The sequence below is a fragment of the Corvus kubaryi genome, unplaced genomic scaffold (genome assembly GCF_017639235.1).
Source record: "Corvus kubaryi isolate FWS band 111438036 unplaced genomic scaffold, C.kubaryi_AGA036_p1.0 split3-73, whole genome shotgun sequence".
In the NCBI taxonomy this organism is placed as follows: domain Eukaryota; kingdom Metazoa; phylum Chordata; class Aves; order Passeriformes; family Corvidae; genus Corvus; species Corvus kubaryi.
Genome location: NW_024582091.1, coordinates 47,160,494 through 47,304,301, shown reverse-complemented (window position 1 = coordinate 47,304,301; position 143,808 = coordinate 47,160,494). Strand labels below are relative to the sequence as shown.

Below are 143,808 nucleotides of genomic sequence, written 5' to 3'. Positions count from 1 at the left end.
GTTGAGAGTGGTAAAGGTTCCCCCTGAGCCTCCTTTTCATCAGGCTAAACACTACGAGCTACCTCAGCTGCTTGTCGTAAGACTTGTGCTCCACACCCTTCACAGCTCCATCACCTCTCTCTGGGCCCATTCCAGTGCCTCAATGTCTTTCTTGTAGATAGGGAGGCTGGTTTGCCAGTTCTTACAGCTGCAGTATGTCTTATGTTTGAAATGCCATTTTTTAGATTATAGACACTGTCTAAATACACTTTGTTGTGGCATTTCAGATTGCGTTATCTCAACACAATGTAAAGCGCTTTTTTGATTATAAGCTTTGCAGCATAATACCTGTTGCTTGCAGGTTGTCATTTTAACCATGTGTACTGCAATATTAAAATCCCACAGGTTCCTGGATTACGTAAATCCAGTAATACAAGGTCACATATGGTAACAAAGCTCAAGACATTGATACCAGCTAAAGTAAGTGGACTAAGCAGGAAACTGTCACCTCTGCAGAAGAGAAAGGACTGTGATACTGAAAATAAGCTGGGACTGCAATCCACTATTGGTGAACTCTGGAAAAGCTTCCAATTTAAAAGGTGAGTTGCTTTAACCCTTTACTTAGTACCCTGCACACTTTTTTCCCAAAGAAGCAATTTTCTAAGCAGACCTACATGTGTTCTCCATACAACTCAATAAGGGTAATAGTGCAAGACTAGATATTTTCTACATACAATTTATAACTTCCTAAGCTTGATGTAAACATGAAGCATGGGTTTTGGTAAATAAACTCTTAGAATTACTTTTTTCTTTCTAACCAGGAAAAACTCTCAGGTAAAATTAATTTACTGAATTTTATTGATAAGTACATTTAGTTTACCATAATTGATATGAAAATCATTGCCATTGTTTGCCATCAAACACCAAAAATCATTTATTGATCTAAATGCAAAAGCTGCATAAAAGTTGCTAAATTTAGTTGAATACAAGGTTGCTTCTACTAGACTCTGTGTCCCTCACATTTAGAGATGGCTGATTGTCAGAAGTGTTCTGCTTTCAAGATGATGGTGAATTGATGGAATATTTCTGTTAGCTGGAGTATCTGGCTGCAAGAGATATTCTTGCACATTATAAAATGCTATTGTTTTTCCTTGTGGAGATGACTTGTCTAACTTGAAGTTTCTGCAGATAGGTTCAAGGTTTGAACTTGAAGGGCAATGATTATTTTAAAAATGTAAAACAGAACCTGAAGTGTAGGTATTCTAACTCACACTATCTCCATGGGCTCAGGTAAAAACTCCTGGTGGCGAAGTTTTCCCAGCTTTAAGTGGCAATCTCAGCTTTGAATAAATAAGTCTTATTTAAACAAAATTATTTTTACTAACTTGAAACCAAACGTTCCAAATGTGAGTGGAACAAAAGTATTCTTTGCACTGAGTAGTAAATGTTGATACTGATAAGCATGTGTTAACTCAGATGAATGTATTTTAGTAAGTTTGGGCCTTAGGTTATTGTAAACATACAACTGCTTTCTGTTTAAAAAATATTACTTGTGGTATTTACATTTTTAGAAATCTTACTTTTTATTATCCTCCTTATGGGTGTAAGAATGACTGACAGTTTCAAGGAAGAAGTGAAAGTGTTTGTGCATTTATTGCTTGACCTCTGTTTGGGAATGTCTGATCAGAGTCGCTCACACAGAGAAAATTCATATATTTGGATTTATCCAAATACAGGCCGATAGAACAGTGTGAGCCTAGGTGGCACTCTCTGCTGATGGTTGGAAGACTAGGTTCCCACCATGCACATTTTAGTCATGCAGTTTTGGTTGGTTTGTAACCTCTGGGTGTTTATACTGGGGATATATATTTTTGCATTACTTACTTCTATATAAGCAATAGTTTATTAGCTTTTAGGGGATTTTTTTTCTCAACACATTTCACAAAATTGGGGGTTTTTACTGCTAGGACTTGCTTAGCTCTGAGTATTCTTTATTTTGTCAGATTTTAAGATGTTTCTTAATTAGCCTAATGTTTTAACAGTTACATTACCTTATGGCAAATAAATCATGTGGGACACTAATCTGTTCTCCCTTAATGTCAAGACTCACAGGATAGAGATATAGAGATATAGAGATATCTATAAGACTACACTTATTCAGAAGACTTAAATGTCAAGGAGGCATGTACAAACCAGAGTAGGATGGTGTGCATACAGTCTTTCATAGATAAAGCTAACAGCTATTATTCTTTCACTTTCAGTGAAGTTGTTCAGTTGTACTAAAATTGAAATCAAAACTGCATCACAAATTTTTATTTTGTACTTATTCATAGGTGGAGTGGGTAGTTAGGTGAGGGGTCTTGCTTTGTCTTAACCTGTGTATTCTTACTCGCCTGTGGTTAGAAAAACAAAATATCATATAATTCTTTCGTTTTGTTTTGTCTTTGGTTTTTTTGTGCAGAGAGTATGAAAAACTTCCTTCTTGTAGAAAGTCAGATCCTCTGTCTCCAATCAAAGATAATATACAGCTCACTCCAGAAACAGAAGAAGAAATCTTTAATCATCTGGAACGTAGTCATGTTCAGAGAGCTATATTCCAGTGAACTGCACACTGTTCACAATGGGAAGGATTTTTAATCATTGTCAAAATTTACCTTTTGGGTATTCCATCATTATAGAAAAGATTCTTTAAAAACCAGCTATATACTTTAGTCTGACTAGTGATTTATAATCTCTTTTATAAAAGCATGAATTCAAAGGTACAGTTCTATACTGTTTGGAATAAAATAATTCAGATTCCTCTGTTCTCTTATTCAAAGTCCCCATGCTGAATTTTTCTCCAAACACTTTTTGTTGCCCCTGGGCATTTTATGTAGGTCTCACATACAATCCAAGTTTCTACAACAGCAGCAGAACAAGTTTGTGCCTTAATTTTTAATAGTTAATAATTTTTTGCCTCTTTCTTTTTTCCTCTTGAGGCTAATCTGGCTTCAAGACAGGTTTAAAACTGCTGTTAAGTGTGCATAACAGTCTGCAGTATACTTCCAGCACTGATAACTATTTCTTTTCCCTATAAGGTAAGACTTGTTCTCTCAACAGCTAGCTTTCTGTTTGATATAGTTGTGTTGGTGGTGGGAATAACTTGGAGTCTGCAGAAAGGAATATCACAGATAACTGATCCCCAAATTCTCACATTAATAGAATGATATCCAAAAAATATGTGTTTCTCTGTTTAACCTGCCTGTTTCACATTTGTATTCTTCTCCAACAACAGACACCCAAAATACCAGTCCTCAGAGGTAGGGTTACAAAATAGCATTGTCATCACAACAGGCCAAGCTTCAGTGTTCAGCTAAAGGGAAAGAATGCAGGAGACTGGAGTCCTTGCTGTGTTTGACTGAATTACCATTAAATAGTATGATGAGATTTCAGATTTCTACATTAAAAATCAGGATTTGAGTCAGTGTAAAGGTACGTCTGAAAGTTTTCCATTTTTAGGAATGGATAGTATTTCTTTCTGCAGCAGATAAAGGTACAGAAAGATATCTTAACCTGTGAAATATCTTTTCCTTCCTGAGATTAATACTTTCCCTCAGCCTTTGAGATTTTGCAAGAGTTTCAAGTTTGAAATTACTATGAGAGGCAGAGGTTTCTTAGGTTGCAATGTACTTTTTTCTCTCTCTAAGAGAATTTCCATCTATGAAACTAAGGTGACCAGCTGAATTAAATTACAAAGTAGCTGCTTAAAAGAGTATGTTTTGCACACATTTGTGGGATCAGCCCTCTTATTTCTGCATTTGTGTTGAAGGTACAGGATAGAAGGAATTGAAGTAATGATTTTCTAGGACAGGCTTTAATACATGCACCACTAGAAAATGCCTACTCCTTTAATGTTGCTCTTCAGTGAGAATTCTCTCAGGTATGACATTACTAATATAGGCCAGCAATAAACGTTTGTGTTTCCAGTCACAGAGCTATTGTCTAGGATGAATCTTTGTGTTCCTACAAATACAGTAAAAATGACAGAATGAATCTTTGAAGGGAAAACATAAAAATAGTTAATTTTCATCCATTGCTTATTTATCAGTGTGCAAGTTTATTTTGTACAGTGCATCCTTGCCTTTTTCCTGGCCCTTCAATCAAAGGGCCACTTGTTCCTGCTTTAGTGGCTCATCATAAGAGACAAACTACTTCTTCTTGTACTATCAAGGACAGGTAATTTTAAGGGATTATCTTACATGCAAGCTACATTGTATGTTCTTAAAGCAGATTTCTTAAAAATACTTCTGTATAGTTTCTGATTTGTGTTTTGGAGGTCTTGGATACTGACTTCATGTTACAGGGGATTCTTCTCAGGAATAGAGGCATCTGTTACATTATGTGTAAATATGTAACATGTGTAAGCATATAATAGCATTCAAGTTTTATACTTTTAATGTGGAGTTATTGTGTTGGTGTCTGCTCTGTGGAAGGTACAATAACATAAATGCAAATGAATTTGTGCAAGACTTTATTCCTGAGTTTAATAGGGTAAGGTAATACTCTCTAGTAAAAATAATTAAGTAGCAAAATAGGAGAAATTATTACAGGTTTTGATGGCCTGGGGAGGATAAAATATAACACCATGAAAAAGAAGAAAAAAAAACATGGAGGAAGGATAGTTTGGTGATTTTAAAAAAGTAGGCATTTAAAAGTTGGGTAGTTGGAAAACAAGAAGTGAATAGGAGGAATTGAAAGCAAATGGCAAGCAGAGGCATGACTTTGTGTGTTGCTTGCTTTATAATCTCATAAAATACTAAGTATACCTTTTTAATATCTGTAACCAATATTTCTAATTTTATCAGCAGGACTTTAGAGTATTCTTACAAAATGGATGACATTGCTATACCATATTAAAAGGGTAAATCGGTCCCAGCAAAACTAAATTTACTGATGGTGGTCATATCAAGCTTCACTTTTGAAAGTGCTGGCTGGCCATTCCTTCATCAGAATGCCCATGTGACCTATAATATTCAGTATCACAGAGAATTACTGTGAGATTGTGTGATCATCCAGATCCTGTAATGGTTTTGAACATGTAGGTAAATGACTTGCCCAAATTCAACTGAGTATTTCTGCTTAAATCTCTTTATTCCTTCTCATATCAATACAGTACTTACAGTCATTTTTATGAATGCATGTGAACAGGGATGTTTTGAGGTCAATTAGCAGCTGTTAGCATATTTTTTTTAACAATTAGCTAGTTCTGTTAACTAAATACAATTTTAGATATTTCACCTCACCATTTTTTTTCTTCAATGAAGACAATTTTAAATTAGCTAGTGCTAACTTTACTATATTAAAACCATTTTCATTAGCAAACACAATGACCTTCAATGTTCACCTGAATTACAGTGGACTTTTTTTTTTAAAGTTTTAGCTAGAACTAAATAACCTAAGTATTGATTTATTAATAATTTCTAGAGTAAATATAGAGAACACTGACTTCTTAGATTATGGTTGCTAAATACGAGAAACCATTGACCATTTTTGATAGGTTTTTGTTTGGGGATTTTTGTTGTTGTATGGTTGTTTTTTTAATAAGGTAAATTGCTAAGCAAAGTACCATTCAGTTAATGGTCTAAAATCGGATATAAACTAAGCTGGATTGTCCTGTGTCCAATATTATATGAATGTTCAGAGACTTTAATAAGCTAATATTTGTATTGGCTTAAAAGTCTCCTTCTTGGAGGTCAGTCACAGTGAGAACATCCATCTTCTCACTAAACTATAAAAATGATACAGTTTTGGAGGCTTCTGTGGTTTGTCTTGTTTCTCTTGGTTTCCTGTGTCTGGCATGCACATTTTGCCAATGCCAGAATCCTGAAGTGATCTGTTGGACAAATTTGTCTGACAATAAAGACCAAGAGACTTGGTCAGTTTTCTTCATGCTAATGTAGATTTTACCCACTTTGATTTCATGACATTACTAGCTTTAGCTATGCAAGAATATTATGTTCCTGTGTTCTGGTCAGTATTTTTAAGTCAAATTTCATCTAGCTTTAGAGAAGAGGAAAAAAAAAAGCACACCTACTGGCAGTGCTTAGCTGAATAAATACAAACCACACATAAATATCACTGTATTTGTACTAGTGCATCTTTTGCATACCCTCAGGTTTCTTTTTTAAACAATTCTTTAAAACACATAAAAGTTTTGCATAACAGAGAAGTTATGGTAGTCAAAGTGTAGTTTGGGGGTTTTTTTGGCTGCCATTATGCTTTCTCCTCAGCAAAAATAATACGAAAGACTTCTCTTCTTTGCCCTAGCCCCCATTTTGATTTATTTATGTATTAAACCATCAAAATGTCTTCTGCTTATCTGCTTTTTAAGCCAGCAGTGACAAGTGGAGAGAAGGAATTTTGTGAATTTTCTGGTAAAGTTCCAGTAGTCTGCAGTAGCAATTTCCTCAAAGTTAGTGATTGATTGGTCTGTCTTCAAAGCAGTCCACTGAAGATTTCTATAATTTCCCAGGTTATAGATTTATTATTCTAATCTTATTTTCTCAACCTTGAAGGTAGTTCACTGACGTCATTATTTGTCTTCCGGGCAATAACACTGATTACTGAACTTTACAGCTATGAATTTCTGTTTTCATTCTCTCTTTTAATTTTTAGACTTGCTTCGTGGTACTGGCATGAAAGTGGAACAGTAATTTAAGATATATTTATTCTACCTTTCCTCCTCTATACCAAAGGATAATGTTTGATCTGCAGCCCCACTTTCTTTTTCCCATGCAAAGTTATACAGCTACAATAGGCACTAAGAGACTGTGAAACTAGATGGCTGAGAAAGTTCAATTTTACCTGAGACTCACTGACTTCTGTGGTTCAACAGAGGTATTTAAAAACACCAGCCCAACATGCTGAATTTGCTTCGTGTTTGCCCAGTACCAAGTGTAATAGACCACTGACCTCTGGCAAGTATTTGAAAGACAAAATCCTTCAAATTCTGGTAGAAAATCTCATTAAGGTCTGTTCCAAATCTTCTTCATAAACTACAGTACAATTTAAGGCAACACAGCAAAGTAAGAGTAAGGGAGGTGTTACCAATGATTAGAGTGAATATTTAGACTACACTAGTCTTAGGGCATTAACTAAGACTATTTTTGTAACCAAATATAAATAGTAAACAGCACATTGCTACCTGTAAAGTCTTAGAGCTAATAGTGAATACAAATTAACAAACATGTTAATTTGACTTTCATGAGACAGTGTTTCAGCCTAAATGTACAGAGAAGTATCAAGACTTTGTACTATGTAACGGTGCGCAGCTCAGAAGGTTTGGGGGCTCAGGGTGTTCCTTGGAGGCAGGGCTCTTGCTGAATCCAACCCACTCACTACCTGTGTCTAGAAAGCTGGGTAATATTTATTGCTATGTTAATTAAACACAAAATAGGATAATTGCCATCCATATCTGAAAACCATGTGTGCCTTGCTTGAGGATCTGAAAATAGGGACTATTTTGCACAGTAAATCAGAGCTTACTCCTGATTTGCTGGCACGCCTCATAATAAAGTAAAAGACATTTACAAATTTCTGGCCTTAGGACCCTGATCACAAATCTATACCTGAACCCAGCTTTCACAAGGAAAGACTCTCCAAACATATATTTTCAGCTGAACAGTTCAAAAAGCTCCCACCACTTACCAAGTATCACCAAATTTAAGCCAAATAAAGCAGTTCTGGTGTACAAACATTTTAGGCAAGGTGTGTAAAGTACTTCTTCCACTCTCCTTGACACTCTCCAGTAGCAAGGAGTACTGTTTTGGGCACCATGCTTGAAGAAAAATGTAGACACCCTGGAGACAATCCAGGAGAAGTAAAAAGAATGAGCAACAGTCTAGAAGGCAGTATGAGGGAGGGTGGAAGGAATTGGCATTGTTTAGTCTAGAGACGGGAGGACTAAGGAAAGATGGGATGTCAGCCCATAACCATGAACACTGTTTCTGCAAAACAGAAAATATCAACTATAGATTGGGAGAAAAGTAATGAAAAGAATGCAGCCGGGGAGCTTCAGTCTTGTGGCTAAAGTAACTTTCCTTAGAGTGGTTAAAGGCTTAATAAAGTTTTCTAGCTACATTTCATTTTCAGTTTAGAAATTCAATAGTGAATCTGCAAAGATGTGAACCACAAGTAAACTCTGTATATAAGCTGTAACTTCTAGGCTGATTCAGAAGCCTTAACAATAAACTCTCTAGGATGTCTGGAAGATTTTCTGTTTAACAAGTGCCTGCAGTAAGTCATGCCCATGTAGGATGACGGGATACTTACTAGCTGCTGAATGCAACTGAGTTGAATGTAATTGGTGCTAAGTTTATAAGTAGCAGGACTCTATTTTTATTTGGGTTTTTATTCCATTTTTCAGACCAGCAAGAAAATCTCCTGGGGTTGTAGTGGTTCAATCCCAATTTTTCTTTGAATTTTTTTCTTTTTGTGGGCCACTGAACAGAGGCATTAATTTTGCTCACAGTCATAGTAGTTAATTTTGTGTAGGATTTGGTCCTCTTTCTATTCTGAATCTGTAATGTTTCCAGAATTGAAAAGTGGCTTTAGAAACTTTCAAACCAGTTGCTCTGAATCTTTTTATGCTTAATGAGGAAACTGATTTTTCTTTTTTGTATCAATCTTCTTCAATTCTGAATGTTTTGGAACAGAGTTTTCAGCCCTGTCTTATTGCTCCATTCCTACTCCTTTCTAGGGATCTAAACAATAAATTCACTAAAGACTAACCATTTTAGCTATAAACAAGCTAAATCTAGGACATTGCATCATTTTCTATGATTGAAAATTCATAGAAATTAAAGGACATTTTAGGCTCATATCCTTCTGAACTCAAACTTGAAATTTTATACTTCCTTTGTGGAGAGAAGTGTTTATATTACTCACATTTACTTTATTTGTATTTCTAGAGACCTAATAACTCAGCAGAGACCATTTACCAGTGATTTGCAAACACATCTAGTCAGAAAAGAGGATCAAGCTGGGCTCCCATCCTAGAGGGCTACTAGAAATCATCAGATATGGCAGGTAGAGGAAGTTACTCCATCACAATTCTATTTTACTTGATATGTTATATTGTGCCATACCTTCTTAACTCCTTAAGGATCCAAGTTTTCTAGAGTACTTACCTGCTTGATAGAATAAATAAGTATACAGCTGTCAAATGCAACTATAGAGAGTAAATTCTGAGTTGCAGTCATTCTAGCTTTTATAGTTCTCAGTAACAGATCTCAAAGCTACAAAGGTCAACAGTACTGTCTTCATTTTTTAAAAAATAGAAACTCTAAGATTTGGGCTGGCTTGTAGGATTAGCCACTGTTCTCCTCTAAAGCAGTGAGAGACTGAAATATAGCACTTAGGTACTTTGAATCACAGTTCTGCACTGTAACAAGGAGACAGCATTCCTGAAGTCACCTGAAAGCACCTTGAAAATTATATCAGCAATGAGACCTGATTTGCTGCCAACTCAGAGACTGTCCTGGAGTTGATGTAGGAATGTCCTTCCATTGTAGCTAAAGGTGCATTAACTCTGCTAAGGGAAGCATCCCAGATTGCCTGGGACAGACCTGGGTGTGAGATGGAGCATGATGCCCATGTCAGCCAATTTTGATGTTTCTTTGGGAAGAGAGACTGGAGTTCTGCTCTAGCATAAAGTTTACAAGTTAATGCAACCTTCTGCAATGGGTCACAGATCATCAGAAAGGAATGGTATAAGCATAGAAGCCCAAAAACTTCAATTCTTAAGGTTGACTGTAAACTTAAAAGCAGCTTTTAGGAGCACCATTGTCCCTTGATTTATTTTAGGTTCTGCACCAGAAAAGCTAAAGAAAGGGAATAGAATAACAGAGATGTGTAAAAGGAAGCAGGAGTAATGTCCAGCAGATAAGAACTCACCCCTAATTCCAAGAAAAAAACATTCATCTCATTACCCTTCCCAGCTGGCCCTGTTTGCATATAAGTGGGTAATAAAACAAGATTCTTCAAAAACAGTTGCATTTCAGCTGCAGACCAAAGATGCACGTTTGTTCTGTACAATACTAAATGAATAGATGATACAAGAATGCATCAGTCCAGTAAGTTATATGTCTAAGCTTCCATTGCCTGGAGTATAACTTATAAAGCTGCTTCTGCACTTGAGGCATGTACCTAATATAGCTGTGGATGGGAACATCTGAACATTCCTCAGCTGTGCTTGCAGGAGAAGGAGTGCAAAAATGTTGAATCTCACACATTTATAGCTGTTGTGAAATGCTGGCACACTCTGGCAATCAGCATTAATACTGGGGTTGGTTTTGTGGATTTCTTGTTTAAATGGCACTAATTTAAATTTGAATAACTTCAGTCTCCTAAATGTGCTTATGTCTGTATGTGTTTTGGAGATGAAGAGGTTGAACTAGGAGTCTTCTATAGTTCTTGAATACCTGTGGGTCAACCTTTAAATATTGCACATATATAATTACCTTCTCCAGTGCTGCCTTCCTGGACGGCTACAGGCATATGTAGGTACAAAAAGAGTTGATATACAATGGTTTCCATAATGCCACTGAATTCACACATCCTGAAGTTTAATCATCAAGATAAATACTATAACTTAATTAAAAAAAAAACAAAGATAACTTCTGAAGTGAGGCAATGCAATGTATTTTCATGTACGTGGTAAGCTATTTCAAAGAAATCACTAGCCAGTGAAGTCACTCAATTGGCTCCATTTGTCCTTTTACAAAAATAGATTTGGTGTCATGCACTGAGAGGTCTATTCCAGTTGTGCTGCAGGAGAATCCATTATTTATCATGGATTTTTAGGGGGAGGTTTTTTCCAGGACAGATTAAATATTTGGACTTCAGGACTGTGGGAAACCACACATCAGTTAGGATGAACGTCTGTTGTTTAATTCGGGTATTGGCCTGTATCCTGGGGAGCTGCTGCACTTCAGGACTTTGAATGTCATTCAGACCCATCAGTCTTGCTTAGAACCTGACTTGACTGGACCAGAGATTCTGGCTCACAAAGTGTCTGTGCATCTTGTGGGGGGCAAAATAATCCCTGAAAAGCATGGTAGAAAAGATAATTGGTGGGGTCTTATTTGTATCTATGCACGTGGCCCACTGAAGGTGAGCTCAGTTGGCTGGAAAATAGTAACATCTGGCAGAGTTCTTTTCAGTCAGAAATTTATCTTATTGTTCTTTCTTTTCTCTGTGACTACATTTTTTTCAAACAAAACCCTACTGTTTTCAATTGTTAAGTGTTTGAAATTCACAAGAAATTTTACTTTGAACAAGTAACATTAAAGCTGGACGTTTCAAAAATATGTAGGAAAGGTGATATATATTGGGTAACAAGGGAGGTAAAATGCCCAAAAAAATGTATTTTATGAGTGTTATTTAGCACTCATGACATATGAAGGAGAACTCTACAAAGGACTTTTGCCTCAGCTTGACCAGACTGTAAATGTCTGGCCTCATTAATCTAGAATGCTAGGTTAGTCTTTGTTCTAAACTCCCTGCGCTGCATAAGAACGTATCCTAGGCCATTGTTGTGTGGTTACTTTATTCTTGTAGATGTCTGCACTGCTGCCAGAAAAGATTGGCTTTGTTTTTTCTCCTCTCCAGTAACCCATCATCTCTTGCCTGCTGGTTTCTGTGTTCTACCTCTATTAGGCACATAACAGCCTTTTGAATCAGGCCCAAGAACATTATCTGTTTGAAAACTAGTATCAAGGAAACAAAAAAAAAATCAGTGTTCTTGCAAGAAAGTTGTCCGTGGGTGCAAAGGTGGTAGTACTGCACTTTTATGGAGCACTGTAGATTTCAGTGAACTGAAGTGACCACATAACCTTGCTCTTAGGCATTCAGAGAAAATAGCACCTAGAGCTGAAGAGAGACCAAGTAATCAGGAAATGGAGCTATCATAAACCCCAAGTTCTGCATGAAGATCACTTATGATCTCCCCTTCAGCATTTCGCAGTTTAAAGTGGAGATGGATACCTGTCAGATAAGGTACATCAGTAATCACAGCCCACAAAAGATGATCAGGATACACGTCTGCCTCTTTTGCTGAAAGGGCTTTTGCTGCCAACCCAGAGACTGTCTGGGAGTTGGTGTAGGAATGTCCTTCCATTGTAGCTAAAGGTGCATTAACTCTGCTAAGGAAAGCATCCCAGATTGCCTGGGACAGACCTGGGTGTGAGATGGAGCATAATGCCCATGTCAGCCAATTTTGATGTTTCTTTGGGAAGAGAGACTGGAGTTCTGCTCTAGCATAAAGTTTACATGTTTCATAGTAAATAGGATGTGGTGAAAGCAAAAATAAACAGTAGACGTGAAAAAAATAGAATTTTAAGTTTATACTGCCAAAGGCCAAGTGGGCATAAAAGTTTCTGTGCTGCAAACTGCTCCTGAGACATTCAAAAATCCTTTGTAGATAAGATTTAAACTCAGTAAGATATCTTAAGGAAAACCAGATAGCCATCTCGAGTGAGGGATTGAGATAAAGTTTTTATTTACTGTTCCATTCTCCACCATCTACACCAAATGGGCATTGGAGCAGGAAGAGAAAAAACAATAGGTCAAAATCTTGTGGACATCAGCAGTTAAATCTAGAGCTGTGTTAGACACTGTCTCTGTAATAAATATGCACAAACCCAGCCTAATTGTATTATAGTTTAAAGATACATCTTCCCTGCCTCTTAGCAAATCTAGGCTGGCAAAGCTCATTCCACATCAGTTAGGATGTATTTCAATTTGAGTCACTTTTTCTGCCACAGCAATGCACAACTGACATGTATGACTTTATTTATGCTATGTAACCAAGTTAATGCTCTTGTAATTCTGCTGCATATCCCACAACACCTTTGCAGGAGGGATGATTCATCTCAACAGGCTTAGCTAGTGAAACTCTTCAAGTAACTGTACATGAAACATATGGTTCAGGACAGAAAACATTTTGAGACTGGAATAAGGCCAGGAATAGCAGCTGTCACTAATATAATATAGTGAGATTTGATTTCTCATACAGTGAGAAATACATACAAATACATACAAAGCAAATTTCATTTCCAAGAACCTTTGAGTTTACAGACTAGCTAAAAAATACAGAACTATGAAGTATATACTAATTTTAGATTTAAACTGATTTGTCTTTTCTACCATGGTTCAATGAAAACATTTTGCTTTGTAAGTAGGGCAAAGTTTCCATGTGTAGGCAGGCAGAGACAGCTGCTGGGAGTTATCTGGAAGATTCAGAAAGGAGGAAAGCTGACAGGGAGGAACTGAGGTTTGTGTCAGCACATCAGGACTCAGAGGTGCAGCGGGTTACTCTGCTCTGAAAGTCAGAGCAGCTGAGACATGTGTTTGCTTCACTCTGGCTACTCCCAATTTTTGTGTCCTTAACTCCACTTTGAGGAATCCAGTGACATCAGGGAGAGAGATGTGTTTGAATGTAGTATGAATATTATAAGGAGAAATATCTAGGTAGGAATAAATCAGATGATAATGTGAACATATGAGGAATTACAGTTCTGGTTGAAGAGAATTTATGTCTGAGTGTCATGGACTATAAGGAAGAAGCTGTTTCAGAGGCAAGTATTTTCTGGTTCCACTTGTTCTGGGTGAAAATTCTCCCTACATTATTCTGTTTTGTCTATCTTCTAAGTGTCTGTGTGATAACCAGACTAGTTGAGTGGTCTTTTGCATCATGATCATCAACGCACAGTACCTGTCTTTTGGTCCCTTCCTTAGTTTTCCTTCTGTGAAAGGATGAGGCTAATGCTTCATTCCAGCTAATGGGGATGTGGTTTGTGAGGAGCTCACACAAATGCACTGTAATGCTTGGCCATGCTGAAGCTGTCAGAGAAGAAGGAACAGAGCATGTGGCTGTGTTTGCTCTTGTATGTTTAAAAGGTGATAATGAGCATGGCTGTTATAAGACCATGGAGGCAGGATTGTCATATAAGCAATTATATTTTCCCTTGGGCAGTTTACATTTGCTGGTTTTCTCTGCAAGAGAAATCATCTTACACAAAAGTAGCATGTTTTGCTTTTTGTATAAAATCAACACTTACACCATATTTCATATTTTAAGAGACACAAGCTGTTAAACAGGAAAAACATAGAACATGTCCCCGCAGATTATCTCTCCAACCCAGGCATTTTTCCATGCCATGTCAGTCCTGATCTATAGATCTGGCATGGGAAAATAGAAACGTTAAATGACATGTTCATTCCTGGATGACCCCAGGGTTATCCTAACATATGAGGGCAAACTATTCTTCATCTCTTAGCTTTCAGATGTGGGTACATCTGGGCAGTAGGAGAGTGATAATCTCCCTCTGGAGCCGTGACTGGAAGAGAAGGCCAAGTCATACCTCAGATTATACCAACAGGACATGGTGAGCCCATCTGATGCAGCTAGCTATGTGCTTGAACCCTTTCTGCTCTTTGACATTATATAATAATGCTGCATGTTGAAAAGGGAATGAAAGATATCATTAAAACAGTAGTGCATCACAACAAGCAATTCAAGACTAAATATGTGCAATAAAACTCTGTATTTTCATTCTTCCATTTTTTTTCTCCCTCGTCCATCTATTTTCTTCTTGCTAGTTTTCACATAGATGCAAACATAATACAAAGTCTTCAGTACTGAAGTCATCTTACCATAGAACAGTGGTAAGACTTCATTAAGACTCACTGAGGTTTTGAACTACGGTTCGCCCCTTCAAACAACATCCAATCTTGATTTTAAAATTCCTAAAGAGAGAAAATACACTATTACTTTTAACAGCTTTTCCCTGTGTTCCTAACCTTTAGCAAACCAAAAACAAAATCTCTGCGTATAGTCCTGCTTCATTTAGTTCCAGTGCCTACCAACTGGACCTTGTTCATCTGCTGGACTGAAAAACCCATTATCAATTCTTCCTGCCAAAACTATTAAGGATTTAAAAAGAAAGAAAAAAAAAACTTAAAAAGTTTAGCCATCTCTTTTCCATAGGTAAAGTAGGTGGTTTTTTTTGCCAACACCTCAATCATTCTCTTGACAATTTTTTGAACTTTCTCCAAGCTGTGACATCAATCCTGAATTGTACTCACTAGGCTGAGTGTAGCAGCAGTCATTTCATCGCCAGATGCAGACATAAAGTTAAAATTCTTCTCCCTGTACACATATCCAAGGATTGTATTAGCCTTTTTTATGAGTGGCAACACATGGTGGCTACCATATGATTATTCTTATATTCTTCTACATGACATTACAGTAGCACCTCCTGTAATTACAGCTGCAGTTGTATTTTATACATGGCTGTTCTGTTACAACTGTATGTGCTCACATTCACAGCACCCAGTAGCAGTGATCTGACCTTCACTTTTTATCACTGTCTGTTGCCCTGCAAAATATTTACAGTGTGATACTTCTCATTGTTACTCTAACTGCAATTGTGCTATTGTGTTTCTTTCTGAATACTTCTAGAATCCAGATAGAGAAATTCTGGGGAGGTAGGCAGGGTCTAAAAAGCCCCTTTCTATTACCTAAGTAATCTGTGGCACATGGGCATTTACATTCTTCCCCTTCCTTTTCAAAGAGCCTTTCATTTGTGAGGAATATCATGTCCATTTTTGATCATTTTCTTCTTGAGGCTAAACCACCTCAGTTCATGCAACTTTTGTCATACTAAATTTCTCATCAGTATCAATAATATTTGAATTCTCAGGTAGTTCATATTCTTCTTGGTGTGCAGTGCCTAAACTATACACAGTATTTCAGATGAAGCCCTACCATTGTCGAGTACAGCACAGAACAGGCTTATTTCACACATCTTGCAGGCTCTCCTCTTGGTTAGAAACCTCAGTATTGTATTTGCTTTTTTCACAACAGCATCATAGTGTTGACTCCTGCTTAGCTTGTGAATCAGTACATTCCACAGACTCTTTTAAGAAAAAATGCCACGAGCCACTTGTTTTCCACCCTATATTTATGCAGCTGATTATTCTTGTCCTAATGTAGGGTTTTACATTTATCCCTCTTCAATAGTGCCCAGGCAGTGATGACAGCCCTCTTCATTCTTCCTGTAAGATCTTTGCCAATATTTTTGTGTTTCTTATTGCAAAACCCACAAGATACACAGGACTAGCCATTCTATGGATTTTTTGGTTTTTTTGCCTTTGGATTCCTATCTTTATTTGTTTAGAAGGCATAGTGAGTAAGGGTGTTAGATAAGCACCAGCTCTATTAGCAAGTACTTTGTATGTGGACAAGGAGACAAGAGAAGAAACTTCTTAATTTGTGGGGTAAACTCCATGAATTCTGATTTGTTGACCCAGAGATTAAACCCAGATGTGAAGCAAACAGCATTAAGAAGAAAAAGGCAGGGGTTGACATTGGTTAAACCTTTGTAAAATTCCATGACATCAAGCAGATGATTAGAATTTCAGTCAGGAGAAAGACCTCCAGCATGTATAGATTTCCTTTGTGTTCTCTTGCACTGCAATCATGACTTCTGGTGCAAAGTAATAAAAGAATTAGGTATAAAGACAACATCTCTTTCCAGTATTTTGTAGAAATAAGTCTTTATACAGTGTTTAGCTCACACTTAATAAGCAAAATTAAATAAACAACTCATCAGCAATTTATGACGGAGCCAAAACTGGTTCTGAGCACTCCTGGGAATATGGCAGAAATAAGATAATGTGTATAAATAAAAGTAGCATTAAATGTGAGTCTGAACACTGTTTTTGTATCACAAATACTTTTACTGGTAAATGTAAGTATTTGGGTTTAGTAGCTGATTAAATTTAGCATGTTCGCTTCAAAACACACAAAGCACCAGGATCTGTTTTGACCTCACTTCTACAGTTTTGGAATCACCATTCAACTATTATTTATTTAAATTTATTAAAACAGAAACTGGGGCAAAATGGGAAAGACATTTGTGTTTTGAGCACTGAAGTTGGTCTGAGCCTTGGATTTTGACCTGCTCTAGATGTGGAGTTTTTGTAATTCATTGCTTCTAGTGTCCCAGAAGCAGACCAAGAATGACTTTGAAGCACCTATTTTTTGTTGTTTGCATAATACAGCATTGCTCAAAAAAACTCAGTTACTGATTAAGGTTGTGTAGCAGACTTCAGTGTGGCATTACCTTTGATAATCACATAAATATAAGAAACAGTACTCATGGGCCTAGTCACAGGGTCAGAAAATACAAGTGTAGAGAAAAATTCTGTTCTCTCCAAAGGATTATGTTTTCAAATTTCCCAATGATCTCTCTGCAATCTGTACTCCTTATAGCATTAATCTCACAAAAACTGAGGGTTTGTTAACAGATTTCTGGAAGGGTAGGCCCTACATCAATATGAGAAGATACACACACACAGCCCTGAAAGATTCAGTTTGTAGTTTGACTGTCTTTTTGAAATTCAACTTGACTGTAACATCCTCCAAAGAATTTCCCAGCAATAACCCTCTGAGCTTCACAGTCCTTGGATAGACAGGTGATGTTGCTCTCTTGCTCTTCTGTTTGCTAACGTAGTGAAGGCAGCCTTGATTTAGTGCTTTCTTACTTCAGTAAGATCGTAAAACACAGTCCAACCAAAAGTGTGTGGATCTCATTTATATGTAACCAAAACACATCCAAAAATCCCACAAAACACAAAAATTCCTATGCTGAGAATTAGCAGAAAGTTCCACCTCATTTTAAAATGAGATGTTTAAAATGGAATAACCCCTCTTTTGGCTTTTCAGTGTTACCTGAGTGCCTCTTGGCATACGTACGGCAAATTTTTATGGCAGTTACACAGGTGTAACTTAATAGTCAAACAAGACTTTTTTTTTAATTCATCTTTTCCCCCATATAAATAAAAGTTGAGATTTGGATTTTTCCTTCTGACAAACAATCTTAAGTAAAATTAATTTGAAGGGGAAAAAATAGAGCGGTTTGAATCAGGAAGCAAGATACTTGGAAAAACCATATTTTGAAAAAAACTTTCCAGAAACTTAAACATAAAATCTTTTATATCTGCTAGAGTGCTTGACCTTTCCTTCTTCCCTCCACCTCCTGTGGATGAGTGCTTCCTGCCATGAATTGTAACATGGTAGCTTTAGCTCTGAAGCCTTTTCAGCTCCAGATACTAATTTCAGTGCCTGCCCCGGCTTCTACTGGAATTGCTTCATTTATTTTATAGGGTTTCACCTAAATTTTCCACTAGTAAAACTGCAGCCTCTCACAGATCCTGCAATTGCATAGTTTATTTTCAGAAAGAGAAGGTAGGCTGGGGGTTTATTTTGGGAGCTGGGTTCAAGCCCCTTAGCCACACACCTCTGCTGTCACTCTGGGCTTCACCTACAAAGGCTGTAGCTTCTGGCAGCAGATAGTTCATGTTCTGTGCTGGGTCCAGGGAGACAGGAGCTACTGGGAGTGCACAGTGTGGAGTTTGTGGCTTAGCCTCTTCAGGGAGAAGGAATCATAGCAGGGTCTTCCCAGTTCTTTATCCTTTGAGTTATAAGGATAAAGTGTGCTCTTGTGAAGCTCATGACAGTAACCTTGCTCAACACTTGCCTAATGGGCCAGCTGCCTTGGATGTCAGAAACAAAGGAAACCTTCCTTTAAGGAAGGTTATTTATTTAAGAAGTCCTGACCTGGACTAGCCTGCAGACCCATATAATCTTCAAGGTCTACCTACACCCGGAGCAGTTACACCCCTCAGTTTCTTGTGACAACCCTCCTCTACACCAACGCCTTCCTGAAAGTTGTCACCTCTCACCAGCCTGCACTGTGTGAAGCATCCTGCTTCTGTGCTAAAATCATCTGGATGAGCTGGGGCTTGAAATTAAGGTGCTACATTAACCTACCTTGTACCTGTAGCAAAAATGGTTCACACTGGTGAGCAAGCTAACCCACACAGCTGTTCTTCAGATGATTCAAGAAATTTTGTCTCAATGAAATTCACTGGAAGGGGGGAGTTACCCAAATAGCAGTAATGGCTGCAGCCATCTCATTTAAACTGCTGCTCCAGACCTGACAGAGGCTTAGAAGGGTGAGTGACTGAGGCACAGCCAAATTTTGTGGGTTCAACATAGGCTGAATTACAATAGCAGAACAACTATGAATTCTCATACAAGTTTGTTATCTGGCAACTGAGGGCAAATTATCTATAATTTTCAACAATCTTGAAACCTGTGCCCAGGTTCTGCAAACACAGAAGGCCTGGTCCCTTTCCAAAAAAAGAATGGGAACAAAGTCAGTGTGCATGAGGATGGCTGGGAAGAACTGAGAGTTAAACCAAATCCAGCTGCCTTCTAGGAAAATGCAGTTTCTCCTGAGGCCTCTCTTGACAGTTTTGACAGGTTTATAGCAGAGCCAATATAATTTCAAATTGCAAAATTATCTTCATAACCCCTGCAATGCTTGGGTTACCCTGACAGTCTAGACAGCACAGATGTGTCTGCATTAAGCTGGTGATTCTGCCCTCACCTGCAGCACACCAGCTGTTTTTTCTATCGATGGCTCTTTTATTTTGTAGGTGACTAATGCATCAAGCTGCTGGAAAATGAGTTAATCTTCCTCAACCAGTCAGCATTCAAATATGCAGCTCTCTATCTGATTTTTAATTTTTGTGCACAGATGCAGCATTTTTGGGGAGAAGGGTCAGACAGAGACCGTACTCCTATCCATCACTTGACATGAATTTTTTAAGTTCTCAGAGTAAGGGCCAAGTTGCCTTGTGAAGTAGTGCCAGCACCAAGAATAGAATTTCTTTATTTGCCATGTCTGCCTTTCAGCACCATTCTGTGTGTTTTTTTCCATTGACAGGGTTCACGTTTTGCTCAGGAAAAGGCTATATCCACCCTCCATCTGTGAGCATGTGTTTCTTTCTCATAAGTTCTCTTTGTAAGCTAATGGGTGTAATAGTTGCCTTAGTGAGATCACACTGAGGCTCAGGCTTTCCAGGCAGCCACAGGCAGACTCATGAAGAGTACATGGTTGCAGCTGCTTTGGATGGAAGCACTGATATGCATGCTTAGCCCCCTGGCTCACTCCTTCCCCTCTCCTCACCCACTGCTTAGCTCACCTAAAGATTTCCCTGGAAATCCATTTGTCAGGCTGTAAAGTCTTGGCTCTGTTTTTGAGAATGAGAAATAAATTTTAGGTCTACCAGGGGTGTCTTGATCAACAGCATCAAGGGCCATGCAATCAATAGCATTTCTGTCATAAAACAGGCTTGGGCTGAAGGTCTGATTAAGATCCATCCAGACCACGCTGTTATACACAGAAAGAAAGTAAAGCCAGGGTCTTGAAATATTTGCAAAAATAAGCACCATCAGCCAAGCCCGCCCTGCAACAAATCATAAGCAGCCTCATAAAGGCCCTTTACAGTCTCTGGTGGATATGATGTAAGTGCTGAGTGGCCCAAACAGCCCCTCCTCAGTCCCTGCCTGCCTGCTCCAGAAGCTCCATGTGTACCCAGGCAGGCACACTCCCTCCCTCCTGAGGGTCTGCCACTGCAGGGGAAAGGACAGTGCTGCTTTTTGAACTCTGGCATTGACACTTGCTCTGTGTTCTTCAAAACCCACCTGGACTGCACTGCTGCAGTTGTGTGCCATAGGGACATTACAGTCACAAGAGAGGCACCACATGAAATACAGGAGGCAGGGAGTGATACGACTTTCTGGGAAGAAGCTTTAAGGGCATTACTAATTTCATTAAAGTTATATTCATGTCCCTCTAAACTACGGTCAGACCGTTATTTGTTATAGGACCTAACTGCCCTTGCATGTTGTGGACTGTATAGGAACAAGTTGTAGCTAACTGAAACTCCTAAGAAGCAATCTAAAATCATCAGGGGAGAAAAGTGGATAGAGCTAACATTACAAAGCAACAAAGCACCTTAAGAAAGCTTAAGAAACTAAGCACATATTTGTAGGCAGAACCCTTGTTTTGGTTCTTTTTTTTTATTATTCCTCTCTTATGGGTTGATTCAAAACTTTTTTAAAAAAAGGGCTATTTTAGGATTCAGGAGATTTGTCTCAAAATCTTTCTAAAACAGTGGTTCTTGAGGGAAGTATGTATGCCATTACAAGTTTTGTATATAGGTTACACTGTAACATATATGAAATTGCATTTCTCAATCACCCTCAGGGATCCCTTGGAGGTTTTCCACAGAAACCCTCCCGCTCTCCCCCCCTCCACTTCATAGTGCATGTTAGAACACTGGTTTTCAAAAAATGTTTCTGTCCTGCTTAGGTCTTTTTGTTTTCTCCCTATAATTTCTCTACAGGCTTCTGGAAAGCAGAATATAGGAGGGCAATTTGATGCTGAAGGTTATATTCTGTCCTATTATCTCATTTACTGTATCTTACCTAAACAAAGCAACTAATTTGCAGCAGAGGATACTATCTGTTACTTAGTGGGTTTAAAATATTAAAACATTTTTATCCTGAAACTACCACCATCTGGAAATAGTTAGCATGGGAAAACAATAAAAAGCCCATCTTAGTTCACGAGAGTTGTTGCCTTGAACAAGAAGATTAGTATTCCCATTTATTTATTTATTCTACCAAAACATAATATTAAGTCATTTTTAAATCCAAACTGTTTGGAAAGGTCCTGCTGTTGCTTATGTGTGCTAAAGCCCAAGCTGAGGTTATCATGTTTGCCTTGCAGCAACAAATGTCAATTTGCACTCCATAAAGCATTGTGCACAGGTTGTAGCTGTGATTGTAGATGGCTGTAGGACGTACTTCCCTCAAGGATCACTGTTCCAGAAAGGGCCTCATACCACTCTAATATTCAGTATCCTTCAGGTTGATTTGGTTTATATTTGACAATGAGGTGCAGTGCTTGGTCCCACACAGGGGTGAGAGCTATGGGACCCAACCTAACCAAGTTACTTTAGCAGACCATGTACATACATGAGTGCTTTGAAGCCAGAGCGCTTAGCATCTTCTGGGATTTAGCTGGTAGTCCACGGAAGAAACAGAAGCATCCTCAGAATGTTTTCTGTTCTCTGGTGGATATCTTTGATATTAATGAACACCAGTCCATATCATGAAAATACTTTTAAAAACAAATGGCATCTCTGCCTTCTCTTTTTACATTAGTGGCACATTGGAAAGAAGTATAAAGTCTGCTTACCACAGTATTGTGTCCTTCACTGAAAAAAAAAAAGGTACCTGCTTCTAATCAATAAGTATTTGCTCAAGCAAATATTAGCTCTTCAAACAGCAGCTGCATTGGAAGTAGCTGCAGTTATCTCAGTTGCATATGTCACTCAGAGCAAAGTTTTTCTGTTTGCTTCTTTTCTAATCCTTGTTCTTTGCACTTCAAGAGAGAATAGGTTAAATTCAAACCTTCTAATCAAACCAAAGCAATTCCACAAGGAGGACAACAGAATTATTTGAGCATGTAACTGCTAGTTTATTATTTTAAGACTTTGTGAAAACTGTCTTTGATAGTTAATATCATATCTTCTTCAACATCTGGTAGAAGGGCAAGTCTATTACTATTACCCAATGATGCTTTCTCAGTTCACAGGACTTCTTTCTAGGTTCATCAGGCCAGTTTAAACAAGTTTATAATGATGCTCTTTACCTGCAACTGACCTTCTCCTTGTGCAACTTTTTTGGCTGGATCTGTGACTCAGCCTGTAGACACCATAGCCTAATGTTAATAAATGCTGGAGGGATCAACACTTACACCTCAACCACTACATTACAAACCAAAGTAAGTTGGCTGTCAGACAAAATTGTTCCAGCCAAGAAACTGTAGTGCTTCTCTCTTCATGTACTAAGTATCACACAAGACAAGACAACAGAGGAGCCATTGAAGCAAAATATTTGCCCAGTCCTAGACTGGCAAGAGAGCTTGAACACAGAAAGTCTCCTCTTGCTCCTCCCATCCCAAGGTTCCCACAGCTGTTCAACATTTCTGTGTGGTGCTCCTGCCAAGCAGGTGTCTCTGCTTCCCTGAGGGCTGTTAACAAATGACTATTCGAGTTCAATTTGTGCAATGGAAACTGTTTCCATTACAAGCATAAGTGAAATATATCCAAGCAACTGATTCTGGGATCCCAAAGCCCACATGTTTTCATAACCTATACCAACATAGCCTTATCCTTTCCACAGGTCAGTTCAATGATTTCTTTGTTCCTCAGCTCATGAAGCACAGGTTGGCAAACATCACCTTCACTAAGGCAGGTACTCCTCTAAATCCCCTGGTTTAGAGGCTCAAACTCAGGTCTGCTCAGAGCTTCATGTTCAAGAGATTATTAAAGCAAGAGAACCACTGCAAAAGGCTTACACACACATTCCTTCCTTATGCATAACTTAAATACTGTCAACACTTCTTTCTTTGCAGTCTAGTAATTCCTACATTAATCATTCTGCAGTTTAGTACTGAACAGAAGAATTGCATCATATTGTAACGATTTGACCAATCCTAAATTAGGGCTGCCAGAGTTGATTAATAAGCTGGAAACTGTGACAGATTTTTAAATTACCTGGTGTTTTTAGTTGATCACACATGATCAGAGCATTTCCAACTTTCCAATACATTCCTCACATACAGGGAAGACAGCTTGAGCTGTACTTCAGACTACAGCTCATGTCAAGTGTTCCTTTAATACACGTTTATAGGAACCAAGCCTGTATATTAAAGTGAATTAACATTTTATTACCTGGTATTTTTGATATTTTCAACATTTTCCAGAAACACTGGAAAATCTTAATCAGAGGGTACATGACGTGGCTCTATCATTGAGAGAAAGCTCACTGAAGTCCTTCAGGGTACCTGACAGGCAGGTGCCTGTAGGGGATGGATATGATAGTATCTAGGGTAACCATGCAAACAAAATTCAGCAACAAGAAAATAGCTCTTGAAACTTGAGTAGTCTTCAAGTTCTGCTATCTGCATTTCAGTTATCCTGACTAGCAATCAGTTTGCTTATTTAAACAAATAGTTGTCTATACCACAGACAGTGTTTTCTGTAATAGCTGACAGTTTATTCAGGTGTTAAACTTAACACTGCTCTGGCACTACTACTTAATCTCACAGCCCAGATACCTACTTTTCATAGGTATGGTTTTGCTCATGGGTGACACAACTTAAGCTTTGATATTCCATTCAAAAATTCAGAGTAGCTGTGCAAGTTCCAGTGTTTCCCCAGATTAAAACTAACATTCAACTCAATACTTAAAAGGTTCTTTATTTTACTCTTAGACTTCGGCTTTCAGGACACCTTAAAAATCAGTTACACAACAAAGACTGATATTGGAAAAAAGTGGAGGTGCAGTTCAAAAGAAAAAAAAAACAAACCCATAGTGTCTTCAAATATAAAAATATATATCCAAATTATTATCTAGGGAAAGTGTACCACCATTCTGCCTTAAGCTGGTCCTGCCAGCTTTTGGGTCATAGCTCCCCACTACAGAGCTCAAGAGCTCACACTGGAAGGAGCATCTCCGAGGTTCATGTCACAGGCATGATTCAGAGCAAACTGCTTTGCTGCAGCATATGAACCCAATCTTAAGTTTCCTGAAAGCATTCCATATTTTTCCCTTGGGCAGTGGGTAATAAGCATCCAAACATCTCCTGGGAAGCATAGGTCATATACACAAAGCCATCTTCATCTTTGTAGTCCCTGTACACTTCTGCCATTGTCAAGGACATACTGGCTAGGCTTTTGTTGTTCACCAGCAGGTAGAAAGCTTGTGTAGCTGTTAGAGCCATCCTGCTCCTAATTGAAAAAGAGAGAAAAAGAGAATTAAGCATTAGCAAGTTGAATATGGTTTCAGCTTCAGTCTATGACATACGTTAAGTAGAGCAGTCACATGAACTAGGTACAAGGAATTCTGTGTAAAGTCATTATGTGGTTTAACATCTCCATCAGCAGGAAGTTAACTGTATTTCTGGAAGCTCAAAGGCCTGTGCTCTGAGGAAAGGCTTACATGGTTACACCAAAGGTGCTACTGAGAATGGACTTGGAGTTCCCAGTTACCAGGGAAAAGTGTGAATAGAAACCAAAAGCTTCTGCAGTGCAGATTTTGTAAGGGATTCAGCTCCAGACTGTTACACTTACTAAAGTCTACCTTCAAAAAAAAAAAAAAGTCCTTTTCAGAGACATTACATTACAAGGATTAGGATCTAAGTTGTCCAAGAGCCAAAAGCATCTTTTACAGAAGTTATAATCTAGAAAGATCTTTTTCTATGCTTTAGTAAGTGTGCTGAAAAATGTAGTTTTCATATGTTGTCAGAAAATTCCACTGAATATTTTGGGAGACTTTTTTGCTGTAATGTTTCATAAAGGACAGTTTAGAAGCACATTTCGTTTCACTCAGTCAAGAGCTGCTTTGATCTTGAACAAATTCAGCTAGATGCAGCAAGAGAGCAAGGCAATGACAGTCATAAGCCGAACAAGATCACAGAGCCCCAATACCCAGTCCATCAGGCAGGAAGAAAGCAGAACAAGAATCTTGTATAGACTTTTTTCACTACAATTAGGGAGAAGGGAGAGGACTATGAATCAAAAAAAGACCACATTTTTGCCCCAAATGCATCTGTGAAAACACCTGTTGATTTTCTTCAAACACTTGGAAGAGAGGGAAGCCATTACATTACTAACACCTTTACCTCCTCCTCACCAAAGGAAGCATGATGTCCCCAGGAGCACACTAGGAAATACCTTCTTGGGGAACAGCAGCCAAGACCAGCTGCAGCTCCAACCCACCACCTACCTGATGATGGTTATGAACTGTGCCATGGTCAGCTCCTCGGGAACCAGAAACTTGGTTTTGTCCAAGAGAGGAAGGTATTTCTCTTTATGGTATCTCTCAACAATTACCTGTTTTAATTAGAGTCACACTTAGCAAACCTAGAATACCTATGTCCCTTCCCCTCCCCTCACGCTTCTTTTCTTAAATAGTGGCAACAACCTCCGATAACAGAGATTTACCGGAATTTTTGTCGGGAACTTCGCTCGGATCCCTGCTACTTCTTCCCGCCGGGTGGCTGCGGGGCAGAGGAGAGAAGAGAAGCGTTACGTGTGCGCGCAGCCCCTCCGCGCCCCCGGGCAGCCCCTCCGCGGCCCCGGCGCCCCTACCGAGACTCTTCCTGAGCTTGAAGGGCCGGTCCGGCTGCGGCCCGGGCGCCGCCCGCATCCTCCCGTCTCGGCACCGCCGCTGCGCCCGCCGCGCCCGCGCCCGCACGGACCGGGACCGGGACGGGGACGGGGACCGGGACCGGGACGGGGAGCGCCCCGCCCCGCCCGGCAGCCAACGGGAGACGCTCCGCTTCTGAGCCCGCCTCTCCCGGCTGTCCCTCAGCTCCCGTCTGTACGCTGTCGTCCGTGACGTGAATTATCCGCTCTGCGAGGTATTCTGCGTACGAGACAGTGCGATGCTTTGTGAGAGGTCTTTGACTACCCTGCCCAGTGGTTGACGGGTGCAGCTCAAGGCTGGACTGCCCTCAGCTGCCTTCCCTTTCCACATGGCCAGCTTTCTTGCTGACAACAAATAGCTTTCAAACTATTTCTTTGTTTTTAAAAGAAAACCAGACAACCTACCCCACGCACACAAAAAGAAACCCCAAAAAACAAAACCAAAAAACCCACCCCCACACAAAAAACCATCCACCCACCCGTGTAATTTTTCATCTCCTCAGGCTACCAGATTGCTTGTCTTCTGAATGACTTGAGAGCTGAGTTTTCACTCTGGTTTTGTCTCTGAGGCACGGTTGTGATTTTAAGGGGTTTCAGGCAGACTTCAAGTCCATCTATTCGCTAAATATGATGAGACAGATTCCTTACCTTTTGGATTGCTGGTCCACCTGCTTTTACTTCAGCTGTCAAGATGGCTTTGCAGCCAAATATGGCTCAGCAAGGAGTAAAGTTGACTCCAGGCTGGTGGTTGCATTTTTAAGTCATCTCAGTGGGGATCTGGGACTGATCCTCGTTACTTGTTTGCTTTACTTATCCCTTTAAAATATAGGCATTTTCATTTTATTTGAAATCATTCTGATCATTATATAGTTGATGCAGCACTCTTGGTTTAGTGGTGGATTTGACAATGCTAGTTAATGGATGGGCTCAAGGATCTTACAGGTCTTTTCCAATTTAAATTCCATTATTTTACCAGGCCAAGGGCAACTGGAAGTTGCTAATTTTTGTGAGTTATAGTTTATAAGCTATGGGTTTGGCTGCTTTGTCAAGGCAAAGTTGATGACTGTCACCTAAGATCATTTTGAAAAGGAACATCTTTAATAACGTGTGTGTGCTCTATGTGTCAGGCTTTTCAACCAGCCTCTCCACAGCAGAGTTTCCAGTGGCTGCAGTCCTTAATGCTGTTGAGCTGTCCTTCTCTCTTGATCTGGAAGTGATGAGCTTTAGCCACACCACAAGCTCCCCCACGTGGCAGCACGAATTCTGTTTTGCAGAGAAGACACTTGGCTTTGAGGGATTCATAAGCAAGAGCACTCAACTTTGAGAAAGGCCTTGCACCTATGCTGGAATGGTTTGGATACAACTCATCCCTAAGATTTGACCTTTGCATCAGGGTAGGTAAGCCTCGGGGTTTGCTTAAGTAGTTTTGAGTAGAGGTTTGAGAGAGTTTGCTTAAGCTCTTTTGAGTAGAGATGAGGTGACAGACTGGGGAAGTGTGAGTGAAGGAGGACATGTGCCACATAATTAACACAGTGCCATAAGTCAGTATGGTGAGTTATATTTAAGAAGATGAAGGAAAAGAGGAATAATTTGAAGGGTAAAGAAACAGCATGGACAGCACCAGGGGGATGTGGCGAGATCACAGAGTGTTTCTTTGGAACTGTGGTCAAGTGTGGGGCTTTCCAAAGCTGTTCAGGAAGTGTACCGGTTCTTCCACACACCCCTGCTGGTTTCTGCCCAGTGATTCAGTAGAAAGATCTGTGACCCACTTTGTGTAGAGAAGAGGGAACCTGCTACACCAGTGCTCTGCTTCCTGTGTCACCTCTCACTGCAGATGAAGTACAAAAGCATGGCTCCATCCAGGTATCAGCAGCCCTGCTTGCAGGGAGAGGTGGTTTTTTTCATGATCATAAACTCCTACAGCAGCATCTAGAGAGGAAAGTGAATAACTGATAAGAAGGTGAGCCAAAGAAGATGAATTCCCAGCAAGCCTGGTAATCAGTTACAGCTCTGATGTCCGTGAGAGCTAAGAGTGAGCACAAGCCCAGGCTTTAGTTAGCATGTGCTAACTAGTAATGTAAATGTGCCACATTTTCTGGAGGCAGAGAGAATGGGATCTCTGATGAGTGTCTGCATAGCACCTGCACTTGCTCCTGCAGTGAAATACCCAGTTTCAGACCTAAACGTGGAATCTATTCCTTCTTACTACCTTTCCCTTGGAAGTTTTTCTTACATGCACATAATTAATGAACTGATAGAGAAATTTTGTGTAGAGAAGGAGTACTCAGAGGATCCTATTGATACAGAAATGGAAGGACCAAAGAGAATTATTATTCTATTTCTACCTGCTTAAATGTCCGAAGCCAATGCTTCTGGCATCCTGTAAGTCCCTGCACATTAAAGCACAAACCCTGATCTTATCTTTCCACATCTTATCTAGTCCAGTTTCGTTGCCACATTCACAGCCTCTTCCAAAGCTCCAGGTTTGCAGTTGTGTAACTGAATTCTCATGTATCCATTGTCTGCATATTGAAGTGATCTACTCTGCAAGTGCTCTCGAACACTCCAACATGTCCCAGGGACACAATAACATAGCCAAAAGCAGGCATCTACTTTTTGCAAGTGCTGTGAGACTTGCACTGCTTTCAGGTGGATCTGCAAGCTGCTGTGGAGGTGAGGATCAAGAGCTGCCCACATTAACCAGGGAACTGGGGTGGTTTGAGCAGAGTGCTCAAGGAGCATGGATGAGTGCTCTGAGACCTTAGCCAAGATTTTACTTGTTGTAGGAAGCATACAGCTTCCTGGTAACTGCACTGCATTCTGCCTTCAGAAGTCTCCCAGTGTTCTCTGATGCTCCTGTACCATCATGGTTAAAAGCCCTGTGAGGGCTCCCAGCCTGAAGGTGGGCTGAAGCTTTTTAGTCTGTTCTGCCAAGTAGCTGAACAGTGCAATGCCCAATGAAAGAAAACCCAAAGTTCAGACTTAGTCAAGAAAAAAAATCAATGAATGTAAATATATGAATGGCATTAGAAGTGACTCAAGTTCCAGTGAAAGAGATTCGCTCCACTGTTACATAGTGAAAAGCACGCTGGTATGCCATGAACTGAGATTAGCTTTCCTCCGTGAGTCAGTACGCAGGTGCTACTGAGTTAATTCCAGTACAGCAAAACTTGGAGGACAAATGGGGCTTTGCTCTGGCTATAAATTCCATCCAGCACTTAATAATCCTGAACACAAATGGACATGTAAGCAAGAGAGGCTGAGGGATTAAGTGCAGAAGGCAGAAAACAGTTATCTGTAGACTAACAATTTAAATATGGATGGTACAGTACTACAGGGACTGAGATTTATTTATTTAAGCAGCCTAACTGAATAGGAAGAAAAACTGCAGCATTATGTTCTAGGGAAAATATGTGACTTGGCAAAAGGAAGGCTTATTTGTCGCACTGCAAAAGCCTGTGAAGTTCTACAGTATTATGCATAGTTATCTTAAATGCATGCTTTCAGGAGGGTTGTTAGTAAGTGAAAATAGTCAGGAGGGTTTGAAGAGCCCTCAAGCAGTGAGGTTCAGCCAGCCAATTTAATGGGTTTTAAAAGAGCCATCCTAAATATTTGCATGCTCCCTGAACATGGGTAGTTAGATAGGGAATCCTTTGCTTCCTTCTTCCCTTCTGCAACTGTCAATCTGTCTATATCTCCTCCTGTGACACAGAAGCAAACCCACTCTTGTGGATAAGCCTGAAGTAATTGTGTGCCAGTAACTAAATTTCTGAATTCATAAGTCTTTATACCAAAAAGCTAGCTGGAGTATTATTATGTATAAGGGGATGCTTCATACTGTATCTCTGATTTTGGTCCTAATTTACCCACTAATAAGACTCAGATCATGAACTTAACTCAAAATGCTGAAGCAGTGGTATTTCTTGGTTGATTGGCTAGAGTTTATATGTACTTTTGGTTCTTTTTCTTTGTCTCTTGATTTTTTAACCCTTATATTGAACCTGGATCATAACTCTGATGATTTTTTGGTGTAGCCACAAGGATTAGAAATTATTTATGTTACTTTTATATCAGAGATTACATGACTGTTTTGTACCAGAGCTTGAGATTTTGATCTTAAAATGTCTCTTCCGCACAAGAAGCTTCAGTTAGACTCAATCTCTTCTCTCTTTATTATCTTTAACTGTAATGCCTGGTGTTCAGCTCATTGTGATAGTTTCTTTATGCTAGTATTTGGGTTCAAGTGCACCAGCTGTACTTTTCTTGAGTGCTCTATCTTTCATTTCAAGATTTTTTAAATTGCTCTCAATATCAATTTGTTAAATTTTCAGCCATATTTAAAGAGCAGAGCTATAGTGAGGTATCCTCAGTAGTGTTTAAGTTCTTCCACATGGTAAGTGCTTCTGGTTTAGCATCTTAAATTTTGCAAGAATTTGAGACCTAAATTCTCAGTATTTTTCAGCAAGGGTTGATCAAATTGGTGATTCTGACTAGATGTAAAGCCAAAACTAAATCAGTGACTCTTTTTGAGAAGAACTGGTGTAAGCTGGCAACCTGTTGGTCAAGGTCCCTGCAAGTACATCTTTAAGTTTCTGTTTCAGTGGCTTACCGGCTTTTTGTCCTACAGGGGCTGAGCTCGAAGTCTAGGAAATTGTTATAAAAGGAAAAACATTATTGGATCTTCCTTTCCTGTCATCTGCTCTCCTTTCATCATTACTGAGATGCTATGTGTTATGTTTTCTGTCTATAGAAGAAACAGAATTCATGTTGTTGTTACTAGGCAATTTCCTTGATCAACTCTTTGAGAAACCAAAGCAATGCTCTTCTTGTGGACCAGAATCATGGGACACAATTTCTTTCTTATCTTATTGTGTCTGCTGTTTGACTTGGTAGAACATTTGCACTCTGGTTTGCTGGTTTTGGTAGTGCTCCTCCTAGAGTACAAATCTCGGTGCTGGTGCCTTCGTGAGAAGTAACAGCATCACTTGCTCTGCAAAAACGGATGTAAAAGTTACTCTTTGTCCAAATATGATCATAGTATTGTTTGAAGTGTTTTTCCTTCCACAGGGGGATTTAAAGTATTTTGTCGAGTGTAGTTCAATTCTTTTCAGATAGGATGGTTTTGGCTTTATGTCCAGCCTTTTCCTGGCCTCTCTGTTGAGACTCCCAGGAATGTGTCAGGCAATGCCAAAAGTATCTGTTGGGTTTTGGTGTGTAGATACTGGAAACTGGTTTCTATTTTAACCTTCAAAAAGGGTGTTATAACTGACAGAGAGTAGAGGATTTTAAAAATAGCTTCAACATGTCTCTGTGAAGCTGGCAGCTTTGTTGTTTGACCCTTCTGACAGAAGGGTCAAGAGAGTAGAGCTCTCTTTCAGGGTTGAAAGCCTCACCAGGAGAGCAGTGCCAGAGTTTCCAAGAGTGACTGGGACCCCTTGCATACCTCTTTTCTCAGGTGCATGTTTAAGAGGCCTGATCCTTACTGGGAAATTGTTCTGCCCTTAATGAAAATCTGGACTCTTAAGGCATCCACATTTAGGTACTCAGAAACTGTGGCTCTCAGGGCTTGAAGGCCTTTTAAATTATTTCAGCAGAAATGTCTAAGGCTTAGGTCCAAATCCAAACACTATAGAAAAAAGTCTAAGTATAAAGGAGAGATTAGATTCTTCCTCTACAATGTCAAGACTGTTACTTTGTTTCAGGATTCTTTTTTGAGGGAATTTTCTAAGATGTTAGGAAAAATGCCAAGATTAATGTACGTAAAAGAGAGGGATGTTGCTCAGCTATTTTAGAAGAGGGACCCCCTAACTATTCTCGGTGGCTGTGCTGAGTTCTGTGATCTTAAACAAGTCCTGGGATGCTGGCCAAGCCCCTGAGCCATATCACATACTTGGCCACATAGCAAATGCATTGCAGAGCTCAGGTCATACTCATGTGCTACAAACAAAGCTCTGGAGAAATGTTAACAATGTATTGGACATTAAAATGTTGACAGGTGCTATGGACTGATATGGGATTACTGTAAATCATAGCCCAAAGGTGTACATTAGCAGATACTCAAAATTGTCTACTTCAGGAATCTAACTGAGGATGATGAGTTCCAGAGCCCTGTTTTCTTAGATGCTGTGTATGGCCAATGGAGAAAGGAAGAGAGAAACCCTTGCAGAGTTTAGAAAGCAGGTGACTTTCACTCCCTGTATGCTTCCAGGTTCCCTATCCTCTTTCAAACTGTATCTTGAGAAGCAATGCAATGCCAATTTCAGAGTGCAGCCAACAAGAGCTGAAGTCAGGAATAGATCTGCAGTTGTTACTGTTGGTGACTGTGGCCATAACAGTGGCTGCCAGCACAAGAGAATGGCCTTTGCCCTGACACCTCAGTGTTTGTCAGGGTGACTCTCAAAACAGTAAGTGTCCTGCACAAGAAATACTGCTCAAGAGGATTTTTTCCATGTTTTAAATTAAAGACTAGGTAAAGCAGATGTAAGACCTGATGAAAGTCTCATCCTATAAAAAGACATAGATACACAGGGTAGATGGCAATTGTGGAATACTGCCTAGCTCCTGTTGATAAGCTCAGGGAGCCCATATGTAAGGATCAAATGATTCACAGTATTGGTATCTGGGTGGTTCAGTGCTAGGTTTCTGATATGCATCCTTCATATTGTCAATATCTCGTATCAATTTGTCTGTGAAAAAGACCTTTGGAACAAATGCATAGGATAGTGTCGTTTTACTTTCCACTGTGCAGTTCCCCAAGTATATCATTTTTAATAGAGGACAAGCACCAAGTGTAAATTTCTCTCTAGATGTAAAAAGGATCTCTCAAACACAAGGTTGAACCACACTTAGAAAGTAATAGTCCAGAGGGAACTGCTGGAGTTGCCCACAAGTGGTTGTGGACAAGCATTAGGTCCATGGACCCTTCTGGCAAATGTAAATCCTCTCCCCTCACATGCACACCTGGCTGTTTGCAGCAGCATGATGGATGTTTTATGCTGCTACCTAAAAGTCTCTTGGGCTCAGCAGTCAGAGGTGTTCATGTCTGAAACTATCTCTGCTTGCAGGCTGGGGTTTTTCATTCAAACTAAACAACTCCAAGAAGGCTATGGTCAGACTGCAGAAGGACACATTAAACTTCTAGATAGAAAAACAAGAGTTATCCCCCTTATTCTGTTTCAATGCATCTTTAAATATTTCATAAGGTGCTTTTCTGAATTTGTAGTATTCTCCTCTGCAAACAGCTTTTCCTTTTCCATTAGTTCTTCGTAAACTGGCTTTCTTACATCTATCTGTGTGAACAGTGTCTTGCTACACTGAATTATGTTGAATATTATCCTGAAATATAAATACTGAAATGTATTTCCATGTATCACTAAGAGCCTATTGGGAAACTGAGTTAGCTTTGTAACAGCTGAGGCATTCATTTGCATCATCTTTTTACTGCGGAAAATCAAGCCAAATTACTCAGACTCACTCTTGTCCCGATCCCTTATGTAGCATTGACTCCATGCAAATGTTAAGTGCAAAATCTGAAAATAAATATTTTATTAACATAAGAACTCTTCTTGCCCTTGAAATTTCAGTATCCCCTGTGACCTGAGTTAATTCTGTTCTTGTAATTTCTTTATTGTAAAATGAGAAGCTGTAATCACATCAGACATTTCAGGGTTTTTGCGTGCATCCTTGTATATATAAATACGTATTATTATATATAATTCTGAGAATATACTTATGCACACAGAAACCTAGATAGATAGATAGATAGAGATGTAAATATAGATATAGATATATGTTATTTCTTCTTTTCCACTGAAGGTATGTAGTCAGATACACACTGGATTAAATAAGTTGCTATGGAAGTAAATGATACTGAATGATTAAACAGTCTGTGCTCAAATGCAGCATCTCACCAAACACTTCTCCAAAATAAAAATTCTTCCGAGGAATGATTTATAATTTAGACCTGTAAAAAGATTTCCTGGACAGCATTTGTTTCCCATGTGTAATGCAGTTTTAAATCTACTTTCTGATCCAACTTTCTGCAGTTGTCTCTGAAATGGCTTGGTGATGGATGGTGGCAAACTGCCTAAAGATGAGTAGATACCTTGCCTCTCTAACACATCCCTGCAGAGTGGTGAGTTAGTGTCTGGTATGGCAATGTCACAAAGAAGAGGAAGTGGGGTGAGAGAGTTGAGAGAGTTGCTAATCAAAAATTACATAAGCTGGACTCACAGAAGAAGAGCTAGGCAGCCAACTTCCCAGACTGAATCCTCTTCTTCCATGAAGACTTAAATCACTTTTCAGGAAAGATTTTATTCAAGCAGAACTTCTTTTGAGGGCTTTTTTTTACCTGAAGCAGAATCCGTGTCCTGTGTGTAGTTAAGTCCCACTCATGGGGATACGTGAAGCTGTCTCCCCTCTCTCAGGCCAACACAACCTCCGATGCAATGCAGTTTGGTAACTCCTGGTGAAGGTATTCTTACCATTAAACTCCACTGAGGTGGGCATCTTGCCACTTTTGTGTGGCTCTTTTAGTTTCCCGTAACTGCAAGTACAGGAAACTAACCTTGGGCCGGTTCCAGCCCACTGTGAGCTGGCTGTAGCACTCTGGAACCAGGCAGTGATCATTATAAAATGATAGTTTTTCTACCAATGAAGAATTACAAGAAGGGTTTGCCTTATGTAAAGGCTGAACTCTCAGACTCTGGATTAACTTCGTAGCTGTGTCACAGCCATCCTGGGTGCCTTCAGAGCCTCTTTCACTTCTGATGGGATTTTCAACAGTATCTACAAAAGAGAGGTGCCAAATTTCTCATTTGTACTTAGTGCAGTGATTAGCACAGTACTATTTCGTCCTCATTTGGAATACACTTGATATCTTGAAATCCAAAGAGAAAGAAGTGGATATTATTATTTACTATGCTCAGAATTGGGGATATCCTATGAAAATTCTCTCTAGAAAAATGATTTTGAGATGTTAATTTCTCCACTGAAAGCTACAGTTGCATATTGTGACTTGTGCATGTAGTTTTACATTATGGACTAGGTAATTTTTGTCAGATTGCCTTGAATAATGAACAAATTCAAGGAGACTGAAATCTATTCAGACACCTAGTAATGATGCAAGAGCAAAATTCGTTAAGGTAAAGGTTTACCATGTGTTGTGTTTTGTGTTTCAACCCAATGTTTCATTTACCTCCCTGACTATCAGAGTGTCTTCCACTGTGATCTGAGAACTGTGTAAATTGCACACACCAGTGAAGCTCCTGGCTGACCTACCGTCCCTTCAGGGCAGATGCCATATTGGTGCCTCTCTCCCTCCTCTCCCTCAGGTGTCTTGCTGGTGGCAGCAGTGACCTTCACGCAGCACGACCGACATCTCAGTCCAGTTCCCTTCCAGTTTGTGGCTGTGGCCAGTATCCGTGGCCACATGTAGCCAGTATCAATGCACTTCATTTGAACCATGCCTTCACTACCAACCAAAGTTGAGAACACACTACAGGGCTAAATGGACCTTTAGTCTGACCCAAACTTTTTTGTCCTAACATTACTAAAATGTCTAAGGGAGCATATTAGAATGTGAAATTATACTTGTCCACCCTCTGCCATTTGAAGTGCAATAATTTCCCAAGCCAGGGATGGCACTTAATACCCTCAGATGTCTTTCTATGACTCTGTCCAGTAGCCTTTTTAATTCATGCTGATATAAACTTAAGTATTTGCAAAAACCTGTTAGCAGTGATTCCTACAGCTTAGCTACACGTGGTGTGAGGAACCACCTCCATTTGTTTATTCTGAACCTTCTGGTTGTTAGTAGTTTAATCCAATGATCCTTCATTCTGGTACCTAAGGAAAGGACAATCATCCCCATCACTCAGTCTGACACACCACTCATCTTTATAAATGTTCCTGCAGTGTGAAAACAAAACACTGATTTTCTTCTCAGAAATAACAGTTGAAACCAAATATTTTTTACCTTGGATGATCAAATGAAGCAACAAGAAGTGGCCTGCCTTTACACAACTTGCCCTGCTGTTTTGCATTTTCCAGATAAGACTGTTGATTTAGGGGCAAGTTGTTGTCCCTGTTTTCTAAATTTGAGTGTCCAAGTTATAAGGTTTTTGCATACTGTTTGATTGGCCTTTCAGGGTTATTTAAAGAAAAAGAAAATGAGAGTTTGGGGTTTCCACAATCAGCGCTGACTCAGGCACGCAAGAAGCAAGTTTGCAGAGGGAGAAGGTGGAGTTTTTCATATGAGATGTTTTCTCACTTTAACAGTGACACACTCAAAAAAAAACTCAAAAAACTTCAGTCAGCCTCTAGCTCTGTGCAAACCTACGGGGGACATTTGTGTTTGCCTGATAGGCAGAAAACCATCTAGAGGTTGGGAGTTTATTCCCTGTGGTCATTGAACTTCAAAAAGATATGAGCAAAATGTGAGTGCGTTCCAGAATGATTTGGGTTTCAAGCATGCAGTGAGCAATATCTTTTTCTACCAGATGGCAGTAGAAAGTAGGGCTGTAAAAGGTCTGCCTATGTGAAGGTCTTTAAGAAACAAAAAACAATTTTTGCACAGTACAGCACATCAGATGCAAGTTCAAACAACCCAGGATGTATGTGCTGCAGCCCAAGGTTCAGGCATGGTTTATTTCGGATAATTGTCCATCAGGGTAGTTGTCCCTTTCTGGAGTGCACAGGAAAGTCTAAAAGTACTAGAAGTATCATCTTGCAATATTTCTGGGTACCTCTGTCAAGATTACAAATACCTTAAATTTTCCTTGGCTGCCTTCTGCAAGATCTTGTTCTCATACCAATGAATAATATTCTTACCACAGAGCAGCTGGACTGATAATTAAACAAAAAATCCCTTATATCTCCAAAATAATATAGCTGAATAAACACCTGTTACAGAACTATGTATGTTGATAATGGTTTTAACTGGGGGGGGAAGTGGGGGAATATTGTTTCTATTTTCTTCTTGTTAGTGTCAGCTGAGTGCTGAGCATTCCACTTTTGCTGGGTGCAAAACACACCCTGTACAAAAGGAGCATCTTGCCATGGTTTCCACCCTGAGCAGTGGAGAAGTTGCTTGTGTTTGTAAGGGGCAAAAGTAAGATGTCTCTGAGCACTCTCTCATATGCAACAGTGGTTTTGGAGTGCAGCCAGCTGAAGCTCAGCCACTCTCTAAACATCACATTTGAGGAGAGGCCAGAAAAAGATTCCTGGCACTCAAGTATGTTGTGGGAGTTTCCATAAATTGAAACTTCAATTCCCATTGTTCTTAGTGCTATCATGACTGCACAAATGGTTCTGTATCCACTGCCTTTCTCCTTTGTGTTATAAAAACTCATGCCTTACACAGAGCTTCCAGATGAAAAGATTAGGTTTGAAGTTTCCTCATGGAACAAATTTTATTTGATAGATTCCATGTTTTAGAGTCTAAAATTTCTTGCACTTGGTGAACTTTTACTGAATGTCCAGAGTCCTGAAGTAACCCTACAGCCATCCCCTGGGAGACTGGCCAAGGAGTCAGGGAGTCTGGGAAGCCCCAGACTTCTGATACCTGGCTTTGCTGTTGGTATTAGGACAGACACAACTTAGCTGAGACGTTCCAGTGTCTGAGCAGCTTCCTGCTGACTGGAGAACTGGGAAGAATAAAAAGATTTCATCTAATGCAAACTGAAACCAAATTCTGAAAAAATGAAGTTTCCTGTTAGCAGGAAACCCCCTTTCCCGGCTGTCCTCAGTTCTAACTTGGATGACTTCATCCTCTCACCTAAACTCAGGTCGCTTGTGCTTCTTGACTTGTGGAGTCTCAGTACACAAAGGAAATATATAAAGATAGTGGATTATAATGATTGATGCTAATGAGAAGCACAGAAGGGTATTATCTACATTTAAAGTCCTAATGTGTTTCCTAACACTCTTTCTCTCTAAATAACTGGTTAAATCAGACTAGGTTTTAACAGATAGTGTTATATATAATTCCAGAAACAAATAATCTGACTACTGTAGCTGGAAGGGAATTTGTCAAAGTCTAGATAGGTTTTTCAGTCAACAAATCTGTAGTTATAAATCCATAAAATAATGTGGGCCAGAAGCAAAGGTTAGGTCTTTCCCTCTCACATCACATGTAGCACAGGAAACAGAGTTTCACCTGGTTTCTCCCACATTTATACCAGCCATTCTTTAGAGCAGGAGGCTCCTGCAAAGTGGTGAGGGTGGTGGTTCCTGTGGGAGAGGACAGAGGCCTTCCACACAGCAAGGGAGGAGGAACTGGAGAAGGTGGAAGCAGCTTGGCCCCTGGCCAAAAGGGGAACTCAGAAGCTGCAATGGTTGATAAGTTCAGCAACTTTATCATCATGTGATTGAAAATGAAGGATTCGTCCCCCAGGATGCTTGTTAGAGCTCCCAGCAAAGGTACGTGACTGCATTTGCCATCAGCTCCTATGTATTTTGGTAATGGGACTGAGCCGAAGGATTTTGATGAAGCCCACTTACCATCCACTAAAATTAATAAGCATACTGAATACCAAAATCAGCTAAACAATCTAGGCATTGGTTTTGTGTTACATTGTAATTTCCGAATCATCATTTGTATGTGCTGTTCACAATACCTTGCAATTCTTTCTCCCCTATATCCACGTTCCACAATCTTCTAGGGTCTGTCATTCTCTTGCCCTCTGGACATAACCTACTTAACTTTTTTCTCTTGCTCCATCAACCTCTTTGCTCTTTGAATACTGATTATTGTTTATGTATTGAAAAGTAGATGTATTATGTAGTTAATTATATCCTTACCAATTATTCTTCCATTTCATTTGACATTGGAATATGATGCTTTTTTTCCTAGGTATTTCAGTTCCTTTGATAATAGCTATTATTCTTCTTGTAAATCATGTCTTGCATATAAAACAAAACATTTTGTACAGGTGTTCCCTTTAGCCAGGGGCACTTGGATTTGAAAGGTCCTCCATCAAGACTCAACAAATGCGGGTTAATCCCACTGTCATAACCTCTACATGAACTTAATTTTCATTAAAGAAACCAGAGCAAGATAGAAATGAGGAACAACTTAAAGATGCAGTATCTTTTTATTACTTGAATGACTCTACATGCAAAGAACACAGTCTGTATGAAATGACGGAATGTAACAAAATGAATGTAATGTGCAAAGGAAAAGACACGGCAGCAGAAAATATTGAAAAGCAGTCACAATAACAGTTCATGTTAATGAGAACTACTAACACTGGTGTAACTGAAACTTCTTAATAGCAGTCCAGCAAATGGAAGCATTTCTATAAAACAGCCAAACAAGAAATATTTCCCCAGGTATTTGATCCTATTTGATTTCTGGAAGACATGTTTAAAAATTATCATGTGTATAGATGGAGAAACACCATAAAAATTTGATTATCCTAAGAGTCTGCCTTGGCATATTAACTGGGAAGGAAATTTTAGGTGAAATGACAGCCACTAATTTTCTTACTTTCATTTGAGTACTGGCACAAAGGAAAGAAAGAAAAAACCCTAACCCAGGAGTTGTACCTGTGTTTTTTTAATATATTCTTTGGAGAGTTTTGGTCTACCTGACCTCAAAATATTTCACAAGAAGATACAGTATATTTTCATGAATGCCGAGGGTACACCAATGATGTTCCCATTCAGAGACAACAAAAATAAACCATTCTCAAAGATCTGGGAAAGGCTGGGTGACGATGGCTTAAAGTCCAGTTGACAGAAATGGAAGTTTAGTGCTAAATATGAGATAATAAAAAGATCCAGGAGAAATGCTGATTTATTATTGATCACTAATTTATCTGTAGAGTAACAATTTGAACAAATGTTTACTGAACTGATACAGGATTCTGGAAGTCCATGCCCAATCTACCTGCTGCAAAAATCTTAAGAGCTTTGTTGTAGAAAAATACAAAATAGACACAAGAGGTGAATCTGAACTGAGAGTTTGAAAACGTCAGGGATTAGAGAAAGCAAACACTTATTCCCAGAGGCTCTGATGATATCAGGCAAAACTGCCAAATAATACTTCTAAGGAAGGCCATAGGGCAAGACTTTCTCAAAAGCAGGTCAATGACTATAAACATGTGGCTTGTGCTTCTGGCACCTTCACTTGAAATGAATAGCAATGCTCAAACCAGAAAGAGCCCAGCACGGGTATGAAGAGCTTCCTGTCTCTGCCTATGAGACACATGTTGGCACAGACAGACTGCAAACCATTGCTATCAGTAAGAGGTCAGCAGGCACTTTTTCTACTTTCAGTTGCAGTTGTATGAGTGCTAAAGAGAAGGCAGAGTCAGAAAAGACTTCAGCAGTAGCTGGCATTCTATCTGCAGTTTTTGGAGGAAGTGCCAGGGGAGGGGAAAGCACCAGATCCTGACATTTTAGAAGTAGCTGTGGTGAGGTTCTCTACAGAAAATGCTTTATGTTATGGGGCTAAGTGCTCAAAAATTTTGAAGATTATACTAATGCTGTGTAATAAATACTTCAAGGTGAAGTATACTTCATATTTGTATACAGAGAGGTGAGTATGTGTGGCACTTCCCCTCAGTTCTCTGTCCTAATTGTTACCTTTCTTTTTAAGTGCAGAAGATTTGACAGTCAACTTCCGAAGCTCAGAGGGACTAAGCCTGTTGAGAACAACTCTTACACCTTTAACAAGACCAAATTTCTTTCTCATTTCCTTGTCTATATCCTGACGTGCTTCTTCATCATTTCTTTTTTGCAAGCCTTCTTTGGATGGGAATGCAGTCTTGTTGAGGAACTGAAATGGGAAAGAGTAGAATTTGACTATCGGGAAGTGAGTGTTGACTAGTCATTTTCCTCCCACCCCAGTTTATTTTCACAGCTTTTTTTCTACACTCACGTACCTTGACGATGTGGCTTTGCAAGAAGAATTTAATTCAGGAGGGATCTTGCAAGCCATCCCTTCTCTATTCTTCCATTGTTACTTTAAAAAATTATCATGATGGCACTCATCACCTGTTTTCAGAACAACCTTCTCCTTTGGGAAATATCTTGCCATTGTATTAAATTTTGCCCTATTGTTCTCTAAATAGCAATAGAATGAAATGCTTTGGTCCTGTTCAAATACTAGAAAAATTTTGGTATATCTCAGGCCGTATTTTTTTCTCAGAATTATGTAATTATATATCTTTTTTTATAAACAGTAAAGTCTTATAGGCCTGCAAGCCTTAATTTGATTTCCTCTACAGTGATTGTATCCACTGGATTTCTGTTTAGCTTCCCCACAAAAGCATGAACAAAACCAGGTCACTCATCTTTCACAGCCCTTGCCCTCTTATCAATATTCTGAATAGTGCACTTTGCGTTCAGCTCTGTTGAAGAGGAGAGCAATTTACTGTCCATACACAGACACTCACCTGATCATCATAAGTTACCACCTGCTGCCTTTTCCTAGCAAGAGGGGAGCAGTTCTTGGGCTGAGAGATGGTAGTCATCTTGGGTGAAGAGAAATGTGTTTCATTTGATGTTTTCTTTTGGGGTGTGGGGGTAGCACAGGTTGTAAGACATTTTATGTTCTGCTTCACAGCATCCTCTCTCAACAGCAGTGGATGTGAAACTTGGAATGTTAGTTTACGAACAGAAGGACACGTAATGAGCCAAACGATGGTCTTCATAAACAACATATGGTGGCCAGCTATTTTCATTTCTGCTGCCAACTCTTCATGCCTCATTACATATAGAAGGTAGACTTGACCATTAGAGATCATTAGAGCATTTCCCTTAAAGAGAGGAATTTCCGGTTGCTCTCCAACAGGACTAATAGATGAAAGTTTTAACATATTCTTATAATCCTTATTGCTGAGTGACTTTAAAATTTCTGAAACAACACTGTTAGATGACTTTACAATAAGAGGATAGGATCTTGCTGTCTTTCCATCTGGCTCTTTCTGTGCAAGCTCTTTCATTGGGGTTATTTGGGAACATTTCTCATCTTCAGTTACATCAGGACTAGAACAGTGCCTTGTTAAGTCTGGGCTGCTTGGTATTAAAGGCTTTGAAAAATTGTGCCAGAAGGATCCGGAACTCTCTTGCGTCTTTATTACTGGCCATATGTAAATTACAGATTGTGTTTCTGCTGCTTGTCTTACTTCAGAGAACCTTCTTGCTGCAGTTAACAGTAGTTGCTGTAGTTTAGATGGGAAGAAAGATAGTGGTATTAATGCAATTTTGGCTTGATGTGGTACCTCTAGATCAGGTTTTAAAATCTGTGCCTGAGGTTCTTCAGTAAGTTTAAGAGGATCAGAAATTTCAGAAATGGATATTTTGTCTTCTTGGTTAGCATGAGTTAGTGAGAAGCCTCTTTGCAGAGAGTGCTTTGAAGCTGAGGTTTCATTACTCTGAAACTTAAAATCCGTTGAGAACTTTCCTCTGCCAGCAGAGGTCATGCCACTATATTCTAGCATATTGAAATCTTCCTCGCTGCTCATTTGCTGATCCTCTCCTGCCAGAGCAGATGCATCCCTGGTATCCACCTCCTAACAATTGTTGTGGTTTGACTTAATGGATTCTGTTTAGACAGATGAGCTTTTGTGAAGGGGCAGTTGTACACATTAGAAAGACTTCTGGAGGAAAGAGAATGCAAAAGGAGTTTCAGCAGATCTCATCTATTTTCACCTCTTTCCTGAAGGGCTTCACTTGTGCAGCCTCACATGGTTACAATAAAAGTGAACAGAAATTAAAATGTGATTACATGTTTGTAAATGCACACGGAGATTTTTCTTCATTACCTCAAAGAAAATTAATAAACAGAAATATGTCATTTAAGTATTAACTACAGCTCATCTAGCCAATAGAATTTTTCTGCAATAGTAATTTGCTGTGAGATACTTCCAGTCTTGACTTAAATTGGCAGTGGGTTTCTGCTTGCTTCCATAAGAATTTACCTAATACTGCAAGCTGCTGGTGGACAGGATCTACTGTGTTTAGATGTCACACTCCCTTATGTAAGAAGATACAATCTTCTTAGACACAACACTGTTAAAATCAATGCATATTTTTAATAATAATGGTCTTAACCAAAGACCTTTACAATCAATTTTGTACTTTGCTTGCAGTGATGCCATGATGATTTTTTGCCTTTTCTTTTAAACCCCTTTATACCTTTTTATAAATTCTATATTCTTAGTGCTTTTTGCCTACATTCTTGGACTTGTTATTCAAGCTAGGAGACTAAACATTTTAGAAGCCTTGTAGCTAGGGATCAGTGTGCCCCAGACCCCAAGGTCCTCTCCAGAACACATTTTGTAAACTAAGGTAGAACCATCCAGGGGAAGGCTCCTCAGGGAGGGGGGGCTCACTTGAGCCTCTCATTGGGTAATCTTTGATAGGTATGCTAATTAGTAAGACCTATAATGATATACCAGATCTTTTGGGGGGTGCATTGTGGTGTGCATTGAGGTGCATTCGACCTGGATGTAGTGCACCTAAGTATCCTTAAAATAAATACAGAGGTAAAATCCCTTTTCCCCTTCTAACTGTGTTTGACTCTTGATTTTTAAGACCAGGAAAAGGCATCAGCAGAATGATTTCACTTCAGCAATCAACCTCAGCCTACACTACTCTCTGCTGTAGCAGAATCAGACCCGGTAGCTTTGTCATGGCTTTTAATAAAGATGTAAAAAGATAAAAAAACCCAAGTTCAGATGTTTATCTGATACATATTACAATTTACTAAGCACCAGTGTAACTGAAAAAAACTAAACAATCATAAGAATATAGTTGAATTTACAGTAGAAGGAAACATGAAATTTAAATTTGTATCCTGAGAGAAATTAACAAATTAACTTTGAATTAACTGCTAGTTCTCCAGTGGTTATATTCTCCTCGGAATAACCTACTCAGCACTACAGACATGATTTTGTAGAAAGTAAACATACACACTCACATTACTTGTATGTCAGTCACACAACTCTAAGGTGGATTTTAGCTTTCCTAAATATTAAAATACAGGTGAGATTCACCTCCATAACTGAAGAGGTTCTACTACTTAACTTACAAAAAAAAATGCAATAAAGACAAGTTCAGCAAGCTGTGAGCTGTTTAGGATCATAAAAATTAAATTTTCTGAGTCCTTTTATTTATTAAAAATGAATAAACTGAAATATAAAATGACATTTTGTCATCATCTAAGCTGTATCTCCTGCATTTATGATGCATACATCAAGATGTAATCACCCAGCTCCAGGACTCTGATCAAGAACAATTATATCAATTGTCAGCAAGTTATTTGAATAATTAATTGTACATACAGGAGGAGTGAAGTGCTTCTGTAGAAGCAGACTGTAAATCAGTTTTTTTCCTTTGCTTTATCTGATGAGCTGAGTTTTTTTGTTCTGCTTTTTCACTTCTGGTTTTAGGGGGTTTTAGTACATCCAGCATTGTGGTATGATAAAGCTAGGGCCAGTCTTCTGACCTAGAAAGTCTATTAGCATCTTAAAAACCAGAAAGTCTCAGAAACCTGGAGACACAGCAATTGAACTAAAACTAAAAAAAAAAAGGTAAGAAAAAAGGTTTCTATTTTTGAGATAAAGAAATCTTGGTTAACTGTGAAGCCAGCTAAAAAACAGGCAGATGTCACTGCAGAAGAGAAAGTCTCTGATTCTCAGAAGTTGTAGCTCAACTGTGATAGTTCTGAACCAATTGATGTAGTGATGGAGCTCATCTGGTATAGTCTCCAACTTTGATGAATAATGTACTGTACTGTACATTACAGTGCACATATTAATGTACAGTAGTGACCTTGGTTGTGTCATTTTGTCAGTCCTTGAGTTTAAGAGATTACCCCTTGTGTCATGGGTCTCAAGGTTCCCAATAAAACTGAAAAAAAGAATGACTATATTTACATGCCTTAAAATTTCCTTATTTACACCAAAAAAGAAAAAATCTGAAAGAAATCCTTCTTTCTTCTTAAAACTTGAAGACTGCAAAGCAAAATCTCACATTTAGGAACTGAGCAGCACAGATTTCTCTGTTATTTAGATTTCATGGATATAAATCTTTTCCATCTGAACTGGTCTCACAATCTCATTTTTATGACTCTACCTCACCATTGCCCTCTCTTCACCAGAGATGAAGACATCAAAGAGTCTTAAGAAGACTCACAAAAACGACTAAAATTCATATTTCAAGTTTCATTATTTTTGGTAAAAATGTGTCATGCACATGCAAGGGGCCCTTCTAGCCCAGTTCCTGCCTCTGATGGTGGCCAGAAGCGAAGGCCCAACAATACTTTGAGTAGAGGCCATGCACATGGTGGCAATTTCCTGGGTCCCCCCAGCCTTGAGAGTGGAAGGCACAGGGCCCTCCTGAGCCAGTAAGGCTTTCTCCATGGGTTTCCTTCTGGCACCAGGCCCTGCTGTGTAACACCCTCAGCTTCCCCATCAGATTTAACCCCACAGCGGTGCCCATGGGGCCACGTATGGCCAGAACACCTCCTCAGGCTCCTGGTTTGGGGTCAAGCCCCAGCCTCAGCAGTACAGCCAGTGTGGGCTGGGGGAATGGAACAAGGGGCTGAGGTTGAGTTACCATTACAGCCACAGCACAGGCGCCGGGCTGGAAGCGCAGCCTTCAACTGCAGCAGCAACTGCTGTGGCAACGGCCAAAGCAGCAGAGAGCCTTCCAGAACCTTCCAATGGCTGCTGGGCACCGGCGGGTTCAGCAGCTGCTCTGGGGCACACTGGCTGCCCCCCGCTGCACCAGCCACTGCCTGCAGGCCCCGGGCCGTGCCCGCGCGGCCGCACTGCCCTCCAGCCTGCCCGGCTGTGCCGCGGTGCCCACCCCCCATGAAGGGCAGGGCCCTCGGCACCATGCGGCTTTGATCCCTGTGTGGAGCATTCACTGAAAGAGTCAGACTCGATGATGCTTCTGGGTCCCTTCCAACACATGATTCTGTGACCTGTACCATGGAGCCAACCCTTGTGTCCCTCTACCTTTCTGTCCCTTTGGCCTCTGCAGGGCTGCAGTGTCTGGGACCCCAGGCGCCAGGGATTGCAGCTCTCCCTGTGGCTCACCGAACATGCATCCCACCTTTCCTGGGGGAGCCCTGGAGGCCCTGCCTGAGCCCTCCCCATTGCACAGCCTGGCCACAGTTCCTCGCTGCCCCTTCAGATGTCCTTGTCCTCCAGCCAGGGCCTTGGTGGCTCTGGAAGGGAAAGCGTTAGCATGCCCAAGCCTCCCTCCTGGCCTTTCCTGAGTGCTGTTCCCCTTGTTTCTCTTGCATTGCCAGGCAGTGCTCAGGAGTGAGGACAAAAGCAAGCCCTGTGGCCAAAGTGAGTAAAGAAACTTCCACTCCTGGCACATTTGTTCTGGCCCTTCCCATCCCATCCCATCCCATCCCATCCCATCCCATTATTCCCTGCTGTGGCCCAGCTCAGCTCAGCCCAGCCCTTCAGGAACCTGGGTGACAGCCCGTCTGCTGTGCTCTGCCGGCAAGGAGGTAAGGAGACTCCAAACTAGAAGGTTGTGTTCTTTATCTGCTTACAGTTTGGAAAGGAGAGAGAAAGTTTATCCATCAACCCTCTATCTGTCTTTTTCACACCGATTTGGGAATGTGATGCAGCATGTCACAGACAATGAGTAGGTGTTAGATTTCATATTGGCTTTTTTTTTTTTTTTTGCCTGCACAACAGTTTTCTTTAAATGCCTCGGGAAAAAATTCCAATTTCAGTGGATTCTGGAGCAAGTCCTAGCATATCAAGCACTTGCTCATAATACACTATGTTTATTTATCTGTTTCAGATGCTGAGCTGTGATATATAAATATGATATACTGATTTTGAAAAAAGGTGTCCTCCTTCAGCTTGTGACAATACCTGTTTGGAAACAATGCATAGCCTCCAAGGGGCAACTTGAAGAGTAGGAAAAGGCAAGCACCCCTGTACAGCTTGAGAAAGTAAGCTATGACCACGTGCAGCACCAGAACAAAGAACACCACACAGACATGCTTGTGGGCCTGCAAGGCACCAGCTAAAGTCTGTGCATGCCTCAGGAAAATACAGGTTTGTAGTGTTTCCTACAAGCGACTATGCCCTGCCAGCGTGCTGCAGAGCGCAGTGCAGGCACTGGAATGCATCAGCTGTGTCAGATATGAGCTCTGTGGATGTCAGATGCCCTGCACAGCTCATCAGTGTGTCAGCACATCCTCCCGTACCTCTGCTGTCAGGATTCTTCCACCACCCTAGCACCAGAGCACCTGAGGTTCTCATTTCAGCTACAAGCTGACGGTTGTCCCTGTTCTTGTAATTTGTGGCTCTTACCAGCCTGTGGCACAAGAGACTGAGTGGACTGCCTGCACTCCTTGAGTAAGTTTTTTAGGGCCTTACAGCAACCTAGAAGGGCACTCAGCAAAGCAGATGCTGGGGAAGCTCTATCTAGTGAACCAGAATTAACTTGATCTCATTGCTTCTATGCACCTTCCATAACTGAACAGATTGATTACACTTAAATACCTTCCTTTTTAAATGATTCCACTTATTCCAGTCCTTACCTGATGCCTGCTCCTCATTGATTTTAAAGTCACTAGGGAGCTAGATGCTTCATGGTCACCAGCTGTGTGATGAAGATGGGGGAATTATATCCCTCAGTGGCAGACCCGTGTGTCTGTGTGTGGCCCTGAACTACAGGGACACAGGAGTCATCACCAGGTTTTCATAATTGTAAGTCCAGCTTCTTGTGCTTGGGCACAGCAGTTCAGCGTGACTCAGTAGCATACAGGAGCATGGACTGAGCTAAGGACTGCCCAGGGAGACGGTGGATTCACCATCCTTGGAGGTGTTTAAGGAACGACTGAGTGTGCCAGTTAGCTCTCAGCTTGGACTCGATCTCAGAGGGAGGTATTTTCCAACCTCATTGATTCTGTGTGAAAGTATACAAGGATCTTACATATCAAAGAACACCCTGCCTTAATTTTGACACATTCCACCTTTTCCACCACCTGCGCCCTTGGGGCCGCCGGGACAGCCCGTCCCGCCCCTGACGGCCCGCGGGGTCCTCCGCGCCGGCAGAGGGCGCGCCAGCCGCGGGCGGTGCGGGCGGTGCGCGGCGGCCATGGCGGTGCTGCTGGAGACCACGGTGGGCGACCTGGTCATCGACCTGTACACGGAGGAGCGGCCCCGCGGTACGAGCCGAGCCCGCCGGCACCGGCTTTCCCCTGGCCGCCGCTGGCACCGGGATCGCCCCTTCCCCCCCACCCCCCGGCACCGGGTTTCCCCTTGCGCGGGCGGGCGGGCGGTGGCCCCGAGCGGGCCGGAGGCCGGGAGGCTGCAGTCAACGCTTCCGGCCGCAAATGTAGCGTCTGCTAAAGCGGCGGGCTGCCGTGATCTTCTTTCTGAAGCTTCTTTTCTTTGAAAAGAAACGGGGAGTGGGGGAAGTGCGTTCCTGTATAACGAGCCGTGTTTAGGGTTCTTTGAATCGCTAGAGATGACTTGTAGGAAGGGAGGAAATGTTACTTCTTCTTCGAGCATTTCTCTCAGCGTTTATAGGTTGTACCCTGGTAAGTTTCGACCCAGCCTGCTCCCAAACCACTTTCCTACACATTAAACTAGGTATCTGTTACATCTATTCTTACTGTGTCTGGAGCGTCCTTTTGTAAATGTTGGAATGATTTGTTACAGCTTGTCTGAATTTCCTGAAGCTCTGCAAAGTGAAGTACTACAACTATTGTCTTATTTATAATGTACAGGTGAGTATTCTCGATTCCTTGTTTTTTGGTTGGTTTAAAATCACAAAAATGAAAGCAGTATCTTATATATTCTCCTTTGTGACAGAGGGATTTTATTATACAAACTGGTGACCCCATGGGAACTGGCCGTGGAGGGGAATCCATATTTTGGTAAGTATTTGTGTATAAAAATGATACATACATATGTACATAGATAAAGATATAGATATATCTCAACAGAGAATTTATGTAAGGGAGTAGGAGTTCCCATTAGATTGTTTTCAGCTCTCTTGGGGCAGAATTACTGGTGGGAAATAAAAATGTTGATGCATAAGCTTCTTTGGTTGTCACACTTAGATACCTTTTAAATTTCTATGCTACCTTTGGCCATTCACTGTTTTTTTCCTGGACATTGTTCTGTCTCTGACCTTAGAAGTGAAGTTGTACCTACATTTCTGTCTGTTTAAAAGCTGGCAAATAGCTACATGTTTGGTAAGAGAAGTATCGTAACTAAGTGCTCTGTAGAAGACAGAATCAGTTAGCATTGTTAATACATTTATTATTACAACAAAATGTACTAAATTGAGCATGAGCGGAACATAGAGGCTCTGCTTCATTTCCTCTGTGTCTAGGAAAGTGATTCCCTTACTTATTTTAGTCATGTTGAATGTTTATAAGGAAATCACTTTTCTGACTTATTTGTCCAAGACATTTTCAGTGGTCGTGCAGACAAGAGTTGAAGAAACCATTCAAACAGCTAGGATGGAGCAAAGTGCACATGTTCTGTATGATTCCTTTGAAACAGTTGTTAAAAGTAGAATTAAAATTACAGAGCAGAACTAATTACTGGGGAGGTGCTGGGGTGCACAATATACAGCGATAAAGAGTTCAGCTGGAACAGAGACAGTGTTGCTAGAGTAGTGTTGGCTTTTGTAAGTGAGTCTGTCAGAGCCTCTTAAATACAAAACCTGGAACTCATGGGTCCATGAATCACCACTCTGGTGATCCTGGAAGCAGTGTAACTGTGCTAAGCAGATGGAAGTCTAGGTTGGTAAATTTGCAAGACTTGAGCTGTCTCTGCACACAAGTAGATTAGGTTTGTTTTGATATTCTGCTCTGTTACAAGTCTTCTGAGACTCACTGTTATGGCAAATGGGGAAGTACAGCGTGATGAGAGAGTGTCAGATCCTGTCTGGCACTAGCTTGGAGTAGGTCAGTTCATCTCTTGTACCTGTTTGCTACTGCTGCAGTCCATGAAACTGGAGTTTCTGTTCTTGCAGGCAAAGTTTAATTTGGATCTTCTCTTCACAGAGGCTAACAGCTGGTTAGCAAAATGAGTTTAAACACAACACTGTCCTTAAATTTGGGCAAATACGGGTATTGAGCATGCCTCTGTCAGTTTATGGAGTGAGATGAAATAAGTGGTATCAGGGTTAGACTTAAAAAATTAAAAAGAATGCAACAATTTGCTATATCCTGTATGTCCCAAATTAATGTATGTAGTCCTGTCTGTATGATGAACTGATCTTACACATAGATTTATTGGTTTTGCGTTTATCTTGGAAGATAAATTTTTTGACATAAATTACTGCATTTTTATACTGTGGGAGAAATTATTTTTACAGAACCTACTTGAAATGTGTTGTCACTTCATGCCTCAGACAAATGTTATATACTGCATTTAAAAACATATAAATATTCCCCCCATCCCTCCCACCCCCAAAAAAGCTTCTGTGAAGTGTCCAGAGAAAAATTTGTTCCCTGTAATATAAACTGTGTGAGCGTAGGGGTCCATAAATATGTGCATGGGTGCAATTCTAGGTTTATTTGAAGGCCACTGTAAAAATTGTTTGAGATGTCATTTACGCTTTTACAATGTTTGATTAGCTCACTTTTAAAAAGTCCTATTTCTTGTAACATGTTTCTTACATATTTTTTTCAGTCAACTGTATGGTGATCAAGCTAGATTTTTTGAGGCAGAAAAGATGCCAAGAATCAAGCACAAGAAGAAGGGAACTGTGTCCATGGTGAACAATGGCAGTGATCAGCATGGATCACAGGTCAGCATATGGTGTTGGTACAAGTCTAAGTAACTAAAATGAAAATTCCATGAGTTTACAAAAGCACAACAATGACAGTGTCATGTCAATAGCATCATCTTGTAATACAGTCAAAAGGCATGTAAGAAACCAGCCATAGCTAAATATTTTGCATAGCATTGCAGGTGCCAATGGGTATTTGGTTACAGATAGAGAAATTAAAATGCTCAGATTCAAATCCTGTCCTAGATTAATTTTTTTTTGCTAGTACTCAGTCCTGTGGTTTTTTTCTTTATTTCTTCCTCTGTGTTAATACTTTGATGTGATTTTGCCAATGTATAAAATGGTCAGGAAAAAAATTCTGTAGTTAAATGGAAGTGAAAATTAAGGAAGCTGGGTTTTGAAATAATGTTGGAATGTGACTTTGTGTTAGTTTGGAAGCTGAAATCATATCACAGTTTCTCCTGTATGGTTACATGAAAGTATGCATAAATAATGTAAGTTTACAGTTTTACCCCAGTGCTGGTATAAAACAGTTTTTGAAAGTGGTCTTTTTCCTTTTGCTGTTTGCTGTTCACGCACACAAAGTTTTTGCTGTGGGTAATTCTTTTTACTTATTTTGTAAGGTTTTTTTATATTTAAAGCTCATAGAACACTGTTATTTCTAAATCATTATTATTTTAGGTGCATCGTCACTTCTGTGAATTAAAATGCCTCACTTGTAATATCCATATATTTTAATTTTTAAAAAGAGGGATTTTTAATAATCACAGAACAATTTTAAAAAAGGTAGGCTTTTATTCCAGCTAGAGCTTGTAATGTGTGCAGATAATTGTGCTGCTTCTCTGCATTGTGTATATTAAGTTGCATGGTTGGGGAATTTAGGAAAAAGAGATGATATTTGTATTTATATTTAAAATGCAACCTACTAGTGTATATGCAGGCACGTGGGAATGAATGCTGTTCCCAAGAACATTATTGCAGCTTCTTCCTTGGGAAAGAAAAATTCCAGTGAGGAGTTGCCTTACAAGTACAGTGTAGCTTAGTGTAACCTATACCAAATACTAACCTGTCTTAAGTGTGTTGTAGAGAGAATGAGGAGTGGGATGTTACCAGTCAGACTGTAAAGTGTGGGTGCAATGGTTGTGCTGTTATTTGTGCATATCTGCCTCTTCCACCCTCCTTCATTGCCAAGTGCTCTCTATCTTTAATTTGTTACCAAGTGCTCAGCTGGTATCAATTTTCATAGTTTCAGTTTTGCCTTAAAGTGAAAGATCTGATTTGTGATAAGATACTTTCCAGTGCCAGTTCGAGTTGAGCTAAGTCAGTATGTGCTAGTTCTTCTCTCAATGCTACTGCATCCTGTTTTTCAGGAGACAAGGGTTTGTGGAAGAAAGGAAAAAGGTCTGGATAGAATTAGATAAAGGTAGTACTGTGAGAGTTTTTGCCAAATTTATGAAAAAGTACCTGCTGAATGCTGCTTGGTGATCAGGTGATTTGAGCTCAGCTCCCAAGAGGTAGCCTTGCTCCTTCTGTCCTCTCTCTTTCATTGGCTGTGATGCCAGTCACAACCTTTCCTGGTCTTGCTCAACAAACTTCCCCAGCAGAGAGCTCTCTGCTCCTCCTCTGCCCATCTGGTTTTGTGCCTGATTACCAATTCAAACCAAATCACAGAAGGGTCCAGTGAGCTGCACCTGCAGGCTCGTGCAGAGGGAGATTTCCTCAGGCAGTGGCTGTGAGCTGTAGGTTGGTTCACCACGTTCTCAGAGCTGATGGAAGAAGAGCAATCTTCTACAAAAGTTGGGAAGAGTTTTTTTTCCCCCACTGAGTTCAGTGAGAGTGCGTTAAGGTAAAAAGAAAGCACAATCTGAATTTTTCTGTTTACTGTTCCTAGTTTTGTATCTCCTTTTGTAGTTTCTCATTACCACAGGGGAAAACCTGGATTACCTTGATGGTGTACATACAGTATTTGGAGAAGTGACAGAAGGCATGGATGTATTGAAGACAATTAATGAAACCTTTGTAGATAAGGATTTTATCCCATATCAAGATATCAGGTGTGACTGCTTTTAACATTACTTTTTGAGGAATACATTAGAATTGAATGAATTTACTTCTTTTTGGAACTAGATGAATATCATGATGTCAGGTGACCTGTACACGCTATTGCAAATAGTTTTTTACCCCAGTATTACTGGTAAAATAAACAAGTACTAAATAAACAAGTATATATGAAAATATTCAGTTATGTTGCCCTTACAAAAGCATCAGTGCTAGAATTTACAAGCACACAGGTTGTTTGGCTGTTTGGGATACAACTGAGAATTAGTGGGGCTGGTTTGCTGTTAGTTGGGTAAACCAAGTTTTACTTGCATGTAATCAAAGCTGATCTCGATTTTGTTTTCTCTAAGGATAAATCACACAGTAATTTTAGATGATCCCTTTGATGATCCACCTGGCTTGTGTGTTCCTGATTGCTCTCCAGAACCTACAAAGGAACAGCTCGATGTGAGTGTTCGTGACAGGAAAAAGTTGGAAGAAATAATTAAATTATAAGTTTATCTCAATTAGTGTCCAGCACAGATTTGGCCAAAATAAGAAATCAGTCTTAAAGATTTTGTCTCTCAAGTCTATGTCCTGAAAGGCCTACACATTTTTTCACACAGGAGGTGTTGTTCAGCTGTGCCAGCTTGAGTTCTGATATATCAAGTGCTTGTCAGTTATTTGGAGCTACTGCTGTGTTTAATCAAATGCAGCTGCTTAACCTTTGAAGAGAAGGATAAAAGCATGACTTGGATGTTCTCCCCTGTGGCTCTGGTGGAGTTAGGTTTGAAAGCTGTGTTTTAGGTTTCTGTTTACAGTGTAGATAAGCAGAACATTCAGAATATTCAGCATTGGTATTACTGGTTTTCTGTATACTCTGGTAGAAGACAAAATATAACTAACATTATTAATAACATAATTAATATTAAAATGGTTACTGCTGTTTTCCTTTTAAATGTGAATGGTCTGTGTTTCAGTGGAAATAATCTTGGTCATTCTTTGAGTTATATGTGCAGGCACACGTACTGTTGTGGGCTGTTTGTTCAAACAGAAGGAATTTTCTAAAAAATAATTGCAATTATTAATAATTCATCCGTAGTATGCAGTTGCAGAAGTTGTATGTGAGATTATTTCCTTGTATGGAAACAAGAAAACAGTTAATTAACTGGAGAGAATATTGTTTATTTTTAAGCTTAATAGATACAAGATTGAAATTAGGGTTTCACGCGTGCACTATGGTTAATCTCTGATGTATCTTCAGATATGTTAAGAATAAGGTATTTAATAGCTCACTGCCAGCTGCATAGAGATGTGAAGACTTATACTGAGTTCTCTTCCCTTGTAGCCAGCCTGAAGATACCCCTTTTGGCATAGGAATGTCTATAAGAAAGGCATCTCTATTCTAGAGTTGCTGGTGAGGAGAATAAATTGAACCTCAAGTCCTGCCTAGGTTTAGATGTGTAAAAACAAAATTACTATTGTGATGTATTCTATTTAATGTCTTGCTAGACACAACAGATATTTGCTGTGTTCCTTACCTTCCTTTCTGGCAGGAGCTATGTGGATTAGAAATGAGTTAACACTTGTGGCGAGATGTTGAGTATTAGGTGGGCTTATAAAAGAATTTAGAATTTAGATCACTGAATATAGTTCAGACTGGTCATGGAAGTTCAGAAATAGTTCACAGTGCCTGAAATACAAGGATAACATCATCTCTTTTTTTCTAATCTAAGTGGGAAGAACAGAATGAAAGCCCAGTTCTGTAAACATACAGTGCTTAAGCATTTTTCATGTCTTGAGGGGTGAGGGGAGAGGTCATCCAAGTAATAGTTGGAAAGTGAGAAAGAATTTTTGGCCATGGCTTGGTAATAAATAGCCTTTTCCTTCATTTTTCAGAGTGGCAGAATAGGAGCAGATGAAGAAATTGATGACATGAAAGGACGGTCTGCAGATGAAATAGAAGAAGTTCAGGCAGAAAAAGAAGCAAAAACTCGTGCCATTCTTCTGGAAATGGTGAACTTCTTTCTGTATTTACCTTTTAGATCTTATTCCAGTGTGCATGCATGTTATTAAGTCTAGGGGGATGTGTACTACTTATCTTGAAATTATTTATCTGGTTATGATGTCATGTTTCAGAATCTGCTGTTAAATATCTGTTGTACAATGAAAGGATTGAGCATGAGCACTCGTGGTTTTCTGGTAAAACCAATGATACTTCATTGTCAAAGTGGGCCAGCGGAGGCTTTCTAAAAACTTGCTAGAAATGCATCCAATTAAAAAATGTAACATATATAGTGTGCGGCTGCATACCTCCAGTCCTAGTAGAGGTTTAGCATGTGTGGGAGAGAGCTGAGCTAGTTTGTGACAAACTCCAGAAAAGCATACAAACGATTGAAGGATGAGTGGATCCATCTCACATTTTTACAACTACCAAATTCAAATTTATGGTGAATAGTTTGCAGCAGAGACTAATTCCAAGGTCAAGCCAGATCTGGCCTCAAGATTGCAGAAGATTTGTAGGGACAAAAAGGGTACACTTGCACCTTTTAGAACTGTCTGTTATGTTAAGAACAGGAAAAGCAAAGTCAAATGTATTTGTGAAGTTCCGTGGAGTCCAGCGGTGGAATTGCAAATAAGTAGTAAATTTTAGGTGCTATAGAAAACACTTTTTTGTGACACTGAGTAGGAAAAATATTTTATTAAGTTTTGATTTTGTGATGGGAATGCGAGATGACGCAAAAGATGTGTTCCCAGTGTGCTGTGCTGCCTGTAGAGAGTTTTAGGCAGAAGTGATGAATGTCTTTTTTCTGTATCCCAGGTGGGAGACTTACCAGATGCAGACATCAAGCCGCCAGAAAATGTGCTGTTTGTTTGTAAACTGAATCCTGTGACCACAGGTGAAGACCTGGAGATAATATTTTCACGATTTGGTCCCATTAAAAGGTAATTATGATAAAAGGGAAAACCGTCTTTGTTGAAACTCAGCTTGCTTCCTCCCAGTCTGTTTAGGTTTGGCTATTAAGGAGTAGTCTGGTGTCTCAGGAGATCTATGTTCTGTTTGGATAGAGACCACAACAATGGGGATACAAAGGCAGATCTAGCTAGATGAGTATCCTGTCCCAGCAGTGGTTTTAGGGGAAAGCCTAGGGAAGTGTAGGGAACCAAGAAAGCGCATGACACTCCTCCCTGCCCCATGTCCTCTCACTCCTTTTGACAGTTTTTATATCAGATGCTTAACGAGCTGGATACAGTCTCTGGGTTTTTCTTTCCTGTGGGAGTATGTATGGTTTGGGATAAAGAAGCAAACATCTGTGGCATCTGATATACTCCTTGTAAGATGTTCCTCATTCCTACTGCCCTTCTCAGTTTTGACCTTGGCTTCTAGTAGTTTCATCTGATTGCTCCTTGTACTGCTATCAGAAGACATGGTGGGCAATGAAATCTGCTTTCCTGCACTCCTCTGTCCTACACCCCAAAGTTATTTTTTTTCCATGCTAAGAGCACTAGTCTACTTATCCATGCTTCTTCGTAGTAAAGACTTCCTTACCTTGTTTTGCTTTTCTTAACCTTTTCCTTTTCCTTTCATCACAAGATGAGAGAACCAGAACTGCACATGGTTTTGAAGAAATTACAGATTTACAGTGGAACAGTTTTGTTCTCTGTATCACTCTCAACTCCTTTTCTAGTGAATGCTAAAGCTGTTTTTTTCCTTTGAGATTTTTGTTTACAATATACAGTTAGGGTTCCATCCATGCATATCTTGTTGCATTTATTTATATCATATTGAGGTAATTTGCTGTTTTGTTGGTCTTTTAAGGGCTCTCTGCAACTTTTTCAGTCTTTATTTTTGCTACCTTTAATAATTTAATATCATCAGCACAATTTAGTACTGTCAGCAAACTTTGAATTAGTTTACTCTTACCTGGTCTTTTGCATGTTTATCAATGCAAAGATGTTCCTTATGCCCTTGCTGCTTACTTTCCCCAAAAGCCTTTGGTGCGGCAGTTTATTAGAATTTGCAGAGGGATTTCAAAAGACTGCATGGAATTCATCATCATCACCACAACACATGAGCGTATTGACTCTCTCAGAGCACTTCACTTAAGTTTATTCAGGTGGTCTGGAGTAGGTCCTGTGTATTGAGATGGATGCTAACTCTGTTCTGCTTGGAGTTTCTAGCAGTTTGTGCAGTACTGGCACACAGGCCTGCAGGCTCCCAGATCCTAAGCTATCCCAGATCTCTGTGTGTGGGTGAAATTGGCATTATGTGCCACTCTTACAACTCCAGCGTGATTTGTCTATGCCTTAGGGATTTCTAAGTTTTTTTCCTCTCTCAGTTTGTTTACTACCTCTTCAGCAGACCTCCCACTTTCAGATAGGTTCTCTCCATGAAGGAGAGTTCTTGCACAAAGCCATTCTTCCTTCTGCTGCAAAGAATTCCTATAGCTTGTCTGAATAGCATTATGTACTACTTCTTTTCTTGTTCTTTTCCCCCCAGCTTTTTGATTGTAGATCCTGATTTGTCACTTCCTCAGTACACATAGGGGAGGTCTCTCATTATTAAGTCTCACCTTAATGTCACATTTCCTGCCCTTCTTGCCTCCTTCAGTATCCTGTAGTCAGAATTCTTATGTCAAGTACAAGAGTTGGGTAATACTGATGCAATATTGTATTCTTCCCATTTTGCTCTACTTACTTAGTACTTTCAGGCTTCTTATTTTTGGCCAGTGACCTGCCTGATAAAAAGACAGGCTGCTAAACAGGTGCTTTCTAAGAAGAGAAAGTTTGGCACAGGATGTTTGTTTAAACTTTGCTTTAAATGACCGAGAAAACAGAATGTGAAATTTCTTGTCTTGCATTAGTGAAATGCAAAAAAATTAATAACAAACAGCAGTGTTGGAAAATACATTTTGTTTCACCAATTAGAAATCCATCTCTAGTTCTACACTTCATGGTAGCCACTTGTGAGTTTACTGTAGTTGCTCAAAATAGTGTCTCATGCATTTTTCTTGCAGATGCCCCCAGATCAGTAGAGGCTCTCAGAATCAAGTGTTATAATACCTTCAAGGTGTTTTGGCTTTGTGGGTTGGGGTTTTGGGGTTTTTCTTTTAACTTTTACTCTCCCTTTTAAGCAGTGCTGTCCTAGCTTGCATTTTTTTCTCCAATAGCATTAACATTTTAATTTCATATCAATTTTTCAGCTGTGAAGTGATCCGAGACTGGAAGACTGGCGAATCTCTTTGTTATGCTTTCATTGAGTTTGAAAAGGTATGGGTTTTCAGTATAAACTGTATGTAGATTCTGCATGTAAAAGCCCCTTTTTGGTGTACTTCCTTTAAGGAAAAACACTGACATCTTCAAGTGTGGGGTAGCTAATATTTACTCTTACTGACTTAATTATACAAGTTGTAGGTCCTAAATGAGACAAACATTTAAGTCTTTCTCTGTTTGAGCAAGCAGTGCAGAAATGTTCTTAGGTTGTCTTGAAACCAGTGGGAGGGGATCAGGCCCTTTTTTTCCCCAGAGCACATTAGGACTTTGAAGAGTTAAAGAAGGGAATGCTGGGAGCATGCAGCATAAAGAGAGGAGGGTGTATGGAATAAGATAGGTCAGTGTGTACAGTAGTGTTCTCTTCTGGGCTTGTAAATGATGCTTGCAGTATCAACACACTGCTCTTACTGTGAGACTAATGGCAGCAGTTCTCTTGGTGGTGCATAGCTTTGTGTGTGCTGGTATCTCTCATCTGTGAGGAAAACACTGGAAAAGTGTTCTCACTTTTCTTTAGCCTACTTATGTAGTTAAAATGGAGCTTTTATTAGTTGTCCTATTTTCCTTTCTTTTTTTCCTGAATGTATTACATGTGCCAAACGTGTAGCTGGATTGGCAAATTTTTAAAATAGTGAAATGAACTGAAGAATTGGGATTTGAAATGCTGATATTCAGACAAAGCGTAACTATTTCTTTTGGAATGGTACAATGCAAGAACTGTGGTGCTTTAGTCAATTTCAGAAAGAAATGTATGCCACTGCTGAATTTGTGTTCAATATTCACTCTTCAGTGAATATTCCTATGAAATAATTGTGACTCAAGATTTTCCTGGTTAATATCAGGAGGAAGACTGTGAGAAAGCCTACTTCAAAATGGACAATGTGCTGATAGATGACAGACGGATACATGTGGATTTTAGCCAGTCTGTTGCAAAGATTAAATGGAAGGGAAAAGGTAGGTACATTTGTAATTCTTTTATCCTCATAACTTAATAATCCATGACTCGTAAACTAAGCATTATATAAAGAGTTAGGAATTTAAATCATCTCATCTTCAGGGCTATCAATTTCCCTGGTACTGTAATAAATAGTGCAACACAGTTGTTAGCTCTTCCCTTCATTTGTTTCATAAGAAAAACTAGAAGGGTTTCCTGCTGTTACATTAACACTGCATTGCCACTGATTACCTTTTTAGTCAATGTATTTTTGCCACTAAAACATTTTTTTGTCTCAAACTTTGGACATTGGTTTTTTTTATATTACTTATTAGCAAAATAATATGACAATAATTGTTATTTTCTAGTTTCTTTTCTTTATTCACTATATGATAATCAGGTGTATACAAGAAAAAGTCAGTATTCAGGCCAGGGATTTCTGCTTTTCACCTCCTGTAGGTCAAACATACTGAATGGCAGGCAGGTTGTATGTTACAAAAACCCGTTTTCAGGTGTTTGAGGATGTTTTGGAAGGAAAAGGATGGTGGAAGAGGTGGATGCAGTGGTTATTTGATTACTGGGGGCGTGAAGAAAACACTGGACTTGGAGAGGTGTCTGTGCATTGCATTGGTGACATTCTTGTGTGTCGTCTTCTAAAAATGCAGTCAGCCCTCAGTTGTTGGGATGCAGTTTCTCCAGATGGGGTTCTGGTCATGAATACTGGGGTACTGGAGCTTGTCCTCACAGAGCTGAGATGACTCTCTAGTCTGTCTATACCAGATGCTGCAGTGCATCCTGTATTGACTGCCTGCGTGGGAAACTCCATCTGAGGTCTAAATTGTCCAAAATATTGGAAAGCTAACTGTATTGCCGTCTTGTGCTTCTATGGTACCCAAAAAATGACCTTCCTACCCTCGGTAGTGGTTTCTGGCCTAGCCAGTGAGTGTTGCAGTTCTAAGCGTGGCCGTGGGAGGGCAGCACGTTGCTGTAGTTTGTTGATCTGTGCACTGGTACTTCAGTGAGTGAATGGAAACTGAAGTCTGTAGTGTCCCTCTTTAAATCTAGACGTGAACAACTTTTTTTCTTAGTTTTCTGTTTGAATTCTTAAGCTGTAGCTGTTTCAGAAGTTTCCCCTCAGTGCAGACCAGAGCAAAAAGTCATTTAATAGTGAGAACAGTCTGTGAGCTTTCATGGTAACAGAATTTTAAGCAGTGTGATATAGGACCTGTAATAAAAATGGGCCTAAGCCAGTTGCTGAAGCCTGATTTATGATCCTTTTCATGTGTTGTCTGTGCTGGACATGAATGAGGAGAAAGCTGGATGTTGTTCAATGGGATCTGCAAGCAAGAGAAGGACAGAACATCACAGCTTGTCCTGCTCTTTTCTACTCTGTTACGCAGATGTCAGTGTTGTTTCTGGAACTGGATTCTTCTGTGGACCTCTCTATGGTTATAAACAGCCCATAAATCATAATCAGAACTTAATGATAGCTGTGAGTCTTGGCTGTGTTTGTGGTTAGAGTGAAATGAATATATTTTTCTGTGGACAGGTGGGAGGTATACCAAGGAAGATTTCAAGGACTATGAGAAGGAACGTGACAAGCCTTCAAAACTTGCTCTGAAAGAGAAGGTAAAACCAAAGCAAGAGTATCCTTTTTCTGCTCAAAGGTACTTTTTGAATTAAGTAGAGTTTATGAAAACAGCCTGGAAAAAACTTCTTATTTTTAAAGCCTGCCAAATGGATGTTTCCCTGCTACTTCATATAACCATTTGGTGTTTGAGATGTAATTAAGCATTTTTTGTTTTTCACGTTATAAGCTTTGATGAATTTAGTAAAATCAGAATATGCTGTTTCACATCCATGTTGTGTGCAGGTAAATAATGTTTTGAGTCTGAAATACGTGCTAAGTCTTGGTAAACTCATGTCGGATAAACAGGGATTTGTTTGCTTCCCGGGCTGTTGTGTTCTGCTCCTTACTGATATTGGGTGACAAATCTGTCCTTAACCAACTCCATCAGCACCAAGTATGACCTTGTGCTGGATGAGGATATAGAAGAGTCTCACACAAGTCAGTCACACTTGGCTAAAAAACAAAAGAAGAAAAAGCACCACCACTCTGAAGATGAAGATGACGACAAGAGGACCAAAAAATCTAAGGTACTTGCCTCTTCATGCATTAACCTTATGCCTGTTCATTGTTTTCCTCATGAAAGAAGCCAGGAAAAAAAAGTCTGATATTGAATAAGGACATGACGTGCAAAGTCCCATGTAAAACACAGCAGTTGTAAACCTACAGAAGGCTGATGTTAATATTTGATTATGGAAGAGGTTTTCCAGATCCTCCTGGACTTTTGAAGCTTGGCACGTCTAGATGGCTTTTTGCCAAAACATCCTGAAGAGGTAATGGAGCCTCTCGTAAAGTAGGGGATCTTTAGCACTTTGAACCTGTTGTTCACATATTCCCAGTCATAAACTAGTAGTTAATCATATTTCCGGACTGTAGGCTATTTCTCATTTTCTTGCTAGACCATCTTATGTTGGGTTTTTCCTATATGGAGTTGGAACACAGTCTCTTTACATTATCTTTTTGTATTTGTCCTTAACTGTTTTGGAAGTGTTTGTGTAAAATCTGCATGTGGGTTTGCTTGCATCTGTAATGTGCAAGCGTATGGTGCTGTGAGGCTGGGACTGTGGAGGAGAGCACCAGGAGACAGTAGTTCTGTCATTCATTAGTTCCACTGCAGCCTGTCATTTCTGTGAACTTGGGATAGTCAAGATGTGGTGTTTCATGGAAACAAAGTCTGCAGTGAGAAAGTGGAGGGTTAACCGCTACTGAAGTGAGCATTAGGAAGAATTGAGCTAAGCTGAAAAAGAAAAAAACCTGAACCCCACTATTTTAACAGTGCAAGTTTTATGAGTGAGAACAAACCTGTGTTCTAGCAAATTTGCAGAAAGTGAAAGTTTCAGCCACAGCATATCAGGCCATTGTCCCATCCTGAGTTTTGAGTACTGCTGTAAGATCTGTGTACACAGAGCATACGTGATTCTGTTCTTATACATCACTTCATGCTGGGATGCTTAAAAGTAATTTTTCTCATGAACATCAGCAATTAAAATCTTTCTGTGCCAGCAGTAAGCCCTATTGCTCATTCATGGACCCAGGCTTTTTGTCACTGTACTAATTCAGTCAGGGGCCTTTGAGTGGAGGGGAGGGACTTTTTCAGATCGGTAAAGTCTTGACTGGAGCATGTACATACAAGAGATACTGACTAATGTTGGTTTTGTCTTCCTCCTGACTGGCTGAGTGAAACTGTTGCTTTAGCCTTCTTGAAACAGGTATTTTTGCTGGTAATCTTTGTTCCTGATTGTTCAGGAATTACACCCATGGAACTGGCTGGTCATGCATTATCAGCAGAGAACATTTTAAAATTTTTTAGAAGTCTTCACCCCTGCAGGTGGCACAGAAAGTGCTGGCAGCAATAGGTTGTCAACATCTGTTCTAATTGTTGCAAAGGGATTGTGAGACTTTGTAGCACAAAAACATGAACAAGGACAGAGGGATTCCTGGTGCTATTTTCAGGTTCTGGAATAGAATATATTCTAGTGCTTGACTATGTGAGCTCTTCTGTGTTTATGTGTATCTTTTTGTGATTTAGTCACCTGCTCCTTATGTGGTTTGATCTCACCTGCTGCTGCTGTGTTCTGGTATCTTCTTTCCCACAGCTTTCTTCTCTCTTAGTCATCTTTACCCATTTTGCTATAGGTAGCTTAGCTTTCTTATGTCCAAAATCACAGGTGGAGGCTTACTTCTATTCTCTGATGGCAAGCATCGTAGTTCCCTCTTAAAGTTGTGAAAATTAATTTCTGGGAAGAATTTTTCTCTCTGGATTTGAATATTCTTGTGAGTGTGTACGGTACGATATGCACATACTGAGCAGTATGTACTGAGTCTCACACAGACAATATTTTGGGTATGGCCTCTTTAGTGAAATCAGCAGGCAGCTTAGATGACAAATCCTGTTTAGCATATACAAAATTTTAATTTTGTTTTATTTTTTACTATTCGTACTTTGAGCATTATATGTGGAACTCAGGGGAAGCAAGCATGTTTCTGAGGTGGAGCGTGTTCAGTTTGAACAGTGAGTGCAGCACAAAGCATAACAGGATGGAAACTTTTTAGTGAATGGTAGCATTTTTAGTATAGGCAAACAAAGCATTCTCCCATAACCTGATTTTGTAAATCACTGAATGTATTTGAGGTAAAAACTTTTAAATAAAACAGCAGCAGACCTTCCACAACTCATCAGCCAAAGACGACAGTAGCCATGCTTCATACAGAAACTTCCACCCCGTAGTCCATACCATGGCAGAGATTTTAATTAAGAGAGATCAGGGGCTTATAATGGGAAGTTCTGGCAACTGGAACTGCAGTTTGTGCTATCAACTCTAGCTATGACTTGAAGGGGTTTTATTTTCTCAATAGTTTCCATGATGATGAGTTGTTTTTCTGTTCTCTTGCTGGTGTTACGTTGTTTTCTTTAGTATATTTTGACTCATCCTTTTCTTGGTCTGACACCTGTTTCCTGAATCTTTGGCCTCTGTGTTGATGTTTCAAGAATGTATTTTTCAGTCTTGTGGTGTTTGACTTGATTCCAGTGGGTAGAAGAGGTAGGGTGCTGGGGCTTACTTTTAGTAGGCAACAGGATGTGGGTCAGGGGCAGGAGGGTAGACTCCCATGTGGGTTTGTGAATAGGATTTGGTAGAGTTTTTTTGAATACAGGTCATGCTTCTGCCTGAGATCGATATTATGACTTCGTTCCCCTTTGTACTAGTTTGAAAAACAAACCAGTGGGAGGCACTAAGTCAGAATAACAATTTAATGGAAATTAAAGAAAAGGGGAAAAAAAAGGTAAAAGAAAACACTGTCAAACTGACAGAGTCAAGGTACAACCTGACACCCTGTTAGGCAGGGTGGTGGTAGCAGTCTGGTAGAATGGTGGCTGCAGTCCTCTGAAGCGGTGATCCTGTAGTAAAACAGTCTGCTCTTCCTCAGGAAGTCCAATGGTGGCTGTGTAGCTCCTGTCCTCTGGAAATCCAGTGGGAAGCCGGTGTCTCTGGTGTTCAGCCTCAGATTATATCCACGATGGGATGCTTGGTTCCTCCCTCTGGGCGGAGCATCTCACAATGGGGTAACGAGTCATGAGGCCAAGTGTTGATTAGGCTCATTAACAGGAGAATAGTCCGGAGGGAGTTATCTCTGAGTCAGGCGGCAGGACAATGATGGGCAATTAACAGCAAGATAGTCTGGGGGGAGGAGGCAAGGAAACACTGCCCCACCTGGTTTCAACGGCTCCTGAGGATGGTAATAGAATACACTGCAACCCAGGACACCCTTCCAGTTTTTTCTGTGTGTTTTCTCTTGGATTTTATTTTTTAAGATAACTGGATCTGTGAAGTAGTATAGCCTATCCAATAGATTTTTGTGAGACATAGGGACTTCCTGATTTCAGGTTTCTGCAGTGCATGGTTTTGGCAGAGGTACTGATTTTTCTGGTTTTAATTTCCTGCTTTTACTGCTTATTGGACACTGTTCCCTTTATATTCAGGGTCAAGTTTTATCAAAATCCCCCCCCAAAAAGGCACTCTTCGTTTGTTTGCTCCTTTTAACCTTTAGCTAGTGTGTTTAATATATGTGAGAGGTGGCAAATGCATTCTACTTTTGTGGCCATGATATTTATAGTTATTTCACCTGCAACTGCTGTTTGGCAAGTTACTACTTTTGACAAAATCAGCCATGAACTTCCAGAGCAGCATCTTTCCCTCTTTCCTTATTTCCTTCTTCATGTGTGTTGCAACACAGTGCTGGATTAAGAATTGGGGTGATCATCACTTACTCATGGACTGATGAGAGGCTGTGATCCTGGATTGAGAAGTACATATTTCAGCAGTAAGAGAGAGCTTGTTTTTAAGTAGGGATCTTTTTCTTCTTCCAAAACAGCATGTTTTTGAGTTTCAGGTATAAAAATTTGATTTCAAAATACCATTATTTTTAGTAATTTAGTGTGTTTTAAAAATGAGCTTTTTCTATGCCAAAGACTAAAATGAAAAATCTTATTTAAGGGGAAATGTAACTTACGCTGGCAAGAAATTAAGATGCAGTTCATTCTGTTCAAATTACACATTTTTTTCTTTACATTGTGATCATATTAGCTATATGTGGTGACTTTTTTGTGTTACTTTCAGACTTGTCCTGTACACCTGTACTTTAAATGCTTTTGTGAAGGTTACTGTGCTTGTCTAACTCAATGCTTGTATGACTTCTAATCCTTTCAGCAAGTTGTCCTTTTCTATGGCATTCAGTATGGGCTATTTGTCTGTAACTTGAAGTGTTCACTCACCTGTTCCTGGCCCCACTTAGCCAGTAGCCTGTCTCCAGTGTTTACTTGGTAGATTGTTCAACTGAGTGCTGTCCTGCTTTTCTCCCATTTCTCCCATGTGCTGGGAGGAATCTCCAGCAACAAACCTGTTAGGAGGCAGCCATACACCAATCCCACCATTTCACTTTCTGGCCAATATTTTTTCTCTTGTTCTTCTCTACCCCTCCACCAGCATGTCTGTCATCTGATGTTTACTCAGGCCTTGTCACAGATGGGCTTGAAACCTATTGGGCTGTTTCAAACATATGGAGAGTGAGGCTTTTGGGTACAAGAGTAATATGGCTATGTGTCATTTTGAGGATGAATGGACAAAGCTCTTATAAGTAGCTGGAAGCACCACTGAGTCTTTTTGGCAGATCCAGATTTTAAAATCTGTACTGAAATAAAGTTTGATGTTAAAGATGTGGAATAGGCATTTAGCCACCACTGAGATTTCTGTACCCAGCAGTAGCAGAATTTTTTTGTTAAAGATCAAACCTGTGATTATTTGTGTGTCTGTTTATCCAGGGCATTTATGTTGCTTATTGTAACCCTAGTATTTCAGTATTATCAGTGTCATTCTAAAGGTGGTGTTTGCTCTGGGAACCGCCCCAGTCACTGGCTTTCTGCATAAAATCTGTTCGAAGTAGAGTTTTTTACTTTTCTTTTAAATAAATGAAGTTTGCTTGTTTGTACATGGAGTATAGGTTTTAGCCATACAGTTGTAAAGGCTGCTGTCAATGTACATACTTAGAAAAATAATATCTGAAATGAGGAAAGAAATACTGTGTGATTTAATGCAGACATTTTTCTTAATTCATATTGATCTGTGCTTAACAGTGCTGTTACTAAAATCCCTTAAAATTGTATCTCTCTGTTAGCACATACAGTGATACTAAACTGTCAGGTTGTTCGTTTTGCTGAAGCCTAGAATTTAGGCCGTTAAGAATTATTGCAGGCAGGTCTTAAAAAATGTTATGCATCTGCATAGCACTGGAATGCCTGTGGGGCTTGAACCAAAACTTACAGAAATACTTGCATTGCTTAGGTAAAAAATCCAATATCCAAATCTAGCTTACAGACTTGTTCAATGCTTGTGAAGAATTTGGTAATATCCATCTGAGTGGAATCCCTGTTATAACCAATTTTTGCTAAAGCTCCTTAAGCCGTACAAGAAGCATGCCTGACAGCCATGCTTTTTTTCCATAAACACTGACAGAAACTTATTTGTAAACTTACTTTTTCCAGATGGTTTCAGTGGGGTATTTTTGTGTTACCTTTTTCAAATCATCATGGATGTGAATCTCTTTAAGGTAGTATCAGCCGTAGCTAAGGAACCACCTTAGTTCCTTCCTTCTCTAGTTCTCTTCATGCCTTTGTATGTTTTCCCCCTCTTGTTTGTAACTGCATTTCTGTCCAATTCCTTTGACAGGATTCTGACCGAAAGCATGAAGAACGCTGTAGGGAGAGGACCAAGAGTGACAAGAAAGACAGGCATCGGAGCCGCAGCCGTTCTCAGGAGAGAGATTACACTTACAGCAGGCAAAAGGACAAATACAGAGAAGACGTCCGAGTAAGAGACTGGGATAAAAAAGCAGACAGAAGCAGAAGTCCTAAGAAATCAAAAGATAAAGAGAGATCCAAATACAGATGAAGGACAAGAAAAAAGACAGAGGGGAAGTAAAATAATAAATTAAACTTTTTTCTTTTGTGATAGTGGTTTTTTTCTAGTACTTGCTGTAGTGTCTGACTGCAATATGCAGTAAGATCCTATAGCTTGATACCCCTCATTGGAACATGATCTGCTAATTCTAAAATTCAAGATGAATCGCTGCAAATTGCTCTACCCTGGAGTGCCAGTAGCTAGAGCATTTCAATGGATTGTGCAGAAGGAGAACTTCTTATTAAGATGATTCTTTGGGAAGGCTGGTATTTAAGGAACAAAAGCAGCTGAAATCACCCCGTGGCAGAAAATTCGGACTAAGGAGGCCAGGCCAGATGACCATAATCTCCAGACCTAAGCTGAGTGGGGATACTGAGGATATTTAATACAGGAATGTACTTTCTAGCAGCATCCGCTCTGTCTTTGCTTTGTTAAAAACAAAGCTAGAGTCCAACATCTTTGGTGCTTGTGGTAGTTAGAAAACAGAACGAAAATAACCCACCTTCCTCTGTAATGTTGAGAATAACATTGAAAATGTCACAGCAGAAACATCAGCTTCTTCACTTTGACATAGCTGAGGCCTGTTTGAAGGGGGACTCCTCATGCTTTAGGGTCTTTGTTCTTTAGTTGAAGGCTTAGAAACTAGCTCCTCAGTTTTCTGTTGGATTCCTTTACAGCATAAAAATGTGATGTAGATTCTAAATTGTTTTATTCTGTGTATTTGAGTAAGTTTGATATCTATTTTGATGTCATGCATTACAGTTCCTTTAGTTCTCTGTAGTCTTTGGCTTGAGTCCAAGGCTTAAAGTGGACTTGACTATAAAGTGTACTTGTCTAGGAAGCTGCCTTTTGATGAATCTCTAATTTTTATGTCCTTCAAAGTATGGAACTAGAAATCCAGGGCTTCCATAACTGTCTTCTGGCAAAACATTTCTAACCCTCTGTCGCGGGTTCGGTTTGTAACCAGGCAGAAACACCAATTTAGTGTAGTGGTTTGGTCCAAAATACTCATTACTGTTTATCTGCTGTGAGATAAGAATTAGGAGAAATGCAAAGCAGGCACCAAACTTGAAAGAATATAAAGAAGTTTATTAACAGACCTAAAAGAGGGAAAAAAAAAAATTATACCACCTTCAGAACTCTCCTCCTCCCCCCACCTTCCTCCCTTCTCCCACTGACAATGTGAAAAGACAACCCTTAAGATGTTCAGTCTGTTTACCACTTCCATAATAACCTTGTTCAGTCCATTTAGAAAGAGAAGTCTCTTCTTGCTCATGCTATGAAAACATTATCACAACGAGACAGCCGCCCACTTCCAAATATGTTCAGTCCATTTAGGAAGAGGAGTCTCTCTGCCTGTGTGTGAGTCTGTTCCCCCGACTTGCAGCTTTTCCCGCAACTGCTTTCGAGGGTCCACTCTTGAAGTTTTTTGGGGTACAATTTTAAGGTTGAGCCGTTCAGGAACAAAAACAGAGGCCCTTCTCCTTCCCTGGGAGCAAAGGGTCTTCATCATCTTCATCGTTAGGACTATCTCTGGGAGCATCTCTAGGGACTGAGGTTTTCTCCTTTCCCATTTGGAGCAAAAGTCCTCATCTGGTTCATCTCTCCCTGTCCAAACTCCTCATGAAATTACAGCTGCGTCAGCATCTGCCTATGATGTGCAGGTGCTTTTGCTTACGAGCTGAACACTCCACCCCCCCAATCTTCATGAAATTACAACAGGATACTCTGATATATCATAGCTTCCCAACAGAATTTCAGCTTTAAGCATCTCCTCTCTCTCTTCCCTCAGGTTTTCAGCTCTTCACAGCAATAAAAGGGTTAATCTCACCTAGGCCTTGCAGCTTTGCAGCTGGAATGTTGAATGTTTCTTATCGCAGTGGAGAGGGGGGAGAGCCGAGCCGCTCCGGCTGCCCACGGCAAGGCAGTGGGGGGGGTTTCATGGCTGGAACAGGTCCATGGCTTCAGGATGGCCGTGGCCCGGCCCGGCCTGGCCCAAGCAGGGCCTGGCTGGGCCCACTGGCCCCCACACGGGGCCCGCAGCCACCTGTGCCAGCACCGGAAACGAGAGAGAGCTTGGGGGGGAGTTTGTCTATTCTTAAATGTGGATCACAGAGGTGATCACAACTTTAAGTGGCTTAGAGAATTGTCCGTATTCAAACTGGCCAGCTGATGGGTTCTATCAGGTCCCAGAGGAAACTGTAAGCACCCCTTAGCAAGGACATCCTTTCCAGGACTATGCTTGCTAACCTATGACACCCTCTGAGACCCTGCAGGGGCTGGTGCCATCCTTGCAGAGTCTGAGCGAGAGCCTTCTGTTCCAGAGGAGAGGTAGCCAGGAGGCCTGTTCCTGGAGGTCTCAGGGAATCTGGGGCTGAGGACTGCTCACTGTTCCTTTCAGGAATGTTTCTGCCTTAGTCTGGGCATACGAAGATTCCAAGGAACTGTTCTAGGTCAGGATATGGTGCATTCAGAGCAGTGCTGCAGAGGCAGTAGGTTGTCTTGAGCTCTTCTTCCTCTTGGCCTGCTCTGTTAAACAAAGTTTGCACTATCATACTGTTATCAGTCCTGCTGTCCTTCTTTTCTACATTGCATTTTTAACTTGCAGAAAGACTGGCCAGATTTGACAAGGGTATGGAGATAGTGAAGCAGTTGCGTTCTTGCTTTCTTTAGGAAATGGCAGTCATAGAAACAAACAAACAAAAAAGCTTCCAGTTGGGGAGAATGCTGAATTCTTGCTGAACACCAGAGGTCCTCTTATTGGAGAGTTGTGATGTAACATCACAGAGTTTCAGCAGTCATTCCTAGGCTTCAGCTAGCCCTCAACCATCTGTGGGACATACTTATCAATGTTTAGCAACAAACGCCCTATTTCAGGTGAATTGCTCACTTTTCTGCAGCAGAAATGGCTTTTGTTTTCTTTGAAACAGGTAAATGCTTAAGAACTGAAAGTTTAAATGAGTAGTATATGGAAGTAAATAGTCCATTTGCATTGTTGGCCAAAGTCTTCAGAATAAAGGGTTAAAAAATCAGCGCATCCAAAAGGTTTCAGGTTTCTGATTTTCAGTATGCCCTGCTGCTTTTAAAAATACCCAGTTTCTTCAGATGGGCGAAATTACCTGTTTCTAAGAGGAAGCTTTCAGGTGTGGATGCTCAGAAATACGGTGATATTAATAGGCGATCAAATGACAGCCTCCAGTTTGGAGGCAAGTACTAAATCTTAGGGCTCCTGGTCTCTGCTGACGCTGGAGGGATTGCTGTTCACCTGGCACATGCACAGACAGCCGAGCACTCTGGGGTAGATGGGATTTACTGCTCCAGTCATCAGAAATTACAGTTGTGTATATGTGGTTCTTTTGGAAATTGCACGAACAAGCTGTATGGTCAGCTGAAACCACAAACATTTCCTGCTGTTCCTGTCCAGCCAGAGGTGTTGGAGTGGACAGGACTCTTCATTATCTGGGAGTCGAAGAGTTGACTTGTTTTAATCTAATGAGAATTCACACTTCCCTGTCATTTCCTTTTCGTCAATGCTGTATCTCCAGCCTCAGTTTCAGTATTGACCTGTGGTGCTTGTGGTAGTTAAAAAACAGAACGAAAAACCCCACCTTCCTCTCTAATGTTGAAAATAGCATTGAAAATATTGTAGCAGAAACATCAACTTCCTCACTGTGACATAGCTGAGGCCTGTTTGAAGGGGGATTCCTCATGATTTAGGCTCCTTGTTCATTCGTTGAAGGCTTAGAAACCAGCTCCTCAGAGTTTACCTGCAACAGCTTAAAAATATGATGTAGACTCTGAACTGTTTTGTTTCATGGATTTGAGTAAGTTTGAGACTTATTTTGATGTCATGTGGTGTAGTTCCTTTAGTTCTATGTAGATCTCTTGAGCTCGAGTCCAAGACCTGGAGTGGACTTGGCTAAAACCATGTTGTGAATAGGACCTGGTTGTAGAGCACTAAAGGCAAGTGGGAGAGGGGTAGGTTGCAACAGAGATCTCTCTCTAATCCCACAGACATCACACAAGTCAGGAGAAGAAGCATAAATGATGTATCCAAGTGGTTGGCATTGCAGGCTGGGAGTTACCCAAACCCAGTCATGGTAACCCTGTATTCTCTGGAGGTAATGCTCTGTACCTGCTTCCTTCCACTTGTCAAAAGAACACCCAACCCTAACAACCACACAAACAAAGCTAAACAAAACAAATTCTCCCCCGCCTCCCCTCATCTATTAGTTATTTGGACAAGCGTTTTAAAATTTTCAAGAAGCTTTGAACAATTTCTGATTCTTTTGCTGCTCTTATCTTTGTCCATCTCGCCTTCCTGTAGCCTGATTTTTTTAATGTAAAATTTGTACATTATTGACAACAGGATTACAGGTTTTGCTTGTAAGCTTCCTGGAGCATGGGTAATGTCTCTCCTTTTCTATCAATCACTTGTTGCATACAGGGGTAGCACAAGCAATTTGAAAAATGTTAAACTACAGTAAGATTTATGTATATACTGGCTACATGGCTGTATTTTTGTGTAAAATGCTTGGTCTGGTGGAATGTGCTTTTTCTCAGTGAGCAAGCCAGTATCACTTTGGTTAAACGTGGTAGCTGTGTTAAAAAGTACCAGCAGACCATATGTAGGGTTAGGTCTCACAAGCTTACAATAAATCATTGAAGCTGAAAGACAGTTCCAAGAGCCTTCTGAAATCTTAACCTGAACGGCAGTAAATTTTTGAACTTGAAACTTGTTTGGGACTTTCTGATTGTAAAAGGTACTTTTTTATTTTAAGCCCAGTGGAAAACAACTTGAGTCATAGCAGTATCTTGTTATATAAAAGAAGGAAAAAGAGGTATTTTAGGCAAAACCAAGTAGGGATCCTGCTACATCAGACCTTATGGATGGGGTTGAAATTTTCCAGGAAGTTACCATTGTCTACATTACTGAAATTGGTTTTCCTGTTTTTTTTCTCCCTGTTCTGTGGTCAGATGGAGTGCTTGCTACAGCAGCATAGTTTTGGGGAAGTAGGAAAGGTGGTCATTTTGGCAAGCATACCTCTTCTAAAGGTAGTGGCTTTTTGCCAGTCTGAATACGGGATTGCTTGTCAGTAACTGAGCTGGTGGTACTCTAGTAGGACCTACTAAGTTAGTGATGTAGGCTGAACACCTGTCTCCAAGTCAAGATTTTCAGTGTCTCCAACAGGGAGAGAATTTCACTGGCAGAAGACATCCAGATTTTGCCTAATAGTGTGTAAAAAACCATAGTTAAAATCGGGAGTGTATCTTGTACTGTTGAGAGAGCTTGGCTTGAGGGTCTGACCCAAGCCTTCCTGAAGGGAGTAGCGAAATATTCTCACTTGAGGCAGGATGGAGAATGTATTAGTTCCAGAACTATTAAAAATATTGCTGGCAATAGACCTACATTTGATTTAGCACTTGCTTTATCCTGACCTTCTTCTGCTGATTAGGGGCTGAAGAATTTTCACTGTGTTACTATGGGCATGTATGCTTGTTTGGTATTCACAGCAGGTGAGCTTTTCACATGAGGCAGAGGGTGATAACGCTTTTCTTTTGTGCTGAGGCAATAATGACCGTTTCCTTTAGCAAAGCAAATACCTCAGTGGAGTGTGTAGACCAAAACACCTGAGGTGTTCCACAGTGCCAGTTTCAAGAGAATGTTTTTTCCATGCAGAAGTCTAACCATCAGGAATGTGGTTTTGCACAGGGAGCCTCCTTGAAAGTCATGCTTGGTCATCTCCGTAGCCTCCAGGAGCTGCCACAATAAGCCTGCCGCACTTTGAGGTCGATAGTGATTCTTTCTGGTGAAGGTCTAGTTGTTTCACAAACCAGTAAATCCTCAGTCCTCAGCTCAGCATTGGAACATCCATTAGTGGGGAGATCTTCCCTTCTGAAAACTCCTACTGCAGGTCTTTCCTTCTTGAACATAACAATGGGCTTGAGCAGCAGTAAATTTGTGCTGGGAAAACTCAGCGTGCTTGTCAGCACTAGGGAGCACAGCAGAGAAAGGAAATGTCTATGAAACCACAGCCTTGGGTGCTCAAATGTGTGTCTGCTCTGGTGAGCGAAAGGGTGTGAGGCCATCTGAAAAGTTAAATATGCTCCTCTATTTCTCATGGTCTTCTTTCTGGTAGCTGGGGATCACCTAGGTAAAGGCTTTTGACAGGTTTCAGGAATTGGCTAAGGGTCTTGCCTTAATTGTCTGCCTACAATTTGAATGATGTCAAAGGCTTTTGCTCATGGCTTTTTACAGTAGACGGGCTTAGTCATTTCAACAGAAATTAAAATTCTCTTATCTAATTGACTTCTCTTTTCTTTTTATAGGATCCATTTTGCTCCTATTTATGTAGTAAAAAACCCATTTTACTGACAAGTAGGGGTTGCAATGACACTGCACAATGTAGTGTGCTTTCCTCTGTTGCCTGCCTGGGTTATAAATAATGCAGCAACTTTCTTTTCCAATAGTACTGCTTCGTGGTGGTCTTGTGATGAGGTGTGTGGCGTTGTGAAAGTTTAAATGGAGCAGAGAAGATCCCTCCTCTCCAGGGATGTTTGGAGTTTAGGTTGGACTTGATGATCTCAAAGGTCTTTTCCAACTTTTTGTGTAATTCTGAGTCCAAGGAGTGAGGAGTCAAGGGTTGTGGCTGTTCTGCTCTCACAGCCGTTCTGGGCAGCAGGGAACCCACATGTTCCTTTAGTTGTGATCTTAGGAGCATGCCCCTATTTCTGTGGCATTAACCTGCCCAGCCAGAGCTTAGTGGATCAGAGAAAGTGTTGTGCCCGAGGTAGGACAGAGGAGGCTGTGTGCTGCCCCTTTATCCTGTGATTGCCTGGGCACTGTTTTACACAGCAGCAGGGCATCCTGGGTCCCAAAGAATTTCCAGGAGTCTGGGTGTGATGCAAAGGCATCATCATCACCTGGAAACATCCAGGAAGCAACGGTGAGGCTTGCAGCAACCAGCAACCACTCTTTGGATTAAACAGGATACCACTACAAGGGGTTTGGCCACCCTGCTTCCTCCCACAAAGTATGCAAGTAGTGGGATTTCTGACTGGGAAAGGTCAACCTTGCTGTGGTGTGTTGCCTTGTGACCATGGCAGATGTACTCCCCTTCCACAGTGGGGCCACCCCAACCCTCCCTCGGGGCAGAGGGCACTGCATCTGCAAGAGCTGTCTGAAGCATCCAAAGGGTCCCAGAGGTCAACCCCTCCTTGAGCCTCCAACCCTTCCTGCTGCCTAAAATTGGATTTGAGGCATATTTCTTTGCCACGAGGTAAGGAAGAAGCAGAAAACATCAGGTGGCCATGGAGAAGTGCCTGTCAGTCTTTGCTGTGGAGAGGCTGAGTGTCTCTGAAGCAGCCTTTCAACTGAGGCACCAGCAGGCTGGAAGGGGTTGTTTGGTTTTTGATGTTTCATTGTAGTGTCCCAGAGCAGGTTCCCTCAGACACGGAGGTGTTTGAATGAGGCTTTGCAATACTGGGTGCTAAGCAAAATGTTGGTTTTTAAAAATACTTTTTTCTGTGTATCCCTGAAGGCCAGGAATTTGCCAGATGCACGGGAATGAGGCTATGCTAACTTGGTACAGCAACCCTGGTGGAAAACTTTTCACTTGACCCAGAATTCATATGCTATGTTCTCACTACCCAATGTTCTGGATCCCTGCTGGAGTGAGTTTGACTAACCTTTGCCTGTGACTAAGAATAGAAATGTGTTGGGAACCTCTCTTATTTTATTTTCCTTTTGGAAAACGAAGCGGAAGTTTATCAAACGATGGTTATATGAGAGCTTGGCCAGCCAAATGAGGAAGTAAAACCTTCCTATAAAATTACTTCTGCCCACTGCACTTCTTTGCTCTCAGCTGACATCAGCCTTACCTTTAAATACAAGTTGGTGACTTCCTTGTGAGCCTGGTACTGCTCTGAATCCAGCTTCTGGCTGGAGCATGGTGTGACAACACTGCTGGGACACAGAAAGAGCAACTGCCAGGTAAGGTGCAGAGCAAGTGGGTTGCCTGTGAGCACAGCTCACTCCCTGGGAAGTTTGGCTTTACTGTTTTTAGCAAATGGAGCAGTGAAGGTAGGGAAGAAAAAGGCAAATCTTTTCTTAGTCATCAAGAAAACAAATGACCGGTCTTGTTATGAAGAGTTCATGTGAATCTAAACGCACATAAAACATTTCACATTTAGTTTGTGAAAATAAAAATTCTTATTTTTCTGAAGGCAGAGTAGCCCATCTGCTTCTGGAGAAAGACCTCATGGCAGGGCTCAAATGGGCTGTCAGTCATAGGTGGTTTGCAGCATTATTCTCAGTGGTGAAGGAGGAAGAAGAAGTGGTCCAGCCCTGAGGTGTGAGGGGGAACACTGCGGTGGCAGGGAGCTGTAGCTGTGCTGCTTGTGCTGCTCAGCATACACAAGCACTTCAGATAACACCTAACCTGCTCTGCCTCAACCAATGCCAGGTCTGTCTGGGGCTGTGTCCCCTCTGCCTCTGCTTGGGCAGAGCAGGGCTTTGGGGAGGGGGCTTTGAGGAGCCCTAATTCCCTCTGGGTCAAACTGGTCCTTATTGTGGTTCTATGGCCTGAGGCTGCTGGAGGTGCTGCTCTGACTGGTCGCAAGTGGAGCAAACACCTGGTGGAAGGACAAGGAAAAATTACTCTTTAAAGTCATTCAAGATGTAGTAGTTACCACCACGTTTTTTGAAAAGTTTTTTCAATTATGATTTTCTAATCTTAAAAACCTGTCAAAATATACCAAAGGCAGAAAATCATAAGAGGTCTTCTGATTTTTTTGATCAAAAGTACTCATTAAAATACTAACATTCTAAAATGTTAAGATTGAAAGAGAGTTCTGGAAACCTGACTGAAGCCATTTCTTCTGTGTGTGTAAGAGGGGTCACAACACGACAGAGAGAGTGCTTTTTAAGCTAGAACATAGGATGGGTATACCATTATATATGGATAAATTTATCTGGGATATGAGAAGAGTTTGGCTTTCAATGGAGTGAAAACAAAACCAGCTTCCAGTGGGGTCTGCTGAGATGAAGGGAGGAAAGTGGCAGGAGGAAATCTAAGTAGTTTGCCAGTGAAGGTCATAAAGTTTGTAAATGGAATTTCACAACCTGTTTGTGATAGCAAAAGGTGGACTCTGTGATGCACAGTTTCTCCTCTTGTCATATGCTTTTTGTGCTGGTTATAAGCAACCAACTGACATGCTGAACTTGGGCACATTCCTGACTGTTTATGAATGTGTAAGCCAGGGATTTTATTGCCCTTTAATTCCCCCTTGAGAAGGGTGACCTCAGTGTTGTCTGTGACCAAGGCTTCCATCTCAGTTTTTCAAAATTGGTCTCTGTGGTGAAAACCCTGCAGTGACTCTATCGCCCACTCTTAATGTTTGGCCATGCTGCAGTAGAATTCCAGTGGTTAACTTTGCAGAATTACCATATTGCTGGTGATGGCTGATACTGCATCACATCAACCTCAGGCAGCCATCCAGAGCTCAGCTTTTCCCATACTTACCAAGCCAAAGGGATTCAGTGCTTGTGCAGAAGGACCAAGCTTTGCAAAAGGAAGCAAAGGGTGCAGACATGGACCACAGGCTTGGTGCTGCCTCCGATGGAGCATCAGAGTGGACAGAAGTACAGTGAAAATAATAGTAATGGCTATTAAAATATGTGTTAAATATTTTCTTTTCAACCTGGAGATAGATACTAACAAAAGTTTTCAATTAACAATAATTTATTAAAGTAATGTAGGCATTTTTAAAAAAATCAAGTAGTACACATGAAGTGTTTGGAGCCACTGACCTCACACCTGGAAGCAGGTTTTACTGTGCTGCTGGCCCAAATGTGACTGCTTCTGCTTTATTTGGTTACATCAACATATATCAGCTCAGAGAGTAGCTGTTTCAAAGATGAGAAATCATTTCAATAATGAAAATTTTCATCTTTAGTCAATGAATTAAAAACAAGGATTAGATGCAAAAATTGTTACAGAGTGCACCATAAGGAAAAACTGTCACTGACTAAAATAAGCAATGCTTTAATTTAGATGGAAAAATACACACAGTAACTGCTTTCCCCTTAAAATTATGATATATTTAAGGTATTTTTTATTTTATTGATGCTGTTTGTCACCTTTAACTGGGAGCAAGATTTGTTCCACAGAATACTTGAAATGTATAAAGCTACACAGAGAAGTAAAGGTCAAAATTTTATGAGGTGGGGTTATATCTAATTATCATGCTTTCCTGCTGAACCAATCAGTTTTAATTGAACTGAACCCAGCATGGATATCTTCCTCACGGCCTGAGGCGGCTCTTATGCCTTGGGGAGGAGCTTTACTCTGAATCCTCTCCCAGCTCCTTCTTTCCAGTACCTCCATGCCTTCTTCCCCAAGGTTTCAGCTTCTGGCTCCTGGGGTGGCCCACTGCTGGGCAGGGAGTGGCTGGCAGACCAGGAAGGGGAGCTGGTGTGTGGGATGTGGTTCTGGCTCTGGGCTCAGCATGGAGGTGGTTGTTTGGTCAGTTAATTCTGCATCTGACCGCAATCAGCAAAGGGAAGAGGGCCACCCTTACATTCCACACGTGGGTAGAAGAACCAGCCACAGCTTCTAACCAGGTAGCACCAATAACTGCAGAAATGTGGCAAGAGATGCTTCAGTGCAAGCAAGCCAATGGTGACTGAAGGTGTTTGGCTTGATAGATGAGTGGTCACCACGTATGCTCTTCTGTGTCATGCTTGTTGGGCTGAAGCAGCTCTGGGTATCCCTGACTATGCTGCCCATCACCTTCATTCACTGGGTAGACCAGAAATTTACGTGGTGCAGTTCTGGAGAATATGAAGTAGCTTTTTGCTACTTTTGTACACTCATTTCTGAATTACCAGTTTCTCTTGACAATAAACGTAAGTGAAATTGAAACCACTTTCTGGATCACCTGCTTCCAAGCACCGTCCTGATGGCTTTCAAAAAAACAAGCTGCTTCTCTGAACATAAAAGCCCTCACTGAAATAGCAAGTAACAGGAAAAGAGTAGTCAGGCGTCATCAGAACTGATGAGTGACAGAATTTCAGAATTTATGTCTGCGCAGACACAGACAGACACATAGCAGGAAAAAAAAAACTATAAAAAAAAATCTGAGTTTCCAGATACTTTGCAAACAGCATGTTTCCTTAAATCACTGGATGAAATTTGCTATACTTGTTAAGTTGCTATGGCATCTGAGCCCATCCAGTAGAATTTGACAGATATTCATCTTGGGCTGACAAGCCACAGAGCAAGTTGAAAATCCCCTTTGTGTCATTTCCTGTGAGATAAGTCTGAAGAACCAACTCACGCATGCAGCCTGTCTGCATACAGGCAGCCTGGCGCTGCTCTCCAAGTAAGGTGACACCTGTTTGACATAATGTTTGGAGAGTGACGAACATTGCATGGGACACACTGGTGCTTTTATAATTAAGAGCAGACCAGAAAAAAGCTTTAATGCTGAGAGAAGATTGGATAGTCTCCTCAGAGAGAAGACAGCTGATCTGGTGGTCTCTGCTGTGCACTAGACAAATAACTGAGAGATTGCATGTTCTTCCTCAATGGTTGTGTTTTGTTATTTCTAATCTTTCCCTCCCAGAAGCTGATGCCTGTGGGACATAGCTGGGAAGACAGGAGCACTGAGTTTAAAGGAACGTAAATGTGTGCTAAAATGGCACTGGCCAGTTCAATTTCTAGCAAAGTGGTGCCACCACGCTCCAGAAAAGTTTCTGCAGCAGGGGTGGAAGTGCACCAGAGCAAGCTGGATTTCTTCTGCAAGCTGGGCTATGGTAAGCAGGACATCTGCAAAGTGCTGGAGAACCTGGGCCAAGAGGCCCTGGAGGATGATGTGCTGAAAGAGCTGATTCGGATGGGGAGCAAACCTCAAGCTCTGGAGAACCAGGCTCAGCCTTCCCAGCTAAAGCTGGTTGCCCGTGGATCATGTAGCACCACACCGGGGCTGAAGTGGCTTGGAGAAGATGAAAGTGATGCTTCCAATTGCTTGAGACCCATTGTGATCGATGGCAGCAATGTTGCAATGAGGTAAGCTCCTGAAAGGCATCTCTCTTCCTCTGAGGCTTTTGAATTTTAAAACTGATGGCTTGAAGTGTGTTTTTCCTTCGGGTGAGAGGTGCGTTGATGCATCTGACGTATGAACAATTGGTTATTCCTGTTCTTTGGCTGATGCACAGCTTCTAAGGACCTGCTCTCTTGATGTCCATGAATATGCACATCACATGCAGTTACTGGCTCTCTCTACATTCTGACTTTTTATAGGGCAGCCTCTGTCCAACCACTACTGTTTGTGGCAGTGTCTCTCCCTTTGAGCTCACCATTAAATTACTCCCCCTTTTCAAATGGGCACCTAGAATTTCCAAACCGATATGCTGTGATGTTTCCAGGAAAATCTGATGAATAGATAGACAGACCACCCAACTAATCTAAGAAGGAGAGGGGAAATAAAGTCAGGTGGCTGTGGTTTCTAACAATATCACAGTTGTACCACTTTGACTTGCAAGTAAACCCCAAAAATGTTCCCAGCTTGTATAATTTTTGTTGGTTTTCGATTTGGCTTCTGTTTTAGGGAAATATCAGGGAATTGATAGTTGACTTGTATTGAATAGATTCATTTCCTTCTTAGTCATTCTTCTTCTGGGAAATGTTGCATCAGCCCATCCTGGTCAATTACATTTCCTGAGCTGTGCCCTGGCACTGTGAAAGCACTCTTACAGATGGGGAGCCTGGCATGTCCCTGTGGACGGGATGTCCAAAGACAGCAGTGGGTTGGCCTCTGTTTATCCAGGCAATGTGGAGTAAAGAGTCCAAGAAATGGCTATCCATTTCTCTGTTAACTTCCCTGTCCACTCAGCAGGGCCAAGCCCATCCCTGCAGGCTGGGACAGGGCAAAGGAAGGCTTCCTCCTTCAGTCAGCAGTCCTGTGAGGTGAGATGAGACCACACCCCCTCTGGTTAGAGAGGAAAGTGGACAAGCACACCCAGAGCAACTGGAGACTAAGCAAATTATGCCATCTTGTGGGTGAAGGGAGAAATCCCAACCGAAACCAAGGTTCCCTGCTCAAGGCAGCTCCGGAGGAGTGGGAAATACACAACAGAGCAAACTTGCTTGGCATTCTCTGGGCCATGAGCTCAGTAGCCAGGTGTTAGGCTCTCCTGCCCTGCTTTGCCTCTTCACCCAAGCCCCTCCTCAGGGTGTCTTTCTTGCCTCTGCGAAAGAACTGAGCACCCGCTCAGGCAGTGTGGCAGAGCTGATCACCCACCCTTTCAGTGTGCCAGGGTCAATATGACTCCTGACGGGCCACGTGCTCTGTTCTCAGCTCTCTTGGCACAGCAGCTTTGAGCTTCAGAAAGGCAAAGGTTTTACAGCTCTTCTCAGATGTCCCAACCTCTGTCTTGATAAAAAGTTTGTGGATGATGGAGGAGACTGTTGAGCTTGTCAGTTCAGTTGGTACTGAACGGGCGCAGCCTGGAAGGAGCTGCTTTCCTCTCCTGGGTGCCTTTCAAAGTGGTGCTGAATGACATTTGCTTTGGCTAACGGGGTAGGCCTGGTGAGTGCTTTCAGTATCCTTGCCTTAATTTTTCTGGTTTGCTACTATCAGGCAGGGAAGGACTGTTTGCAGATGTCAGGGGAAAGGGATATTAGGTTCCCTTGCTGGGGAAAAACTCCATCATCATCATCACCAACAACCATAAAAGTGCAGCAGAAGCAGCAGTTTAGGGATGAAACAATCAAGAAGTTAGAGCTTCAAGTGGCAGTTTTCTGCATGGAGAAAAATACCTTGAGCATTTGTATTTACATCTTAGGATTGGTGTTTCTGGAGCATTTCGGGGTTGGCACTGAGGACCCACTGCGCAGTGCAAGGCTTTGAAAAGGATGTGGATGCCCCAGGGTAATGAAGCGAGTCGGCAGTCTTCAAGCATCCATCAGCCCACCCAGAGAAGCTGAATTGAAAATAACCTTGCCTTCAGCCAGTCTCACTCAGCAAACATCTCAGCACACTTTGTGTTTCCATCAGATGCAATGAGAAACTTAGCTGCCTGCCAGCCTGTCCATGGGAAGTTTAGCAAGGCTGGTGGAAAAAATAAATGGAGTTGTGTTAATAGGGAAAAGGAACTGTCATAACCATATTCACTGCACATGCATCACCAAAGAGGCTGCTGTCTCCTCTAGTGCTTGCACTTACGGCTACTTTTAAAGCTGTGGTAGCTACAGAGGCCTTTCCCTAGGCCTTTCTGGCAAAGCTGTGGCTGATGCTGTGTCATGGCCAGGTGGAGATGGGGCCATTTGCAGCTTTCAGAAGTTGGTTTGCCTAAACTTCCTCTCAAAGGAGTTGGAATGGCACAATTTAAAAAGGGCTTCCTGAGTGCTAATGATGGATTAACTGCTGGAGTCACAAAGATGCCAAATTTCTGCTTCATTTTCTGAGAGATGGGCCCTGCTGGTCTGTGACCCAGGTGCAGTGTACCCTGTTGCTGGCAGGAGGGAGAGATGACCTTGAGTTATGACAGATCATGGGTACGTTATGGTCCATGGATTTCAGGGTTGTGTGGGAAAGGGGACTGACAGGAGCCAGTCTGTGCCCATGCAGGGAGGATGGAAAGCCCTGAGGGCCCTGCTCCATTGCACAGCAGTCCCTGGTGTTCAGTGGGGACACCACAGCCCCCCACACGTGGTCAGAGTGGTTCAGATGGCCCCCAGGTCTGGCTGTAGCAGTGTGGCAGTAGCTGGATTAAGTGATAACGCTGAGGAACAGCTCCAGGTGCCTCATCTTGCTTGTTCCACTCAGCCTTTTGGCCAACCACTTGTGCTTGAGTACTTCACTTTCTGCACTGGGGTACACCTAGAACTGCCTTCCTAAAGCTCACAGGATTACCTATACAAGTAGTCAATATTAAAGAAAGCTGTTGCTGAACTTATGTTTGAGTCACGGCATCAAAGTTGTACCTGGACTGCCTTTTAAAGGCAGTTATCTGAAAAAGTCACCCAAATTTCCAATTCACCTGTCCAGGTGATGTTATGAGTATCCTGGGTAGATCCTATCCTTTAAAACCAAACAAAACAGCTGTTCTAAAATGGAGATTAGGTATGTCAAGCACTTCAGGCCATTTATTATTGCTAAGGGTTTTATATGACTTCCTATTGCCTTGATACCTCTTAATAGGCAACCAGGTTTCTTCCACCAAATGGTGCTGTTTTTCATTTGTGGTCACCATTTCAGGACAGAAACTTATAATGGCTGTAAAACGGAGCTTTGGTTATGAGGCTGATGTAGGCAGAACCTAGAGATGGATCCCTGGGATGTGGTGGTGGGAGACTCATTGAAGACTGTGGCATTGTCCTTGACTGGTCTGTGACTGCAGGTGGGTATAGCAGCCAAGAGAGTCATTCACAAGGGCTTTTTGCAGAGGTGAAAGCCTGAGTGAGACTGGCAATATCATGCAGGAAGGTCAAAGTAGAAGGATGAGTATTCTGTCAATACTGTGAGGGTGTTTATCCATTTAGGACTTCGTGCACAGTTTATTTTCGTTTTCTTGTGCTGAGGTAGTTGACAAATGGCCTTCCTTTACACATGCACTGCACTGTGGTCAAATTTTAGGTAAGTGAATGCCAAGCAGTAGGAATTTTCAGGGAAGGTGAGAAATTTAGAGGGATGTCACCCCTAGTTGTTTTCCTTGAGGTTATTTCTGGTCTTATGCTACATTTTGAATTGTTCAGAACCCACTTTGCTGGCACCTCTAAAACACTTGTCTTACGGCTTTTCTACCTCTCTGTGCAATGAAGAAAATATCCACCAACTAGGGCAAGATAAAAGTGGGCCTGAGGTGCCTGTGGCCATGCCCACTGATGTATTGTCCCTTTTTTGGTGTCCTGGGTTAGGTTCTTTATATTTCCCATCCTGCCTCTTACAGTTTTCCTTCCCCCACATGTTCTCATGTTTCCAAAAAAGATCACCAGTGGAGTGCCCTGTGATCACACATGCAGCCACTTCAGACATTAAAATCTCTAACAGCCCTGTTACCACAGAAGAAAATTCCCACATTTTGTTTCTCACAGGAGAGCCTCATGGGTTTCTGCTTGTGCAGGAAGAAACTCTCACTCCTCTAACCTTTTTCAGACAACGTGTGTGAAGGGTTTGACAAAGCCTAAGGTCTTGCTTGTACTTAAGTCCATCCAGATACAGATGGAAGGAAAAGGCTTGGGTCACAGAAGTGGGGGATATGATACCTCTGTTTTTAAGTATCCAAACTGTTTCAGATAAATCTTTTCAGCTGTACTGGAAGAGGTGTTTGGATTTGTCCCACCAGGACACCGTGCCAGGTTGTTTTCTTGAAAACTGGTGAATGACAAAAAAACTGTTTATTTTGCCTTTTCATTACTGGCTCAGTTAAAGAGAACTCCAAGCTTCATAAAAGCCTTTCCTCATCATCCTCTCTTTTTTTTATAGTCATGGAAACAAAGAGGTATTCTCCTGCTGGGGGATCCAGCTGGCAGTGGATTGGTTTCGAGAGAGGGGGCACACTTACATCAAGGTTTTTGTCCCACTCTGGAGAAAGGAGCCCCCTCGACAGGACAGCCCCATTGCAGGTAGGTCACCATCCTGGGTGTAATTTGGCGGCCATCAAGTGCAGTTTGGAGACAGGGGGTGTGAAGAACCCAGTACAGTTTTTTTCCCGTAAAGACAAGCACAGTGCAAGTTCTGCATCAGACTTCCCTCACTTAAATGAGTCATTAATTCATTGCCCCATTCAGTGCTCCTGGCTAGCAGCTAAAATTGCTTACAAGGCTTTGTTACACTGCTTTGAACCTTCTGCTTAACAAGCAGCAGGTGCTGCCAGCTGAGTTAAAGAAGAAGTTTGTCAGCTTGCAGTGAGCCTACAGAGCTTTTGAGGCCCTCCAGGAGACAGTGATGTTCATTACTGCATGACTATTATCTGTTAGCCGGCTGCCCAACACAGAGGGTGCACGGGCTCCCCTTCCAGGAGAAGAAAATGCATCAGCAGAAGTCTGTGGAGGGGAGTGAGACTCAGTTTTTTTGGAAGTAGATCTGTGAGATCTGTGCCAGCAGCTTGGTGTCTGCAGAGGAGGCTGATCCACCTTCCTGCAGAGAAGGAATGGCAAGAGGTCAGAGTGTCCTCAACAGCAGCAGCAGAAGTTAATTTATGTATTTTATCACACACATTTTATCTCCAGGTAAAGCTTATGTCAGGGCTGGTTATGAGCCTTCTAGCATCTAGCAGGGTAAAAAGGGCACTGCAGGGATTCAGTATCAGACTGTGGTGTAGAATTCAAGGGATTCTTTTGCAGATAAAAATCAAAAAAGGGTGTCTCAAAATTTACAAGTCGATGTTCTTCTAAAAGACCTAATTTTTGATTTGCTGAATAACCACCAGATATCACTGCATCTGAAAATTGCACCACTGTGAGTTTCCTGAAGTGCTGAAATATCTTTAGATTCCTGTAGGTTTGTAGCAGATGATTGAGAGCTGGTCATTTTTAATTAATTAGTTCCTTTTTTTTTTCTTCCCTTGCCTACTTTGCCAACCACCCAACCAGATCAGCACATTCTTGAAGAGCTTGAAAAGCAATCTATCCTGGTCTACACACCCTCCCGGAAGGTGAAAGGCAAGAGGGTGGTTTGCTACGACGATCGCTACATAGTGAAAGTTGCTTATGAGAAGGACGGAGTCATTGTTTCCAATGACCACTACCGGGATCTGCAGAATGAAAACCCCGAGTGGAAATGGTTCATTGAGCAACGACTGCTCATGTACTCTTTTGTCAGTAACAGGTAAGGGATGGATGGTGTTAGAGAATCTAGAATTTAAACGTTATGGGCCGTACCTCCCATGAGTAGCAGAATACATGAGCCTTTTCATGAAAGGAATTTACTGCAGCTTTTCTTATCTCATTTCTTGAGTTCCTGCTCCCTCAGCTTTGGTCTTAAAACCTCCCATGTCACTCTTCTATGAACTTTTCTACTTGAATGGCAGCATTAGTGACCAGCTTTCCTTCTTTCCAGTCCAATTTGTGATATTAAACCAAGGGTTGCTATCTTCCAGGTTCTATTTCCTGTAAGAAGCAGAATTAAATCCATGAGAGGAGGCTGGCAGGCAGTATTTTTAGTTCCCCTACACAACAAAGCATGACTTTTCCCTGTGTTTCTGCAAACACAAGAAGCTTGTCTCTCTGGCCCTTCACCATCCTTGTTGGGGGAGGGTTTTCATTAAAGCACTTGCACCATGTCTGAGAGGCTGAGCTGAGTGCTCCTCTTTCTGTTCATACCAACGTTTCTCCTGAGTTTCCTAATGCCTGAGGTGTGCAGGGGAAAGGCACTTCACTGAGACATCCAGTGTGCACAGACATGTGCTTATATCTGTGATTTTTTTTTTACTTTTCCAGGTTTATGCCTCCTGATGATCCATTAGGCCGGCACGGACCCACCCTTAGTAACTTCCTCAGCAAAAAGCCAGTCCTTCCTGAAAAAAAATGGCAGCCTTGCCCCTATGGTTGGTTTCTCCCCATGCTGTGAACTGCCCCCTGCTTCCCAGCAGTGCTGTCCCTTGGCTAAGGGCCACTGCCACATGCTGTCCTGCTTTGTGTGGTAGGGACTTGGGTTGGGGTTGCTCAAAGGTGTGATGCTTTTTTGTTCTCCTGCTTAAGTGGCTTCGGCCTCAGCAAAGGCAGGGGATGTTTCTGGCTTCTCCATCCTTGCCCGCACACAGCTTCCATGGCCGTGCTGACCATCCTGCCTGCACACGCTTCTCACTTTGTGGAGTGGATTGTTCCTGCAGCACTTGGGAATTGCCATCCAAACCATCTCCCTCTTTCCCCTCCCAACAGCCCCCTAGCAAAGTGCAGGTTTCTCAGACGTAAATCCCTATGCCATTTTTTAAAGCAACCTTTTGCAGCAACAGGCCTCCCACCCAGCCCACCGAGTGCAGGAACTGAAGCATGAATATCAGACACTTCTAAAATAGCAGAAACTTCCTTTTACTGCTGCTTCACCGTGCTATTTATATCAGCAGTATTTAAATCTGGAGTCAACAGTACTGCGTTTGAAAAAAGTACTTCCCCTTTCTTCTGTGTTCATCACACCCAGTGCTGGGGAGAAGTGATGTGTGCATTAATTGATGTTGGTGCTAGTGACAACTTCCTGTCTGATTTTTTTTTTCTTTCAGGTAAAAAATGCACCTATGGCAATAAATGCAAATTTTACCATCCAGAGAGACCACATCAAGCTCAGCTTTCAGTTGCTGATGAGCTTAGGGCCAAAACAAAGGTCCTGTTGGCCCTGGGGAAAGAGGAGGAGAGGTGTCAGTGCTCCCCATACACGGCCAGAGAGCCTGCACCCTGCGATGCCTGCACAGAAACTCTGCGAGAAGCCAGAGGCTGCTCTGGGCCTTGCTGCTACCCAGGCAGGTCCCAGGGGAGCTGTCCTGAGCAGACATCCCCTGCCTGGGCTGGCGGTCCTGGCTCTGACCTGGGGCTGGAGCAGCGCTTGCCACAGCAGGAGCCGCTCCTGGAGAAGATGTCAGCAGTGTCCATCAGCGACGGCACCTACGGCTGCAACTGGTCCTTAGGCACCTCTCAGGACAGGGGGGCCGTGGACAGCCCTCACCACTGTGCTGACCTCAGGGACAAGCTGTTCTCACTTCATCACCCTCAGAGCTTGGACCACACCAGCTCACCCAGGTGCCCTTTCCAGCAAAGGATGCTCCCACCTGCATGGGGTGGGATGTGCTCAGAGCACAGCTGGGCTCAGGAGTGCCATGGTGTGCACGGAACAGGTCACAGGAGCCATCACATCCCCCAGGGTTCTCAGCACAAACAGGCCCTGGAGACACAGCACCATGTTTTGCTGCAGCCCACAACTCTGTCCCCTGACAGGTTTCCCCTGTACAGCCAGCACCAGCAGCAGCAGCACCACTGTTTCCCCAGCCAGCCCCCAGGGCAGCCCTTTCAGCTAGATTCCAGCAACGGAATGGGCTTATTCCAGAAAGCCCATGTGTACCCCAGTGCCTCTTACAGGGAATACTGGCCCACCCCTGCTGCAAGGCCTCCCTCTGCCCAGCAAGTAAACATACACAGGGAGCTGTGTTCCCCTTATCCTTACAGTGAGATGAGCCAGGTCACCACTTTGTACCCCAATATCAAGGATAAGGGGACTGGAGTGCTTCCCCTATGAAGACAGGCTGGGAAGGTCAGGGCTGTTCAGCCTGGAGAAGAGAAGGTTGCATGGAGACCTCATAGAAACCTTCCAGTACCTGAAGGGAGCCTAAAAGGAAGCTGGAGAGGGACACTTAATCAGGAACTCTAGTGACAAGACACAGGTGGACGGCTTCAAACTGAGAGGGGGTAGGTTTAGATTAGATTTTACGATGAAATTCTTCATTGTGAGGGTGGTGAGGCGCTGGAACAGGTTGCTCAGAGAAGCTGTGGATGCCCCATCCCTGGAAGTGTTTAAGGCCAGGTTGGACAGGGCTCTGAGCAATCTGGTTTAGTGAAAGGTATCCCTGCCCATGGCAGGGGCATTGGAATTAGGTGATCATTTAGGTCCCTTCCAAACCATTCTGTGGTTCTATGATATTGCCTGCTTGACTTTAATGATTCAAAGACACAGAAACTTGTGAAACCTCCAGAGCAAACCATCCCAATAAGCACAAGTCCTAGGGCAAGAAGATGCCATTCTGAGGCTTAACTAAGTGTTATTGGGGGCGTTATGGCAAGGATTACAGCTGCTCCAGGAACACGAGTATAAGCATCAGCCAGCTTTGTTGCACGGGGCATCGAGTTGAGGCAAAGGCTGTCATCCCCTGCAGTGGGATTGCATTCTACCTCCCCTGAAAGTGAACAGGAGGGCTCACGGTTACAGGGCTGTCAGCATTCAAACCTCACTAGTGACTGGATTCAGGATGGCACAGATTTTCATTAATGCCCTGAAGCACTGGACATGTTTTTAGAGTCCTAACCTATAGTTCAACTTCTGTAAAAGAACCGTGCCCAGTGAAGGGCTCTCCCATGACCTCCCTGTCACCACTTGCTCAGCCAGCACAGAAGATGATTTGCCCTGTTCCCCCTGCACAGGCTGTGCTCCCAGCTAGAAGGCAGATTTGGGTCCCTGTTATTACTCGATACAGGCCCAACCAGCTGTTGTTGAGCTTTCAAAGATACATCTCGTGCTTCTAAAGCAGTGCTGAGAACACACAGAACCACCAGCAGAGGGGCTGGAGGCGCACCAGAGCGCCTGAAGGAAGCCACAGGTACATTTCTCAGAAAAGGGACACACAATGTAAGTCAAATCAGGGAAGTCATCTTCAATGCAAGTCCTGGTGTGGACTGAGGGCTCGGGGTTGGTAATTAAAAAACCCCAGAAGTCCAGCCAAAGAGGAAAAAAAACCAAAAAAACCCTTGAAAGTGTCTCCTGTATTGAACAAGAAATCTGTTGTTGACTTAACCCTTAATTACCAGATGTGGCCCCATAATGCAATTATGCAGCTGATATATGACTGTAAACATTTGAACTATGTTCTGTTAGGACACGTTTGATTTTCAGTAAGCTGTAAAGCTGCTAATCTCTGCATTATTCCACTGAATTCTTCAGGTTATAATTCAAATACTAAGGTTGATCCTGAAGGTTTTTGGCACTATACCAAAGTTTGAGTATGTCAGTATGACACGTTTTAAAAATGCTTTAACACATTATAAAATGTTCATCTGTAACATTTTGTTCTGAATAATGTCTTGTTTATTTTCTGGGGTTTGCATAGGTTGTTTTGTTTTGTTTTGTTTAGGTTTTGGTTTCGTTTTCTTTTTTTCCCAATCCTCTTAGCACTGATGCTTCAACATTCTGGTGAGATTTTCGAACTCCCTGACCCTGCAGTATCTCATTTCTCTGAAGTGCAGAGTTTTTAGTTCCAGGCAGGAATTAAACATGGTCCTCACTGAGAAGTTGGAATTCTGTTGCTTTCAAAAAGGTAGCAGTAATTTACTGCTAGTGACATTATCACATGGTGCATTTTCTGAAAGTGGTGATAGTTTGACCTGCTTCCCTCTGGAAACCACCACCAGCTCGGTTGGTTTTTTGTTTTTTTGGTTTTTTTTTTAGTGATGGTGTTTGAAGAATCTTCAGAAAATAAGTATACTGTATCTGTTCAATTTCTTGTGCTCATGTGGTTGGCTCCAAGAAATTGCAATTCAGATTTTGGAGGTATGACTTATGTTCACAGAACATGACAGTTGTTTTCCATATGTCCTATGGGTTGTGGGAATGGCTTATAAATTTACCCACTACATATTACATAAGGATTAGAAATTGTCTTAAAACAAAACTGTGGAAAGAATTCTCCATGAAATGCCTTGGAAAGTACTGGAGTCCTACAGCCATCTTTAGTTGCCCTGAAGTAGCCCCCACACCACACCTGCCCTGAAGGAACGGGGGCATTTCACAGATCAAACACCAGACTCAGCAGCCTGCCCAGCAGCTTGTGCCACATCTTGCCCAGCTACTGCTGCACACACACATGCTTGGAGGAGACAAAGTGGGATGCTGGGTGGAAAAATACCTTCCACCCACTCAAACAAGGCAAGTCCCAAATCGCAGCATTCAGAAAACACACACAGAGCAATGGAGCAGGATGTAACTGTACATGCCAACATTAATTTTCATGTCTGGCATGCACGTTACATATTTCAATACACAAAGCATTTAAAAATCCATAGGAAAATTGGCACACTGCCTTTATATGGTGCCCTTGGCTTGCTGGAGACATGCATAAACTTTTCTCTTTTTCCTCTGAGGATGCACAGGAATTTGGTGGTTGTTCAAAATCCTCTCGATGCTTAACAATTTTTTTCGTTTCATTTCTGTCATATTTACTGAGGAATCTTTTTGTGAAATACATAGAATGTGCACTCTGCTGAGAAAGTGTCTGAGAAAATAAATCAGACTTTGGTGCTAAGCACAACTTGATTTCTCTTGGCTCTTGTGCTCACCAGAGGGTTTTTTCTCATGGAGATTTTGCTGGCACGGCAGCTCAGCGGCAGCGCTGTGTCAGTGCTTGAGAGGAACTCTGCTGCTGGCCAGGAGCCCTCAGAAAGCAGGGACTGTTTCCCTGTTCCACCACAGCACAAGCACATGGGGCTCAGGAGTTCCTTCTGCAGGCCTTTTGCACTTTCCAAAGCAGGGATTTCTCTTTGCCTTTGTCAGCCCCTGGAGCAAGGGAAGGGGCTGCAAACAGAAAGCCCAGGCAGCTCTTGGACAGAGGGGTAAGAGGCTGTTGCTATTTGGTATCTCTGCTGAGATGCATTTGAGGCCAGCTCTTGCTGCCAAATTGAAAATGAACCCATAAATCTTAACAGGCTCAGAAAGCCCTTGATGTTCTTTGCTTTTTGGTTGTCAAGCCTCTTTTAGAAGAAGCTGGAAGCACGGGGAGCAGTCTTCCAATAGATGGGCTGCTTTCCCAAGGGAGATTTACAGAGTTGCCAAGTTCATTTTAAGATTAAAAAAAAAAGAAAAGTCAGAAAAGAGAATCCTCTTCCTTTCTTTACACCCATCCCTTCCCAAAAAGTCAGAAAGCCACAGATACCCTCCTTTGCAAGGGGCTAGGAAAACTATACACAAATAACAAATATTTCACTGAAAACTCTTGGGTCACCCCTGCAACAGCTCCTCAGCGTAAGAAGGGGGAAAGAGGGTGGTCCTTGCACCCCATGCAGTCCTGGGCAGCTCACAGTACCTCCCTCCACCTCTCCTTACATACAGAAATCTCTCCTTCGCAGAACGTGGATGACAAGCCCACTGATGTGGTGAGCTGAGGTACCATAAGAATGAATGCCATAAAACACTCTATAAAGTAGATAATCATGCTGGGTATCAAACACTTGTATTTGCCAATTATTCTGAGAAGTTTTGATAATATTTTAACTCAGTTCCCATAAGAGCTGGCACAATTTATAAGCAAACATTTGAACTAATCACAAAAACTAAATAGAACATGACTTCTCTCCGCCTTAAAAAATAATGGACTGCTAGGGAAGAACAAGGCCTGTGCTTCACCAAGCGTGACAGACCTCGGCACCCACTCATGGATACACAAGACTGCTGTAGGATCTACCTCCCATGCACTGGTGGGACTGGGATGCTTTGAACTCTTGAGAAGAGTTTAGCATTAGAGCACCATGAGCATTACTGAGAAAGTGCCATGACTTGCAATTGATAGCAAAGGGATTTTTTTATAGTGTTTTAGCCACATCCCTTCTCCACCCCCAGCTGGGCTCACTGTCTTGAAGTGTTGCAGCAGGCTCAGAGGAGCTCTTTAGTGAGATGTGCTGATGTGCTGACTTGGCAAATGCAATCCAAGCAGACATGCAAGAGGAGCAGAGCAGCACGTGAACACAGCGATTTGTGGGAACAGCACAGGCAAGGCAGTGAGCCAGTCAGGACAATGCTGCAGGGCTGGCAGGGCTTTGAGCAGTCAAGAAATTGGATGATGTGCGTCTGCCAATGAATGGTGGCATCAGGATTGTTCACCCTAACCACACTGGAACTCCTCCTCTTTCCCTGAGTCAAACTGTTTCCTTGTCTTTTCTTTCTTATCCCATTCTTGTCAGGCTCAGGATTTCCATTGCACCCTTTATGGAGTGGGGCACAAGTTACAAAACACCTTGCCATGCCAATCCCTCACCCTCACCCTCCACCTCCACAAAACTCCACACTCCCAGACACTGCCACCCCAACTCCTGCTTTGTGCTCCCTTCAATTCCCTGCTCCCCCCCTGCATGCTGACCTCCTGCCTTGCTGTCCCACATACTCCTCCTGCTCAAGCCCAGATAGCATCTTGTGTCTCCCTTTCCCTCCACCCTCCAGCTGAAGGGATTTTTAGGGGTTTCTTTTCCTTTTAACCTTTTTTATTTCTATTGCTTGATCTGGATTTTGTTGTTGCTATTAAAACCATGACAGAGATGGGTTTGGCCTGGCAGAGATGCAACATGCTCAGGCTGTTTTCCCATTACACCTTAAAGCAAAAGCTGTTTGGGGAAGGAAACAAAGTTTCATTCACAGGCGCTTGTGCTGGCTTCATGCAGCTTTTTCTCTTCTCCTCTTCTCTTCTCTTCTCTTCTCTTCTCTTCTCTTCTCTTCTCTTCTCTTCTCTTCTCTTCTCTTCTCTTCTCTTCTCTTCTCTTCTCTTCTCTTCTTTCTCTTCTCTCTTCTCTTCTCTTCTCTTCTCTTCTCTTCTCTTCTCTTCTCTTCTCTTCTCTCTTCTCTTCTCTTCTCTTTTCTTCTCTTCTCTTCTTTTTCTCCTATTTTCTCTTCTTCTCTTTTCCCTCCCCTCCCCTCCCCTCCCGTCCCCTCTCCTCTTCTTTTTCTCTTTTCTTCTTCTCTCTTCCCTTTTTCTTCTGTGGATCAAAGGGGTTGCTCAAAGAAACTCAGCCACCATGTGCTCTCAATTACCTTAAATCCTTCTGTAAAAGCCACATTCCTCCTTCACCTACCATTTCCTAGTTCGGGCATTGAAGGGAATTACTGACACTAGTGGTTCCACACAAAAGACAAATGGGCATCAGCACACTTAATGGCAGAAGAAAAACATAAACTAGGAGCAGGCAGCAAAACAGGGATGGCATAAGAAACATAAAAATCTACCTGGACAAACAGGTAGATTTTCTCAAGAAAAGAACAAAAAATATTTAAATGCAATTAATGAGTGGTAGAGCTTGAAGAAGCAAGTACTGAATGTCACATATGGTAGGATGAACCTTGGAAAGGAGCTGCTGTGCAAAGTAACACTGCAAAAGGTATCTGCCACCCATCCACACACTTACACGACTGAGCAAAGCAGACCCAGCTCTCCTGTGGCTCTCAGCTTGCTGAATTTAGAATCTGTGATTTAATACCTGCCGGGACTCCAAACAAGTGAATAAAGTGCTAAATAAGAAGAAGCATCAACTGTAGTAACCAAATGAGCTGCAGCACTGAACATAAAGTCAAGACAAAGGTAAGTTCACCATCTGTTGATTTGGTTTCCAGATTAGATTTCATTTTATTACAGGAATTGAAGTTCTCCTGGCATGGTCAGGAGGAGAGCTGTGCAGAGACCAGAACCGCCTAAGAGGACTAAAGAACAAGCAAGGTGTGCCAAAGGGGGCAGCAGGAGAATCCCAGAGGAATGTGATGGCTTTTAGTACTTGAAATGGTAAATGGCAAAATGCACCTCATAAATAAAACCACATTCTCCAGCTACAGGGAAATCAAAATCATAAGAAGTGCCATGATGCCCTGGCAAAGGTTGCAGTCCACCCCCGCCACTGCTCCAAAAGTGGTGCTAAGGAAATTTTTAGCAGGGAAGCAAACTTGACTATGATTTGTTATTGCCAAAATATACACAGCCACTGGCAGACAATTATGTTACTCAAAACCATCATCAGAATGAGAAATACTGAGTTCTCCCCACAGGAGGTCCTGTTAGGAAGAGGCTGAAGTGAATACAGAAGCTTGTAAAAACGTTATTTCCAGCAGGGAAACATTCTCAGAGAACTTCATATCCTTTTGTTCATAACGTAATGTATGACATGTGGTGGATTTGGAGCACTGGCTTCACTTAAAGAAGCAGATGGAAGATCTTTAAATCTTCAGAGCATCTTCCTTAGGTCATGTTTAAGCCATGCAGAAGGTGAAAAAAAGTCAATCTCTATTTAAGCTGAAGTCAAATAAACAATATTATGGAAAAAAGGGGCAGAGAATCCAATTTTCTACATCAGTAGGAAAGTAGAAAAAATATTCTCGAGAGGTTATTTCTGTTCATCTTCTATGAAATTGATAAGCAACTGGGGATGGTATTTGTAAGACACTGGTTTAGGTCAGCCTCTGCACTTTGCTCTTTGATCTTCTAATGTTTGAATTTGTCAACAGCCAAATGGAAGCCTCTAGGGAATGTCCAGCAATTGACACCCCTAAGACATAACACCAATAACTTGTTTTTAAAAAACGTGATCGCCAAGTCCACCACAAGGTGTCAATGTGGTAGCACCAGAAGCAGGATTTGCTGCTCCATGGCCGGCTTTCCCAAGGCGGCCCCACGCGCTCGGGTAAGCCCTGGCAGCAGAAGCTGCCCCGGGAGCCGCAGGAGTGCCAGGACTCGGCGCGTCGCGGGGCTCTGCGGCAGAGGCTCGGCTGGGCTCAGCACGGACACTCCTCCTCCTCCCGGCCCGAGAGGCTCCCGCAGCCTGAAGGAAACCGAGGACGTGCGGGGCAGCCTTGATCACACCGGCCGAACCAATTCTGCTGCTTCTGCCATCTGAAACACGTGGCGTTGTTAACCATTTACTCACATCTGGACTTTAGCCTGTGGTTTATGTTTAAGCAGCCCTGCAAGGGCACACAGCAGCTCAGACGGACTTAGAAGCTGCAGCAGTGTCAGGCTGTGGAGCAGGGAGAGACAAATGCAGAATACCAGCTTTCAGAAAGGGGGCATTTTACAAAACCCACCCTTTATTCTGTCTATTTATTGTCCCCTCACCTGCAGTTCAAGCTGTGGCTGCCCTGCCATCGGCGGCTCAGGATTTATCTTGGCTGGGGCCCAGGCGCTGCTGCCAGGCTTTCCTTTCAGGGCAGCAGGCCTGGGAAAGTCACTCGGGGTTAAGTTTAGAGTTCCAGGTTGGCACATTCTTAACGCAAGCCAAAAATAAGTGTGAATGGGGATCAATTTGATGAATTTGCTGAGCTGCCAATTATATTTTAAAGCTGAAATCTGAAACTAGGTTTGCCAGTGGATAAGTATCACAGCCAATCCTTAGGCAGAAATTAATTGGAAAAACACTCTGCAAGTCCAGATAGCATTGCCTTACAAATGTTATCTCCCACGTCTTTCCAGGTGTACTTGGGACATTGGCAGACAATCAGAACACAGGGGATTTTAACTAATTAAGTTTATTATCTTGTATGTGTCAATCAGCAGTTAGGCAGATACACAACAAATATTCCCAGCATGCAACTGTAAGGCAGCATTTGGGGGGAGGGGGGGGAACTTTCTTCCAAAACAAACCAGCACAGGTTCCTATTGCATTCCTTTTACACCTCCTTGCCTTGCATTTTTGGGGAGCAGGGTCACCATAGCTGTACAGTTGCCCAAAGCCAGGAAGTTGGGTTGTGCACCCACATCTCCACAGAACTGAAAATAAAATTCTCCACTCGCCAGGCAGAGGCTGGATGTGCAACTCAGCACTTACAGGCTTGAGCTCACAGCTATCTGAAACCTGCCTGCAGCCCTGTTTCTAAGCTCCTTGCCAGAGGCACAAATAACCCTGTGGGTCCAGCTATCACATCACCAGTGGAGCAGCAAAACTGGCTTGAAGGCAGGATTTCCTGAGCCTCCTGATGGAGCCTGTATTTGTCCACAAGCCAGCAGATGATTCCCAGTGCGGTGCCATACTTTATTTCATTTATTCAGGCCTGCTTTAAATGCTGCATTTGTGGTGCCCAGCTCTTGGTTTTCAGGGCTCAATGCAGTTTTTTTAACATTCTGGCTAATGCAGTTCATCCCACTTCAAGGCAGATTTACATCACAGCCATTAGCCCTGATACTACAAAAGTTACACATGCTTTCTAAACTCCACCATACATAAAAGAATCCGAAAAACAGAAGTCATCCCCATCCTTCCTGAACAACTTCCAAAGCAAATCTTCCAGAGGTCGCAGACAACTTTATGATGTATAAAATGTGTATGTCTCATTTATAAAAATATATTTTACATATTTTAATATTTTTACTTTATTATGTGTATCTATATATGTGTATATATAATATCTCTATATAAATATATATAAATGATGTATAAACATTATGTTATGTTTTATTGACACTGAGCTGAGATCCAAAAGGACCCACAAGGTGCACCTTCACCTTGAGTGTTATGCAGTTTTGATACCACGATATAAAAAAAACATAGAGCTATTAGAGAGAATCCAAAGAAGGGCCACGAGGATGGTGAAGGGTCTGAGGGGAAGCCGTATGAGGAGCAGCTGAGGTCACTTGGTCTGTTCAGCCTGGAGGAGACTGAAGGGAGACCTCGCTGTAATCTTCAACATCCTCACGAGGCAAAGCAGAGGGGCAGACACTGATCCCTTCACTCTTGAGACCGGTGACAGGACCCGAGGAAACAGCATGAAGCTGTGCCAGGGGAGGTTTAGGTTGGATATCAGGAAAATGTTCTTCACCCAGAGGGTGGTTGGGCACTGGAACAGGCTCCCCAGGGCAGTGGTCACAGCACCAAACCTGACAAAGTTCAAGAAGCATTTGGACAACACCCTCAGGTACATGGTGTGTCCTGTGCAGGGCCAGGAGTTAGACTCAATGATTCTGATGTATCCCTTCCAACTCAGCATATTTATGATTCTAAACACAGAGGCTTTTGCTGGAGCATCCCCGGGGTGCTACCACGGCCCAGTGTGGAAATGCTGCTCTGCAGTACTTGGCCTCTGAAGCACAGGGTAACCTGCCCTGAAAGCAAAGGTTCCCCCAGGCTGGCCTTGACGTGATTCTGAAGGAAGCAGGAAGCACGAGCTTTGCTCCTGCCTGCCTGGGGACCAAACACTCTATATTGGGTTAAGAGTACAGTAAAACCTTGCCAGCTCAGGGGTGACTCAGCAGCTCGTGTACATTACATCAAGCCCTGCACCATCAAGCACGCTGGCAGGGAAGTCAAGAGAATGAGGAAACACTTGGTTTGGGAGCTACCCGTGCCCGTAACGCGGTACAACCCCTCACAGCACTGCAGCAGGCTGATCTCCTCCTGACTGGAAAGGGCTGAAAGGGCAGGAAAAGAAAACTCCGTTGACCCAGGTACTGGAGGCTTGTGACAAAACATCTGGAAAAGGTCAGCAAGCATGCTGGCTCACATTACTGCTAAAGGACATGCAGAGAGAGCTAACTGTGCCTGTGTCCTGACAGCTGGCAGGCACCCCCTCAAACCACCACAGGAAAACCAACCAGAGGCAGCTGACAGAACTTGCAGGTACGGAGCAGCTTTTGTAGCTAAACTCACAACAGGAGGGCTTGCAGGGGAGAAATCCCACAGAAAGCAGGCCCTGTCAAACATGAGCGAGGGCTGATGCTTTAGAGGATCACACAGGAATTGCTAACAGATGAATAATGACTGACAAAACGAGCCTCTGAGCAATCTAAATTATGCCACCTGCCTCAAGCCCTCAGCCACAGCTTTTTCACTGGTGTGTTTTATTCATTGGTCTTTCAGGGTTGGGTTTAAATGCTTTTACTCTTACAATGAAAATAAAAACAATTAGGTCATGGCAGTAACAGCAGAAGCCAATTGTGATGTGAAATGAGCTGTTACCTTCCTGAGACTCATCTGGAGTTATAAAATCAGAATTCAAAAAAAATACTAATCACCACTTGCCAACCACCAGCGTCTTCCTTTCAGCCACAGGAGTGAAAGCCCTTCCGCACTAGTCAGCAAACAGCAGCTGTGACCAAACAATGGGGAGTGCCAAGATCAGCCATTCCCTGTCAGCCCGAGGGGTGTGCCATTCTGGTGCCAGAACACCGGATTCACAGCTCATTAACAGCTCCGCAGAGAATGGGAGCATCATGGAGTGTAGCCCTGTAAACCAGCAACAAGGACACCTCCAGCTGGGGGTGATGCAATCCCTGCTCTGAAGGATTACTAATGCATTTGGTCTCAGGCTCATGAGATAAATTTCACATGTGAAATGAAAAGATACTGAGCAGAAATCACCACGTGGCAGCCCACCACCTTCTGGGCCAGTACTGTGACTAATGGGTGTTTCAAAAACCAAGAGAGAAGCATGTTGGCCATGGGGTGACAGACTGATGAACAACTGAGATCTATGCGCTGACTCAAGTCTTGAAGTCAAGCACTGTGTGCAATCAAATTATCAATAGGTTCAACCCTGCTACCAGGATACAGGGACTGGCCCAGGAAAAGAACAGGATGAAAAGATGGGAAATGAAATAAAAGAGAAGGAAAACCAACATGAAGCAATAGATCAGGAGATGGATGACACGCTCTCCCATGCATCTATGTAAGACATACCTTTGCGTGCTACTTACCTTATGTCCACTTTGAACACGGCTGGGCTCCTTAAGTCGGAACTCAGGTTTCCAAGCATGGCATCACATGGCACAGCTATGCCTGACAGTTGTGTTGGGTGCAAATAGTAAATCCTGTCAACAGTAAAGTATCTCTCTCCATCACTCAACCCTACTGTTTTTTCAGGAAGCACTGAGAACTGGGACACATCACAGTTGCCTTGAAAAACGGCAAAGCCTTTTTCTTCAGTGCAAATGCCACATTTGCAGTGTGGAGCTTGGCGGCCATGGCTGTGGGGCTGCCAGAAAAGCACTCCCTGGTGAGATCCATCAGGGGAGCTGTAGGGTCCATTAACAAAATGAAATTCAGCCCCTGGCCATGCTAGCTGGCTGTTCTGTTTCATTTAGTCCAGAGCCCCAGGGCCAGAAGTGAAGCTCATGGGGGCAGAACAGTGGCCAGGCAGGACAGCACTTGGTTTTATTATAAACAAAATTTCCCAATCAAAAGTAATAAAGAAATGACATTTATTATGCGACCGAAATATCGATTTCAAACGCCACGATTGAGAAAAGCAGCACCGAGCCCGGGGTCGGAGCTGGGTGAACACTCATAGATCTGATCTCTATCGCAGGAGACCTCCCAAGTTCATGACTGCTGCTTTGGCTGGTCCCTTCTTATACAGTTTTTGGGCAGAGTCCGAATTAATTCTATTCTTCTCGTATTCATGAAGCTTCCTTGTCCCGGAGTTGGGCCGCACAAAGCCTTTCCTGGGTCTGATGAATTGTCCATCCTGGGTGATGAGTGGGCCATTTCTGCTGATGGATGGGCCATCTCTGGTTCCTGGAATAGTTATTTTTAGTTTCCCGGAATGTCCGATTCCTTATCAGATGCGATGTAGATATCAGAGTGTGGTGATCAAGTCGTCATGATGCAAATGTCCCGGTGATAAGATCCAACCCCACCTAGGTGGAATCCTCACTTATTGTGAACGAAATACTTTTAGTGTTGTGAAATTTTTCTCTCAGCCAGGCTGGTGCAGGGATTTAGAAACTCGGTCTCTGTAGGGTCTAATTACATTTCAGTTTTATATATAATAGCACGAATTACATATTTTATTTATAACAGTTTCCTTAGGGCTTCAAAAAATCTAAGCCATTTAATTTAAAAGTATCATGCTTGGCAGAAAAAATCCCCACATTACTAACCATTATTAAAGAGAAAGGCTTTTGTCATGTTCTTCAGCTCAAAAAACACCATCAAGACACTTACTTTCTCATGTACAGGGCAGCTGTGCCAAGGATTATGAAGTTTCCAAAGCCAAGCATCACACTGCCTTTCCCCTCCCTGCCTCAAGCCCAGCAGCAGCTTAGCTGCAGTGACACAGTAAGATTTTCTGCTGAACAACCCCACCTCTTCAAAACCTTAACATTCAGGAACATGCATAGTAGACATGAAAAGATGTATGCACCTCCAAATACTTTCTCAATTGCAGGGGAATTGCACAAGAAACACAGCAAGAGGCCAGACTGCTGCTGTGGATCAGATAGACAAGGACCTGCACAACTTTCTCCAAGCCACCAAACAAATCTGTGACGGGGCATCAAACCACAAGCCATCAAATTTCAAGCTGGATGTCTGATGACAGCATCCAACATCCTCTCTATGACCCCAAACTATAGACATTGGCGACCAAAAAGTGATTCTTGCTAGCAGAAAATATGCCTCATGACAAGCTTTTCATAATTGTATCAGGTATGTGACAGAAGACAGTATATTCTTTCCTCAGGTTATATTTAAATTCTATTTCTGTCCCCAAAACACAGAGGGAAGAAAAAGGCTCATGAAAAAAACCAAAAAATACATCCCAATTTTAATCCAAATTTTCACTGTAGCGAGATAGTTGCAACAAAACATAGGAAACTTGGCCTGAGTGGTTGTTCAAGTCTCTAATTAGAGATGGAGAAAAGAAAAACTGGAAAAGACAGAGGAAGAGATGAAGGCACAGGGAAGAGCAAAATCCTGGGGTCGCATTCTGCACACTGCCATGGCACAAGAACAGAGCATCTTTTAGAAACTGAGCCAGTGACACAGAAATATTGCTGAGATGGACAAACCAAGGGTCAGGCTGGATGGGGCTTTGAGCATCCTGGTCTAGTGGAAGTTGTCCCCACCCATGGCAGGGGGGCTGGAATTAGATGACCTTTAAGGTCCCTTCCAACCCAAACCATTCAGTGATTCTCCAATGCCTTTGGGCAAATGCCTTTTAAGGCAGTAAGTGGTATTTCACACTTTTTCACTACTGTCCACAGGCACCAGTCCCAGAGTAGTGGGATGGGGCACAATGCACCCAAACACGTCCTCCTTCCAAACAGCAGCACCCCAGACAGATTGACAGTAGCTCTCCATGACAATACAGTAAGACACAAAGCAAGTACAAACAAGAGCAAAGCTGCCAAAAGACTGTAAAAACATTAAATCCATCCATCCAATTTTGTTCTATACAGCATACAACCCGTGAAATACCAAATATTAAAAGAAACTTAAACCACCAAAATAACAATCAAAAAAGGGCTCCCAACTTACCATTTACAGCTAACTATGAAGTACAGAGCTGCTACCATGAATAAGGAGATTGTAAATTAAATATTTTTTATATCAGCTGGTAAGAGACATTATGTACATGCAAACATTGCTTTGCTTATAACCTTAGATCAACATAAAACCGCTATAAAACAAATTCTTTATTTAAAGTTTTTGGGACAATAACTTTTGCAATCAAGTTTTTATTACAAACATGCATTCATTCTCTCATCTGAAACATGTTTCCTGCCACCTGAGAAAAGCTAACAATATTCCTTAACCTGTTCTGAGCTCACTTCTAGATTTACCACCTGAATTAGGAAACACCACTTTTACGGATTTATTGTTGCAGTACGATGGTACAAAGCTAATTCAGAATTAGGCACGGGCTACTCTTCTGAGAGTACCAAGCATCTCTTTTAAGGAATCAGTGTCCAACCTCCAAAACCATGGAGGCTGAATAACCTCTTTCACATGCGGGCACCTCCTCTCTGTTGTGGGTAAGCAGCTGTGTACCAGCCAGATGAGGAACTCCAGGGACTTGCTTCCCACTGTCCTTTCCTCAGGAAAACCTTGTGAACTTTTCCTTGGCACACAATGAAATGTGGCAAGCGCAAGACCGCAGCACACAATGGAGACGTGGCTGTCACGTCAGCAGATGCACAGCGGTGACACCTCCATTTCTCTCTTGTAATTTCCCAAGTTCCTGACTCCAACACCCTGTGCAGCTCTGAGGCCTTCTGTTCGCTACATTTTAGTTGCATGTTACATCAGGGTGCAAGGAAAGCAACACCACCTGCATCTGTATATGGAGAACAAAGGGCAGAGCATTCGTTAGTCCATTTCCTTGATGTCTCCAACACCGCATTCCTCAGCCTTGGATCTTCAATCACTTGCAACAGGAACCTGAACTTAGGCAAAGTTTATCAGTCACAGGCCGATAAGGTCTGTTGATATCTACTAAGACAAAAGCACATTAAAATGCTTAATATGCAGCATCTCCATTTGTTACCACATCAGCTACACCAAAATTGTTTAGGCACCGCACTCTTGTAAAGGGTGTGGAAAAAAGCAGTCACAGAATTCAAAGCTGTAACACAATGCACCCCTTAAAAAGCAGAACTGCTTTATACAGCGATTTCAAATTGCTTGAGTAGTACCCGAATTGAGATGCTACTTTTCGCCTTTGCAAGCTGCACTCACTCGCAATACAATGAGTTTTATTATTTTAAATGAACTTGCAAATAATAGGCACTTTGAACCCATGTACATAATCAATCATTTTGGCTCAAAGTCCTCTCTAAGTACACATGGGGATCTGCAAATGAAATGAATGAAGAGAATGGGACACTGGGAAAAATAATCAGCTAATCTCATGCCTGCAGCAGCACTGCACTGACTGAAGATCATTATATTTTGGTTAAATATTAAAAATATTTGCATTTATGATGAAAGCATAATTATATGCACTGCTGGGAAATGACATGTCTGAAGTCTTGACTGAAGCAAGAATTTCTGAGAGTTCTGCCCAGTGCTGCCTCTGAAGGTGGGTATTTGAGAAGTTCTACTGTAGATGCCATCCATACAGAACTGCTCATAGAAAAAAAACAAATTAAAACCAAAGAAATGTATCAAAAAATCAAAATTGAGTCTGATCACATAACTTTCAATGTTCATCATCACTCCCAATTGTTCATATAGGATTTAAGCTTGTGAGCCTGAAGCCCTCAAACATTTCATACTAAGTCTTCCTGTTCTCTCTCAGTAATTTTTAGTTTACACAAAATATAAACCTCACAAGGCATTTTGGACTACATAAAATCAAAGACTGTTCCTCAAAATTAGCAATAAAAGAGCTATTCAAGCAGTCAGGCTTGGAAAAGGAATGTACTGTAAATACTCCACTCCGTGCCGATGAAAGTAATCAGAAGTTTAAAGTTAATTCGTATTCTGTTCAACTTATCAGGGCATTTTTAACAAATATGAGATAAATAAAATATCAGAGCATTTTCTTGCTAAAGTTAGAATTAAACATTAGTAACAGTTGCTGTGCATTCACAAGCTGCACTGCATATTCTGTTAACTGTACTGAAAAGTTTCTGCCACTGCTTTGTAGCAATACTCCCATTTCAGAATACCAAAGTAGTATTGAAAACAGTGAATACTCAGTAGATTTCAATAGATGGCTTTTTAATTTTTTTTAAAATATTTCTTCTACATCTTTAATCAAGTCCTCCTTTAATTTGTGTCCAGGCTGCAATGTATAGTCAAGTTAGAAGAATTTGACTGAAGAAATATAGTACTGATAAGGATAATTTTCCCCCTGCTCAACTATAAAATACACTGAAGGTAGACATTTCAAGATCACAAAAACTGATGAAATCCACATAAATAAAAGCAAATACACAGGCACAAATACCAACCCTGCAGTTTTAAAGCCAATCTATCATTAGCTTGAGACTGAAGATACTGAATCTCACAATTAATCTGAATTTTACGGGTGCCACACCTGACCACACTCCTGGACAGCAAAATAACTATTGATTGGAGACTGCACAAGACAAATGTTTTTCTAATGTATCCATAAAGCAGCAAGGTGAACTGAAGTCAGTTCCACAAAGCTGATGTCACACATCAGCCCAGTACCAGCTTTGTCTCAGTTTCCTTGCTACATTTCTAAAGTTATCCCAATTCTGAAACTGGACCAAGTGATAATCTTAAGCATTCACAAAAAATAAACAGGAGTGCCTCTGAAAGCCAAGGAGGGTACTCCCTTCCTGCCCGTAAGTACTTTTTTTTCCTGTTACAGAGACCCCTGACAAAGACAGTAGAAAAGTAAAATAAATCAGCATCCAAGATAAACTACTGATGTTCCCAATACAAAGTTTAACCTTGCTTCAAACGTTTCTTTTTTTATGTTCTACGAGGAAAAAAATCCAGCAGTGAAATCCAGTTCTAGTTTATCCTTCAAACTTAAATCCTTAAAAACATACTACATTGATATTGCACTATATTGGCATCACCTTGAAGGAGGGGCTGATGACATATGTGACCTGAGGTACATAAAGAACATAAAACTCTTGAAAGGGAAGGTAAAAGTCTGTGGAAGACACTGGAGACATAATTTCTCTTACCCCACTATTCCAGCATCAGCTACTGAACAGGCTGTCCAATACATGCTCATGTTGTGCACAGCTAGCTGGAGCAAGGATGTAAGTATTTTTTTCTCTTCATAAAGTAAACACTCAAATGCAGGGAGAAGATCAATTACGCATTTCATGGAATGAGTAGGATTCCATCTCACCTATTTCTCCAAATACGCTCTTTCCACCCCTCAGCTGACTGGAGTTTATTGTTTGCTTTATAAATACAGCAGCCCTCACTCCAATCACTATTTCTCATATTGCAGATTAAGGCACTCTAATTGAATAATATGCGTTCCTTTTCCTGGATCTGTAGGGGTTTTTTTATGCTAAATCTGTTTATAGATGTCTCCTGAAGGCTTTTTACACAGCATCAGCATGTCTCAGGAAAGCCCAACTCCACATAACAAATATCTGCTTAGACAGGGTCCATGTGGGAAACACGTCTAGGAACACTCCACACCTCACAGCACTTACATCCATAGCACCAGGATACAGTTTAACCATGCTCATCCTTAAACTGTGTTTATATCAACGTAAGTTTGGCATCTGTTACCACAGAATGGTTGCCCATTTTGATTTAGAAAAATGTTTTTAAAATCATAAACCCCAGAAGCATGAAGTAAAAAGGGCCTGTGTCTAGCTTATTGCTTTAAGAGCGAGTGGGTTTTTGGTCAGAAAACAATCTTGTCGGTGCAACTTTATGAAATACATTCCTTATGCTCACTGAATTGGAATTAAACAGAGTAACGCATGGGAGGAGAGACAAGGTTCAACAAAACAAAGGCTTAAATAAAAACTCTGGTCATTAGAAATCAGCCTACTTTTAATACTGTTAATGCTTACTGTTCTGTTGAGTATTCTGTTGCTCCACAGCATGGAAAAAGCAAACAAATAACCAAAGAAAACATTAGAATATAATTTTTTTTTAATTTTTATAAATAACTTATCTGTTACAAAGGCAGTTTACCCAGCTAAATCACAAAACCATCAACTCAAGATATCCAAATTAGGTTTTATTAATAAACAGGTAAAAACTGATTTGTCAATCTTCACATAGAACTGCAGATGAAGCTGAAAAACAAGGCCTCATTTTATAAACAAAATGCATTGAATGCAAGTGCTTTGGGTCTACTGCCTAATTACCTGGGATTGACATTTTCTTCCCACATAAAAAAAATGCAAAGCCTTCAAAACAAAGGCCTCTGTGCATTCACATAGATCACTTGTAAAACTCCTAATAAAAGTGTCCACTGGCGGATGTTTACAGTGGGTGACAGTCTACTTTGTCTCTTGCTACATTGTTAGCACTCCCTCCAGCCTCACGCTAAGTGCTGCTGCTACATAATTCTTTGTGTGCCGTCTTTCATGCATATTGTACTGGAATTTCATTTTCTTGATCTCGGTTACATACATCCCCGATAATGTGAGTATTTTCCTTAAAAAAATAGATCATCAAAATAAAAGAGATGCTTGAGGTTGCTTCAGTGTTCAAGTCTGTTTGATTTCTCTTTTCCAGCCTTTATTTCAGTTGTCCTAAATATTGCTATCCTTGTTTTCTATAAATATGAGACTTCACCACAAAGTCAGGTTTAGAAACTGGCTGCCAAAACAGGAAAGCATTTAAAGTCCTTGAACAAAGCTGTACGATGCTGCTGCTGTTGATTTTGGCACTGTATGTACTTCCCCAATGAATCTCTCTTCAGGAGTCTGCAAGATACCCAGCAGATGAAGCAAGCTTAACTCGGATGCTGATCTGTTGGTGGGTTGAAAGTTTCCTAGTATAAAGTTTCCTCACACCAGACAAAATGCTCCCTTTTTGTGTCACCCACCGTAAAACTCAGTGTACAGAGTGAACTATATGCATAACTCTTGCAACTTTTCCTGCACTTTTACCACGCTGCATCTGCAGGTCTTCACAGATCATCAGCATTTACAAGAGCAATGTACAGAACGAGCAGAGGAAAGCTATTTTGTGCATAGTTTCTTATTAATGCTCTTATTTTAAGGCATTGCTTCTCTCAGATAAAAGCTTAAAAAAAGGGACATGATCGTGCTTAATCACCTAAAGGGAAAAAAGAAAGTTAACAAAAAGACTATTACACTATACATACAGAAGTACAAGAAAATAATAAAGGTGAAGAAAAGAAATCACTTAAAGCAGGCTCTAGAGCTATGTACAGTAGGAAAAGCTTTGGGGTATTTCACTGTGTGTATTGTACAGACAACGCATGCAGTTTTTCCTTTTCATCTTTAGATGTGATTGTACTGATTTCTGGCTTCACAGAGATGTTTTCAGGGAAGACAAGGCAAAGAGTACCACTGATTTGTGAAGTTCTTCCCTTTATCAAAGGCACTATGTGGCAGCAAACAGTTTAAATATTTAAACCTTGATCCTTTTAAGATCTCCTCTGTGCATGTAGTGTTTCACTGAAAGCTCTGAAAACAAAAACACTAGCACTCTATTCCTTTCCCCTGTCAAAATTCAGTAGTGACATCGGGGCAGAGAAGAGGATGGGCAACACCCAGGCACTGAACACGGTGTGTGTTACTGGTAATACTGTACATGGTTTAGGCAGCTGGCGAGTCTCTCAGCAGATTGCCCTTCAGCTGATCAGTGTCAACTGCCTGCGACACAACTCTGAGGTATTGCTTGCTCTGTGGGCTGACATTTAACATTAGCAAAATACCATCTCATCACACCTTCCATTTTACAAAATCCTATGCATAAATGCTTTTTTTGCCCCCCAATGACTGGACAATTCCTTGTACGTTTGCTATTGTTTTACGGAAGGTAATGGGCCTGTTGGCTCAGAAATGCCTGGGCATTTCACACTGTTCACAGCGATTTAAGGCCGGATGATTTAAAAAAGTACAGGCGGTACAACTCCACTGAGCTCCCTCATCTTCATCTGTGTCTGGAACAGTCTTTGGTGTTTTCACAATGGACCTCTGATCTGTGACATGGAAGAGATAAGATAAGCAGTTACTAACTGAAAACAGCATGGAAAGAATTTTGAGATTTTTTTTTTTTTTTTTAAACTGAGAACTATATTGTTCTTCTGAGAACAGCATAGTTATTACAACTGACAGAAGCAGCTTTTTACCGCCCCCTTGACTACAGCTTGATTGTAAGTCAGCCAAAAGGCTCAAGGTAAAACTAGGAAAAGCAAGTTTCCCATCCCTTAACTCTGCTTTCTTCTCTCAGTTCAAAGCTATTGTATAAAAAGGAGGTAAAATTTGCAAATTAATCAGCACAGGAAACACAGATGAGATTTAGAAGTTTGAGGTCTACGGAGTGGTCTAAAATTCATTCTGACAAGAACTAAGTGCTCCGTAACCCTTTGACATGTTTAACTTTTTGATCCTAGAACAAAGGTAGCAGTTCTTCCTCAAGCCAGCTCAGCAGGAGATGTACTGAAGAAAAACCAATGCCTGGCTCTGTAACATTAGAGTAATCCTCCCTACCACACGAACACATCTTTTTGCATGTGCTAGACAACAACCTTCAACTATTTTAAAAGAGAAAAGAAGGAGAGAAAAAGGATGAAAAGGATGAAAAGAGACATGAGCGACTTCTCAAGTTAAGGATTCCCAGTTTAAGCAACTGCAAAATCCTTTAGCCCATTATTTCATCTGGAGAACATCTCATCAGCAACTAATCAATGGCAATTACTGCAAAATGACAGCAAGAGCTTCAGGAAGTACAGTGGTACTGATCACAGTTGCAAGAATTATTTTTATTCTTTTGTGAACAGTGGTAATCGTGGTTTAAGTCAGAGCCTACATGATAGCTAAATTGAAGCTTAAAATGAAATGAAAATTCAAGTTAACGAAGAACTAAGATACAGCAGTGATACTTTTTTAAAAAGAAAGAAGAAAAAAAAGATAATTGATAGAGGGACTTCAGAGCTTTATAAACCAGTCAGTGTTAATTTTGCATTTTCAAGACAGATTGAATGAAACACTTAAATTTGTGAGTTCCTAAAAGATAAGCCAATAGAAATGTTTTGTAACAATTAGTCACAAAAAATTAACTTTTCTTCTTTGATGGATTAGTTTTTATTTACTGTAAAAGGAACTACATAATTGACAGAACTTGTAAGTTCTTCATGCTTTAGTAGTAAAATGTGTCTAATAGGAATGTGTATGGATTTAAGTTTACTTTGTATTTTCACTACCAGGTGAGGTAATGAAGGATAAAAAAATGCTTTATAAAGCATGAAGAACAGTATCGGTTTGAAAGTGTTGCAAACAGTCTGCAGGACAAGAAGTCCAATTTATCTAGACCATTTTACAATGCAGAAATGTCAGAAATCTGTAAGATGAGATTCTGTAACAGTTACTGCACACTACAAGGACCAATCACATGCACATATGTATTATGTGGAGAACTTCCTCGACAGAAAGACTGCACAGAAACATCAGTGGATTCTGTTTCATGTGGTGGTCTGCCTAAGGTCATAGTATGATGCTGCTCCAAACAAGTTAATTTCATTCTCTGCTTTACGTAAAACACAAGAGGTAATTGTTCTGCTTTGTTTGGCATCCTGAGAGGGATAAAAATAAGTAACGTGCAAACTAATGACAAGTAGAATGTTTAAGAGTGGCTGATATTCAGCAATACTGACTGCCATACTGGACTGCATCACCTTCCTCTTCAGCTATCTAGAACTATATTTACCAATAGTCAGAAGAGGCTTTCATGTAACTTTTTATTACATATTCTACAGTAGCCATGAATTCCAGTCAGGGTAACCAACCTGAGTTGTTACTACATCTAAGTAAATCTACTCTTTTCACTATGGATAATGGTGAAGTCATTTAAGTGAGTTTCACTGATCCCTAAACAACGTACCTCATGCTCATTTTTAAAGAAAAGACAGATGCTTCCATTACATAAACTACCTTCTAATGTATTATCCATCTTTAACATAACTCATTTAATATAATTCTCTTTCCTTAATGTATGAATAGAGAGGAAACAAGAGCAAACAGAAGCACACTTACTGCCAATACAAATAAAATGCAAGGTTTGTATGCTTTTGAAGTAATCCATTTCATACTCAACACTTGAGCAAGATTCATAAATTAGAACTTGGCATTAGATACAGAACAGGTATTTGTATCAAATCCAAATTTTATCAATACAATACCTTTGGGTTTTGGTGGCACGGGACCAAGAAATCCAATATTATCGTAAAAATTATGAATAGCGCTGGGATTAAAATGTGGTCCTAAAAATAAAAAAAAAAAAGGTGCAGCAGTTTAAAAAAACAAACTTGAGTAGTGAGGCATATCAGTTTTTTCTGGCAGTAACTCTGTAACAATACTATTATTCACTTATCACTTTTTATATCAAGGTGTCAATACAGACCCCAGTGAGATATTAGTGATGCCAGCAATACACTTTAAGAAACTTATTGCCCAAAATAAGCAATATAAAATAAGTCAGAGACAAAATCTAGCAAACCAAACTCCTTAGAGGTATCCTTCTGCCACTCTTTAAGATAATTTTGTAAGTAAATCTTAGTTGACTTTTTTCACATTGCAACTTTACTCAGAGATATTTTACCTACTATGCAGTGTATTATATACATGCTTAGAATTAAAACTCAGACGAAGTTCTAAATGCAATTTACTGTAACAAGCAAAAAAACATCACCCACCATTCACTCTTAAGGTCAGGTTTTTAGTGCAGCATTACATTCAGCACACCTGTCTACCTTCTCCTGAACTGCAAGTACATTGTCTGAAGGAGAACTTTTGTGGCTCATGTCCCAACTGATCTAACAGCTCACTGCTGCTGAAATTGGGAAGTATTAGTTCCTTCCCTCTCAGTATCTTAGTTCTCCCTTCCCGTGCCTCTCCCTCACATCAGCTGTAGCAAGCTTTTCCAGCAATGCAAGAGTTGTAGCTTGGCTGGTGAACAGAATCAGCTCTGCAAAGGGTCTAAAAAACTACTACAGAGACAGAGTTCAGTAAGTGGCAAGAGAGAAGCAGGAAGAGAGGCGGCTTTCTTGTTGGCAGCTCTTGAACTAGCTCAGCTGTCTCATAATTTCACCCCCAGGAGCAAAGGCTGAGTCCCTGCAGACAAGTAAAGCAGAGAGCATACTGGAAGTTACAACTGCACTTTATATTTGCTAACTTGAGAGGCTAAATACAGACAGAAGTGGAAGACAAAAGAGAGAGATGGACACATATATATAGTTGTATCATTCAAAAAACTTGTTCTCTCTCTTTGATACTCAGATAACGAGATCTCCCCCCCTCCCCCCAGCACTTAATAAATAAATGGCATCACAAACTTCTCTATTCTGAGCCAAGTATGAAATAGGAATGACTGTGGGATTAGGAAAATCATATGGCCAACAAAAACAACAGGCTTTAAAGACAGTTACTTCCTTGGTTTCACTCAAACTAATGTGAAGATTTTGCAAATAGTGTGGTATATCATTTATGTCATCATTTATGACACAGACCTTTTTGAAACATGTGGACAGTGAAAAAAAAAATCAACATTTAAAGTTACTGATGGACTAAGACATACTGTACCTCTTGCTTGAAAAAGATCAATCTCTTTGGTTAGGCAATCTATGTCTATCTGCAGCTGTCTGTTACAACTTCTTAACTGTTGCATTTCTTCCAGCTGAAAAAATAAATCTGCCTGTTAGTCTAATTTTCCCAGTTTAATAACAGTTATCATTCACACACAGGTAGACAGCATTTAGTTATTTCAGAAATGATGATAAAAGAATCTTCCCTAATGACCACCTTTCTTGTAATCCAAGCATAATCTTAGAAAAAGCTTCCAGACCCACTGAATAGTTCTCTCTCACCAGAGTTCAGAGCTGACTGAACAACTCCAAACAGCAGACAGGGCACAGCCAGTGGTCTGGTCCAGCAGATCAATGGATGATCAGAGAGCACTGAAAACTGGTGCATTAATCAGTTTATTTGAGCTCAGTATATGCACAAAGACCAAAAAGTACTTAGTGTGATAGCAGTATGAGTATTAAGTCATAGTCTGAAATGCTAGAAAGGATTACCAGGTCAAACCTTTTGTGACTGTCTTTAAAAGCAATACTTCATAAAGTGATCAGCAACCTGCAAGGTTGTGGTTAAACAACACATTTTTAGTCCCTACTCTAAACTATACTGTTTACCAGCTTAAATCTAAGTATACTGCCCATCCCTAGTCTATTGTCAATATATGAATAACCCCTCTTTCAATTTATTGTGACAGACCACACTTGTGGTTTAGGTTTATACCCTACAGACATTTCAACTTACTGATGGAATTTGGGAAACAGAATTCGATCTTTTCAGGCGCCTTCGTGTTAGATTATTCTCCATTTCATTGACCTCTGATTTTAGTTTATCCAACTTTTTCTTTTGAACCTCAAGTTCTCGTTGAAGTCGCTCCATCCTGGCCTTCTGGTGTACCAGTAAAGCTGCAATACATAAAGTCCCATTTTATCTACTTTATTATCCTCCACATGGCAACACCAGATAAAGATGCAAGTTAGGATTCTTTTGGGAAAAAAACAGACAAAACCACTATTACAGACTGCTTTTCCATTCTCCTCACAAGAAAATCTCTGCCATAAGACAGAAAGTGCTGTTTTTGAAATCAGCACAAACTAACTACAGACAAGCAAATATGAGAAAGACATACAACATAATAAATGGCCATGCAATATTTAACTGTAATCTGTAAAAACCTACAAGACTGACTACCCAAAGCCAGCAACTAATATTTCTTTGTGTATTCAGCCTAACCACTGTTAAACAGGTAGCATGAAGAGGATTTCAGACAGACAACTGCAATATGGAGCACTACATATGCTTATTGCAATTAGGATTGGACCCAGTGTTCATCATAGTAGGACCCATCAAATGAAACCAAACCAGAAGTAAGCACACCACTAGCAAACTGTGATATTTATCAGAAGCTGGATGGTGCAGAACCATTAGTTCAGCTTCTAATTTCTAACACTGCTTACTATTTCTAAAGCAAAAGGCACAAGGAGACCTCATTTAGAAACAATGAAGTTAGCATTTAAACCAGTTTTTTAAAGGTATGAAGAACCTAAGTAGCAGATGACACAAATTCATGCAATCTAATGAGTTTATTTCATTGAAGGCACATTTACTATCACATATCATCACAAAAGCAGATTTCACTGCTCAAAGTCATAATCACCTTCTATAAAAATGTATTTCATTAAAGAAACCAAAGAATCATCTTAACTTCTGCGCAGCCATTCATTCATCCATTAAACTAGTAATTCATATAAACTGTGATCAGTTTCACAGACTATGAATACTTTTATATCACCCTGGAAATTAAAAAAAAGTAGCAATAACAAGGTATTTTAAAAAGATTGAATTTGCCTCACAAAGCCTTTAAGCCAAACTCTAGCTGGAACATGATGCTTAGATCCTCACGATTTCTTCAGGTACCAAAAAACTAGAAGCACTCAAATCTGGTTGCCTAGGTTTCCAAACTAGTAGCAGGAGAAAAAAATAGCACATTATAAAGATCCAACTTTCCACATCTTTGGCAAGAACTGTCTTCTGCTCCAGCTCCTGCCTGTTCATTCATTCATTCACACATCACATTTTGTCTTCCGGAGGTTCTTCCAAAGGAGGAACCATGTCAAACTATTTTGGAACAGTGTAACAGACTGTAAGGCCTTACTGAGATCGAGCCTAGGCTTTTGAGTCACATGTGTTCACAAGATACTGAAATGACACCTGCCTTTTGCTAGGTTTTGTACAAATCAGAGAAGTTTTCATAAACAGACACCTTTATTTTGGGTCACAGTAATTGCACTACAGTAAAAATTGCAGCTGTGCTCATATGTAATATAAAACCATAATAACTGAAATCTCAAGATGGATTTTTGTTGAAGACTTGGAATTTTCAGGTAAGTAATCTCAATAGACAGTCTCTCCTCTCAAAAAGCCTTTTACGAACAAATGTAGCTGCAACTCTAAAGAAAGGAAATCAAAGACTACCTTGCCTCTACTCCTGCAGGGAGCGTACAAGCCCTTTCTCCTGCTACATTTTATTTCTACTTTTAGACATTTCTGTTTTCATTACCTTGGTAAGACTGCTGAGGCACCACAGCTATGCTCCACTGACCAGACTCAGAACTCTTCAGACCTGTTAAACTGTGGATGCAGGCTGCTGGTGAGTAGCCAGTGCTGCTGGATGTGGTAGGTGAAGAGCACAGTTACCAGAATATCAGGTTGCACGGCATGGCATGGCCTCAAGAGTACAACTATGACTAAGACTTTGCCTGTACATCCCCCGCCTCCTTTTTTGTTTAAGCTACTCTTGTAAAGGAAAAAACCCACCATTTCTTATTTCGATGTTCTCCCACTTGTGAGGCTTGGAAATTTAGCGGTCATTACAGAACTGCACAAGGAGGAGAAGGCACTGATGGATGCCCACAGCACTACTACATGCTTTTCATTTTCATGCCATGTCTGAAAAGCTATGTAAATTATTCTCATATGAGCTTTGTGACTACCATCTGACAATTTCAAATCCCAACAGGTTTTAAAAACACACATTAAAAATTACCACTATGATTAAAGAAGAATCACTTGATATCACATACTATTCTTTTATTATTAAAAGTAACTTTGATAAGGAACTTGAAAGAGATTGGTTTAAGTAGAGACTTCCACATATAATTTGGTAATTTTGCTTAAATACCAATTTGGCAGCTGCAGGAAAACAGTGGTGGGGGAAAGACAAAACCCCCCCTGCCTTTCAGTGCGGTATTTATGAATGGAAACTGGCAATTTAAGTATTCAGCTCCCTCTAGTGTTGCTCAGAGCAACTGAAAACGTTCAGAAAAACTGCAGTTCAATTTCTTAATTAAGTGCAAACAGGATACTTGGCACATTAAGTTTTTTGCACTTCTGCACGTTTGCATTCAGCAGAGTGCAGTACACTTCAATGCTCTGGCAGATGCCACTGTTTCCTCTGACATTCAAAGTGCACATTTTTCACAAAAATGATACATATCATCATATTACAGGGAGCATGAAAGTCTGGAGGACAAAAGTTCACTCTTCCTCTCCCAGAGACCTTCTCAGTCAGGCACTAAATATACCTTTAAGTTAGTAAATGTACGCATAACTGTTTTCTCAAAGACTCTGTGCATGTGAATTTTAGAGTGTCTTTTGTTATTTTAAGTGTTTCTAAGATAAATTCTAATCTAGGAATACAAAGATTTCACTCTATTCTATAGACCTACTATTTCTTAAATTTCTTAGTTTGCCAGATATGGAGGGGATTTCTGGCAATGCAATTACTCTGTGGCAGGAGGTTAATGAAGTCTCAAAACACACTTATGCTTATGCATGCTTTCAAAACCTGTATTTGAAGCTGCACAAAATTCAGTCATTTGATATGCAAATTCAGTAGTTCAAACTGATTTTTTTGTTCTCTCTTTTCAATACTCCCTTCACTTAATTTTTAAAAGGAGCTTCACTGACTAGTGGGGCCGGATATACAGAGCCAAATACAAGGTGGTATTTTTTTCTTAAACCACATGATGCAATGGGCTCAGAGCCCCTTGGAGTATGGGCCACAGCTTTATCTCATTCAAGTCCTTTTTCTTAAACATCTACAAGGACTGGCTAAGAACTAAGGAAATTTGTTTCCTGCAGCTTTATTTGTTTTTCTAAGTTTTAAAAAGCTCCAAGAAACCAAATCAAGAGCTGTGCAAAATGTTAATTTACTAATCTAGTTTATCAATTAATTACACTAAAACCACAGTGGCAAGAATTGCTAAGGAAACATGCATCCACATATATAACTATAGTTGGTACCAATGATTCACTCAACTTTGCACACCATCCTCTTTCAAGTTAAAGAAAATACTATGAAGAAGTCAGACAGTCAAAGACATGTAATACTTAACCAAAGGACTTAAGCTCCCTAGTAAGAAAACATCAACCTAATGATTTTATTACACAATTATGTATTTTCTTGATTGAATGCCTTCCCACTATACAGATGGAAAGCTATATGCAGAATGAGCAACTATTAAATAACTGTTCAGCCTCATTACTCATCACATGACTTGCATGCTTACAGAGTGTCCATCACAAAAATGTATGAGTACAGAATCTTCAGTTTCTAACAGGATTTCACTTTTTTATCCATAAGACACTTTATACTAAACTAAATTACATATATATTATATATTGAAATCTCACTTAACTACTTCATATTAATAAAACTAATTACGAATTGTAATCTCTGCTAAATAATGGGAATACTCCTGTGCACAGACAGAACTGATACTGAAGAGAGGAGCATAAAAATGCATCCCCTTTTGGCCGTCCTTCTGGGCATGCACCTAGCATTACTCTTCTCACAGCATTATGAATTCTTACTGACTTCAATAGGGGACACATGCACTCAACATTTCCACAAGCAAGTCCTCAGTATCTCAAACTAGAGTCCTAGAAAACAAGAAACACCCCTCAGCAACCAGTTTTGAAAAGTCTGGTGACAGCAAGTTTCTTAGGATCACAGAGTCAGTGCCAGAGATACAACCAAGCCTTCCAGGGAAATGACACTGATTTTATCTGAGCAGTACGCACTCTTTTACACATTATATAACCTCCAGGTTTGGCAGAAAAAAAGACAGATCTGGGGCAGCCTTCTATTACCCCCTGTGACTTTCTTGGGAGGCAAACCAGAAACATAATCATGGAAGGAGACGGGAGTGCCTACACACACCATAATCAAGTAAAACTTCTTAGATGGCAAGCACCAGCACCTAGAGAGAGGTCCAACACATCTTCTGTTCTCCTGGGTTGGACCATGCATATAAATGTAAAGTAAATAAAAAGAGCAAAGGAAATTTCCTTTGACATCAAAGCAACTCTACCTTCCACCTCAAGGTTTCTTTTTCCCCAAACCAGTTCTCCCTGCCAAGATAAGGAGCATTCTGGCAGAAATGGAAAAGCTGATGAAAATGCATTTTTCTCCAATCGTGGCCAGAGAAACTACTCATCTTCTCTGGCTAAAATTAAACTGAAACAAGCACCTAGCATGGAAGGCTTCTGGCAATTTGGCTAAATTATAAGCAGTTTAGAACACAGAAGACATCAAGTAACTCAAATCCCTTTTTGTATGTAAGAGGGAAAAACCCCACTGCTAAGTGTAAGAAACATGTTTAAAAGCAACAATTAGGATTTCCAGACATCAATACCATACAAGTAAATCTATCACAGACTTCTCAACTTTCCAAATATTAATGATAACAAAAATGTTAGAAATACTGCACTTATTGCAGAAATGGAGCACATATGACAGAAATCCAAAACACCTCTAGGTGTAAAGAACTTCAGCAGCACAAGTGAACTTTATAGTGAAGGACACAGAAGGATGGTGTCTTCCTAAGGTCCCTTGTACCAGCCCACGTCATACATCTACACATCATCTAAAAGCTGCATCTTGGCGTCTGGAAGAGCTGGGCTCCACAGCAGGTAGGAGGTCAATGCTTCTGGAATTCTAGGTTGTGTATCAAGCTTGCCTCATCTTGATAAGCAGAATGCTGATACCTGCAGCTTTTAGAGATTGTGCGGGACGTTACAGTGGCCATCACTACCAAGGGTACAAGAGATAAAGAGGCAGACCTGGCAGAAGTCGGTGCCCTCAGAAAGGAAAAACAGAAGAAAGGGACAACTCCCCAAAAAGTACCAAAAATGAAGTTTTGCAAACCCCTAAAAAGTACCCAGCTTGCTTGGGAAGCAAGTTCGTGATCTAGAAGAGTGTTTTAGAGCCTAAGTACAAGATTGCAATTGCTTAATTTCTGGGTATATGAAGTTTTCCAGGACTAAGACTAAAACAGACAGCTAAGTCTTCCTCCAAAGTAAGAAAAGGAAATACGATCTGGGGGGGGCAATTTGTTTTGCTTACCTACAGATGAATTTTCTGAAGTTCTTTATGCACTGAACATAAGAGAATGTAAGGATGAGTAGCTTTTTGGTTTTGACACATAATCTTTAGAAACTTTTGAGTTAGGATTGACTATTCCTCACCAAAGATGATTATATCCAGAAGTAGTGCACAAGCTAGAATCGCTTTTTGATTTACTTCATTACTATAGTACTCCAGATGCAGACCTGGCTTTCTGTGTCTTGATCACTGTACTTACTTACACAAAATAAAATGGCAAAATTCATCTGAAAAATGTTTACAGTGGTCATGGAACAAGCCAGTTTTTTTAGTTCTGAACTGTTTACTAAGTCCAGAGAGGACCAGCGAGGTCAAATTATTTTGACAACCTATCATGAATACTGCTTAAATATCCTAAGACTCATCCCACATCTTTATATAAAAAGCTTACAGCAGAGTTAATAAACCATCAAGCTGGTCATAAAAGCATGCACACCCATGAAAACAGAAGGAAAAATATTAACAGGTTATCTTGCTGTACCACATATTCTAAATTTTACTCTTCCATTACCACTGAACCGTTAAAACAGATTCCTTTGGCTTGGTGCTCCTTCTCACATTTTAAAATGTAACAGAAGTATCAAGACTTTAAGCATTTTATTGTCAGGCACAGAGTAGGAAACATGGAGGCCAACACTTTATCCCACTAATTGCTTTTGAAGTCTGCTTTTCCTTCTTCTTAAATAACACTTGCAAAAAAATAAAAGGGGAACATTATCCAATGCAAACAGTATCTCAACTGATTCAAAAATCTGACAGTGGAATTGTAGCTTTAAATCACTCGGACAAGTCGAACAAACGTACACGTTTCTTTCAGAACAACATAAAAATGAAGATGGTATGACTCCATTAAACAGATAACGTACCTACTTAAGACAAACACAAGAATACCTCCAAATATTCAGTTTCATATCTTTACCATAAAAAGAAATCTATGATTTGCTTATAAACCACTTTTATTTATTTAGGAAACACTCACAAATGCTAAAATTAAAGATATTATATTAACATCACAAAGGTTCCTGTTCTGCAATCTACATACTGAATTGACAACCTGGTCAAAATCTCTACAATTTATATTAAGAATATTACCTTGCGTGTAGGCAGCATCATCAGATCCCATACTCAATTTCCGTGCATCACTGATCCTATCCACATGTGCTAAAACAGGGTCAGTAAGATGCTGGATACCCTCTGGTTCAACATAGTGATCAGGAAGGTTTAGAAGGTTTGTAGGTTCAAAAGTTGGGGACACTACCCCTGGGGAAACTGCAGGGGGCTTATTTGGAGAAACTGTAATTTTAAAAGTATATTTTGTGTTAGGCTGCGTAACAACCACTCGAGGAGAGGTTGCAGTGGTGCTGTTGCCCACTGCTCGACTCTTGGGTGGATGGTGATGAATAAATGCAGGACCCATGCTTACTTGACCAGACATATTCCTAGCAGTAGTAGATACTCCAGGATTTGTCGATATGAAAAGTGTGGGCTGGTTCCGCACAAGCTGATCATCTCCTGTTGTGGCATTTGCTGAAATGTAGACCTTGGGCTGACCACGTGTGATCACTTCATCAGTATTTGGAGGACTGGCCGATATGTAAACAGTGGGCTGACTTCTACTTAATGTCTGGCTGTTGAGGGAAGAGGGAACAGTGGAGGTGCGAGGGCCAGTTGAACGCAACTTAGAAGAACTGTTTCTTTGTGGTGGTTCAAGTTTGATTTCAATTTGATTTTTGCGAGGTCCTGTGGATATATTCTGAATGTTGTATTGGCTATGAGCAGAAGATTGTGAGCTACCAGATGAATGAATCATAGGTGCTTGTGGAGTAGTAGGAGAACTGATAGGCATGTACACATGAGAAGTCTGGTGGCCTTGCTGGTTTGGCTGTGTTGAGTGTTGCGATGAGGTATGTGGCGTAGTACTGGATGTAGGAACAGTAGTCCAGGGACTTGGCTGAGAAGGCTGGTACACTTGCTGAGGGTGCATGGGATTAAACTGAGATGCCCAGCCTGGCTGCTGCTGTGTCTGTCGAGTACCACTAGGAGCTGTGATGTAAGGCCTAATATAGATAGAATTTCCCTGGGGACTGTTAAGTACAGGAGGAGGTACACCATGTATGTGCAAAGACGTTGGGGTATTGCGACCAGGCTGAATGTTTGGGGCTAAAGTTACCATAATGGGGTTGAATCTGGGTGTTTGTTGAGACAAGTTAGATACTCCTTTGCTGCCTAGGTGAAATCCAAGATGCTGCCCTGGATTAGAAGCACTAACTGTATTAGCCATCCCAAAGACATTAAATCCTTGTGGAACCTGCGCAGGTGCTGTCTGTGGTTCCTGCTGAAACAGTTCATTGTTGGACTGACTGGTTTGAAGGTGTCCATCACTAACACTGTGAGCTAGAGTCCTACTTCCATTCATTCTACTTCCTTCTCTTCCATGGTGATAGATGTTCTGTGACTGCAAATCCAAATTAAGAGATGTCATGTGATTTCGTAGTCCAGGAATCCCAGAATCATCCGAAAAACTTAGGTCTCCTTCACCGTAGAGATACTTTGTGCTCTCCTGAGAGAGAACTGCACAGCAGGCATCCAAATTATTGTTATTCTAAAAAAGACAGATGAAAGTTTGACATTACTGATAAAATACTCTCATAGTTACGTATGCATCCATCCAATCATAACTGAAAAATTAACAACGTAACATCAGACAGAAAGCTTTAGGTGGCTGGCTAGCATAGCTGCTCTACACACACAAGGGGCTTGCATGTGAAGCTCACTGTTCTGGGAACAGTGACTCAGCCAGTGGCACCAAGAGTGGAGGTCTGCAATGTCTCTGAAGCAGTGACAGGGAGATCCCGGACTTTGACAAGCTAGCTTTATACAGTATGATACACCTTGGATGAATACTCTCCCTATTCCTTCTCAGTTTCAGAACCATCTTCAGCAGAGACCAAATCTCTGGCTTTAGGGAGGAAAATGACAGCAGGAATAGATTCACAGCATCTGCACAGTATTGGTTAATAACTTAAAAAGAGAAATAAAAACGTGTTTATTTTAAATGTTTTCCCAAAAACTTCAATACCAGTTATGCATTACCTCCTGCTGAAAATGGAAAGTGAATCTTACAAAGAGAAGAAACACGCTGACCCAAGGAACTGTACATGACTTCAGAAGAAATGTAAAAATTCAGTTTATACAAATATAGCAGGACTACTCTTTTGTAAGATGATCTAAAACCCAGAGGACATTTGTACTTTCATTTTAAACCACTGCTTGCAAAGCTTTTAAATACTTATATTTGTACCTTTTAAAACCTGTAATAGGATGACTTAGAATAGAAACCACAACCTAGCTAATTCTTTAAGAACATTTCAGAAGCAAACAGCTAATCTCTCTTCTCTTTTTCCACGTTTACTAATGTTGTACTCAGATCTTCCCAATTTAGTTTCCTACAGAAGGATTTTTAGAAAGAGTGGACATACATCAGTGACATAATTTCTTCATACTGTGCTCTGTCTGTATCACTTTTCCCACAGAACCTCCCACCCCCCAAGAAATAAAGGTTAATACTTTCAGCCAGAAGAGCCCCTGTTCAGGCCCATGTTATTAACACTAAAGAGGTGGCAAATCCATCCAGCACATAGAAACAGTTACTCGAAAAAAACGCAAGTGATCAAGGAAAAAAATTGCATATGCCAAGTAGCAACACTATCAGTTAGTTAAAGAGTAACACAACCAGATAAATTGATCCATGCTACATGCTTTCTATTATGTCATTTTTGTTAAACCAGCAGACATTATTTCTCATTCTTCAACCATGACGGAGGTGACAGCGTTGTGCAGATATAGCAAGATTGTCTCTACCTTACAGATTTACAAAAACAAAAAAGAGAAAAGAAAACAGAAGTGGGAGAGCAATGACAAGGCTAAACTTCACCCACAAAACTGTAACTATCTGTTCATACAGACCAGATGCAGTTCTGAATTCCTCCAAACTAAAGCAAAAAAAAAAAATCCCCAAAAAACCCCAGCCACAAAACCTTTTAAAATAATAGGATTCCCTAAAGGCTATCTAACAAGCCAGCTCGATATAAGGATTGCTGCAAAAAAGTATTCAGATATATGAAATTGGATCAAACGATGATATGCATATTGGCTCTAGTTTGGAATAAGCACCAGAGGACAAAGTAATCAAAGGAAGTTAGTAGTGAAGAAAGGAAACACGCGGACAGAACAGTGGGTAAGAGAAGATAAGAACAATAGCCTGGTATTTGCTGCAAAGGAGAAAAGGGAGCCAGAAAAGGGAAAAAGATAGGATGCCACAGAAAAACAAGCTAGAAAGATCTCAAAGGCAGATTCTGCATGAACTTAAGTGAATTAAAATTATTAACAGAAAGGCCAAAAATACCAAACCAAAAAGGAACAGGCCAAGCTTGCCAGGCCCTTACATTCAGGTTGAATGCATTTCTTTGGACAATTTTTTTTTTCTTTTTTAAGGCTGCATCCAATCAATTCCAAAATTTCAGTGACGTCAATGAGAAAATTGGAGAACTCAAAGGGGAAACGGGGGCACATGGAACCCCTGGCATCTTCTGGCTGGCAGAGGCAGAGTTTCAACCGCTTCTAGCTCTTTACAGATCAGAGAACCGGTTGATGGCAGAATTGAGCATATTCCAGCAAAACAATACCCCTCATCTTATCTCTGCCCATGTCCCAATTGAGTTTAAAATGTTGGCACCCTGAAAGAGAAAGAAAAAAAAAGAAAGAATAAGAATGTTGGAGGGAAACGAGGAAGCAAGGAGAGGACGTAGACTTGAGGAGCAGGTATAGAATGCTCCGGACACAAAAAATAGAACAACAGGGAATAATGTCCACAGACTGTGGGCACTGCAGTGACTCCTTTAAATGAGGAGAATGGGAGAGCTGAATGCAGGAGGCATGTTGGGAAGAACAGGATGCAAAACTTTGTAGGAATATTCAGTGCTGTCAGCCCAAAACGTTTTACTCCCTAGATTAAGCAGGTTTAAGTTTACTCCTATTAGCTCTTTGGTGGTCCTCTGTTTTTAGCATGCAATTTATTGTTTAGGTATTTCAACAGTGGGCTATTTACCCCAAGGTATTTTCATAATCTCGTTAGCCTTAATTTTTTCATTATAAGCATATAATGCTATAAAACCTTCCTTTAAAAACAACTGTGTTTGGCTACAAAGAATTCATGGAGGACTATACATTCTTTCTGCACAATTCACAGTGATCCAAAGAAACTTGCCTTGTTATAAAAGCCTCATCAATACTACCATAAACTGCAAAACTGCTTATATTCTTTCGGATTCTCACCTGGAGTTTAATTCCTAGTTTAAAAATAACTTCACCCTGACATATGATGCCTGCATGCAAGGTATTGTGGGGGTAAGGCATTTCTTATACCAAATGTCCTCGAGTACTTGTCTTTGACCTAAACTACGCTTACTGCTTCTATTTGAAATTCCTTCCACTATGCTCAACTACAAGGTGGCAGAACTCAGGATTCAGACACTGTTCCAGCAGTATTGCAAACATGTGCACAAGTACTCCCAAATTCTGCATTTCAATCTTTCCCATCAGTCCAAGTACAAAATTTGTTGGTTTAAAGAAGTCATGTTAGGTGGCTTTTATAATAACAAAACCCCCAAACAAACCAAAACACAAACGAACAAAACCCCATGCCAAAGAGAGTAGCAAAGCTAGAAGTTGAGTCAGGGAAACCAGAGCTCATGAAATTTCAAAGAACCACCACAACATGACAGGATTTTCTCGGTGAGTCTTAGCTCTCAGTTAAGAAAAAACTTTCTAGCGTGACAAATTAGTTTAACAGTACTGCACACATGGAACATTAATTACCCTAGACTGTTTTTGAAAGATTTGCTTATGAAAGCTGACTTAAAACACTTACTCAAAATCAAAATCCTTCCCCATAATCTGTCATAATATGGGATGCACAGTATCTTTTCTTCACAGTTATATGGTTCTTTTTATTAAAAAAAAAATCCACTGTATTCAATGTTATGAAGACTGCTGAGTCTCTTAAAGACAAGCTTTTAAATGTATCAAGAACGACATTCAAAAGATGATTACTGATGCGTTCACTCCATCAAGTCCACACACATCGCTCAACAAGCAGTTCTCATGTTTGAAGAACAAAACTGTACTTGTAGCATCAAGTCCTACAGAGCACTGAAATAAAAATAGCAGTGTACAATCCTGAGAACAAATACAGGCAATTTATACTCTGGTTCAGTTTCCTTTTCAGCTAAATAGTGAGAAAGAAGGGATTGGGGAAAGCTTGAAACCTCATGAGCCGCAAGCAAAATTTTGCCTTCTTGCAAATCAAAACCAATTCTGTCGATGAAATGCACTTCTCACAACTTCTTACTCTAGAAAGTCTGGAAAGTCATGATACAGTCTTGACAATGCGAATGTTAAATTGTCACAGACACTCTTCCCAACAGTATAAACACTTTATTTGGATGTATGTGCGTGTGAGTACATATGCATATGTAAGTATACATAAATACGTATTTCATAAATAAAAATACATATAAATAGCAAGACAAACAATTAGGATATAAAGAATGTTGACTCATAACCACCGAGGTCCTAGCCACAGTCCAGAGACAGTTAGCTTCTGGGAAGCTGTGACCCATCATTTTTCCCATCAGTGTATACTGATGGATAAGTATGAATATTTGGATAATTCTCTTATTAACCACAGTAATCAAAGGTTGAGTATCTTAGAATGAAAAAGAAAATCAATCAGTATGGATGCTTTGAATTGATGGAAAATGCAAAGCAAACATGTTTAAGCTACATAGTTAAATAAGTCTACCATCATTTGATAACTCTAGGCATAGTCCCTATGGGGCTTTGAAGGGACATTAATTTATCTGCTGAAGTAGCTAACATGAAGTTATAGAACAAGAAGTTGATACAAAATATGGTATGTGTTCTGATAGCGGCAGCATTAAAAACAGCTGCATGTAGAAGTTGAGAATATGCAGTCCATAGCTTTAGCACTAACTGCAGCACTACTCAAAAATGCTTTGTTACTTTCAAGCCCAACAGAAATCCATTAATTAACTAACTACATAGACTCGAAAGCTACAGCAAAAAAATGATGCCCATCTGGCAGCAAAGCCCTGGGCAGATGCACCCCAGTGCCTCACACCCACTCAGGTCTAACACGGTGGAGGCGAGGCTACAACCACCTTGTGCTGCCTGAGTGAGCCTGACTCTGAGCACCCGGCTGTGCCCACGTCACACTCCCGGGCTCCTGGCTGTGGAGGGTACTTAAGGCCACCAGTGCTGGCTCTGCAGGCCAAGGGAGCTGGGAATGGAAAGCATTGGGGCCAACCTGCACGCAGGCAAGGGCCCACCTTTAAGCCTGATGGAGACCAGGCAGCAAAGTAGCTTCTGGACATGCCCCAACAACTCAAATAAGAATTAAAAGAAAATTTTAAAATGCTGCATTTTGTAGCATTGCCTTAAATTGTCCCTGCTGGACTCAGGTTGGCTTTGCATCCCTCCTTTTGCCACAGTTAGTTTTGGCTCTTGAGATGGCCAAAAGGCATGAGCATACTGATTGGTGAGACAGTAGTCTCCATGCACACACTGATTATTGATTTACAGGCTGATTTACTTTGGACCACCCCTGATCAGGCATGGAAGAAGAGAGGCCAGTGTAACTCTTTGCTTGCTGTGCAATATAAAGGAATCGGTTGTGTATATTTGTCTCATTTATAGAGAAAAACAGAAAGAAAAACATCTGCTTTCAAAGGAGATGACCATACAGAAAGCTTAAAATAAGCAATGCTGCCTACTTGTGCAGCTATGAACGGAGCACTGACCTGTAACATGCATCTGGACACAACACCTTCAGGTACCTCAGGAAACTTCTGTCGCAGGTCATGTAAAACCTGAATATCAATTTGCTGGCTTCCTTGGGCCATTCGTATATTGCCTGGTCAGGATTGTTTTTCAACAGGCAGTTTTAGGCCTTAGTAAAGGGAGTACTCATCTCTTCTGTCCCAGCATTTTCTGGAAGAAAAAGGAGACCCTTGAGACACCAAAAGCAGGCACTTCTGATGTAACAAAAGAACACCCCACAAAAAACTGAAACACACACACAAAATCCCTTCTCAATTATGCAATATAAGTTTGTATTTTACGTTGATGTATTCCCATGTGACATCTCTGGCTAAGTAATTGTCCTTCGCACACTCATAACCTTGAAAATTGCCCATTTATAGACACATCTCAGGATCAGTTTCCTTCTTTGTTTTTTATACTGATATTATAAAATATACTATGAATAAAAAAAGACTTGATAGATCAAGTATTAAAGTTAATGGGTTTAAGAACAGCATTTTTACTTATTTTAAGCACAACTGAACACAAAGTAGTCCACATCAAATACTGGAAAATTGTGTTCACTCCACTTTTGAATGTACCTGCATTTTTACCTTTACAAATCTTATTCAAGCATCTCCAAGAATTTTATCCACTTTCTCCATGGCAGCAGCAGAGCAATTTAAAAAGTTCCTCGGTCCATGCCCCACTAAAAGTACACCCATGTTATTTCTTCAATGGTTTACAGTGCTAGACTAATCTAAGCAGTGACAAGACACTACTGATCTTGCACCTTCTTTAAAGCAATTATAAGAAAAAACACTGTTCAAACTAAACAACGGAACAACTACACTGTTTATCAAAAGCTGTACTGCAGTACTTTCCTTAACTAAACTTCAACTCTGACAAGAGCACAGCAAGCACACAAAACCAGAGGATTCTATTAACAAGAAGAAAACTGGTTTACCCTAGTTCAGTATCAAATGCCATTTTTCCACCCCTCTTCCACTGAGTAGTCTGTAAAACTTCCTGCTAAGTAGTTAACCCCCTCTCAATCCTCCTAAGACCACTTAATTTTTTTTCCAATTTCTCTAACCTACATTAAAGAAAACCTTTTGCAATATGCTCTATTATATTCAGAAGAGTAAATTCTACGATCTCCATCTCAAGTTCCCTGTACAGTATTAAAATTTTGTATTTACTCTTTATTTCAATTATATCAGCAAAAAATCACCTTCACAGCTGCTACAGCAAAAACCCCATGGAAAGAGATTAATGCATGCAGTCTTTTAAAAAAAACCACAGATAATAAATTGAAAAAACAGTATTTAAAACCAATGTTCCACACTGTCACCCCAGTGCTTCATTTCAATAAAGTATTTTGTATTCTAACTCATTTTTCAGTGTCTGAAGTCTTGATAAAATATACAATGACCACAATTTCCATTTATTATTCCAAACCAGTAAAGTATTGTAACAATTATCTTAAAATTCAAAGAAATGCTACAGAAAAACTTGTCTGCATCTTCATGAGGCATAAAATGACTTATCGGTCATCATTCAACGCTTGCAGAGTTCAATTATTTGGTAGCATGCAAAACTTGGGAGATTGCTTATTTTTATTTTTTCTACTGTACTTTTAAGTTTTGGTGGCTTAGCACCAAGCAGATACATGCAGGCAGTATCACTTCACTAAATCTGCTAATAAATTTTTGCACATGTGCATCAAATGTGTCAACATGGAAAAATATGATATTTACTGTAGTATGGGAGGAAGTAAACCAAAGAGACTCTGATCCCCACTATCTTAATTCAGAAGAATACACTCCAACAGAAAAAGAAAAAAGGGTTTTTTTCCCTCAGTTTCAATTACAATACACAACAAATATGGCTTCACTGACAGTGTAACATATGAAAAATATATCATGTGAATATGAAGATCTCATTCCAATCATCACTTCAAGAAGAAAAACCCACTAAAGAGCTCAAAGATATCAAAAGATTATTAACAAACTCAAATTAACCTTAAGGAAGACTGAAGTGACAAGGTCATGAGGCTTTTTGAGGCCTCTCTAGTAAAGACAGATGAAAAGGTTTTTTTCCCAATTCTTGATGTTGCAAGAAACTACAAAAAGGACTCAGTATCCATCTCCAGAGGCAAACTTAAAGGAACTGAAAGTTACTTTGACAGACACAAGCCTAAGGAACAGACACACAACACTGTTGTCCGCCATGGAACTCAGGATCATCCAGAATATTGTTCGAAATATTGTTAGAATATTGTTAGAAAGTTACATATACAAGTCAGTGGAAAATAAAAGGCATGAATGCAAGACTGAATAGCTAAGACTGCCAGTAAGTAGACTGTAGAAGAAAAGGGTACCAACAGGAGGCAAAGGAAACTGCTGGCAGCAACATTTTGGCTTCATTCAGAGATTCTGGCATAAAAATAAAGGCAACACAGCATTACAGAAGTAATCAGAAAAATCTATTCAAGAAATTAATTACTGGAAGAAGGAAAATTCAGTACTGGTGACTCGGAAAAATAACTGTTCCTAAAATCATTAATATCAGAGTTTAATTACAAAGGAAAACATCTAAATACTGGAGTGCAGTACAATATAAAGCTATTCTTGTAATGTCCATTTACTAATCGTTTTACATACTGCTTCTATGTATTCCAAACAAAAACCCCTTCAATGTGACTTTATAATGTTAAAGAGAGACAGAGATCCCAGTGCTCATTTATGCCAGAAATACTAAGTAACCGGAAGAATTAATTAGCTGTGTTCTTTTTCAAAGAGTATTGGCATGATCCTCAGACAACTTAAAAGGCCTGGAAATTGTATCATGATGGAGCTCCGGTTGAAGCTTTATTCTGTGAAAACTATTGAAACCAAAGTAAACAATGTGTCATCTCCCAAAGTACTTAGAACCATGAGTATGAGACACAAAATAAACTGCCTCTCTTGTTTATGAAAATCAAAGACAACTTAATGTGAAATATGATTCAGACGCCAAACACTAGGCTGTTATAGTGCTGGACCAGTGCTAACTAAATATATGATTTTTCAAGCCTTCTTTCTTCTGACAGAACACATGTTTAACATATCAGAGACAATTCTTCAATACAAACCTTAACATATTATCACACTGACCTTCCACAAAACACTTATAAAGCAAGTGTTCTCAGAATAAATTCTGTCAAAATGGATTTAATGAAATAATTATGCCTGACAAAATCTAAACAAAGAAGCTGATAGACTAGAATGTTATCTGCACTTCTTGTTCTTTACTAATTTTTTCCTACTGCAACTTCACGTACAGTCCATGCCGCAAGAAATATCAAAGGTAATTGTGCGGATTTTACAAAACTGCTGTACTTAGTAATTCCAGTTCAAGTTATGATGCACTCATAATGACTGAAGTTCCATTAATGGTCAGTTAACATTCTGGGAACGGCCTTTGTGAGTTCAAGAGAACAGCTCTTGGAAATATGCAGAACACTGCCACAGTAACCAGCACGCCCTTCACCTTCTCCAAATTCAAATCAATGCAGCTTTTATATCTCCCTTGTTACTTCAGCTACATCTAGTAAGTAAATTGCTCACAGTTTTCCGTGGTTTTAATCTGATCACATCTGATCTGTGTTTTACTCACCTGGCTAAAATGCTGTAAAAGTAATCTATCTAAAAGCTTATTTTAAAAATTTGGCTGTAAATATTTTTAAGAAAGTGAATGCAGAAACAAGAGAACACTTTCTTGTAGCATTAATGGTGCAGGTTACAGACACTGCTTATAAAAAGACTGCTGTAATGACAGGAAATCAGATGCAGCAAGTTGCAACAAAAACCTGGTAGAGGCTGCTAAACAGAGAACAGAAACAGACAAGCAACTAGAAAGATGACTAAAAAACACCAAAACCCAACAAAAAACCAAAAAAGAGACTACCTAACCCCCTCTATACTTATCTCAGGCTCCTTCATCAGGACTAAGTAGCTCCCCAACACTCACATGTATCTGCGCATTGGTAACTCCAAAAAGTAAAATTATCTTCTCCCCTCCTCACTCCATGCTTTCATGAGCAATACCTTCTACCTTCCCCCATATACTTAGCTACATTTTTTCCTGTTATCTTATCCAAACACCTATCCAGGCATCAAGCCAACAAATATTAAGAAACTTCTATGGGCCCTTCTCTCAGCCAGACCTCAATTCTGATGTTTCACTCCAATAATTCAACCTAAGACTAACCTTAGGTCACTTTCCATCGAGGGTTTCTTTACACTGAATTGCTTGAATGACGAAGTATAGCTGATATTAATATTTCCAGCACTTCTTTCAGCTTTCTTTACAAAATATAATTTCCTCTCCAGTCTACAAGACTGGCAATCACATTATAAATATATGAATCTCTATCCACAGAAGACCACTTCTAAGCAGGATCTCCACTCCTCTGACAGTAACAAGCATTGCAAGCTTATTGCCAGTTTATACTTACTTATGTGTTATCAGTCTCCTTACAATCAGAAGTATATTTTTGTATCCCTATTGTTTGAGGAAAAAAGGAACATCAGACAAAAAAAGCCATCTTGCTCTCTTGCAACCTACCCCTCCAACCTCTTATATGCCAATTTCCACACCTATTCTTCCTTTTCTGCCTCACTTATAACTGCACACTCTTGTTAAACATGAGACTAGAAACTTTCACTGTATGTGTGTTTAGCAAATGGAGGGGGGAAAAAAAAATAAAAGAGATCCCACCGCATGTAAGGCCAACTTTCCTTAAAGAGATTGGTTTCCAGCTACATGCAGGACTGCACACTTAACTATGTCACTGACAACTCGCAGGCAAAAAGAAAAACCCAAGAATAACAAAACCAAAATTGTATGGTTCTCTGAGAAACTACAATACCAAGACCATTTAGAAATTAAACAGCAAAAAACAATGAAATTCTCTTCTCCCCCATCTAGCCCTAACAGACTTTTTCTGAAAGCCTACATGGAGTCAAATGTCGGGGAGCCTGAACATGCACTTGTTTTCTTAAAATTAAAATTTAGTGTAATTTTGTAAGGGAAAAAATGTAGAAACAAGAACATTCTACCCCAGAGTGCCATACTCTTTCTGCAAAAGAGATTAAGAAGCAACAGTACAGAATCTAAAAGCTTACACTAACATCACTAATGCTTTAAATGCATATTAAAAAAAAAAGTGTGAGAACTGGATGATGGAAACAGGTTTATTAAATATTCCTAATAGAATTTAATTGTTCTAATACATTACTCAGTTTTTCCCGGGCTAATTTGAACCATTTCAACAGTTCTTCACCAATATCTCTACTATCTCTGCTTAAAGAATACTATCAACACCAGATGCTATACTTCACTCATTACCATCCATCTCTTAAATAAGTAAAAAATGAATACTTTTAGCCCATCAGTTTGTTTCCCATCTCATCCTCAACCTACTACACAGTGATACTTCCAAGAATCTGTTTGCCAGATTTCTACTCTGCACTATTCTGAATCCAAACAAGAACATGAAGGATATAAGCCTGATTTCATTGCATGACCTTAAAACTTTAAAAAATCAGAATTGCAAATAAGCATCAGTAAGAGTTTTCCCCAAACACATTACTGAACTGGATCAAACAAAAAGACTTCTATCAAATAATTAATGATGAGCAAGGTCAGAGGAAAATGGCAACCTCTGGAACAGCTCAAAGAAAAAGTCTGTTCCTATGGCAAATTTATTTTAAGTGAACATACCTGGAAGCAATTCCTACCTTGAAGCACAACTTGGTATTTTTTCTTCCTCCAAATTCATTATGAAGAGAAATTTCCAGAAATAAATTTTTATTTAACACATTTCATAATGTCTTTTAAACTCCTGGCTGGAATAACAATGTACTATAATGGGTCCCACAGCAAAAGTGTGCACACATAAAACATTTAAAGAGGTTTAATCTGTCAGGTATTTCCTTGGAAACTATGAGCAGCTATACAATTTCTTTTTCAAGGGAAATTAGTTATTTACAGTTGTACTTTTTTTCATGTTGAGCAAATAAAAAAAGATTTTGTTTTGTTTGACTGTGAATTTCTGATTCTTGCTAGTTCAGTAATGGTAATGCATTAAGGGATTCTATTAATGGATTTTACCAAAGTTTCGTTTGAATTTTTTTTTCCCCTTCCCTTAAGAGAATTAATTAAAAACAAAGCCACCTTCCTTTACTGCAGGTCATTCTGCGAACTCTACCAAAGCATAGCTCACCTTTTCATAGCTCAGCAACATGTTGGCAAACCTCATGCATAAGCACATTAAAAATGAGGTTTCTCAGATCACTATAAAAATTTCCTCAGGAATATGGTTTCATTAGAGAAAAATCTATCGCTACAGTTACTGAGGTTGCCTCAAGCTACTGTTAAGAGCTGGCAGTTTGAGATTTGACCTGTATTCTTCGCAGAGTACGTTAACAACAGAAACCTGGATCTGAAAGCTTTGAAATTTGTCAAAAGGGTTTTAATTCGTTTTTACTGGAGATGAACTGAAGGTGAGGAAATCAAAACACCTCTAAGACACCTGAGAAGGCATTTTCAATTTTTCCTACACTTATACTCCAAGGCACACCCAACTGTTTAAGAGCAACACTTCTCATGTGCCCTGCTGTCCACACAGTTCTCACAAGACCCCTAGAAGCTCTACATCACAACTTAGCCTTTGAGTGAAGAAGAGACCATACCAGTCTCCCCTGAACAAGATTAATCTCATCAACTTGAAAATGTCAGAAGGAGGAAATCCTAAGTATGCTATTTTTCTTCATTTTTATTCCCTGATAAATACAGTGAAAGTGCAATTAATTGCTATCAAATAGCCAATGAATTATTAGGTATTCACATTAATCTGAAAGTAGGAGCTCTACCCGTTAAGTTACACTGGAAATACATGTGAAGATAAAAATCAAGATTTCTGAATGCCACGTGTATCTTAAATACAGTACTTGATGAAACTCAGCATTTAAATCCCAAGAATGTTATCAATCTTATGAAGCATTTTCTTCCTTAGAAGCAACGATATGTTTTGTATGTGTCTTGCCCATTTCATGGCAATTGTAGGATGTCATATGGAAATGAAATACACAAAGCTAAAATTGCATTACATAATCCAGTCAGGGTATTTTTGTTAATTATATTAATGAACTCCACAGTAACTACATATTCTGCCTGCATTAAGATTCCAGTCTTAACATTCTTCATGTCAATCTTACCTATGTAATCAAAACTCTCTACCTTTAAGTAGATTCACTTTTTTTCTATGCATCTACACATTTGCTTCCATTTGTCAGCTTCCCAATGAATGAAAACTCCATTATTAATTCACAGGGAAGGTCAAGTAGCAAGTACTAATCTACACATCCCCAACTATGATTGTATCAGGTTTCTTCCACAGACTAACAATATGAGAAAGCTGTCAAGTATTTTTTTTTCCTTCTGCATACTTAATTTCCCCTATGGCTGTATCATAAAGCTTTCATAAAGATAATCCTCTATGAACGTTCCTGAGTCAACAGCAGGTGTTGCTATTTTGAATAATATGCACTATTTCCAGTGCAACTGTTCTAAGAGTTGAAGGAAGAGAAAAAAACTCAAGACAATAAAAATGCCAATCAGAGAAAGAGGCAGGAAAACCACACCTATATGACCAGCCCTCATTAAAAAACCTTGAAAAAGTAACTAAAACCTATAACAATGACAGTCTACACAGAAACGTGATTAAACATTTTCTTTTCTTTAACTCACTTGACTGTATCTTCTTTAAAATCTGCTTCTGATTGATGACTGACAAAAAGATACAAAGGCTTCCTAAAATGAAGCAATGCTTTTAAACAACCAGTTTAATTCTAACTAGATGCTATAATCTCTCACAGATTCTCTGATCATAATGTGCACTAATGTAAGAACATAAATATCCTACTGAGTCAAAGAAAGGGTCATTTTAGCTCAGTGTTGTTTGCAAGAGTGGCAACAAAAAGCAATATTCAGGAAGAACATGCAAGCCTAAGCCTTTTTTGAGCACACTCCTCTCATTCCCTCTGTATGTACAACTGTGTGATTGAGGAAACTTGAGTGCAGTGCGCTACCTATTCTCTTTACAGACTCAATGATGATGTATTAATCAAATCCCTTTTCTTAACCTACTGAAATTATCTGCTCCTCCAATACACTGTGGCAAAGAATTCCAGAAGTTTACTACTCTGTGCATGTTGAAATAATAATTAAAAATCAACCAAAAAATCTTCCTTAGACTTCTTCAAACTTCTTGTCCTACGGGTGCTGAGTGCTACACAGTTCCAAGTTGCAGGATTTCATAACAGTTCTGCATTCACCACCTGCATGAATTTGCAAGCATCATTAATAAATCCTTGTACAATCTTCACCTCTCCAAACTGGTAAGTCTGTCACCTAAAGGCCTCCTTGAAAGGCAAGAGCTGTTGCCTTGATTAAAAATAAAATAAAATCTTCTCACTACCTTCTCTAACACCAACATTTGCTCCCTGAAATACAGGAACTGCAGCCCTCAGTGCTCAAGGGTAGGGCTTACCAGGGCTTTCCAGAGGAACGACACCATTTCTCATGTCCTCAGCATCTTTCTCATGATGCCCAGTACCTCTGGCTTTTCCACCTACTCCTGAACATTGCACCGAAAGTTTCACGTAACAAATCCAAGACTGCTCTTCTCAGTTGCAGTCAGTTATGAATGTAGTACCTGTAAGCATGACCAGGCTTATTACACACTACAAGACAACATACTAGAACTTTAATAACCTATTCCTCTCTCTCCCACCTATGCCTTTCCTTCTCCATATCTAAACATCATTAGCTGTGAAAGTTTTAAACATTTTCCAATATTTTACTACATCCTAGTTCATTGAGTGGAAGACAGCTTGGTAAAAGCTGCAACATAAAGAAGAATCAGAGCCACAGCTAACGAAGTCCAGTACACCTCAGAGTCAGAAAAGTGCAAAGTTTGTGATACAAAACTCGGTGTACCTGTTGGCTGTGACCACAGTAACAAGTAGGGTAACAAGCACCTGAAAGTGTTACTTTTTTTATTGCTATCCCCCTGCTTTCACGACTTTCAGCCATTACTCTCACATACAGAACAATTCTAAAACCTGGCTCTGACCTGGCTCTGGCGTGGTTTGTAAAGTTTCAGGTTTTATATCTGACCAGTCCAAATCAGATCAAAGTCCTCTTTGAACAAGTTGTCCCCATAAAGCTGTAGATGTTCAGGGAACTCGCCAGTAACCTACTGCCAACAGCAGCAATAAAATGTATGTGAATGACAAGTTCTTTGAAGAGCTTCAGGAACCTCTACAATAGCTGACTCTGGGCCAAAGGGGACTACCCTGCAGCCTAACTACACAGAAGCCCATCTCAAAACCGCTTGACTCCAAACACCCTTTTCAATAGTATGAAACCACATTCCAAATAGACCTGGATCTGCAGAGCTTGCAGACTTCTGGCTCCACCACTGAAAACCACAGTCCAGCATGACTGGCTGATTCAGAGCTGTCAGTCTGAACTCTAGAATCATTAGTCTCATGATAGTTTCACTGAACCCAGGGAAGATTCAGTTTACACTTGCTAAGCTCATATTTCATTTTAAAATCTTCAGATAAATGAAACAGACATCTGATGAAATAAGAATCAAAACTTCCATCAAGCTAGATATTTAGCAGTAGTTTTTGACAGTGATTTCCCAATTTAAAACCAAAACAAGACAGCACATACACCAGATATTAAACCTTTCGGTAAGAGACTGATGCATGATTAGTGCTCAAGAGCCATCATGGAACATCAAGGTATAGGAGTGGGCACATAGGAAGGACATGATGCTTTTTGTTCTTAGAAGATCACATGACCAGGAATATCTCTGGATGCAATGTAAAGCCCTATTCAAAATTATACATTAATGATTTCTTTTTTGTAAACAGGAATATGACTTGGAGAAATAAATTTAGATGGAAACAAACTGAAATTGCATTTAACCAAGCACAAAGAGACTTAAATCCACATTGAAATACTGAAGTAAAAAACCATTGGTAGGTTTCATACTGAAACGATGATACTGAAACTTAGCTTTCATTCTAAAGAGAACAGCAAGAAGTGTCATTGTTTCAATTCAGAACTAAGTAAGAGTGCTGTTAACACTATATACTCTTCCCAGTGACTCAGAAGACTGCATCAGAGAAACACTTCAAACCCAACTGGTCTGAAACTGTAATAACTCAAAGATTTATGCATGAAAGAAAAAAACCCCTTCAATTTCATTATTATATTGCCAATTCAAAGATGAAAGAATCCAAAAGGCTAAAGAAATGCTAAGTTACATGAATGATATATAATGATTTTGTTCTCATTTATAGTGACCTACAATTATTGAATGCAAAATTATCCTGTTGTCACATTTCCACAACAGTGGAAAGTCTGAGAGTGAACTTTGTGCCCTTTTAGTATATTCCCAATGACACTATTACTGTATTTCATTAAAGTTCGTATGAGAACATAAATAAGACAAGCCCTGTTGTGCCATGTTTTAGCAGCTTGCCTGGTAGCTCAATTTCTGATACGTATTTTGGGTTATTCAGTTCACAGCAGGAAGCTCTGGAAAGCCTCTGTATCCAGGCAAATAGCTGAACTTCAGCAGTTCAATACAGAAGCCAACAACAGCATTACAAATCTCAGAACTTGCATTATGTAACCCAATCTTCCAGTGGTTTTGCTCATGGCTAGATTGGTATTTGAAAGACTTATTTCTGTGTTTCATACTGATACTAAAGCAAGTACCCCTAAAAATGCTGAGAAGTCCCATTAGCCTACAGCTGTAAGCCAGAAACGAAGCTAATCAGAGATCACGGGACATGACAGCATTTTAGGGAGAACTTTCCAATCAAAAGTATCTTAATAATTGCCCATAGCCACAGACAAAAACTTCTGAAGATGAGGTAATAATTTTAAACTAGAAGAGCATATATTTAGATAGGATATAAGGAAGAAATTATTTGTGATGAGGATGGTGAGACACTGGAACAGGTTGCCCAGAGAAGTTGTGAGTGCCCCTCATTGGTGGTAAACAGGTTAGGTGGAGCTTTGAGCAACCTGAAACTCTGAAAGGTCTTCCTGATCCTTACAAGCCCCTTCAGACCTAATGCATTCTGTATCAGTGGTGTCCAAACCAAGGATAATTAACTGGATTTTGATGCAGTTAAGTAATGCCTTTAGAATTTTCTTACCCCTGCAATTATGTGATGTTGCTGAAGTCAGGCTATATAGCAAGTTAAATGCATACAATTACATTAAGAAAACATATAGAAATCCCAGCAGTAACAAGGCATGCCAATTGTTGTCTTATTCACATTATATGGCGTGTCCTTTTTTCTAGTATTTGCATTACATCTTTCCCTAGAGAAAGAAATGGCTCACATATAATATTGGCCTAAAATATTGCGATAACACACCTAGTGTATTAAAAAAAGAGATTTTGTGAAACAAAAAAAGCTTGTCCCAAATAATTTCAAAATTACAATGAATTTTTCTTGTTTCTTTGACTGAAAACATTAATTTATGGGAAAAAATCCTAAGACATTTGCATCTCTCTTTCTTTCTTAGGCACACATAATGTACAGGCTATTTCCTGATTTTGGAAGGAAGGTTTTCTAAGTATTTCCCTGATTTCACGGAATCATTCTCCGTTCTTTACTTTTTAACTTAAATTTCTATATTCTTAGTTGTGCAAACCCAGTCTACAGTGACTCACTTTGGCACAACCTGGTCACTGCAGCACAGCACAGCCCAGCAAGAGCAGCATCCACTGTCAGAAAGCAAAGATACAGGAAGCAAAGATCTGCAAGTCCTACTCCAAGAAAACCTGATTCTCAAATATCAGTACGACTATAAAAAGAAACAAAGCACACATTTCAAGTTCAGGTCTAGCTGCTCTTTTGACACTCTCTCCAGTTCTTTGAAATTCAATCAAAACATACACAGTTCCTATTTGGAAGATATTTATATTTGGCAAGTATGGTCTTTTTTTTTTTCTCCCCTGTTCCCTTTATGTCTCTTGCATGTGATTAAACCAGGTAAGTAGGTAACTTAATTGTGGTTTAGCCAAGCAGATGGAACAAATTCAAAAGGTGTCAGTATAGCCCCACCCGACTTACCAATGTGAGTGGCCAGAACTTGTCTAAAGGTTGACAGTTCAGTCCATCCTCCTACTGAGGATGGAAGTGTAAGGTTAACTATAAGAATCTAAGGGAATATAAAGGATATAAGGCTAACTCTTGCCATAATAAGAAGCTGGAGAAAAAGAACCCAGGTCTGGAAAACTGATTTGGAGGAAACTACCATCTCTGCACTAAGACTTAAATTAATCTTGTTTTCTTTGTAATTCCCAAAACAGAGCCAACCAGCCAAGAGATTTCTCCATCCTTCATTTATTCTATTGCTCTAAAGGTTGTTACTACTGCAGCAAGGGCACCACTGTTGGTAGTGTTTTTGAATGCAGTTGTTGTGGCACACTGCCGAAATCTCCTCCGGCCATGGAGGGAAACATATTTTACTAAGTTTCTAACTCAGCCAACGAGATACAATAACATTTCACACAGCAAGAGAGGCCTCCAGCTTGAGGAATTCTCATTACTGAATTTTAAAACGAAGCTTCTGACAGTAGGTATATTACAATAACAACAATAAAAAAGAAAAAAGTATTTTAAATTCCCATTTCCTGCTACAGTAAGGTTACTATGAACAATAACATTGTTATGAATATTGCTATTGGGTCTTTGCCCTTGTAGCCATGCTATGTACTGTTCACCATACTCTACAAATGAAAAGCCGGAGCAACGCAGTAACTGAATAAAAGGCCTCAAAAAAGCATGATTGTACCAAAGGCAAATTAATAGTTGCGATACTCCGAATTACATGTAACCGTAATGCCAGTTCAGTCACATAATGACAACCAAACTCTAGAAATAGTACTTTCTTTAAATATATCTTGTTTTCCATTACTTATTTTTCATTTGTATCTGTTCAACAGTTGATGTATCTACTACAGAGCAGCCTATATTAATGGTGACAACTCAGTAAAGGCTTTAAATACGCATAAAATAACATTACTTTTGCAGAAAAAAAAATCATAGAACACTGGGAAGTTAAGAGTAAAAATATTAGTAACATCACAGTTAAGGCACACGATGTGCTTTCATGCACACATCACTCAAGTCCTGCCTACCATCATGCAGGAACTCCACCGTACTGCCAGGAAGGGAGCTGCACACTCTGAATTTAACACACTGGAACGCAACCAAAGAGACAATTCCTCTCTTCTTATCATACTCCAGCTCATTCATCATCTTTCTTTTTTATTGCAGCAGGCAAAACACTGCATTTCTGAACCATATCATCTTCCAAACATTCTTATCAGTGCAGTCTCTTTGCTGATCTCATTTTAAAACATAGCAGCAATTCTAACTTGTGAAACAAGAATTTTTCCAGGTCATAGGGTCAAAATCTCTGATTCCCCATATGCTAAGCAGGCACTTTAAGATGAACATTAACATTTTGCAAAAATTTATAGCAAGGGCACTGTCAGCACTTGTATACAATGTGCACAAAATAACTCCATTCAGCTTGCTGAAGCCACATTCATATAGCATTTCACTGTGATTCACTGACTACTTTGAGAATGCCTGGTTTATACAAAACATCACTCAAAAGAGAAGTGAAAAATTTCTGAGCAGTAAACTGGCTTTAGAGAGATTATCTACTTAGAGAAAAGCAAAGATACCAAGCATAGCTTGAGCAATAATATTTTGAGCTAGTCTGTAAGCTATTACAAGTTACAAACTGTATGATTTAAGAGCAAAACAACTTCACCACCTTCCGTCTTCACTGCTCTTTCCTGTAAAGTGCAGTTACCTGCACACCAAAATGTACCTTTGACACCACACACAAGTGTAGCTGGAAGCTCGGCGGTGGGATCTGTGATCCCATTTCCATGAAAGCCATAGCAGAAAGCATTTGATGGATTATCAGTAACCCATAGCTGAGTACACTGCACTAGAAGTGGAAGAAACAGGTTGGTTTACTTCTTCCTAGCTGTCATGTATAGCCATGACACCACACAACTTCCTCCTAGGAGTCACGCGTTAAAATACACTATTTACAGAAAAACTGGAAGTAGCTTTGGACTGTTAAAGAACGCATCAAACAACAGAACAAAAATAGCTCTACTTCATGTATACCAGACTTAAGAAAGTATTCAAACAGTTGCTAACAGGAGCAGGCTATGGGCATCACATCAGATTTTAATGTTTCACTGAATATATGTTAGAAAAAGTTCTGCGAAATCATCTATCAGAAGTTTTCAACTACTTAGCCATATTTCATCAAGTGTAGTCTGAAACCTTATTAATCAAACACTACAGCAACTCACACAAATACAGCTGTTGTTGTGTCACAAATAACACACATCTGTATTTCAGTCTTCTAGAGCAAAATAACAGACAACCAAATAACAGAGAAAGCTTTTAGATTTTGGCAGGGAGTTTTTCCCCCATGGACAGAACAGGCTGTCCCCACAGAACTGGTATTTACCAAACGTGGTTCAATGATCGAATTACACTTTCTCTGGTATTCACAAAGCAGTGAATGCATGTGTCACAAAAAAGCTACAAGAAATCCAAAAAGTTGAAGAGTAACTCCAAGTATTCCCTTTACTTTCCAGATACTCCTTTCAGAAAGCACTCTCAAGTCTGTGATCTATATACAAAAAGTTCCTTTTTTTATATATTCATATTCAAAGAAAAAAATTACACTCAGATCAATTAAAATTACCTAAAACTATTCAAGTAACTTAAATAATTGGTCCAGGATGGTAATGATACGGATAATCTCTCAAAAGCAGGACCTTCCTTATAAATCAGACTGCCAAACTAAGAGCATAATTTATGGCAAAACCTATATGCATAAAAAAAAAATTAGTTGCTAAAGAGAGAATTGTGCTCATTCAGATTAAGGACTCCACAGGTAACACTCATCTCACTGATCTTCTTTGTTCTTTCTTAATTAAATAACAAATAAATACTAACGCAAAACAGTTAAAGTTTTACCAAAACAAAATATTTAAGGCCTGTCATTAGGGTGCCCTAAGCAAATGATACTTCTAAATATTTAAATAAAAATCTACTGGCTCCAATACAAATGAAAGCTGGCTAGTCAGCTAACTGAAAGTTTTCTAACATTCAACTTTTCAGAGTAATTCCAGAATGAATACTCTGGCCTACTTTCTTTTGGAAAAAAAGTAGAGAAAAAAATCCTTTGAATATATATGTCTGAAATCTCTATGAGCCTTTTCAAATCAAGGGTAAAGGCCACTCATAGTTCCAGATGCCAACAGAGAAGCTCCAGAACTCGCATTATTACATCTGTCAGCTGCCTCCTGTGGCACAAGGCTGGTGAAGAAGCCACCTTAGCCAGGAAAGCACAGAACCGGCTTCATTAGCTTCACTGAAGACCATCAGAAGTCCACAATCACTATTCTCACTCACTGTGAGGATAAAATTATCACATGAATCTTCCCCTATGAGAAAACTATGAGATGAAGCTAACTTTGTGGCAGTAATAGCCAGCCTTGCATGCTTCTTTACTAATGAAGTGCTTATAGATACAGGGTGAAACTATATCAGAAAGCTGAACAGACCAAAATCTTCAGTAAGTGAACATACCTTGCCTTCCTCTCCACTCTACTTAGACCCTGCAATTCTGCCCTCTTTCTTGCTCTGGCCATGATATTTGTCCACCTCTTCTCCACATCAAATTCAAGACATTAACCTATTAGAAGATAATACCTTTCTTTTTTTGTTGGATTTCTCTTTATGTTTCAGCAGTGATGAGCTGCTGCATAAGTTCAAACCATCTTGGATACATTCAACTGTATCACACCCAGCAGACTGGAAGATCCTAGCATGCAAAGAGCCTGAAAATGCATTATTCTGAAATCAAAAACTTTACTGCTAAACTGAAAGGAACAGTGAACTAGGCTGACAAATTACACCTCCTTTCCAAAAATTGTAATTAAGAATCTGAATTACAGACCCTGTAAGCATGGCTAGACCAAAAGCTGAATTGAAGCAGGGAGTTACAGGCCACGTGTTGTTACTTCAGCAGCCAGCATTGGATCAGTGCTAAGACTGCATCATTTTTATATCCCAATCCTATTATACTCCTATGGGACTACATGTTAAACCAATTCTACAGCTAGAATAGGTGCAGAAGAGCAGTGACTGCCTAAAAAAACAAATCAAAAGCATTTCTAAGAAACACGTAAAAGCATACTTTAGGAAGCACTAATCTCAATTCATGGAGCCTCAAAAAAGCTGTAACTACATAATCTAAGGCCGCTCTGTCTCAAAGCACTTCCAGCAGCATCCCAGACAAAACAATATTGATCTACAATGTTTCTAAACTTGGGCCTACAGTTCTTGAATACACTGCAATAAAAAACAACTCTATCTTCATAGAACTACTGATACATTTAGGTTGGAAGGTACTCTCAGAGGTCAACAGCTCCTCCAGATACTATTCAAAGCATGACTAACTTCAGGTTTTAAACAGGTGCACAGGGCCTTGAGCAGCCAAATTCTGAAAACACCCAAGGATGGAGATTCCACTAGGTTTCCAGAAAATCTCCTACACTGATTAATCACACACACTAAGAGGAACTTATTTTTTATATCCACTTGGGATTTCCCTTGTTGCAATCTATTACTTCTCATCATTTTGTCTGCTACCTGAGAAAAGCATCTGCCCCATATTGCCTGTAAATTCTAACTGTACATTAGTCCATCTTTAGACCACTCTTCCACACATTAAACATGCTGAGGTTCCTCAGCCTCTCCACTTCTATCACTAACCATCTTATTTCCATCAGCTGAACTTGCTCCCATTTGTCAGCATTTCTTGCAATGGCAGGCTCAAGGCTGTCAGATGCACCCTCACAAGTGCTGGAGAGAGAAGGAATAATCACATCCGACCATATGCTGCCTATGCTATTTCTTACGTTCAGTCTGGAAAGCCCTTTTGCTTATTCTTTGACAAGCTGTCATACTAAGAAGTACTTTCAAGCCCATTCACAGCTGCTGATGGAAAGATGCTTTTCTAAAAACAAGGTTAATTAACTTGATGCTTTTACAGTGCTTTTGCACCAGCAGTTGTATTATAAATCAAGTAAAGCTAGGTATCTAAGCAAATACAGTAACTGGTACAGAAATACTCTTTCTCTACTTTTACATGTGTAATACACACATCTCCCCCATCTCCCTCTTCTGCAGAACCCAGAGAAAACCATTCAGGCTTGACAGCTGCCTACTTAAAAATTGAAGCAGGGAAAAACACAGAGAGAAATGAAAGTTATGGGTCTGAATAAGGCAGGAGGAAGAGCAACAGGAAAAATTATAGGCCTCAGTGCAATTTGTGACACAGTGCAATTCAAATCTCTGTAACAAGTATTTCTCTGCTGCTGTTGGGCTCTATGCAAATCCTTAATCAGTAGCTTCTGTGAGTCCCAACGCTTTTTTCCAGACCTTTAGATCCCTCTCCACTAACTAGATGCTTACATACCTCGGTGGAATTTGGTTCCACTTGAGCAAGACATTTCTTTCTAGCCCAGACATATGTCCTCTCTAGACATCACAGGAAACACATTTAAATACTTGAAACTGAAATTTTAAAATGCTACACTTTTTAATGCCAAAAATCAAAGCCATTGTTAACATTATTTGCACAGCAGGAAAGTTTTGATGGCAGCATAGACATTGGAAAAGCTTTTTCAATATCATATATTGAAGTTAAGAAAAAATTGTCAAGCTCCATACCTTCCCATGTCATTGCAGCTGGCAGATCTTGCTCTGCCTTTGTGGATAAATGCAGGATGGCCATCTATTGGCTAAGAGAACAGTAAGCCTTGCAAATGGAAAGGCATACAGGTAATCAAAAAGGGCTACTATAAGTTGCTACTGGCACCAGTCATTATGAAACTAAGGAAAAAATAAAAATCCAAACCAAAACCAAATGTTTTCAGACGGACTTCTAAACTTCATTTTTCCCTCACTGCCCTGAAAAGCTGCTTCTTTCCAACAAGGAATGGAAACTGCCACACTTTCCATTAAATAGAAGTTACCACCATGTTGCAAATGAATGGTTAGTTATTTTAAATTAGGTGGTATAGATAATTCCTTATGTGGAAATAAAAAAAGATTTAAAATATTTGAAATGCTCTGGCTTCCTCTTATCCTACAGGTCTTCCAGAGTGTCTTCTGATTAGTCTCTAGACTGACAGAGAATCCCTTTTGGTCATTACACAAGAAGTCCTCAGAACAACAACTTAAATGTCCTCCTACCTTACCCTAAAAAAGCTATGTTCAAGCTGTAAAAAAAGTCAGTGATCTGTCACTGGAAATGTTGCATCCTTATTTTGACACTGTCAAGGTACTCTTACGAACATCTTAAAAAGGCAGTTCCCTCAGTGATTGGACCACTGATGAGGCCTCTCCCGCACTATTATTATGCAGTAGTTCTAATGACACTGACCAACACATCTTACCCATTTCACTGGGAGGCACAGAGGACATATACAGCAATTTAGGTGTGACAGTAACCAACTAAATCACACTGAGACAAATTTTCAGAGACATCACAGCAAGAATTTTGACCATACTGTGCTCTTTTATATCAATGAGAGTTAAGATACATTTAGAATGCATGACTGATTTCAGTCTGTTTCAAAGATTTCAGTCTTTCAAAGAATGCACTGAA

General features: G+C 40.5%; 6 protein-coding genes across 7 annotated transcripts in view; 3 read left to right on the top strand and 3 right to left on the bottom strand.

Annotated features, from left to right (window-relative positions):
- The window catches only part of EXO1 (exonuclease 1), a 21,026-nt gene extending 15,268 nt beyond the window's left edge, over nt 1–5,758 (top strand). Inside the window, exons 12-13 of the mRNA XM_042017186.1 lie at nt 385–578; nt 2,441–5,758. Of these exons, the coding sequence (XP_041873120.1) occupies nt 385–578; nt 2,441–2,582 (336 nt within the window). The 3' untranslated portion in view covers nt 2,583–5,758. The remainder of the gene's footprint in view (nt 1–384; nt 579–2,440) is intronic.
- An 18,433-nt stretch (nt 5,759–24,191) lies between these two features.
- Nucleotides 24,192–26,372, bottom strand: MAP1LC3C (microtubule associated protein 1 light chain 3 gamma). The gene is made up of 4 exons (XM_042017190.1): nt 26,101–26,372; nt 25,954–26,009; nt 25,736–25,842; nt 24,192–24,738 (listed from the first exon to the last, which is right to left on the bottom strand). The coding sequence occupies exons 1-4, from the start codon at nt 26,156–26,158 to the stop codon at nt 24,528–24,530; spliced, it is 432 nt and encodes a 143-aa protein (XP_041873124.1). The 5' UTR covers nt 26,159–26,372; the 3' UTR covers nt 24,192–24,527.
- A 12,916-nt stretch (nt 26,373–39,288) lies between these two features.
- Nucleotides 39,289–42,854, bottom strand: LOC121659253 (ligand-dependent nuclear receptor-interacting factor 1-like). Its single transcript, XM_042017187.1, has 2 exons — nt 41,559–42,854; nt 39,289–40,939 (listed from the first exon to the last, which is right to left on the bottom strand). Exons 1-2 carry the CDS (start codon nt 42,627–42,629, stop codon nt 40,736–40,738), a joined length of 1,275 nt encoding a protein of 424 aa, XP_041873121.1. The 5' UTR covers nt 42,630–42,854; the 3' UTR covers nt 39,289–40,735.
- A 5,361-nt stretch (nt 42,855–48,215) lies between these two features.
- Nucleotides 48,216–67,268, top strand: PPIL4 (peptidylprolyl isomerase like 4). 2 transcript variants are annotated; one of them, XM_042016996.1, is made up of 13 exons: nt 48,216–48,316; nt 48,813–48,880; nt 48,966–49,030; nt 50,802–50,919; nt 52,813–52,955; nt 53,310–53,406; nt 54,838–54,954; nt 55,760–55,884; nt 58,143–58,209; nt 59,052–59,163; nt 60,693–60,789; nt 61,162–61,300; nt 66,992–67,268. In XM_042016996.1, exons 1-13 carry the CDS (start codon nt 48,247–48,249, stop codon nt 67,211–67,213), a joined length of 1,440 nt encoding a protein of 479 aa, XP_041872930.1. In that variant the 5' UTR covers nt 48,216–48,246; the 3' UTR covers nt 67,214–67,268. The 2 variants fall into 2 exon arrangements, with proteins under 2 accessions (XP_041872930.1, XP_041872929.1); XM_042016995.1 differs by lacking the exon at nt 48,216–48,316 and adding an exon at nt 48,444–48,691.
- A 2,139-nt stretch (nt 67,269–69,407) lies between these two features.
- ZC3H12D (zinc finger CCCH-type containing 12D) lies at nt 69,408–87,680 on the top strand. The gene is made up of 6 exons (XM_042016975.1): nt 69,408–75,215; nt 78,851–79,293; nt 83,714–83,853; nt 84,823–85,057; nt 85,669–85,775; nt 86,448–87,680. The coding sequence occupies exons 2-6, from the start codon at nt 78,911–78,913 to the stop codon at nt 87,452–87,454; spliced, it is 1,872 nt and encodes a 623-aa protein (XP_041872909.1). The 5' UTR covers nt 69,408–75,215; nt 78,851–78,910; the 3' UTR covers nt 87,455–87,680.
- Nucleotides 87,681–98,844: 11,164 nt separating this feature from the next.
- TAB2 (TGF-beta activated kinase 1 (MAP3K7) binding protein 2) lies at nt 98,845–125,124 on the bottom strand. Its single transcript, XM_042016395.1, has 6 exons — nt 124,935–125,124; nt 118,147–119,656; nt 111,351–111,511; nt 110,613–110,706; nt 109,214–109,294; nt 98,845–107,014 (listed from the first exon to the last, which is right to left on the bottom strand). Exons 1-6 carry the CDS (start codon nt 125,034–125,036, stop codon nt 106,869–106,871), a joined length of 2,094 nt encoding a protein of 697 aa, XP_041872329.1. The 5' UTR covers nt 125,037–125,124; the 3' UTR covers nt 98,845–106,868.
- Between the last annotated feature and the right edge of the window lie 18,684 nt (nt 125,125–143,808).

Bases quoted from the DNA above. Each gene is read 5' to 3' on its own strand.
- MAP1LC3C (XM_042017190.1), bottom strand. From the start codon at position 26,158: ATGCGGGCGGCGCCCGGGCCGCAGCCGGACCGGCCCTTCAAGCTCAGG. The intron at 26,010-26,100 runs GTAGGGGCGCCG...TCTGCCCCGCAG, and splicing joins CAAGCTCAGGAAGAGTCTCG to CCACCCGGCGGGAAGAAGTA. The intron at 24,739-25,735 runs GTAGGTGGTGGG...TTTTTCAATTAG, and splicing joins CAGTTCATAACCATCATCAG to GAGCAGGATGGCTCTAACAG.
- LOC121659253 (XM_042017187.1), bottom strand. From the start codon at position 42,629: ATGAGCAGCGAGGAAGATTTCAATATGCTAGAATATAGTGGCATGACC. The intron at 40,940-41,558 runs GTGAGTGTCTGT...TTCCCATTTCAG, and splicing joins TGGTAACTTATGATGATCAG to TTCCTCAACAAGACTGCATT.
- PPIL4 (XM_042016995.1), top strand. From the start codon at position 48,619: ATGACTTGTAGGAAGGGAGGAAATGTTACTTCTTCTTCGAGCATTTCT. The intron at 48,692-48,812 runs GTAAGTTTCGAC...GATTTGTTACAG, and splicing joins CGTTTATAGGTTGTACCCTG to CTTGTCTGAATTTCCTGAAG. The intron at 61,301-66,991 runs GTACTTGCCTCT...TTCCTTTGACAG, and splicing joins AGAGGACCAAAAAATCTAAG to GATTCTGACCGAAAGCATGA.
- ZC3H12D (XM_042016975.1), top strand. From the start codon at position 78,911: ATGTGTGCTAAAATGGCACTGGCCAGTTCAATTTCTAGCAAAGTGGTG. The intron at 79,294-83,713 runs GTAAGCTCCTGA...TTTTTTTTATAG, and splicing joins GGCAGCAATGTTGCAATGAG to TCATGGAAACAAAGAGGTAT. The intron at 83,854-84,822 runs GTAGGTCACCAT...CCACCCAACCAG, and splicing joins ACAGGACAGCCCCATTGCAG to ATCAGCACATTCTTGAAGAG.
- TAB2 (XM_042016395.1), bottom strand. From the start codon at position 125,036: ATGGCCCAAGGAAGCCAGCAAATTGATATTCAGGTTTTACATGACCTG. The intron at 111,512-118,146 runs GTAATATTCTTA...TATGTATTGCAG, and splicing joins TGATGCTGCCTACACGCAAG to CTTTACTGGTACACCAGAAG. The intron at 107,015-109,213 runs GTATTGTATTGA...TCCATGTCACAG, and splicing joins CGTGCCACCAAAACCCAAAG to ATCAGAGGTCCATTGTGAAA.